General features: G+C 39.2%; 2 protein-coding genes and 2 long non-coding RNA genes across 5 annotated transcripts; 3 read left to right on the top strand and 1 right to left on the bottom strand.

Annotated features, from left to right (window-relative positions):
- Positions 1-14,654: 14,654 nt before the first annotated feature.
- On the bottom strand, positions 14,655-15,450 carry LOC145429849 (uncharacterized). The gene is made up of 2 exons (XR_013910180.1): positions 14,918-15,450; positions 14,655-14,827 (listed from the first exon to the last, which is right to left on the bottom strand). It is a non-coding gene; the product is annotated as an uncharacterized LOC145429849 (long non-coding RNA).
- Positions 15,451-21,006: 5,556 nt separating this feature from the next.
- On the top strand, positions 21,007-24,697 carry LOC113027435 (uncharacterized). The gene is made up of 3 exons (XR_003273052.2): positions 21,007-24,252; positions 24,330-24,479; positions 24,561-24,697. It is a non-coding gene; the product is annotated as an uncharacterized LOC113027435 (long non-coding RNA).
- A 12,448-nt stretch (positions 24,698-37,145) lies between these two features.
- olfml1 (olfactomedin-like 1) lies at positions 37,146-45,216 on the top strand. The gene is made up of 8 exons (XM_026172772.2): positions 37,146-37,413; positions 39,470-39,573; positions 39,708-39,898; positions 40,000-40,103; positions 41,401-41,589; positions 42,575-42,755; positions 43,980-44,139; positions 44,251-45,216. The coding sequence occupies exons 1-8, from the start codon at positions 37,288-37,290 to the stop codon at positions 44,405-44,407; spliced, it is 1,212 nt and encodes a 403-aa protein (XP_026028557.1). The 5' UTR covers positions 37,146-37,287; the 3' UTR covers positions 44,408-45,216.
- A 1,257-nt stretch (positions 45,217-46,473) lies between these two features.
- On the top strand, positions 46,474-108,902 carry LOC113025237 (TBC1 domain family member 2B). 2 transcript variants are annotated; one of them, XM_026172771.2, is made up of 15 exons: positions 46,481-46,957; positions 47,622-47,709; positions 47,818-47,925; positions 51,580-51,772; positions 51,878-52,003; positions 53,209-53,332; positions 53,602-53,671; positions 57,281-57,395; positions 57,551-57,668; positions 66,457-66,569; positions 85,175-85,276; positions 87,006-87,196; positions 89,413-89,525; positions 94,385-94,648; positions 107,260-108,902. In XM_026172771.2, exons 1-15 carry the CDS (start codon positions 46,815-46,817, stop codon positions 107,324-107,326), a joined length of 1,935 nt encoding a protein of 644 aa, XP_026028556.2. In that variant the 5' UTR covers positions 46,481-46,814; the 3' UTR covers positions 107,327-108,902. The 2 variants fall into 2 exon arrangements, with proteins under 2 accessions (XP_080160216.1, XP_026028556.2); XM_080304090.1 differs by lacking the exon at positions 94,385-94,648 and having other exon boundaries at positions 46,474-46,957.
- Positions 108,903-131,407: the final 22,505 nt, after the last annotated feature.

The raw sequence follows: 131,407 nt of genomic DNA, 5'->3' as shown, positions 1-131,407 counted from the left end.
CTCGTTCTCTGTGTTTAGAAAGTGTTAGAAGAGAACCTTTCAGTATCTACAAAGTATCTCCGGTGCTTATATTATATTATATTATATTATATTATATTATATTATATTATATTATATTATATTATATTTGTTGAGAGTGTTTCAGTTGCAAACTTGGAACAAAACTGTTGTAAAGAAAGAACCCAGAAACCCAGAAAATTAGGGGAGAAAAAATGTATCATAGTTTTGCTTTTGCACTCTGTTCACATGAAGATAATCACAGGAAAAAACTAACGCAATGTCATATTTTCAGTTTTTCTACAAATGTATTTCAATTTCATGCTAAATTTTGATGGAAACTTGGCTTTAAAACAAGCTTCTTTCTTTCGAAATGACTATTTGGTTCCATGTCAATAGTAGGCAGCTCTTCTCAGTGGAAAACAATTACTGACACCCCACCAACGCAGTACTCTTGCCTAATCTAGGATGGGTTCCATGCATTTCCACCAGCAAAAAGACTGGTGTTGGTCAAAAAAGCTAGCAAAGCACCATAACTTTGTAATGCATAGTTGGATCGAGAGAAATGAGTGAGCCTGTTAAGAGTTACTGCAAAAAACAAAACAACAAATAAAAAAAAGATTAGCCAGTGATTAACAGATGCAGGGGCGGCACTGTGGTGTAAAAATGCCCTGAATTCAAGTCCACTGGCCAGCAGGGGCCTTTCATGCATCTGCATATCCTACATGCCATGCTCTCCCACGGTCCGAAGACATACTTGTCAGATTGAGTAGTAATTTTAAATTGGCCATAGTTGTGAATATGGGAATGAATGATTGTCTGTCTCTGTGTGAAGCCTGCAATAGACTGGTAATCTCTCTAGGGTGTACATCTCTTTTTGCCCAGTGACAGCAGGGATAGCATTCAGCAGCACTGAATAAGCAGAACATGATGGATGGATGCACAGAAGGATGGCAGGTTGTCCCGATTTATGTTACAGCAGAAATTACCTCAAGTTCTTCTAGTTACTCTACATCAGTTGTCAAAGGTCTGCCCAGGCAACAGTGACTTTAATGTGACGCTATAAGTGACCACAGAAAATAATCAAGTAAATACATTCTCTCTTAAGTTGGGCATTTTAACATGTGATTCCACGGAAATTGAAGCAACATCATTTGGAAGAACTTCTGTGGTGTTTTTTGGCACTTAAACAGTGGCTTTATTTTTCACGCCTTGAAGTTTCTGCTCAGTTGAAATTTAAGAAGAAGAAAGTTGCAGCTGGAAAACTTTTGTGACAAACACAATCTTACCTCCAGCACAAAGCACAAAGCCAAAAATTACAAACTCCCCAGAACCCAGCGTGTGGTGCCAGATGCAGTTTCTAACACAGAGTACCTATCAAAATTTGACACTTTCAAATAGGTAGGGTAGCCTTATCACACCTTTTATTGTTAGACACAGCTTTAGCCCGAGCTCACATGGATCCAGTTTTCTGGTAATAACATTACTTCAAATTTGACCAGCTTTCTGAAATCAGAGTCTTTGGAGACGTGATTAATTTGCATCTCTGAATGAAGCTCGCCGACTAACCAGGTGTTTTTTTTAATGAAAAACATAATCCGTTCATCTTTTCAAAGTCTGAATGAAAAGGTTGTGTTTTCAAAGCTCAATTGATTTATAGTGCTGAGAGAGAGGTTACACCATCATCTAGAGTACAAATAGAGTCGTTGATGCTGACATGCCATCACGGAGTGGCGATGAAAGTGCAGCAGCAAGTGAAAGTGCTCCCGTGTGACACTACTCAAACTTTGATTTTTTCACAACCGGGGGTCATGTGGAGTGTTTTCAGTGTAGAGTACCTGTGTGTCCCACTTCTCAGCACATACATACACAAACTCATTGCACCACTGTTATATGACTGTGCTGTAGAGCTGCTTATACGCTGAAGTAACCACTCAAGATATTATCTCCTTATATGAGCCAGTTGATGCGATCCTGTCAGCCTTAATGGTCAGAGGCTCCAAAATTTCAGTGCATGATCAAATAGCAAGTGCTGTGCATGGCAATGCTCTGTTCAGCTGTGTTCTGCAGCTTGATTTGTGTGTGTGGGAGTCTGTGTGGGTGCCTCTGCTTCCCTGTTTGCATCTCTGTACACATGTGCACATTACTTGTTCTTTTCTAAAGTCTCTGTACTGCATTTATGTATGCGCATGGACACATTACTGCACCTGTGCGTGTGTTTGTGTGTGTGTGTGTGTGTGTGTCAAACTGGGGTGTGTCTGTGTCTCTCGTGGATGTGGGTGAGTTTGATTTAGCATTATTTGGAGGATCCAGCCAAGGCTCACAGCCAGCCCAGCTGCCTCAGAGAAACAGAGGGCATCTGTTCGGCCTCCACACCAGTCTCTCTGTTCTTAAACGCCTCTCGAAGCAGAATCCGCACATGAACTTCTAACTAAGGTTAAAAGGATAGTCACTATGATTCTCAATGTCTTTCAGCTAAAACAAAACAAAACAGCAATGTATCTAGTAGTTTTTGTTTTATTGTCAAGCTTCTGTGAAGCACTTTGTGATTTTATCTTGAAATGTGCTATATAAATACGATTTTACTTACTTACTTTACTTAGTAGTACTTTGGTTTATAGCAGGATGCTATTGTGAAGGGAAAAGCCCACAGCAGCCATAATTCAGTAGTCAGAAAAGATGTCATGAATTGGAAGTGAATATAATTTGACACTTGACAAATTACAAGAATCAACAGCCGCAGTTATTGCAAGATCTGTGATGTAGGCAGCATGTGTTTGCTCACATGTGAAAACCCTGTCACATTACCTGATCTTAATGCCAGCCCACATGAGCTCATGGCTCAGCTGATACCCTTCTGCACATCCATGCATCAATTTTCTTAACTTCTGCTGTGCGACATGTAATAATAACTTAGATTTGTATAGCACCTTTCGAGAAACTCAAGCATGCTTTACAAAAAGTAAGTAAATAAAAAAAGGTTAGAGGTTGAAGGTCTTGTTGAAGAGGTGAGATTTGAGGAGAACTCATTGCTGGGCTCTCTGCAACGCCCCCAGTGAACAAGCATTGCAGAGCACAGATAGGAGAGAGGGTAGGCGCTGCCACACTGAAGGCTCCATCCTCAAAGCTGTGGAGGTTGGTGTGAGGCACAGAAAGCAGAGCCGTGGCTCGGCGTCTGAGGTTGTGTGGTTGGGTGAAGGAGGTCTGGCAGATACTGAGTAGCCGGGCCACTGGGAGATTTGTAAGTGAGAATAAAGATCTTCTAAGTGATGCATGACTTGACCAGGAGCCAGTGGAGATCTGTGAGGACGGGGGTGATATGTTGCCAGAGTTCAGTTTGTGATAGAAGCCTGGCAGCTGAGTTCTGGCCTTGCTGGAGCCTTTCCAAAGCTTTGCTGGAAATCCCAAACCTCATTTAAGCTGCTTCAGCTTGACTGTACAGTTGCTGTATATCTGCTAGCTGCTTTGCAGCCCACCTTTGTGCTGTCTCAGACATGAACAGCGTCATATCTGTTGTCACTGACACCTGCTCTGTTGTGTCATGAGAACTTGCACTTGGTGTACATGAAAATAAGTATTCTTTTCATTTTAGTGGTGCTAACCAAATATAAATGGGCAACACTGTGTAGCCTGGTGAAACTTAGTATAAGCAGACCACTTAAGAGGCTTGAACAGGCTGACAATCCCCCAAAATAGTCATGAAAACATTATGTTGAGACTGTGTAAATGTGCTGGACACCCACTGGTTTGAACAGGTAAGTTTGGTTTCTTTGTTTGTACAAATGTGAGCCAGCAAGAGACACAGGAACTTATATTTACTGACTGATTCAGCATCATTGATATTTCCATTGGGTTATGTATATGTGTGATGTGTTGTATAGTGATTCAGTCTTTTTATACACTTATTCACTCCTTTAGGACTTTATTCGAAACATCATGCTATAACTTGGTAGGCCCTCACGCTGTTCTTTGTGATATGGATTACGTATATTACGAGTATTCGATATTATTTTGAAATTGGATACATGGACTCATGTTGCTGCTGTCCAGCCACTTCAGTCTTCTGAAGAAACTGAGATTCTGCAGCTCAGGGTAAACATTTTGAGTTCACTTTTGACAACTCTGTGTCAACAGCCGCCTCTCATTCTGTTCTTGGCTCACAGCAGTGGAACTCTACTCAGTCCTCTGCTGTTGGAGCTCATCTTTCTCAAGGTTCAACATGTTGTGCATTCTGACAATTTTCTGTTCACTATGGCGGCTATTATAGCATTTCTGTCAGCCCACACCAGTCTCATCTTTTCCCTCCTCTCTGTCATCAAAAAGGCATTTCTGTCCACAGAACTGTAAAGTTTTTATGAGAAAAATATCTGGCTCTTTAGCTTCTAAATGCAACTCTGTGTTTATAAGGTATAGGGCAGGTTTAAGGGTCTTACTGCATGTGGGAACAAATGAAAGAGCTCCTTGAAGTCACATGATAATTAGGTTCATCATGTATTGGTCAATTAAAGAGGGAAAACACTCACAACATGGTACAGGGTTTTTCATTAACAAGAAAGATGCAAAGACCTCTGGTCAAATCAACAAGGACTCTATCATATGTAATTGTTAGGTATGGCTGTGTGCAGGCAGGAATAGGACCCAAGGTGCAGACTCTGGAGACAGACGTGAACTCAAAAAGGCTTTAAGACTCAAAATATAACATGACTGAAAAAACTCAAAACAAACTTAAACTAGAAAAATGACAAAACACACAGCTTGGTAAACGGTAGATCGCGACACGGACACAGAGAAACACAGGGCTTAAATACACAGAGGGAGCAATCAGGGAATGAATAACAGGAGGGAAACACAGCTGGGGCAAATCAGAACTGACGAGACAAAAGGAAGCGTAAACTGAACACACTAAGACAGAGACCTTCAAAGTAAAACAGGAAACACATAACACAGACTCACATGCAGGCACTACAGAGGGAATAGAGACGTGGGACCAGGACAGACACAAACACTGACTGAACACGGGGATATAGGAACTAAGGATACATAGAGACGCGAACTAGACAAGGGGATGCAGGTGATAGGGGAGACAGAGCAACTAAAGAAGACAGAGACATAAGCCATAAGACGGAACTCAAAGAAACCAAAAACTAGAAATTATAAATAATAACATAAACTCAAAAACCCTGGGTCGACGACCCAGGCATCCTAACAGTAATAGAGTACTGTGTAAAAGTATTGAGCTTGTAATCGGAAGGTTGCCGGTTCGATCCTCGGCTCTGACTGTCTCGGTCGTTGTGTCCTTGGGCAAGACACTTCACCCGTTGCCTACTGGTGGTGGTCAGAGGGCCCGGTGGCGCCAGTGTTCGGCAGCCTCGCCTCTGTCAGTGCGCCCCAGGGTGGCTGTGGCTACAATGTAGCTTGCCATCACCAGTGTGTGAATGTGTGGATCACTGGTTGTGTAAAAAGCATTGAGGTCCTTAGGGACTAGTAAAGCGCTATACAAATACAGGCCATTTACCACAAAATATATTCCTATTTTTTAGCTGAATCTATTAACAAGGTCAAATATAGCATAGTTTGGCAGGTATAAAATAGTATCTTTTGCACCAACAAGCTGCGAACAGCTAAATATTTGGCATATGACAGTATGGTGGAGGACAGAAGAAGAAATGATAGGGCTAACTATCTACAGAGTCTGTTTGGTAAGGACACCAAACAGGTAGATTATGCTGAGGTGTGCCAAAATACACAAGACCTGGACTGAGAATCGGTGGTTTATATTGTCAGATATTATGGAACGATTTCAAATGTTTGGTTCAAATCTTTGTCACTATGTATAGAGGAGATAATGAGAGAAGTAAAGGCTCTGTAATGGTTTGGGCCTACATTTCAGCCAGTGGTGTTAGGGATCTTTAAAAGTTAATGGAATCATGAAAACAGTAGAGTGCCATCAGATTTTGATACAGCATCCAGCACCATCTTCAAAGATGGCTTCACTTGTCAGCATGATGCACTGCCAGTGCACTTATTACATCCTTTTATTTTTGGATTTTCTGATCTCTGATAAGATGATTGGCTGGTACCACTGCTTGTGGGCTGGCCGTTTGTTCAGATCTCTCTTTCTCCGCAGCCTACAGTAAATATTGTCATGTAAACTTTCATTGTGGTGTTGTGTCCATTATTGTGTTTGGTTTGAGCCGGCTTTAATATAATAATGTGGTGGTGAACTGTTCCTGAAGACTGCTTAAAGAAATGACACAAAAACCTGCCTGAGAGCGATCAGGCTGTGTTAAAGAATAAAGCATAAGAGAATTGAAGAAACTCTCACTATTTCTTTGCACATTTCAGTAAATTACTGTACCTATTTCCCATTTTGCTGGCAAAATAAAAAGAAATTATGGGTGACTCATGACATTGTATATATTAATATCAAGATTCTAAACATCCACATGGGTTCTTTATCCCAAACCTTGCTACTGCTCATACAAGCTAAAGAATAAATAACCCTTTATATGGTGCAATGATAAAGGTTTGTCTGTGTATGATGGTTTGAAAGAGGAGTGAAAGAAGCCATCTAAGTCCACTGTAAATGACAATCCTTGAACAGAGTGGGTGGCTTACATCAACTGCCTGCCACCTACAATCCAGTTTTGAGATCCCGTCCCAGGCGCCTAAAACCCACCAATGGTTACATGATAGGGTAAGGCAGTTCTCCTAATGGTTTCACATGAAACACCCTTTTTCACCCTTTGGCTCATATAAAGATAGACTCTCAATCGCTTTTCTTTCCAATGTCCTTAAAGCGGTAGAGGTTTGACTAGGTTTTAGTCATCACAGCTTCTTTATTTACAGAAGCACATGGCAGGAATGGAACACCCAGAACCCTGACAATTTCATGGATTAAACATAGAGATAATGATTTCATGGGAGTTACAATACTAGAGAATGCCTAACTATGGCTGTTAATCAGATGGTTACACAAAATCATTTTTCTGTTCCCTATATTAGACGATCTTGATCCGAGATTTTATGTCCAATCTATGTCAAAAACACCCTGAAGACAGATCCTTCAAACAAATCCTTTCAGTAAAATCTATTTTAATATAGTTTGGAAATCTGCCACTGTTTAAAAAACACTCAATTTGCTGAATTCATAATTGAATCTGTTCACCTGTCCCTATCTGTCAAAGGATTTTACTAAAGGTTAACAGGAGAGAAAACAGGAAGAAAGGCAGCTATTATAGAGAGGTCAAACGAGGAATAAGGAGGTAGGACAGGAACCAAGCGCTCAGTGAGCAAACAAGTGAGTCTTTGAAGGCCTTGGCATTTGACAGCAGGATGTGAGAAGGTAGAAAAAATCCGAGGTGATTTGCTTTAAACAATCGAGACAGACTGAGTGAACTCTTGAAGCGCTTCTTTCAGCCGTCTATCAGTCTGGAGCTTTTATCAGCCCAGCGATCAGCATATTCTCCTTTAGAATGTTTCTGAACAGCTAAAATAAAAGTTCAGCAGTGGTCATGAAAGGGTGAGTTTTATTCTTTTCTTTTTTTGCTTTTTGGCAGCACCGTAGGTGCTTCAGATGGCTAAAGCTGATGAGCCAAACAATGAAGATATGGGAAAGAGTTGTTAAAATTAGGTTAAGAAGAGAGGTGACAATCAGAGGGCAGCAGTATGGCTTCATTGAGAGAGAGAGCGCTACAGATGTGATGTTTGCTCTGACTTAGAACTACATTATCATCCGTAGCGAGAGCAGGGACCGGGGGAAGAGAGGTGGACGTATGCTCTGAGAAGAAAAGGATTCAAAAACAACAGAAGCAAGTCAGAATGCATGTGCGGGAATGAGAAGGAGTGAGGTGGAAACGTGGAACTGCAAGGGTTAAAAGTAGCAAAGGTGTGTGAGTTTAAATACCCGGGATCAATGGACCACGCACAAGAGAGGTGAAGAAGGGAGCACAAGTAGGGTGGAGTGGGAGATGTGTGTCATGAGTGATTGTGATACAAAGGGCTGTGGATAACATCCTGAACCATTCTTTTTAACTTGTCAGATGTTCAATGCAAACACGACAACAGGGAAACTTAGTTTTGCTCTCACTCTGAGATTTGTTCCCTTTTTTACTCTTTTTTAACTTTTAAATTTCAAAGTTTATAGAAAGATTTAAGTTTAACAATACTAAGCCTGTGATAACAGGTCTTCATACGTACAAGTTTAAAAGGTCGATCTCTCCCTGTCTGTAACCTTTTTTTGCCATGATTGAAAAGACACTTTTTTTGATAAAATGTCAGTATTTGACACATTGAAAGTGAGAATGGGCTTAAAGCTGAATTCCTCATATAGTTGTACCTGCACAAAGCATTTCCAGCATTTAATGAGACCTTTTCCTGCTAAAGTGTTTTCGACTCTGGACGAACTAAAGACTTTTAAAGAACCCAGCAGCTTTTGGAAATGTTTTCCTGGAGTGCAGACTTCCAAACTTCCCCTGAGGAGTCTATTTTACCATCCTTTGACTTTTCTGCCATTCAGGCAATGTATTTAAATTCACCCAGGAAAATGTATCCAATTATTAGAGTTTGGCCTCCAGGCTTTGAGCTAATCACTCCCCAGAAATATGTTACATATAGAGACCGGTGTAAACACTCCACAGTGCCTACAGATGGAAACTGGGGTGGTGAAGGTAGATACAGCACGTGCTGAAGCAGCAATGATGTGGCAAGGGTAGAAATTATTTCTTTTACTTTATTATTATAGTATTTTGCTTTATAAACAAATGTGCACTTGCAAGTTCTGAGTTCCAGGAATGAAGCTTTAAAAGATTAAACCTTCATCGGATATCAATTTGACTAAACTCGTGCTCAAGGTTGTTTTATCTTGTCCTTCTGTGCTGTTTGAAGTATGGCATGCTGGATCTACTCTGGATCCCCTGCAGTATGTTTTTCTTCTTGATTTCCATTTTTGAGAAGTGGATGAACTTACGCTGAGTCAACTCTGACAAACGGGGTGTGTGGCTAACAAGGATTACTTGCACTTTGTACTGGCACACAATGGAACACACTGTAGTTCAGAGTAATGCTCTGACAGTCTCACCCTGGGGGACCAATTCATGGTACACAACCACCTGAGTGTAAGAAAAAATAATGATCATTCTCCTTGTCCCAGTCTTCACGTGCAGCGTGCAGCTTTGGAAACTGGACTCTTCGATTGAAACTGCTGAAAGCTGCCCAGCCATGGCTAGATCCTCCACATGAAATCTGGCTGACTTTGAAACAGGAGTTGAGGTTTACTCTTTGCAAAGGTTTAAAGTCAGTGGTGAAATAGGTGAAATAAATTTATATTTACATGAATTTCTTTTGTGAGCTTCCTCTTTATCACCTGCTTTGAGCCAGTTCGTGACAGACTTGGTTCTCAGGATCTGGAGGATGTGTTGTGTGGTTTTGCCTTCGCCTCTCTTTCATCAGGGCGGAGCTGGACCTAGCTCCCCGCCTCTGAACCCACCTTCAATGCACACTGTTGCTCATCTGGCTTCTCTTCGTGACTCTTCAGACTACTTAAGACGGCAGGAGGCTAAGCTTCTTCACTAGATCGTTGTGCTAACTAGTGTCAGTGTAGCCCCGGCCTCTTAACTATTTTCCCTTGTGGTTTCTCAGTGTTTCCCCAAACAACCTTCTCTTCTTTGTACAGACTTTCCAGACCAACCAGTCTGCCTGTCTCCCTGCTTTTTGGACCCCTGTGGATATGAGTGAGCGTATTGGATTGGACTGCTTGAGTTTTGAGTCAAAGACGGTGTGAAGAAGATTGTGAGCATGTGCCTGCCCTGGACCACCCGCCCCACCCTTGGATTCCCTGGAGCCCCGTGTTCTCCCATTACACTATGTATATATCTTTACCTGGTGCTACACTGTAAATAAACCGTCCACTTTTTCACTAGTTCTGAGTCCTGCAATTGAGTCCTCCACCAAACATACTGTGACACAGAAGCATTCTGGACAGCAAAAATTAGATTAACTAAGGTATCTGATTATTTTGTGTTCATTCCCAGAAATATTTGGATATATTTCACAGATCAACCAATTGGCTGTGAAATGTAACTCTGTAACTGCTATTACCATTTTAATGGGATAGGTCCTCAGGGCACTTTGTGTAAGATAAGGGATAGATCGTGGTTTTAGAATTGATGGGGAAAAGAGGCATTTAGCTAAAACTGCTATTATTTGCTAACTTAACCCAAAGTGCTTTTATTGGCTATTTCTAACCACACATGGACTCAAGTTCCCAGCATAAAGCATAATGTAACCTTTGCAGCAATTATGTTTCCCTCATAATGTGACTGGCTAAACAAATGTAGATAAAAGTACTTTCCAGGAACAGGTTTTCTCTGGGTTCTTTTATTAAATAGCTACAGTAGAAAGGAGACAAGTAATAAGGGAGAGAGAATCAACAGAGGTCCCCATTTGAACTGGATATGTCATTGTTCATAGTCATCACCTTAACCTGTATGTCACAGAGGACAGGAGGGTGCTAGCAGGTTAATCAGTTCCCTGTTGTTTCTGTAATGCAAACAGACACTTTTAAGATGGATCACTTCAACCAGCTATAAAAATAAAATAACAATAATCATCAATTAATGTGAAATTGTATGTTTCTCTCAGGGGGAAAAATAAATCTTTTATTTTAGAAACTAATAATTTAACAGCAGTTTGAAGCTCTTCTTGGAAAACCAGAGATGGAGCACTTTATTTTGTGTTAACCCTTTCAGGTCCTAGAAACAGGATATATATGTCACAAAAACCTAACCTGCCAATATTTTTGAAGGTCACAGACTTTCAGACTTTGTTATATTCAAAGTCTGTGATATTATTGTACTTTGTTCAGTAGCTGAAAGGTTTTATTATGTCTTCACATTTTCTTCATTCCGATTTAGTTATGAGGAGAAATATGTCGTTTTCCCATTTGTGTCCTGGTGTTGGAGATGAAGGTTGTTAATTCCAGGAATAATTTTTTTTCAGCTTGTCTTAACGGATGTATATTAACAGGAGCTGAGGACAGAGTTTGGAGATGAGTGCCTAAATGAATCATCCAGGTGTGATTTACTTTGTTCTGTGGTATTCACTTTACTGCAAAATGCACAAATATTCAACACTAAAACAGAACATTGGGTCATCCTCTCTGCATGTGTCACACTGTGCGTTTCACTTACCCGTCAGTTACACCGATCAGCATTTAGATACAGCACACTTGTTTATAATAACCCAGCTGTTCTCTGGAATCATGCACTCCACCTCACCTATCAGATTTATCCAGAGAATGGCTTTCTCCAGTTTCTACGACCCAGCACCAACCCCCTACCTCTCATCAGAACATATCTTCAGCTCTCTCTTCTTGATCTAAAGAGAGAAACATATGCACAAAAACGACTCTGCTCATACAGCATTATTGTAGCTGGTAGATGACTCGCTCCACGTTTTTGACCCATTATTTTGCACTGCCCTCAGTAGATTGTGCAGGTCATTAATGGAATGAAATGGCTGCATCAGTGCTCATAATTGTGTGCATTGTTAATAGATGACTTTCAAAAACTTTCTTCTCCCATCCCAGTCTGCATTAAAACCCCCACTATAAGTTACAACAGTCTACACTTCTCTGAAGAAAAGAAAGACACTAGAATTTCTCACAGCGGCAACTGTGTTGATAAAAATTTGAAAGGCTGCATTAGAAGAACAGGGGTATGTCCAATGGGCGGAGTGTGTTTTTTTTCCTGCTCAACATAAGCTGACAGGGCTGCCTCTCAAAGGAATTCAGATGAAATGAGGAAAGACAAAGACAGTGCTCCCTGCTTCTTCTTTTTTTTCACTGTTTCTAAGTGGGAGTACCTGCATGTTGACATTAGCAACTGAAAGAGCTAAATAAGTAGCAGCACCATTTCTGTTTTAGTGCACTGTGACATAAGAATAGAAACAGCCATACAGAAATACAGCAGAATCAAGCTTACTTTCTTTGTGTTTGATAGATAAAAATGTCTTAGCAGTTTGAGTTACACAGCTATGCACAGCAGCCAATGAAAAGCATAGACATGCATTGTTGAATTTCATGTGTTTGCAGTGCCATCCACTTTAGGGACAACATTACAGTAGTTACAATATTCCAGTACAATGCTAATGTATCCAACTGATGGCAGGACTATACACCAAGGAGCATTCACATGGGCTGCTGAGACACAAGCTATTTTGTCATTTAGTTATAAGGACTCCTGACCTGGATCACCATCCTCCAGCAGAAGGACAGATGCATTATTTGTGCACAGTCGACTGTCAAGTGAAAAGCATTTGAGTTCTGCTGATAGGAGACGTGATAAATATTAATCATTCTCCATTTTGCTGTCTTCACCAGCTCCCGAGTCTGAGTATCCCTGCAACTTAGGGGTTAGTGATTACAGGGTTCAAAAACTATAGACCTCTCTGGTAGATTCTATGTGAATAAAGCATTGTATATTTTCTGTCAGTGTCTTCTATATTCTGTAAATGCATTCTTTATTGTTCATTCAGTGTTTAAATCAGTGTTTGCTAGCTAGCTGTCTTTTTCTCTCTCACTTTAAATTGGTCATTTCTGTCAGTCAGAGGTCCAACAACCGCAATTTGTATCACACTACTTTTATGCTTTGGAAAAATTGCCTTAATGTGATACAAGTTGTTGAAAAATCCTCAGCTCACCTTAATACATTTCATTATGGCCAGTATTAAGTTGCTGACTTTGTCTAGGAGCTTTCCATCAAGATGCAATAGCAACACCGCCTACCACTCTAAAAACCTTTTTCTATTTCATATTTCTATTTGCCTTGCACCAAATAGAAATATGAAATATAAAATATCTTCTGAACCATGCAAAGCATGTGAACTGCACTATCCAGTGTGGAAAACTGTGACCCATGCCTTGCCAACAGAAACAAGAAATCCAGTCAGGAGCGAGCAAGAAAAGCAAATCAGAGGGAAAGGTTACAGTGTGCTTGTCTGAATTCTCCAAATTATAACACACAATTTAGCATTTGAGATCCTGGCAGGAAAGTCCTTCTAGATGTGTGTGTTAGATGTGACTGTCTCCCTAGACGGAGATAATATGTAAATATTAATTTTTTCCTACTTTAGTACAAACATTAGCCTAAACAAGTTCCAGGCCATGAAAAGATCAAGTTTATCTGAAAAAAGTGGAGGAGGTGTAGATGTACTTTTGACTTATATATATTATTCATGAGGAAATGTGATTTTGATCCCCAAAACTTCACTAAAAAACTACTAAAAACTTAAAAGCATTTTGTCAATTCGATTTTTGTCCTTTTGCTTTTCTGGAACCTTTTGGCATCTTGTTGCAGCAGCTCCAACCCTAACCTTAACATCTTGACTTCCACCAGGTCACCTCCCTCCAACTTTGGGAGGATCATATTCCTTAGCCTCTCCTGGAAGTTCTGTGTCGGGGTACTGGAGAGGAGAGCTGAACATCAGATTCAAAAGATTAAGTTCACCTATACAAGCAGAAGAAATGAGGATCTTCTGAGGGGAATCAAGAAATGTAATGTGATTACACTAACATGTTATTTTTAACACCTTACATTGTTCATGAAGTACTACAGACCCGCTACTCCTCCACATCAAAAGGATCCAGTTGATGAATCTAACTAGGATGCCTCCTGGACACTTTTTACGGGAGATTTTTCAGAAATGTCCCAATGAGAGAAGATGGATGGACAGATGGATGGATGTTAGCCTAATCCAAATCTTCTAGCAGAAAGCTAAGTGCATGTAAACAACCTGATCTGAAAGGTAATACCTTCTAGTTTCTGAAACTATGCCTGTTCAGCAGGTGGCTAAAATGCATCCTAACCTGACCCTACTCTATTGTAATTTCTGGCCAAATTACTAGATGAACATAGTAAAAAAGAAAAGAAAAAATAGTCAAGGGATGATTTCATAAATTTGATGGTGATTGCACTCCAGTATAAATGATTGCAAAACTTCACAAATCAAAGAAGCTTCATGGCTTCAATTTAAAGGCTACTTGCATGGCTTTTTTCAGCTTTGTGAGTCCTTTTTTCTAGACAACAGTCGATGAGACTCAGTTACAGCAGAACATAAAATAATGGGTTGATCATCCAGCTCTCTCTCATAACAGCATCAGCTCCACGTCTTCCAATGCAGTGGCCAAACACACTTCCTAGTGCAGAAATTGTTGAGCATGTGTGGTCTGTCACTGAAGAGAATTCAATACATAGACCATATGCATAGATGCTGTTATGTGCATCCTCCGCAATTGTTCCTGGCTAAGTATTGCAGGAAAGTGCTGTGTGCCACATTATGTTCTTAGAGAGCAATGGAGCATTAAATTATTAAAGGGCAAATCAACAGCAAATGACGTATGAGAAAAAAACTGTTGCACGGTTACAGGATCTTTATCAATCTGTGTGCTTTCTCTTATTTCAGTACCTTCTTTGGACCTTAAGAGATAAAACACATGCTGTCACATGCCTGGTTGGGTTGTCTATGGAGAAATGGTTTCATCATATTTGAAGTAAAATAATGATCTTGTGTCCAAGCCTTTAACACACATGCTACATCTGTCACGGTCTGGCTGGCAGACCGTGGGGATGTGGGGAAAGGAGGACCCAGGCGCGGTGCTCTATGTATAAACAGTGTGTTTATTTACAGAGTGGAACAAAAACAACAATAAATCCCCGTGTTCTCCCAGACTCCCGTGTCGTGTCTCTGCGTGAATAGTTCGTGTCTCTGTGCTCTCCGCTCCCGTGTCAGCACCCCCCGGTGCTCGCTGCTCTTCGTGCCTTCCACGCTCCTCCTGCGGGAAACAATAGACGCAGCCGTCAGGACACAAATAACCGCGGGCATACACTTACACATATTAACTCAATTCAATGGGACGACTAACGTGGAGTCTCAAGGAAATGATCCCGCGTCGGTGGGAGCGCCAACTCTCTCCTAAGTAGCTCCCCCGACGAGGCCTGATCAGCAGCAGGTGTGTGACTTCGGGTGTGGCCAGTCCTTCCGCAGGGCCACACCCCTCAGGCCTGCAGGTGGCTGAGCTCCATCCTCCAAGCATACCCGCAGACACACACACACACACACACTCACATCTACAAGCATGGAGAAGAGCAGCAGCAACACCAAAATACATATAATAATAATAATATAATTCATAACTGCTCAGGGATCCTGGGTTGCTCAGACCCAGGACCCTGACAACATCACATTTACGATGACATCACAGTCTGGTCTCCCTTATGGCCTGTTGGTGTGGCAGGTCTCGTTTGTGGGCACTGGGGAGCTGTTGTGGCTTCTTTCCATCAGTGGCACCGGCAGCACCTGGGTCCAGTCTGTCAGCATTCTATAAAAGCCCTCAGAGCTCAGTTGTGTGGTGATTTTGATTTAGGTTCTTGCACCAAACAACATTGCATGCACGAATTCTACACCTGCTGCTCTGATTATACTGACTCAAAAATCACATTTTAGATCATCTCAACAGATATTTGAGATTCAGGTATTTGTTTTTGCTTGATCTTTAAATGTACAATTTTCTACTGCTCTGCTCTCAACGTGTGAGGACCTCAGAGTGTTAAAGGTGACAACAAGGTAACTGTAGGTTATAATAATAGAGCAATCTCTACAAAGCAGTTGCTATAGAATTGCAATCTCTTTAGCTGTATTTCTATAGAAAAAATGTTTTCAACTCTGCACCGACTGTCCTGGGGTCTGCACATAGACATCCAGAGCCACACACAATGACACAGGAATGTCATTTACACATAGATCTATGTATGTGGAGTAAAAACTCAAATGTCAAGGTACATGTTATTTTAACTGACTGGACTAAACTTGGGCTATTTTCAGCACTCAGACTCCACATGTGCCTAACCTAGAATCTCTCCAGCTAAACATAACCCACAATATGATTGAATGTTTTTTTGTAAATCCCTGGATATGTTTAGATGTTTTGGGAAAACAAATAGAAAATGTAATATCACTTCACGTTACATTAATTAAACTGGTGTGATGTGAAAGTGATCTTTATTTCACCAAAGCACTTGTTAGATCACACCTTGTATTTGGTCTATGATAGTTTGTTCAAATGTTTTAAGTTGTGAGTGAACAAGGTAAAACAGATTGGCCTAATTCCCTCGTTCAGCTATTTTTTGTGACTTGAATGTCTCAAAAGAAGCCAAAGAAATTGTGTTGCTCTTGTTTTGTCAGACAGAGAACTTGTGGCTTGACTGTTGTTCTTTGGAGAACGCTGTTCAGACAGAAACTGTTACCATTCATAAAAATCTTTCCTTCAAGTGGTGGTTAGCACTCCCGTTCACACAAAATGACCTTCAGTGCAATCAAAACCCTTCAATGCCTCCTTTTATCCCTTCAGCCTCCAGTCTGATTTGGACAATGGCCACGGTGGATTCATTCAATAGCCGCTGAACCATCTCTCTGATTATGTGTAGTGTTTTGTGTGAATGTCAGAGATATAAATTCCTCAGTCTCACCAACCTTTGTATTCTTGAATAAACCTGCAGATACATTTGCAGCTCTTTAATTGGAGAAAATGTCTAATTCAGCTCAATAAAACAATATCACAGCATTCATTGGAATAAACTGGAATACTTTCATAATTTTATCGTTTCCGGGAAAAGCTTCAGCCCATCCATTATCTCCAGTATCTGACACACCCCATGAATTGAAAGGTTCTTTTCTTATGGCCTGGAGTGAATTCATAATGTAATCTAGACAGGATTTGAATTAGATTTTCCTATTAGCCATTCCCTGACTGAACCAAGACCTCTGCTTTGAATCTGACCTAATACAATAGAATTATCACTGACTGTTCACTTGATGTCTTACCCTCCCATATTTCCTTCAAGCACAGCTCTCCTTTGTGATATTCTTTTCCTCCCTTTGAATGCACTACTGTTGATGCTGTACTCATTTTAACATGCACTTGTTTTGGATAATGAGCAGGTAAAAGTAACAGATTTTACTTCACTCGTGTCCTGATAAAATTATGGATTGTCTAAAACTTTCATCTGTGAATATATCCTGTTGATGCTCTACATCATGCCTATTCAACTACGAAGTTAGTTGGGCCAGATTTTCAAACCGAGGAATTTATCTGGGCCAGATTTTTTTTTTTTTTGAAGCCAGTAAGCAGCAGATCATGATCAATTTCAAACCCACACAACTGTACTGAAAAACAAGTATTTTTTTTATTCCTTTTCCCCTGTAAATCTGGTGGTGACCTCTCACAAATGCACACCAAAAGGTCCATTTAAAAAAAAAAGGGAGCTATAACTAAACTATTTTTTGCACATTTGAAATAATAATAACAAAAAACATTTTGATAATTCCCTTTCAAATTAAAATAAATATTTCGCTGACCACTCACTTTTCCTGCCATGGATGGAGCCCCATCGGTCACAAGTATACAGACACGCTTCATATCCAGACCATTTTCCTCAAAAAGAGCTTAAATCTTCTCAAACATCATTTCGCCAGCTGTGTGTCCCTCTAACGGTAGTAAACCGAGCAATTTCCCATCCAAAAAACGGACATATACGCACAACTGTGCATTATCAGTTCTGTCTGTGATCTCCTGCTATAGACATTACATCAGTTTTCTTCAGGTCATCTAACAGCATTTCAAACTCGTCTGACGCCAGAACTTCAATTCTACTAATATTTGAACTGTCCTACAGGGGTACGTTTTTAATAGCAGATGTCACCCTCACTTTTCACCGCATCCACCACGGCCAGCATGCAGTATTTCATTGTTTCAGAATCTGTGAAAGGCCTTTTCTTCTTCGCCAAGAAGCAAACACGAAGGGAAGCTGCTGCAGCTCTCTCTTGGGCTGTACAGGACCCCCACCATGGTAGTACAACTCCGGTTGTAAGATTATTAAACTCGGTAAAATGAATAAGTATTTGTCAGTCCAGGCAGGGTTAAACCGACAGTTTTCATTGTCAATTTTGCGCTTTTGGAGTGAGAAAGACATGCTGTTGTCGCATCATATATTACGATGATTGTTTAATATGTTTACATCACGGTGCATTGCGGGTTAAATATTGCTAGGCTACTAGGAGTGTTGCATTCACAGTCTACACTACGCTGTAGGAATTTTTAATTTTTTAAAAATTAATTAATTAATTCATTTTTTGCGTTTTCTCTGTGTTTCTGCCAGGACCACAGGCAGGGCCACTCGCAGGTTGCTTCTGGGCCGCATTTGGCCCGCGGGCCGCCATTTGAATAGGCTTGCTCTACATGAAAGGTGTTTGTTCTTTGCCCGTCTCTTACTCTCATTCTGAAGAAATGCAGCATTTGCTTCATGAATACATCAGTCTCTAAATTATCCAAGACTGTTTATTCTTTTCTTTGGCATGTATATAAATAAGATTAAGGATTCTCCATATTTCATACCACTAATGATGCCTCTCTCATGCAAACATGAGACCTAAAGTTAGCAGCTTTTAAACTACTTAAATGTTTAAACATCCTACAGAGATAACATGTACACAAGGGTTTTTAAAGCAGCAGTTAGTAATGACTTTCTGAATTGAAAAAGCATTAATAATTCAGTACGCTGTATTCAGGGATTTTGGAAACGTGCTTTCTGTAACACAGCCATTAATAATTATCATTTTGAATTCATACTATATAATATGATACACTATATAAATAAATTAGTTGAATTGCAGCTTCAACATTGCCAAACTGCACCTCGATGAAGAATAAATCAGCATATTCTGCAGATTCACCTGTTAACGCTTAGCCAGGGAGCATTGTGCCAACTTATGGAGCATTTATGCATTTCACCAAGAACACAGTGTCTACTCTGAGCAACGAATTCCATGATTAAAATATTTTTATGCTAATAGCATTTTTGCATTAAATAGTGCATTAAAAAGACTTTGGCTTTCTGCCTCATTAAAAGCAAATGTGGCTGCTCAGGCAGGTGCAGGAGTGTGCGTAATGTTTTGTTTTTAGTAGACAGATATCCTAAAGTTCGGAGCGAAACACAATTTTAAGTTCACCTTAATAATTTAACCTGACATTGTGTTGATACTGTAAACAACAAAACACTAAAAACTGCATCCTTCTAGTGGCTCCAAGGATATGGTCCCCCATTGTATGCTTCAATCCGGTAATGGGCATCGAGGTCATGGAGGAAGGAAGCAGGAAGGCTGTTTTTCCACATACTTGAATACAATCAAGTCTCTTTAAAAAAAAAAAAAAAAAAAGACACACACACACACCAACAACTTCTCCGTTGCCTTCACTTTTCAACCTTTGTATTTCTGTGACATACACAGAGAAACCCATTAATTTGAACTTTTCACTTTGAGAATAAGGCTGACATTCAGTTGCAAAAGAGCTATAGATATAGCTGTTACGGAAGACCAACAGAGCTTTTAAGAGAGGCACACCTTTTGAACTCGATGCTAGATGTGCTCATCATGAGTACATCTAGCATACTTTTATTCCTCTCTGCTTCTTCGGCCAGACGCACAGGACTCTGCAGAAATAATGCTGCTTTAGTTCATAGAGCAGCATATAGACATTTTCTGGCAGAAGCTATTCTTACGATGCTTGTATGTAGTTCATGTCACATGAAAGAGTCTTCGCTGTTATTAAGATGTCAGCTCTGTTTGTTGCACTAAGACTTTGGAGTTCTCGATCCCACACAAGTGGCAGGAAGAGACTGTACAGAACAATAATTGGGTGCTAAATAAAAATACATACTGGGCTTCCTGCTGTGTGCTCATATAGGATGTGTCGTATATGTGGTCAGTACCAAAACTGGACAGAACAGAGACAACAGGTGGTTTTACAAAATATTTATTGGTTAGACAGGAAAGTAGCTTTTTTTACTAAATACTTTTTTATTCTTACTTGAGTAATTTCTTGGACAGATACTTTTTACTTTTACTTGAGTAAAACTATGTTGAAGTAGTGCTACTCTTTCTTGAGTACAATTTTCGGCTACCCTACCCACCTCTGGTTGTGGGAAACTTGGCAACCTACACAACCCAAGCTGTGTGAAATTTTAAAAAAGCATGTACACAGCCAAGAAAAAGTGTTAAGTTAAGTGAAAATTGTGTGTATCAGGCCCCCAACGATCAGCACAGAGGTGAGGAGTCAATGGAGGGGGACTAGGCTTACAAAATGCCCAGTTTTTTTGTTTGTTAGCTTTGGGGATTTTTTTTACACTGACATAAACTATTCAGTAGTCCAAAAGAGTTCCTCTCTTATTTTATTATGTGCAAAATTATGAAAGGCAATACCTGGAGTTTAAATATTTAACTTCAGTCAAACACTATAGAGGACCTTTTTATCTGCCAAAGCTTTGGCTTCCTGGTCCCTGTAGGTATGCTACCATCTGATTTATGCAGGAGGTGTAATTAAATGGAAGATAAAAGCCTGTCATTTCACTATTATAAATATATTGTGAGATCCAATACTAATACTGAAGAGGTTAAAGGGGCCGTGTTGCATAAATGTAAACTAAAAGACATAATGAGACTTAATCAGAATGTAAAGGAAATGAATGACCATGTTTTAGCTTTCTGTTTCAGACTTTACTGAAGAATAAGGAGGAACTAAACCTTTAAAGAATTCATTGTTTGCATGCTTTGTTTCCAAAGAGGATGTGCCACTATAGTCATTTATAATAACTTACTGCAGGTGCATGAGCACATCACTGAAAAATATATAAAAACATATTTAAGTCTTATTTTTTATTTCTTGGTTCCAAATACAATAAACAGAACATCTGTCGTGTGATTACCTCCCACTCAAACTCACAACAGGGATCAGTGGCTACACCTGAATGCACACCACACTTCGGTGAGCTGCATTCCCGGCTGATTGTGAGTTTGTTTGTCCCTGAACGAGTAAGAGCATTTGCTTATTAGCAGGGTGTGGTTTCCTGCGCAGCCACGGTGGAAATGAACTCCTAGCACTTTGCTGGGAGTGCTGTGATGGATTAGATGCAGAACCAAAGCCTTTGTGGAGCTCTGTTGAAAAAAATCTCAGTGTAAGGGGATGACTCCGTTTGCTTGGTGTTTCTGTTTATACGACGTCCAGCCAAGTAAGCTTAAAAAAAAAATCACCCAAGGATTTCTCCTCAGTATAAGGCACTGGAAAGTACAACCAGTAAAGTAAGTGTATAAGCTGATTATGTGTTCTTAAGCATCATGCACTGGCTCTTAAATCAAGTGGCAGCAAGTACAGGAGCAGGTTCAGTGAATCTCTGCAGAAGCATTTAATGCAATTATGACAATGTAGATTATGAAATTATCTTGTTATCCTTATTGACTTTTGCTTTAATTAGTTTAGCATTTGGCTACAACGAAGATAAAGCACAATATATACACACACTCGGACATTCTGTAACCAGAATTATACTACATAAAGTGGGCTTGTTGTTTGCCAGTAATCAAGGTTCATCATCGTGGGGAGTGATCACTCTGTTTTGTAACCTTTCAGAATGTTTTTAACTAGTACAATCAGCAAAACTAGAAACTTAGTTTGTGCCAGTTGCTAATGGAAGATCTGTTAACTGAGCCCTCTGTGGCTACACTGCAGTTTCTCCAGAAGCAAATCAATCCCCACAGACTCCATTTTTTGAGCATTACAAAAACACTACAAAAATAGTTTTTATCTGAGTGGAGTGATTTTTTTTATATAACTCATCTCCTTGGATACTGGAGTTAGGGGCTGCTTTGTTTGGAAGGTATCCCCATATAGGCCATTAGAGCCAATCCACATCTGCAAGGCCCTACCTCTGCTAACTGGAGTCACTAAACTGAAATTATGTAACAATAATATGGCTTGGTGTTTGGTACAGACTATCCAATATGTTTGTGCTTATGAAATTCTAGTTTTTTTATTAATCTGTTACTTGGCACAAAGTCTTCAACCAACTTAAAGAAGTTGAGATGCTTTTCTTTCCAAGCTCTTTAGACTTGGAACAAAGTTGCAGGTATCTGCATTTTCCCCATATCATTTATATATGCAGCTAGTTAATGATAGCTATCTCTATCAAGTCATCCAAATATTGTAACTTCTGGGTCAAAAAAGGGGAAAAAAAAAACACTGATATGGACACTGAAGCATCAAAATGGGTGAGATCACAATTGTTATGTCCGTTTTTTCTGTTGTTCATTTACATGACCACAATCAAGCACTGAAGCAATTGATGTGAATCCTCCCTACTCAGGATTTGTAGACACTAATCATATCTTAATTATCTTAATAAGATCCCAGTTACACAGGCAGCCACTGGTCATAAGGAAAAATATAGCTGGTTTGCACTAATCTTCTTTGGTTGCTACAACAGCTGCCCAAAGTTTACATGGTACACAACTACCAGCTGCTCTAACAGAAGAAGTAAAACAATGGAAACTGAATGTTGCATGATGAATGCAGTGCTAAGGTACAACATTTACTTTAAAGGTGATCATTGTGCAGTTACTGTTACGATATTACTTCAGGGAGCAGACATGACACCGTCTTAGGTTTTAGCCATCACTTTTTTGTTATCTCCCTCAAGGCAACCTATCCCCTCAAACACATCAGCAAATTCTTTGAAGATGTCTTTGAAGAGTAATATCATCTTCTCTTAACAGCCTTTCTCTCATTGCATCCGATGTAATTCCACACACTACGCGATCTCTGATGAGGGATTCTTGCAGTTGTCCAAATTCACGTGACTTGGCCCTTAGTTTTAGCTCTGTGATGTATTGGCTAATTGGCATATCCCCTTGCACACACGTGAAAAACTTGTACCTTTCATAGGTTATGTTCTTCTTTGGGTTACAGTATTCCTCAAATTTCTCCATTATTTTCTATTTTCGTCAGCTTATGCTCATCACCATTTTCCGCAAACGTGAAGGTATTGTACACTTCAACCGCTTCCTCTCCAGCAACGTGAAGAAATAGTGAAGACTGTACCTTGGGTGGCTTGCTAGCCCCTCCTGTAGCCGCGAGATACAGCTCGAACCGTTGCCGAAACCGTCTCCAATTTTCCGAGAGGTTCCCTTGCAGCAATTCAAGTCCAGCTGGCGGCTTAAGCCCTTCCATGTGTGCGACACTCTTCTATAGCCTTATCAGTTCACTTCTGATACCATGTTACGATATTACTTCAGGGAGCAGACATGACAGTTACAGTTTGCACAACACCTTTCTCAAGTTTTTTCAAGTGAGTCTTGGCAGACAACTTGGTGTCATTCATGCAAATGACAGGCAATCGTGATCTACTAGTGACCAAAGAAATCACCAAAAGTTTGTTCTGTTTATCTGGATGTATCGTTTTCAGTAAGAGAAACATTTCCTCACTTATCCCAGTGACTTCTTCAGTCTCAGCTGACTGCTAGTTTCCCCAAATCTTTAAACAGTGCATTTGCATAATGACTGAAACTAGCACCACTGACTAACAGTGGGCTGTGGGGTCAGTTTCTTGATTACTAATATGCAATCACAATATTCTAAGATTCTTTAACTGGATGATTAAGAATGCACAGGACAATGTGATTTTCTGTTTTGTTTTTTTGTGCATTGGTTTACGAGTGACGGAAACCGCTCACCAAACAGTGGGGGAATGCACAGTTTCCCCTCATGTCCACTGATTGTATCACACTTAATGTGCAGAAACCTCTATACTGTATATCCTTTTACAGACATGTCCATTCAAAATGTGTTGGGACATGTTTTTTGGTGTTATGTCCTAAAATTTTCCATGTAATCTTTCTAAACTTAAAATGTAGTTTTCAGTGCCTAATAAAACTTACTGGTTCTTAATGATATGATATGTGTTTGTTTCCTGGAAGCATTAATCAATCTGGATGAAACTGAATTTAATAAACTGCCTAGGTCATCAGGATTATCAATACCTAAACAGCTTTTGGGAATTACACCCAAATCCTTACAAAGTATATTATATGTAGTACTGCTGTCAAAACGAATGGCATGATTACATATACCCTGCATGTAGGATTCTTGGAATTATGTGTCGGTGTTGGTGTCTGTAATTGATTACTTTGTGTTATACAATAAACCTGTTGTCATGGTCCGCGGCCCGGCGTCTGAGGTGCTGATGGGATGCCCACTCCCGTGGGCGTGGCCGCTGACTCCACACCTGCATCCCATCCCAGGCGATCACCAGGTGGACCATTTAATCCTGCCCAGCCTGCTGCTCCACGCCAGTCCGTAATCGTCCTTCAGCGGTAACGCACACCTACGGGAAAGTCCTTAGGCAATCCTATCCGTGTGAACTAGTACTAACTCTGCCTTGTATACCCAGATCACTGCTCGGCGTGTTTTGAGTCACCAGCCTGTCCACCTGCCTGTCCAGAATTTGGATCACGATCAACCCCAGCTGCCTCGCCCTTTCTGGAGCTTCTCCCCACGGACCCTCACCCCTCCCTCCGGTTCCCTTGGCCCCGCTATCATCGTAAGACGCGTACACTACCTCCCCTCGTATGCTGCCGGTTTACCCGCACCCCAATAATCCTTTTTTCTTTTTCAGTTTCAGCCTCCCACGGTCCCGCTCTCGGCGTTTCCTGCGCGATTCTTCTCCCGGTCCCTCGGTTTCTCTGGTTCCGTGCGTTTTCTCCCTTCTACTCTCCCGGGACACTCTCAGTTATAATAAAGTTTATTTTTTCTCTCGTACCGCTGTGTGTGTGTTCTGCTCCTGGGTCCAGCTTGTGTGTTGAACTTCGGTTCTTGACACCTGTAGCTTGTAATAAAGAACAGCAATGAATATATGCATTTATTATTGATTTGTTTGGTTATGAACAGGAGTTTTTGTTACAGTAATATAAAGAATATATATAAGAATATAAAAAAAACATGATAAATTAATATACATGTCTGTGTGTTCATACAAGTTTTTTTTCCAACTCTTGTGTGAAAACACAGTTTGTTTTTATAGTTTAGTTTTTAGTTGAATTTTTTAAAGTAGATTTTTTCCTTTTCGTCTTTGTGGGTTCTCTGGTTTCCTTACACTTTGTTATTTGAGTCTCATGTTCATGTATTTGTTAGGTTTTTCTTCATTTGCTGGAATTACTGGCTTTCTCCATTAATCAGCTGATGTTTTCTTTCTGTAAAGTTCACCCACTCTTTTAGTTTTGATTATAATAATATTGTTTATACCTTTGTCTAGGTTCTATCCCATTTCCACTTTCCTCCATACCTTCCCCTTTTGAAGTCCCCCCACCCAGATTGCTCTTGTGCTCAGTTGTCATCTCTCACTTGTTGCAGGCAATTTTATCATTCTGTAGTTTTAAAAAAATATATTTTACACCTTCCTTAACAAGCCATCATTCTAGTTACACAACAAAATAATTCCAATTAATGCAAATCAGTACTATGAAAGAATGTGTGTGTCTTGGGGGGGGGGGACCCTTTGTGTTCCCAATTAGATGCCACACCATGAAAGCAACATTTTTTCCTTTGCAAAATAAGGTAGTTTGTCTTTCCCAATGTGATTTGTGGTTTGCGAAAATCTTGAAAAGGTCGCTCAATAAATCTTCAGATTATGTGTTGCTGTTCATACCGATGGCTGTTTGTGTGTGTTTGGAGAGGTGTGTTGCAACCTTACCATTACATTCCTTCAGCCATACACCTATACACCTTACTAGTCTCTATGGTAACTAATGTCCTGAATGGAGACAGTGCACTCCATTTTTTTCTGAAGTCTACCTCTCTTTCACATTCCACTTGGTGATTAGGCATCACTTTCTTCAGTACTGCTAGTTCTTTGTGTGCTGCACTGTGTTGAAGGTTTCTAATATTAATAGCCTAATGACATGATCCTGTCCACCCCTAATGCATGTCTGATGTCTCCTGTGCTTTTAGAGCCTGTTATCCACAGAGCCACAAATTGAGGTGAGAGAGAATAAGGCGTTGTAACATCTCTTACAACGGGGCACTGTAAAAAGAAACTACTCACAGATGGAGACATGGTGGGAATCCCCTTGTTTGCAAAACTAATCCAAAGCATAACTTTCCATTTACACAAGCTAGGCTGCAGAAAAAAGGAGTATTAAAAAGGCATGACTAAGCACTGAAATGGGCATGAAAAGTGTCTTAAGCATCACTGTATTTGTAATGCCCCTGAATTTCCTGTGATTTTAGCACCGCAGTGTGAAGATTGTGCCGTAAGCTAAATTCAATTCAATTCAATTTTATTTATATAGCCAAATCACAACAACAGTCGCCTCAGGGTGCTTTATATTGTAAGTTAGACCCTACAATAATACATACAGAGAAAAACCCAACAATCAAATGACCCCCTATGCGCAAGCACTTTGGTGACAGCGGGAAGGAAAAACTCCCTTTTAACAGGAAGAAACCTCCGGCAGAACCAGGCTCAGGGAGGGGCGGGGCCATCTGCTGTGAGTGGTTGGGGTGAGAGAAGGAAAACAGGATTAAGACATGCTGTGGAAGAGAGACAGAGATTAATAACAAGTATGATTTAATGCAGAGAGGTCTATTAACACATAGTGAGTGAGAAAGGTGACTGAAAAGGAAAAACTCAATGCATCATGGGAATCCCCCGGCAGCCTACGTCTATTGCAGCATAACTAAGGGAGGATTCAGGGTCACCTGATCCAGCCCTAACTATATGCTTTAGCAAAAAGGAAAGTTTTAAGCCTAATCTTGAAAGTAGAGATAGTGTCTGTCTCCTGAATCCAAACTGGAAGCTGGTTCCACAGAAGAGGGGCCTGAAAACTGAAGGCTCTGCCTCCCATTCTACTTTTAAATACTCTAGGAGTTAGTGGCAGTTGTGAGTATGTGCACATGCTTTACTAAAGTGGAAAAAGGCACAGTTCTTGCAAAGTGGGATTCATGTGAAAATATCAGGATGGTACTGTTGAGTTTATTGACTTGTAAACAATGTAAAATTTTAGTTTCAGCACTACGGACAGCTCTGGGGGTTACAGTATACTTAATGTGACCACATAGTCAGCTAACATACAGGTACAACACTCCAACACACATATATGCTAATAAGTGCAAAGTAGCACCTAAGTGCCAAAAAACTGGAACAAACTTCTGGAGCAGTCCCCCACACAACTGATTATATCATTTGTCAGCAAATGCCATTAAAATGTTCCAAAAGACACAAATGTAAATGAGAGGTTCAGTTCAGTGACGCCAGCAAGCAGACACAGAAGAGCTCTGTGCCTCTAATTCCAGCATCCATGTTATAAAAGAGCAAACTGTCGGTGATGGCCAAAACAGTTTGTATACCAGATGGTAAACATGCTTTTAAATGCAGTAAACTGTGTATTTTAAAATGGGAGTCTATGGAGATGCACTCACTTTTGGAGGAAGCCTTAAGTGGCCATTAAAGGAATGATGAGCATTTGTATGGAATGATTCATTCTTTCCACCTTATGAATGTAAGTCCCGCTGTTCTCTTTATTGGCACAGTTGCCCAACTTCGTCTGTCTTGTGGTATTGGACAAAAGGGGTAACAAGGTGTAACGCATTATAAATTAGAGGCTTATGGTAATCAGATTAATCAGTAGTCAGATTACTTTCTATTCAGTGTAATGCTATACTTTTGCTTTAGTCAGTTTTTTATTTACACTTTCCAATAAACACTGATAAAAAACATTTTTATTTGCAATACAAAAGTGGAAAAAAAGTCTGACACATTTTATGCGTTTGCCTCCAACTATTTGGTTCACAGCTGAAATAGCTGTATCCAGGAGCATGCCAGGGTCAGCTAGTGTGAGCGCAGAGAGAGGACAGCGTTCAATTTTTGGAAGCTACTGAAAGCCATCAATCTGGTGGAAATTAACTTGTTGTTGGTTATGTGGTTGAGAAAACGGCACAACTCTCTATGCAGTGAGTGACATACAAAATCATACTGTTATGTGATCATACAACCAACACGTGTGTGCTATTTTTGTTAATAAACTCATATTAAACCAGTAGGTCACATTGTGACATAACAGAGTACTTTGTAATGGCAGAAACACTGTAATTTAAGATTTAAAGAGTAACATAACAGTATGCAAAGATTTCATCAAAGCTTTATTTACAGAAAACAGCTGACTGATGATGCTGGGAACAAGGCAAGAACTTTGAGACAGAGCATACACGGTTGAAAGCAAAACAGTGAATTCATTTCATACTTCAGTCTATCAGTATTATTGAAATATTATTGTATGTGCTTTTATATGTGCCAGTGTAAGCATTTAAAGTTAAATTATCTACACAGCAAATGGAATTTTATACTTTATATAAATCTTGCAAGATGTCAAACTTCAAACTATCTCTCAGTTTACCATCCAGGAAACAAAGAGCTATGAGGCTGATGAGAGCTGACAGTGGAACAAAAAAGTGAAAGCATCTCCACATTATTCTGGGATTTATTTTGTGTTGGCAGATATACTCACTGCCCTTCCCTGAGCCTGGTTCTGCCTGAGGTTCCCTCCCGTTCAAAATGAGTTTTTCCTTCCCTCTGTCGCCAAAGTGCTTGCTCAAGGGGATTATATGATTGTTGGGGTTTCAACCTTACAATGTTAAGCACCTCGCAGTATCTGTTGTGATTGGGCATTATATGAATTGAACTGAACAAAGCACAAGGGACAACTGAGACATTATATACATACCAGGTAATTAGGGAGATGGGAAACACCAGGGAAGACAGCTGCAACAAATCAGGATAAACAAGACACAGGAAGTCAAACTCAGTGTAAAGCACACAAGACATGAGACTATCAAAATAGAAAAGGAACTAAAACACGCGCACACACACAGACCCAAGGACAAAAATGGAGATATCAAAGGCAAAAGCAGACAATCAGGGAGGCAGAACACAGTGAGACAAGGTAATGAAGTTGCCAGTGAGTGTGAGAAGACAAAATAGAAACATCCATCCGCTTATCCTTTTTTTCAGGGTCACAGGGGGCGCTGGAACCTATCCCAGCTGTGAGGGTGAGAGGCAGGGTACACCCTGGAAAGGTCGCCAGTCTGTCGCAGGGTTAACACAGAGAGACAGAAACCATTTGCGCTCACATTCATTCCTGCATTCACACCTATGGGCAATTTGGATTAATCAGTTAACCTATCCCCGCAAACTGCATGTCTTTGGACGATGGGAGGAAGCTGGAGTACCCAGAGGGAACCCACGCAAACACGGGGAGAACATGCAAACTCCACACAGAAAGACCCCGGCCTGATGGTGGAATTGAACGCGGGACCTTCTTGCTGTGCGGCAACAGTGCTAACCACCGTGCCAACCACCGTGCCACCATGCTGCCAAATAGACACATAAACCTCCTATTTCCATTGTTCTCACAATAACCTGTAATTAATATTTTAGCCTGAGGTTGACACAACATTCACTTTGACTCGTGGCAGCAGGTACCATCCTGGTAATGAAATTTTTAGAAGGGGAGCCATGGGAAGTCAGATGACCCACAGAGTGAGAGAGAAACAGATGAGGGGAAAGAGTGCGATAAAACAAAGGTCAGGGACCAATAGTGAAATAATGTTAGGAACAAAGGGAGCTTTGGCACGTAGCAGATTATTTCTTTTGCATTCTGAATGATGGCGAGTCATACTGTGAGGAAAAAATAAATGCAAAGGACACTAGGATCTACTGTATTGCTAGCTGTTCTGCAGTAAGGCTGCCTTGAACTGAGCATTTCCACAACTGCCTATGCTGATGTTATGCAGATGTATGCATATGGTACTCACCGTTATATTGATAGTAAACAAAACAAAAAGCCAGATTTTTTTTTTTTTAATCTGATACAAACTGTCTAGACACAGTACTAAAAACCAAAAATATCACTGTAATGGCAAAGCGGGTGAAAGGTTAAAGCATTTATTCAGTTACTCTTGAATATTTGTCACACAATCTCTCTCTCTCTCTCTCTCTCTCTCTTTCTCTGTATGTATTTAAGTGTTTTGTTACAGGGAGCAGTAATTTCCTGGAGTCTTGTCAACAGATTCACCAATTTGTTGTGACTGCTCTGGCCTGTCTAAACAACTGCTAAACTAAAAGGGCATCAACCAGGAATGTGTGCTTTAAATGTACTCTAAAAAGTAGGAAATAGGAAAAACTGCAACTCTGTGTGCAACTGCAAGGAAGCCTAACGCCTTAGAAATACTGACTTGGGTACCTTCTGTGCTAGCTTAGCTGTTTCACCATGTTTCATATTTCATATTTATTTCAGTCTGTGCACACAGTTCAAAAGCTATTCTTTACCATACAGTCATTAACGTGGCATTTGGCAAGAGTAAATAGTGCTATTCTGTGCATATGAATTACTACTAAATGACAAATTGTGACTATCCATAGATGACCAATTTCAAAACCAAATATTCAAGATAACATAACCATCTCAAAATAACATTTAAAAAACACGGCGTCTGTGATATATTAGAAGGAATATCCTTTCTATGTCGTCCATCTATAGTTCTACTCTTGTAGTTTAAACAGCAGGCTTATTAGTTTTCATCTTCCACTTTACAACCCAGTTATTGTCTGCCACCCCTTTAAATGGAAATGCAATCAATACACACTCTCCTCAATACTGTGTTGCTCTCATTCTGTTGCTCATTCTGTACAACTTTCTCATGCTTGATCTCGTCAGATCTTACAACTGAGTACAAACTGTGTCTGCTACCTTGACATTGTCTGCGTTTTTGACACTGATTCAGTCTGATGAAAGTCAAATATATTTAAATATATTTTACATCATTAAATATATTTTCACCTACTGATCAGAAGGTTAGTGGTTCGATCCCTGGCTCCTCCAGTCTGCATGTCAAGGGTGAGAATGTGTGTGGCTGTAGTTAAGAAGCACTCAGTTTAGAGAAAGTGTGTGAATGTGGCATGTTGTATAGAAACACATTCAGTGTCTGAACAGAGTTTCGTCATGTTACTTTTGCACTATCATGTTACATGGCTTGATTAACCCTGGAGAAACCATGGGGTCAAATTTGACCCCATGGTTTCCCTAGTAAACCAATGGGGTCGGCTCTGACCCCATGGGTTCTCCAGGGTTATGGTACACATTAGGCTGACATCTGGGGCCAGAGCTGAACACACTGCTGGCACAGGGCCAAATTTATTAATTTGTTGTTTTAGTGAAAAATCCAATTTAAATAGAAATCTCTCATTTAAGAGAAAATTGGGAGGCCAGATTACAGCTCGTTCATCATTGGTGAAATAAATGGACTGGTATTTATTTTGCACTACTATAATTCTCGTTCACACTCATACTCACACTTCACATGATGCATCAAGGGCAACTAAGGGTGCACTACCTTGCCCAAGGATATTTCAGCATGCAGACCGGAGGAGTCAGGGTGCAATCCACTGACCTTTTGATAGGTAGACAACCTGCTCTGCCACCTGAACCACAGCGGCTTCTGATTTCCACTTAGAGCTGATTTCATACATATACTCTGTGTTGTGAAAAACAGGTCAGGTTAAAACCATTTTCTACATAACACACAACACATTAAAATATCAAAATATTATCAAAACACTGTTCTTAAATTAGACAGCGCCTCCATACAGTGTCGCAAGAGGTAGGAGGCAGGACACAGAAAAACCACTTGCAAGCTGTGAATCACATTGCTGCAAATCAGTGCATGCAGACATGAGATGGACTTTTTATAGTGGTAGCAGTATATCAATGAATAATGACAAAAAATATGAAAGAATTGGATAGGTACCTTTATACACAGTTTGTGTACATTTTTTCAAAAACGTTCAAATCACTGTTACTGTTACTTAAAGGTTTAAAGAAGAATTAAAAAGTTCAGCACTCATCTTGATTAGGTACGGCCCACGAGGGTATTTGTAGTGTTGTTTTCCAGGCAAACACACATATCTTGATTAAGAGGGAGTTTTTGTCACCACCCTTCTTAATTCCTATGATTCTGTTTTAAAAGTATGTAATGATGATCGTTGATCTGTTTTCCTCATCGAAGTAGCATTTTGTATTTTAGATACGCAAGCTCAGACTTGAACCATCATCTGTTTGCATTTGTTCAGTCTATTGTTTTATAATTGTCCATTCATTTACATGACTCAATTGAAATCTTGAAAAAAGACTATTGTACATTCACAATGAACTTTGCAGAAATTAAATTAGCTTCTTTTTTAACTAAAAGAAAAATCTACTGGATGTTTACTTTAGAAATGAGAATGTCGAAATGTCAATGAAAACTCAATTTTAAAGACTACCAATGACATGATGGACATTTCTTTCCCGCTGTCTGCCTCCCGTACTGCTCAGTGTAAGCTGTATCCTGATGGAACCTGTCTGCACTGGCTGGCATTAAAATCTCATCATCTGCTAAACACAAAGACTGGTAGGAAAGGTCAAGAGACAGAGGGTGGTGGGAAGCTGGCATCACTCAATCAATCACTCAGACACACATACACACACATTCAAGAACACACACTAGTGCACACTAGAAGTAACATACATGGCGGAATACACATAGATGTTGCATATGTGCATGCACACAAACCTACCCAGCTTTTGGTATGGTGCTTACATGTATTTAAAGACACTGTTAAAGTCAGACGATGTAAATGAATGCATAGCTCATATGCACACATACATAGAAAAGTATAAACCCATACAGTATAAATGAGCAAACATACTGCAAACATGCTCCTTTCTTACATAAATACAGACTCATACAGAGAAACATGCACACACACACACACACACACACACAAAGCTCTAGGGATTACTTCTGGCAGCCCTGAATGCAAACTCAGATGTTTTGCTGTGACTCTATGGATATTTTATAGGACTCCTGCGCAAATTGTAATGAATCTTTCATGAGGTTACATCGCATTGTGTGTTTATGTGTGGTTGGGCTGTGTGGGCCCACACGAATGTGTCGTGCACAACCAGAAGATTATAAAGTCGTGGTTAAGAGAAATGAGATCCACTTAAACAGGGCAAGAACCATTACCTTACTTCACCTCACATACCTAATTTTAAAAAAGATTAAATTCCAGCATTGAACTAAATATGCTATGCCTGTTGTTATTGTCTGTGTCATGTTGTCAGTTTTTTTTATGCATTGTTATGTGACAATGAGAGCTAAGAAACATCTGGAGCCCAGTATCATATATGTGTACAAAAAAAAGTCAAAAAAGCTGATTATGATTTAAAAATGTAATAAAAGAATCTTCATATCTGCCTATAATGTGGGTTCAGCAGGGGTAATATTAGGTGAAAGAGATCCTGAATAATTATTTCACTTTCACTTTATTTCTAAAGCACTTTAGTGCTGTACAGAAATAAAAAATAGAAAAATGATAGAACAAGAATAAAAGAATATATCAGTAGAGGTACATACAAAGGGCAAGAAGAAATCGAAAGCATTACATAATCCTTTCAAATAATTAAGCGCTTCACTGTGTTACACTCCAATAAAGTGAATGACAGTGTTTGTCTTTGCTGAAATAAATTACTAGTGATGAAACAGTGAACGATATATGATAGGTAATTTGTCAAATCGTTCATGCAGCGTTAACAGTAAAAAATAATAATAATAATTAGGAAGGAATAAATAGCAAAAAGCTCTTACAATATGAGATTGAGTTGATTATGTGTAATTTTTTTATATTTTGATCATAACTTCTCTCTTTGAGATAACGAAGAGTATACCTCTTAAGATATTCCAGATGGAACCATCCAAGAAAGAAAAAGCTGTTAAAGTGCTTGTGACCTATAGACATGCAACAATAAACCATGATTTGGAGTCACTAATGGGCAATGTTTTATTTTTTACAGCATGCAAGCCCCCAAAAACCGTGGTAACCACAGCAATGAGTAGGAGCCTCATTATTACCACTGCACCACACAGAGGATTTAGCAGCAGGCTGTTATTATAGACCACAGGTGAAGTGGTGGGGGGAGTGGGTGTTTGACATGGGGGTGTGGTGTTAAGGGCCAGTGCCTACTGTCGGGTTGTACTGTGCTGTAGTATTGTGTGTATTCTTTTTATGATGTGGCGCCATCTCATGGTTAAAACCTGTAATGATGACAGCATGATATAGTGTTGGTGTTTTTTCACAAATAGGTTGGGTAGAAAAAAAAATTTCTGTCTTAACATGTTAGAAAGCTCTCCTCTATCATCTTTTATTGCTCGCATGTAGTTGATACTCTAACCAGACCTCTGCGTTCCATGCAGCCCAGATCGGGTGTTTGAGAAAGCTGATAGCCAGATGTTGTCTGTCACCACAAAAGCCAAGAAAACAGTTTCACGTGCCTCTGAAAGGCAGCCAATGGAGACTTGTGGAAAAACAGCAGCTAAGCAAGAATTATCTGGCAGCGATAACATTTGGACCTAAATCAGTCAGAATATTACATGGATCAACAGGGATGGGAGCAAGGGCAGAAACCTCGCAGCTGAAATAGTTTAAACTTGGAACCACACAGTAAGATATCTTAAAGGAAGATGTCTTAAAAGCTTATCATTAATATGTCTGCATGATAAGTGGCATTGATTTAAAGTTTTCCAGAGCAGCACTTACATCAGGAAATGTTAATGACATATAATTATAGCGTAATTTTAACAATTGAGGGTAAAGAAAATTGAAGCCAATACAGAAGTGAGGCTGGCTACAAAAGTGAGTTAATCCCCAAAACTCCCAATTTACAGCTAATTAGCTTATAGCTAATTTCCATCCTTCGTATTCATCTGGAGTGATTTTTTATTTTATTTTAAATAACTCACCTGTTTAGGTAGATCTCAACACAGACACCTGTAGCCACTAACTGTGTGCCTCACATTTGCTAATCTCAAACGTGTTTGTGGTGCAAATGAGTTTTACAGCATTTTTCATGGAGTTATCTGGCAACCAGTGAGCCCTCGATTTTGGTGATTTCAGTTACTCAAGTATTTTATTTTTTGTTACTAATTGGCAGCGATCTGTGTGTTCCATCTATAAAAGCATCTTGGTAACAAAGCTCATTGGCTGATAACTTAACACTCCGCCTTCTCGTCCTAATACGGTCATGAGGATAAGATGGCCATGATGCTAAAATGTGATGTAATGGTGGCTACTTCTATTTTCTGTACAGAATCTGATTTTTTTTTTTTTTAAGTTGTAATGCGTGAAAGAGTTCAAAGTTTTGTTTTTAACCTAACTTTCCTTCATTTCTTCAGAATGTGGGCAAGGAGCTTGTCTTTATATTTATCATCACCAAAAGACTGCTACAGCCTAGAAATGATCCAAAGCATGACCTACATGGTGCCTGATGATACACTAACAGCCTGTGTGGGGTGCACCTTTCCTTTTTGCTCAGTGGCACCTGTGACACATTCCAGCTTCCCTGTGACTATAAAATGGACAAGCAGTTAAGAGGATAGATGGATGGGTGGATGGCCTATGTGACAGCTGTATCTTTTTCTCCTTCTTCATCTTTCAGCTGCATCTTTAAAGGGTCACAGTATCATCTGCCTACATCTGGTTGGATTTATTTATTTATGATTTGCATATTTGATTTGACAAAGATTGTACACCCGATCCCCTTCCTGCAGCAAACCTCCCCTTTTATTGGAGGCTGGGCAAAGTAGGAGTACACAGGAATGTGGCCCCTCAGTGGCTGCCTTTGCATGACAATGGATAAGCCTTGTAATTCTGGACCCCTGTAGCGACCAGATCTCCAATCGTTGGCTGATTGTAAAAGGTATGTCATGTGCAGTGTGCAACCAAGCATGGCACAGGGTCAGGGGTTCAAGCTATGCTAAAACAAAGCAGTTCTATGAGACTGGAGGTGATGGTGCTAGTTGGCTCGTGTTTTATCACCACAAGATATCCCTGTAACACAAAACACATTTGTTATTTTGACATATTTTCACATATGGTAAATGGCCTGTATTTATATAGCACTTTTTACTAGTCCCTAAGGACCCCAAAGCGCTTTACATATCCAGTCATCCACCCATTCACACACACATTCACACACTGGTGATGGCAAGCTACATTGTAGCCACAGCCACCCTGGGGCGCACTGACAGAGGCGAGGCTGCCGGACACTGGCACCACCGGGCCCTCTGACCACCACCAGTAGGCAACGGGTGAAGTGTCTTGCCCAAGGACACAAAAAATATCTTTGTTTGAGAGCTAAAAATGTTACCAATGTTAAAACCCCGGTTGTTTCCTAGCAGCAAGAAGATCCTGAGTTTGATTCCAGCAACTGGCCGGGTACTTTCTGTGTGGAGTTGTTGGGGGATGTTCTCCCCATGTTTGTGTTGGTCCTCTCCAGGTACTCCGACTTCCTCCCACAGTTCAAAGACATGCAGTTAATTGGTAAATCAAATTTTTCCATAGGTGTGAATGGTCGTTTGTCTCTATGTGTTAGACTGGCGAGCTGTCCGGGGTGTACCTGCCTCTCCTCTTATGGTAGCTGGCATTATCTCCAGCCCCCCTGACAACAATAAGTAGATGGAAATTAAAAGACAACTTTGTAATTATTGTTTTGTATCAGTATATTCAAATAAAGCCTGTAAATCCTGCCTGTAAAATACAATTTGTGTGTTTATGAATGAGTTTAGTATAAATGGCGGTTGTCCTCATACTTCAGAAATATTTACAGACAGGTTATAGAGCACTGATTTGGTTAATATATCCAACTGGTAACTTTATTGGGTCATGGTTTGCTCTGTGGGAGAACTGAGGACGTGTCAGTGGGCCATCTGGAGAGTATTACAATGGAAAAAATGTTGGATTGACCAATGGGGTATAAACTGTCGGGGTTATTTCTAGCGCTCACTGTCTCTCTTTCTCCCCCTCCTCTGTTGGATGGTTCTCTCATACCTTAAATGCACAAAAAACAGAGTGTAGAAGGGTGGGCGAGAGAGGTAGACGGAGCAACTAGAAGAGAGAGAGACTGGGAGGGACCGTGGGTGAGGTTCACTTGGATCCAAAACCCAGTGTAGCAACAACTTATTAGAGGAACAAGGCAGAACGTTCTGGAGCAACAACTTTTCCTGAATAAAGCAGAAGAAGAAGAATTCAGTCACTTACGGAATCTGGGATTGCTTTTAACACAGCAAAACTGTTGTATGCTCTCACTTTGGAGAACTTTTACTGAGCTCTGTGCTTCAGGAGTGCTCCGGAAATACAGGAAGTGGTCTCATTAATACTGACAAGTTTTTCAGAAACAAAAAGACTAAAGTTTCCCTGCAGCTGCAGAGGCAGTGAAACTTGGGCTGACTACTCTGGCCAGACTTATTGAGTTTTAGTCATGTCGGGCATGCTTCCCCTCTTTCTCGTATCTTTGTGTCTGATCGTGGGCTCAGTCCAGAGCCAAAGCTCGTCTCAGGATGCCTTTATAATCCAGTACCTGGAGAGGAGACTGGCTCAGATGGAGGTAAGCTGATGTTGGTTCTTCTGTTTCACGTCAACTACATGTATGTGCATCTGGCACGAGGTCAGAGACACAAAGAGCATAGACTCAGCCCCCACTTATTAACTGCTGTTTGTAGTGTTACTCACTTTGCTTTGACATTTTGCTGAATGGTGCAGTTCAGTTCAGAAAATTTCCTCTTTACTGCATAATCTGATCATCTAGAGTTGTGGAAATCTATATGAGGCAACAAAAAATATCAGTCAGTATGTTTTTCCAATCTATAGAAATACAACATGTCTCATTATGGTGGGTTTACTACATTTTGAAGGACTTTCAGGTACTAGCTTAGTCTGTTATCAAAATCCAGAAGTTTTGCAGAACTGGAGCAAATAGAGAAAAGACTGATCAGTGAACTTGTGCAGTTAAAGAGTGTTTGGCTGGAGGCTGTCAAGATACAAATTATGCCAGTTCCATCATTCTTACTGTTTATGCAGTGTGGGATTACAGAACAGCTGGAGCCAGCCCCAGCTGTCATAGAGCGAGAGGGAGAGAATACCCTGTACAAGTAAAAGAAAGAGAAGAAGAAAGAAAGAAAAAAGTAGGGAGGGGAACAGAAACACAACTAAATCAACATATGATGTAAGCCCCAGACATGAACACTAACACTTAACAAAATGTCAGACAAGTGAGCACAGGAGAACCAAGACATAAACACAGAGGCTAGACACAGGCAACATTAAGGGCAACTGAAAACTACTAATAGAAATCAAGACATGAGCCAAAAGGCAGGGCTGCAAAACTGAAACTCATCTCTGGAATAACTATAAAAGCAAAAACTGAACTCAAACACAAAATGATGTCACGATAAAGTTTCCAGTTTATTAGCAAAGAAAAACCAAACCAGGAATCCAGAAATCCAACAAACACAAAACTTGCTCTGACAAAAAACGGGGGTGAACTGTGCAATCTGTGGAGGAGAGAGAGTGTAAGCGAGTGGTAGTGAATGAATCCCAAAGCAGGCAGTCAAAGTCTTCAGCCTTACTTTTGCTGTGATATTTCCATAACCAGGAAGGAAGAGTCCATACTACAATCCAGGGCACTGGGGAGTTTGGCAGAGAGTGGGCAGGTGGTAGTGGTTAGGAGGGCACGATTTTCTGGTTCCGAAAAGCGTTTGGAAATCACCAGGAAAGAAGGCTGGAGATCAAGGACCGTTTGAGTTGAGTTCAGCTGACGGCTGGTGGGCACCGAAGAGGTGAAGACAATCTGGCGATGATCTGCTGCACACGGCGCTCTGAAATACTGCCCGCTACATGAAGAGCAGCAGATCAGGTGTGAAGGAAACCATCCAACTCCCAGACCCTTCCAAAAAAAAAACTATTTCCACACAAAACAAAAATAAACAGGAATGCCCTGATCATGACTTAAAACAGTGAAACCAAGAATATGAAACTGGGATCAAGACAATAAAGTGTTTCTATAGATATTCCTCATTTGGTTTTTTGATGGCAGTGGTGGTGAATCCTGTCTAACACTATGTTTTCCAAACAAGGTTGAGATCTGGTGACTGTGTAGGCAATAGCAGAGAATTCACACCATTTTGATTTTCATTAAACCTTCAGTAAGCCTCCATGCCCTGAGGCTGAGGTCACTGTCATGCTTAAACAGACCACTATGATGTGGTCCACTGTGTTTCATCTTAATAGAGGTGAATGCTAAGAAAAACTTTGTGACACCTTCCATTAAGGGAACAAGTGATCATCAAACTAGATCCCATCACAGTGGGAGGCTACAGTTCAGTTTTTACCTCTGAGCCGTAAAAGGGCCGATGGGGTATTGTCACCCTGCCTGGCAGACGGCCGGGTGGGTGGGTGACATGAACAGTGAGAGGTCAACTTTTCTTGTGAATGCAATAACTTAAAAACAAAGCAATGCATCAAGTGCTATTAATGTACAGAATGAGTGGAGCAAGACTTTGTGGTATTGTTCCTGACCAAGTAAAATTTACGTGAACCTTTTTAGGTTCCATCAGTTCTCAAACTAAATATTCTCATTTTAACTCCTTTTCTCATGAAACCAGGAACGCCTGAATCAGTGTGAGCAGAGCACCACAAGCGTCACCCAAAGAACCTTTGACCTTTCCAGTGAAATCAGAGGTTATCTGTCTACACTCAGTGTTCTCAGGTAACATATGTGAAAGATCTCCTTTACAAAGTTTCTCTCAGTACACACTATTTAAATGAAAAGTGAATGAAATAATGACAAATTTCTGAGAAACTGAATGAAATTCATGAAATAAGCGCTGTTTTGCTGTACAGATCAGAGGTGAAGAGCCAGATGGACGGCATGTCTGTACGTGTAGACCGGATGGAGAGAGAGCTGGAATATTTGGAAAACAAAATTCCCAGTCAGTCTGAAATTGAGATGGAGGAGGCACTGCTGGAACAGCAGATAAAAGCGGCAGAACTCGACCTACTGAAAAGGAAAGCCAAGATCAAAGTGCAAAACGGTGCTTAAATAAGACGAGATATTTAAAGGTCCACATAACATAAGTTTGGAAAATAGAAAGAAACAACAAAATGTTCATTCCTGCTTCTGTGCTTTTTCCAGACTGCAGCACTGGTCTGAGTCAAATCAAGTCTCTCAAGATTGTGAAGAAGGCAGGAGACACCTATGGTTCCTGGTTCAAGGACCCCTCGGAAGGATCAGCCAAGGTCTCTTCTTTTTTTATAGATGATGAAATAACTGGTTGTTTGCAGCAGAGGTAAAGCTGTCTTTCCTTCTGAGCTGCACTCTTCTGTTTATCTTTCTCTCACTGTCGCTCTGTTAATGGACACTCACTGATCTGTTCTCTGAATAATCAAAATGAATCATGCTTTTTGGACTATTTTGTCCTATGTGATTGGATCAGCTGTTATCAGATGACCACCTGTGATGGAAATGGCTGGCTTAAGGTGATAAAACCACATACAATTATTACCAACTGAGCAGCTTCCCTCCATTCAGCAAAACATTTTAACATCTTTGAGCTCAGCTTCAGATCATTTGGTTTTATAATGCATAATTTTACTCCCTTGGCTCTCACTTTCCTTTCAAGTTTGACACTAGCTGTTGTAACATTTGTCACTTTGTATCTGAAGAGCCAGATATTTCCTGATAGGAGTTAGTGACAAAAAATATGGTTCAGCAGGGTAAGAAAATTGACCTCTGTTTTTCAGGGAGCCAGAAAAACAGCTCCCAAAGATGCTAATTTTTCGGTATTTCTGTTAAATATGTATGTTTTCTTTGCTTGCAGTGAGTGAGCAAGTGACTAAATAATAGTTCACAACTTTAATAATTACAAAGCTACATTTAGCCAGTGCTTTAGGAATTCCTCCTGGGACTGAACCAGGAATCTTTGGCTTGTTAGGCAAATGTGTAAACTATGGAGCTCCTAATAATTAATAATTCCACCCAGATGTAAATGGGTGGGTGTATTGTAGCTATATAAGATTGGCCAACAGAATAAAACCACCTGCCCAATATTCTGGAGCTGAACTTAAAAGCTGAGGCCAGACTGCAGTTTATTGTTTGGCCAATTGAGGCTTGTTCCAAAAGTGAGACAATTCCCATGGACTGCTGTGTTAAAGTGGCAAAATTTAGTGCTTTAAATGAACATGTTTACAGCTGCATGATCAGGTGTGTTAACAGACTGTCCAAGAAGTCTTTTCAAACTTTATAAGTGAGTAAAATTCTATGATTTTATTTAAATGTTAGTTAGAATAAAACAGTGTCTGCGGCTGTTCACACATGCACCCTGCAGATGTACATTACTAACCACACTTACTAGATTTAGGTAATAAACAAACTTTTCTGTGCAAAAGTAGTTTTTCTGGCTCTAAACACTTAAGATGATGCCAACCAAAATGCTAAAAGCTTTTTAAAACAGCCTTTTTATACAGTTTATTGTAAAGAATAGAATATAAAGCTGAGCTGCAAAATCTCAGCTTGTCCCAATGTGAAATCTTTCAGATTTATCTGCTCAGCGGAATTCGTAACGACACCATGCTTGAGTACGTTTCCCTGCAAAGCTTCACAGAGAGGACTTCATCTCCAGCAAAGGTGGTGCAGCTGCCTTTCCACTGGCAAGGATCGGGTCATGTGGTCTACAATGGATTCCTCTACTACCACAAAGCAGATACAACAAACCAAATAGTGAAGGTTTGTAAGTGATTTAGCAAACATGAATGTGACGTTGTTCATGTGTACTTCACATCAAGGCATTCTTGTGTTGATTTGCACTCTGTGTACAAAAGGGGTTGATTAAAGTTGTTCATGTCGCTTGGCAACAGTTCCTGGATACAATTGCAGTTTACCAGTTTGAGACTTCATAACAGGGAGCTTAGTCACTGAGGAGTCGGTCTTGTTTTCTTTCCTTCACTTCTGTGTCAACTGAGGTCAGTGAGCAGAGAAAACAGTTTTGTTCCAGTAGAGCTAAAGACTTTTGTCAGGATACTTTAGGGGGATTTGAAGAATTTCCAGTATTTTATTCCATTAATCACAAATATAATACATGTCTGTGAGGAATGTCATATTTGCCTCAGTTGTACTTAATATCACTTTCTTAATAGTAAATAGTAAGCAATGTGGTGTCCCTCTCATTGCCATGCAAGTGATTCTGACCTACTCTAGCTGACATGGGAGCATTGCTAACACAGCTAATTTGTGTAAGGTCGCTCATGTGTGCACTGGTTTTCTTTCTTTTTCTTCTTACAGAAGCCTTCTTTAAGTAGTACATAAAGTAACCACATTTTGATAGTACTTGGCTTGTCTGGGATTTTTAAAGCCTTTGGTTTGTACAAGCCAAGTACTAGTCACCAAAATTAAATAGAGTCTACATTAATATTCAATTCATTTTATTATTATTTATATACCACCAAATCACAACAACAATCGCCTCAAAAATGCTACTCTGAAATGAATCTTTTGTAAGCTTGTTAGCATGCTAACGTTAACTTTTATCTTAGTCCAGTTTCAACATGCAGTACCCTCCAACTCTGTGCTAATAAAGTGACTAAAATAGCACACCACTGTTCACATACTTTCAGTAGTTACTCAATCTAATTATGTGGTTAGATAAAGTGACTTAAACAAAAGGCCCTCTATGCTATAATGATGTCCATTCATATCAATTAAATTCCTAAAGGTAGACCTGCTGAATGGCACAGTGGTGGACAGCATGCTTCTTCCAGGAGCTGGTCATATGCCTGTTTACAGTCTGAACCCTAACACTTACCTGGACATGGCTGTTGATGAACTTGGCCTCTGGGTCATCCATGCAGATGCTGAGTATGGAGGAAACCTGGTCATCACCAAACTGGAAATAGGTAAAGTACTACTCCTGCTACACATACACAGTTCTGTGAAAAAGGTTTTGAGTCTCTCTCTCTCTCTCTCTCTCTCTCTATATATATATATATATATATATATATATATATATATATATATATACATATATATATATATATATATATATATATATATATATATATATATATATATATATAATAAAACAAGCATCAGAGTGGTTTCTGATCCGTAGGCTGTATTAGAAAAAAAAACTTTTTTTATGGGCAACAGGAGGCGAAATGTACGGGAAAACAGGCATAACCTTATTTGCTCTTTAAAAACTTATGCGTTTATGCTCTCAGGTCATTCAACAAGTCAGAAAGGAGGACTATACAGATCTAAAGGTCTTTCAAAGTTTTTCTGTACATGGGCTGCTTGTTCACTCATTCTAGTTCTTGCTCCTAACAGTTTTCAAAGGAGTGCTTTAATTATTTATTTGGACAAGTGGAGGTCAAAAGAACACGAAAGGCTAAAAAAACAACAGCTATTGCAAGTGATTACTAAAAAAATTGGAAAAAATTCTGGTAAAGACCTGATACAGGACCTGAGAAATGCATTTGGCCCTGCAACTGACCCATTTACTGTGCAGTTTATCATTACCATAAATGGTCTCATCAAAGCATAAAAGTAGCACGATTTTGATTCCCCATGCAATAATATCTGTAAAGCATCTGAAAGGAACTGGCTTCATTTTTCAGCATGACAATGATCCCAAACATACTGCTAATGTAGTAAAAGCATACCTGGATAGAACAACACACAATGCAACACTATCAGTCATGGATTGGCCTTCCCAGAGCCCAGAAACATTATTTAAGCAGTATGGGATAATCTTGAGAGAGAACATAACAAAAGGCAGCCAACATCAAATGTCCTTCAAGATGCCTGGAGAACTATTCCCCTAGACTACTTAAAAAAATAGCAAGAAGGGTTCCCTAACATAGAGTTCAGGCTGTGTTGTGGTCACAGCAAATATTTGCTTTAAAACTATAAGAACTGCATAAACTCTATTTTTTCCTATATACTATGTAAATTTAATAAATGCACCTGTATTGCATATTTTTTGGGAAATGACTGGTGACTCAAAACTTTTGCCCAGAGCAGTAAATCCATCTTTTGTACCCTCTATGGTTTGATCTCGCCACTTACATAAAGCAAGAACATATATCCATTCAGTCCAGCTTTGTTTCTTTATATGTTAGGAACCTTGGCAGTAGAGTCTGTGTGGGACACACAGTGTAGAAGCCATGACGCTGAAGGAGCTTTCCTAATATGTGGCACCCTTTATGTGGTCTACAACACACGCTATGGAGGACGTTCCACCATACAGTGTCTCTATGACATCCATGACACCATTCACAGGTTGGCTTGTACACATGCACATGCATGCACAGTATACACCTGCATACATACATACAGTATCTACATGACAAACCACTTTCTTTTCCCTGTGCCATCCCGTTCCCTGTGCAGCAATGAGAGTCCTGTGATGTTCTTCCCGAAACGTTACACCAGCCATAGCAGCATCCACTATCACCCCGGAGACAAGCAGCTGTATGCCTGGGATGACGGCTACCAGACGATTTACAAAGTGGAGACACGCAAGAACGACCAAGTCATTGCAGACTAATATTACAACAGTGTTAATATACTGATGTTTGTTGAGGACATAGCTGCTTCGCATTGTAATGTACTGGGTACCCCTTAAGTGTAATTATTCAACATTCCCAAGAAAAATTGCTCTACTGGTGTTGTTGCTGTTGAAAGATGTGGTAACCAAAGAAATGTTTTAAAATGTTTAATTTTAATGTGTAGTTCAAGGAAAGATGTATTTTAACCTAAAACAGGGTTGTTTTCTGTCTTGGTTTACCAAAATATAAGATTTACACTTTATGATTTTTGTGATCAAAAAACCTCACCATAACGATGTTATCACTATATTTAGAGAAAAGTTTTATGAGGCAAAAAAGCAGAAATTCAAATAGAAAGTTTGCATTTAAACTCAAAACTGCCATTAACTGTGCCAACATATATAATGCATGCTATTTTATGCGAATTTCTGACCCTATACTGATTTGCTGATATCAACTAGGCACCCCAGTGTTAAAATATGACAAGAGGCAATTCCAGAACAAGTTTTAGTGTGTGATGAGTGGGGTGTGAGAATGTGTTGGTTAATTCTGCATCCTGTATTAAAATCTCTATTATCACTTGAAAATCATGCAAAAAAAAAAAAAAAAAAAAAAAAAAAGCACGTCTAGGAAAGCTAATCATAGGGTATTTTATAATCTGCTGTTGTTTAGTGCTCCTTTGCTGGCAATGGATGCTGCCTTTATCACTGTGAAGGGTTATAGAAATGAATTCCATGTCTAACTGAAGCCTTTTTAAGCATTGTACTTTATACTTTGTAGCAACACAATAAAGAGCATTTACATGTCAGGGTTTTCAGTATGTTTTTCAGAATGATGAATTCCATCTTAAAAACTGTTTGAAATATGTAACGTAGAATATGTCTCTGTCAGCTGAATAGCTGAGTTCTCCCAAAAATGTTGGCATTATTTCATTGCTGAAGTTGGTCAACAGTCTACCCAGTTGTTAAAATCTTCCAATCCCTCATGTATACGTTGCTAATATAGTAGTATTGTAAAGCTTATTTATTGCACTTGAACACAGTAGAATTACACAAAAAAAAAACCCTACTTAAATCAGTATTGAAGACAATGAGGAGTGAAGATTCGCGGAGGCAGAGCAAGGAAAGGACAACCAAATGTCAACATTGTATATTCTGCAAACAGTAACAAAATAGTGCTGGAAACTCTCATTTCCTTTACACTACACATTCTCATCGACATCAAACATTATGCCAAAAAGCAGATTCAGTTCATGTAAGTGTTGAGATGAGTGATGAAACGTGTCTCCCACTGAAAACGCATCGTCCAGCTGAAGAGAATCAGCTTTCTGGGATTTCCTTGCATTTATGATTGAGCATGCATCAAGACATCAAAGAATAATGTTCTCAGTTTACGCAGAACCAGAGTGCATGCTGCATTCATTCTCTGCACATTTGCATCTTCTTGTAGAATGCTCTTAAAATCAGAATCTTAAGAGGATTTACTTTTACATTATCCAGTTCTCCTCAAAGTACAGCAGGCATTCAGTAAGACTAGACTAAAACTTCAATACGACACATAAATTGTGGAATCTGCTTTTTACAGATTGTGTTGCCATAATCTGCAACAAACGTTATTTATTAGTTTGATATAGATGAAGGTTCTATTTTGAACTGTTTGTGACTTTTAGTGTGAGTGCGCTGAGATGGTTGGAAATGCATGTGAATCAGATGTAAATAGTGCGACAGCGCCCTCTCTTGGTTATGACCGGTTATACGTTTACCTTCGTTGTGTCCCCTTTGCATTAAAGTCTCAGAGTGGATTACTTCATTTCCCTTGTTTTAAACGTGATAGAAAATGGTGATGTAAAAGATAGTAATAATTAACTGTGACAGAATAAATATATTTCATTTATTTGCAAAAAGTCAAAGTCAAAATACTGATAATAAACCACCATTTTCAAGAAGTTTCAAGAACTTTGCTCTTTCTTTTTTTGCTTTCCCCATTAATTATCACATGGCCTAACAGGTGTACTCGGGGACCCTTAAGGGCCTGACCCCAGGGTGGAGAACTGTGAAAATCAGCTCCATGCTGACCAGATACATTCGAATACTGCGTTTGCTTCAGTGCATTATTATTGTTAAGTCACATTTCACTATATATATCAGGTCTTAAGCTTCTTTATCTTAGAAGAATTATATTGTTGTTTGATGTTTAGTCATATAGATTTAGAGCATTTTCGCATCACTCATTTCAAAGTTTCTGATTTACCCGCCCATTTTCGGTTGGAGATGACGTAGGGAAAGGGGGCGGTTCCAGAGCGGCCGGTTACTTTGACTGCAGCGGCAAGAAATCATTTGGACGGTGAATTTCACTTTTCCTTTTTGGGAACGGATGAAGTAGTGTTCGAAGGATTTTCTCATCACCATGAAGCGGAGAAGCAATACCAACGTCACCAGGAGGAGTTCAACAATTAAAAGGCGCAGTGAGAATTTGCGTTTTGATGAATTCGGCTTTGCTCTCACTAAAAAAAAGGACCAGAAACTTCATCACCGGTGTCACGATTACAGGTGCGGAACAGGTTCACGATACATTAGCTCCCGTTTAAGCAACTAGCCTGGCTTATTATGCTCCTCACCCGAGTCATTTACTCCTAAACGCCAGTTATTTCAGTATTCACTGTCTCAACTGTGTTCTTTAACTGTATGATTTTAATCTTGTTGTTAAAGTAAACTAATCACTTCAGTAAGTTATAGTCGTGGTAACATTAGCTGTCGGCTTTAAGAGTTTCTAACTATCTTGTCCTTAAAAGTGTAAACCTCGTTGTATTAATAAGGTTAAAGTCTTTTAAATTATTTATCGCCAACTGTATTGATCCATTTATTAAATAGAATCTAAGTTCAACAAGTTGCTGAAACAAACAAGAAAAGCTGAGTTAAGCGGAATATTTATAATGTTAGACAAAGCTACTCTGCTAAAAACTATTTCAGGTGTACCTTGCAGGCTTACATGTCCACACGTCATACACGTGAAATGATAATGAAAATGCAAAAATCTCTACTTGAATACTTCCTTCAGTGAGTATTGTATTACACTCTGACTAGCTGCAGTCATGGTTTGCCAGACACTGAGCACTTAAAGCCCAGAGTTTAGAATTACTGAAAATGACACTATCTGTCTGATTGAAAAAGCTGATGAATCAGCCCAAGCTCACCATGTTGTGTTGTCTATCAGCTACCCCCAGCTGAGCTCAGTGAGGGTGAAAGAGCTGTGTGAGCTGCTCAGCTACTGGAATGGAGCCAGCTTTATCTGCAAGAGCCAAGTAAGACTTGTATAAACTACAAAAAGCACTGATGAAAATCTTGTGTTTTGCACATTTGGCAACCATTCGAACATGCTTGTTTTCTTCGCACTCTTGCTGTGTTTTCAGATTGAGCGATTTATCAAAATGGGTATCCCTCCAAGCCTGCGCGGCAGAGTATGGAAGTGCCTGCTTACCACTGATATTTTGAGAGATGCCAGTGACTTCAACTACCAGGTAATATACCATGTGACATCCAAAAGAATGACATTGCAAAGCTGCACACTTTAACACTGAATTGTCATCATAAAGTTGCCCACAACGGTGTACAACCGCTGTAAAAAAGTATTTCCATGTTTGCTTTGTTTGCTTTTTATTTACTGGTGGAACATTCTGGCTTCATGGAACATGTCTTAAACAAATATAATTTATATGGCATATTTTTATAGATTGAGCAAAAAGATGGAATTGCGCAATATTGAGGGGGGGAATATTTGTCAGACTGATATCAGGACTGCTGGCCATGTCACTGAGTTAACACTTTGTGGAAAGGTGCATTGTCACCCTAAAAAAGTAACTTCATCTTCACCAAATATATTTTACAATAAGGAAAGGGAAAAGGTGTCCAAATTATGAGCTTTGAGTTTAGTGTTGATGTCATGCTTGCCATCTCCTCTGGCTCTTTATCTGGCATCAACCCCTTGTCACATGAGTGGAGGAAAGTCCCTTTTTTCCTTCTCACAATCGGTGCAAAAGTACCAGACAAAAGTATGAGCATCATCTCTTGGCCAATATAGATTGATGATTCATCAGTGAGCATCGCTTTCAACTGCAGCCCAGGATTGTTTCTCTTTAGCTCACTGTAAGCTTATTTTCTTCTGTGTGCATGTGAGTGCTGGTTTTCGTTTCAGTTTTATAGCTCTTTGCTTTTTCAGCTGGGAACTCTCTTGATGAGCTTCCTTTAAATCACATGCAAACTACAGACTAGTTTACATATTTAGGTTTCTGCAAGTATTATTTGCAATGTGATTCCATAATTTTCTTTTTCATCTACTTGATGTAGAGAAGGACAAAACATGCTATTAATTAAAATAAGTGAATTTAATATGGTTTAGGTTTGTTTTGTGAAGCCAGAATGTTCAGCTCTTAAACAGAAATAGTTTTGAGACATATTTTTGATTTCTTTATTTGCTGCAAAGTAAAAAAGTTGAATAAACATCCTCCAAGAGTGGCGATTCCGTATATTTTTTCAATCTATCCGTTTTGACCAGGAATTTTAAAAGAATTTGGCTACCATTTAACTTTAGTTGTGTCATTGAACCATTGATTAGTCTTCCTTGGAAAAAAAATGCTGGCAATTTGCCAAAGAAAACAACAAAAACAACAACAAAAATCCCCTCATTTCAGATTTTAGATGTGTTGACTAAATATTAGGATGGTTTATACTTTTTATTTGAAAATAAATTACAAATACTCCCATGAGATCTGGGCACTTATTTCGTTTTTAGTCATTTTTGAAATTTCTGCAACCTTGGAAAATGGATGAGAAATGTTTCTGCCCAACTGGACATGAATGAGAAATTCTTGTGTACCTTCACATTACGTGCAGTGTCACAGGTTTGAAACCCATGTGCTTTTCCAATGATATGTCAGATTCAGATTGTACTGATACTGCAGTGTGTCACTGCGGGAGCAGCTCCAAGTTTTCCACACAGTAGTTACTGTTTGAAAAACATTTTATGTGAAACAGTGGCAGCCTGGAAGCGCACAAAAAAGAATAATTTTGCAACTTCACTGTATGAATTCAAGTGAAACAAAAATGTGTGAACAGCTCGTGAGATGAAGTTGCAAAGAAGGGGATAAGTTCTACATCTGCTGAATCAAACCCAATTTGGCAATTAAGTAATGTTAACTAGCCAACATTAGTAGCTGTGTTATTTCCTGTAACACTAAGCAGTAGGACTGCATCATACAATAACTTGGCTAACGATAATGTTAGCTAAGCACAGGCCTAGAGACCTGCAGCCTGTAGTTGCTGAATCTCACTTAATTAACCAAAAATAACTGAGAAGGGGGGGGGGGGAGAGAGAAAATATCTCTCCCCTTCTCCCTTCTTTACTTGCAACATAATACCAAATAAGAAAAATGTATTTGTTAATTACCTCTCTGGTCGATTCACTAGTGGTGTTTGAAAAAAGTCTGTAAAACATAGTTTTGCATATTTTGCATGGTGATATTGTATCGATACAGATACACCAAATATCAGTGTTTTATTAAATAATTTAAAGTACTCTGAGAATAATACAAACAAGAGGGCTTATCTCTTGCACCACCATCCTGAAATAGTATTAGTTACACAAACTTGCATTAAATTGATTCAACGAGGGGGGGGGAAAAGCATCCAACACTGAACATACTTAGTTTGACATACCTACCTTCTATGTCAGAGAGTGCTAAAAGCTCAGTCAAACAAGTAAAATAGGTCAGCAAGGTCCTTGCATCTACACAAAAATAAATAAATCTGTGGCTGCCAAGTAGAGTTGGATGTCTCGAGACCATTTTACATGGTCTTGGTGTTGTCTTGGTCTCGGATCCCTCGGTCTTGTCTTGGTCTTGCTGTCTCAGTTCAACATAGTGGTCGGGAGATTTGCAGTCAACAGTATCCATGACACACAACGTAATGTTTTATAATGTGTCATGCGCAAAAGCACCAGCTCTAAGAGCCGTGCTTAGAGTGCTTTGTAGTGAATCAGAAGAGTCGACTCCCCTTGAGCGAGAGCCGGCTCCTCACTTAATTTCCTTTCGCTGCTCAGCTCTCACACAGTGGCTCCGCTATGCTCCAAGCCCTCCATAATGTGGCCAATCACATGCGAGGATATAGGATAATATCATCATGTGAAAAACAGAGAGGGTGAGAGACGCGACAGTCAAGTGGAGCGTGTGTCTGTCCCCTCAGTGAGTGAGTGAGACATTAGACAGCAGTGAGGAGGGCTGTGCGAGTGTATCGCAAAAACACATAAATATGCCTGACACCCGTAAACGAAGCAGCATCTGGCTGCAGTTTAAAGACTTTTTTTTGTCTCGGTCTCAGTCTTGGTCTCATCTCGACTTTGTCTTGGTCTTGGTCTTGATACTCTCTGGTCTTGGTGTTGTCTTGGTTTAGGCGGTCTTGACTACAAGTCTACTGCCTAGTCATTTTTGGGGGGAATTTTTTTGTAACTTTCATTGATCCATTTTCTTCGGCTTATCCAGTTCAGGGTTGCTGGAGCCTACCCCAGCTGTCGTATGCTGAGAGTCGGGGTGCACACTTGACAGGTAGCCAGTCTGTTGCATGGTTACCACACAGCAACAGACAACATTTGGCCAATTTAGAATTGGAAATTAGAATTAGAGAGATTGTCAAAGGTTTGCAAATAATTGCTCTTTAATTTATATATTCAGACAGATTGCCAGCATGTTGCCATCAGTCTGAATGACTCGAGTCAACTGGCTGCCAGCTGGTTTTATTCTGATTATATTCCTATATAACCGGAAGGTTGCTTAGTGCAAATTCAGTAGTTAGATGTGAATTTCATTTATTAAAGTCAATAAAGAAGAACATAAAGACCCTGCTGTATCCACTGAAATGCAATTTCATGGATAAACAATATACATAAGATAACAACTGAACTTTTTTAAAATGTTTGAGCCAATACGCTCTTTACCTAACACCCTGTTTTTTAATACCCTAACCCAGCTGCTCTGTAGAGCCTCAATGCGTTCAAATGCCACAGTTTCATTGAAGTTTTATTCATCCATGTTACTCTGCATGCATTTAGTGTCTTTCTCCTTCAACCATTAATGTTATTGATGGATTTCTAGCCAGAGTATATGTTGTATTCTTTTCAACAGACATGTTTGTCTGAGGTGCGAGGACCTTTGGTCGACCTGGGAGTCAGTGAATACGGCATCTTGTCTGCAATCACTACACTGAGCGACACTCAGAACAACCTGGGCTTAAACCGTCAACAGTCCACCAGCCCTTCAAAGCCCCGCTACTCTGTCGATGACATCACACTCTTCAGACAAATCGCCCTGGACCTTCGTGAGTTCAGACACTCACTTTACATAGTGTTTCTGTATGTTGCACCATGTGTAGCTGAAACAAATAAAAGTAATGCACTTCATTTGAAATGGTCCATGCCAACAGAGCGTTCCTTCCCTACTCATCGGTCCTTGATGGGAGAAAGTCCCGAGGCCATCGAGGGTCAAGCGAAACTCTTCAGGGTCCTAATCGCCTGCGCCAAATACAACCCAAAGGTTGGATACACCCAAGGTAATGGGACGAATGACTGAACTGTTTGTGCATGTTTTCACTTCCCTGCATTTTAACTGGATATACTATAGTGGTACCCTTTCCTTTTGTCTGCCTGTGCTACACAGCAAATAATATCAATAAATTAGAAACATTTTATTGGTCTTATGCTACATATTGTGGGAGATTTAAACCTAACACTGTGCTCCCTCATCAGTCAGCACACTTTTTTTGAAAGCTGCTTCAGTTATTCTATAGATACCTGCAGTACATCATGTGACCACTTGATGGAGGTAGATGACCTTTTAATACAGAGCAGAGTTGACGCTGGTCAAGTTGTTTTTAAAAATAGCTCGGTAATAATATCTTTTCCTGTATTAATTGCACATTTCTGTCATGATGCACTTTAGAATAATTTAGTCTTAAAACCTAAAGATCTGCAGAAATAACTACATAAGCTTTTATACCTGCTTTTTTGTTTTGGAATTCTGAAACATCACCATCACCTTTTCTCTGTCTTCCCAATTTTCTTCTTAAATATATAACATCATGGTTAGAATGGCATTTTAATTTTGTCTCTGTAAGAATACTGCTTAGTGTAAAACTGTAGAGAACATTTGTTATTTTGTAAATCTTATATAACCGAAAGCTGATCCCAGTTATCTGCACCAAATAGACAATACTCATAATTACATTTTGTATCTTGTTTGGGAAATGTTTATTAGAAAACAATGTTGTTTGATGGCCCTTTATGAACAATGGTTTCTAGTGATCTTCTGCATGACATTATATATTCTAGAAGTCCTATTTTGAATGTCTTTTAAAATTTATGGGTGGGAGAAAAATTTATTTATGGCCAGTTTCATTGTCGGTGTTGGTGCGCTTGACAATGTCATTGTGCAGCAAGAAAACAATTAACTGATGTCAGACTAATCATCCAGTCAAAGCAAGTCAAACCTGAGGATAGACACAGCATGTGTCTGAAATTTTTCAGTTATATGCTATGTATAACATTATTTACATGATGTCTGATGATTTAGCACAGTACAGAGATCATAAGCAGCAACATTCTTTCTTTGCCTGTGCAGAATGTGGTGACACACACCCGTGATTAGCTGGATCTTGAGCACCCCTATAAACACGTGTATATTTTTCTTGACAAACCATATTAATGCTACCTTTTACCCTGTGCTTCATCCAGGAAAAAATGTGTGTGCATTTTACAGGGATGTCCTACATAGCAGCAGTGCTGCTGATGGAGTTGGGGGAGGAGGAGGCCTTTTGGGCTCTGGTGGCTTTGTTGGATAAACCCAAATATCTGGGTGAAATGCTTGACCTTAGTCTCACCAAGTAAGAAAACTTCAGTTCTTATTGTTGGCCTTTATACAAATACAAAGAAAATACAACCAGAGGGTGGTTTATGTGTAGATATAACTGATGTAAATTAAGGATAAGAAAAGAAAAATTCAGTTTTATCTGATAGTTGGGTTATCATGAAACGATCATTACAAACCTTTTGTTGTTGGGGTTTGTTTTTTTTGGTGCCCCTGTGTGTCCCTGTGTGTCTCTGTGTCTGTGATCTGCTAAACTGTCTGGCTTTTTCTCTTCTTGTTGATTAGGGTGCAGCACCAGGTAAAGGTGTTTGACCAGTTCTTAAAACACAGGAAGCCTGAGCTCTCCAAGCACATGGTGAGTCGTTTTACTTTCCGCGTTTCACTTTTTGGGTTTCTGCAAACAATGAAAGTTGGATGATAAACTTTAATTTTTGTTAAATTGCTATCTGAGTTACAAAAATCCTGGAAGTAATTTGTTTCAGTTTAGGGATGCCCAAAAGTCACATTATTTTAAAGGGGGGGACAATTTAGTGTCCTGTTGTGCCCACAAGAGGGCACACCAATACAAAGAGACATGCAACTGTTATATAGGTAGATTTGTCTCTGCATGAACATCCTTACACATCTCAAGGTAAAGAAACAACATGAATAAAATTACAGAATGAAACATTAAACACCCTGCTTAGAGCAGAGTTTTGTTGTGAACTTTTTGCTAACATTACTACAGGATTGTTTATGAATTATTCGAGCCCTAAATTGGCCCCATGCTGTGCCTGAAAATTAGAGAATTTTGTATTTTTAAAATGTGTATTAGACACAAGCTTTAACTGTCTGTATACAGTTATTGTTAATGGGTTTTTACACATGCAAAAACATGCTGAAAGAGTTGTTAGAACCAAATTCGGATTTTTACAAACAAAGCAGAACTAGTAAAATGTTAGAAGTCAGGACATTTGAATTTAGTTGCCCATGTAATGTCCATTCAATTATGCTCCCTAATTACAGTGGACCAAAACATTGTCATCTATAAGAATCAGGAAGAGATACACAGCTGTTCTGACTTTGTCACTAAGTAGAGTGATCATATAAGTGAATTATATTAATGCAACACTTTGTATTCTGTGCAGCAGACACATGGTGCTTTTTGCCATCAGATGAATATTCCATTTCACAGTAAAATGTTTGTTTTTACAACTAGCAGCTAGAGTTGAGAATATAACAGGGTGCTTGAAATCCTTGAAAATGCTTAAATTTTAATATTGTCTTTTCAAGGTTTGAAAAGTGCTTGAATTTCAGATGTGGTGCTTAAACGTGCTTGAAACCTTATTTCATTCACCACAAATAACTATCTGACCAAGCAGTTTTCTTATCAGATAGAGAAATTAAATGAGTCGCAAAGTGTAAAGCAAAATTCCTCCGCCTGGGCCGCCTTGCACCTCTGCATCGTCAGTCTGTTTCAATGCGCCACCTGGCCCCTCCCCCCGGACAGTCTGGGATGAGTGCACAAACTTGACGTTGCTGTTTTAATGAGCGTTTGATAGAAAACGACACTGGTGGAATTTGTACTCTTGAGTCACATGACAGATGAGATGATTTTCAAGTATACATACATAACACATGCTAATTTTTAAAACTATTATTATTATTATTTTGCTAGCTATCAAACTTGCTGGAGAAATGATTGAAATGCACTGAGTGTGATGCAGTATGGCAGCGCTATTATAGTAGTTAGTTAAGGCATGGTGATATATGGAATATGCTGTAAGCTAACATTACTTAGCAGTAGCAGTAATGTGAGCTACTTCACTCAAGTGAAAGCTTTAAATGTTAGTCCGATATTTAACTAGCCAACTTATGGCATAAGCAAATAATGGTAATAAGAGGGACTGATCAATATGGGCAATGGGAATAGCCACTTTTCTTTGCTATTGAAGTTCCCTGGCTTTCACTCAAAATCTGTTTATTGTGAGCACCTACACATTAAACAACTTAAAAATTATAAATGGCTTCTAGTTCACATTGAGGCCTGTGGGGCACTATCAGCCACTGAGACAACAGACAAATTTAAGTGTTTGCATAACAGGACCTGACAGGAAAAATGCGTATGAACCCTGATATAAGCAAACACTGAAAACTTGGTGCTTATTTGGGTGCCTTTGTTTCTGCTGGCATTATTTGGGGAATCTAAATGGCATTGCTAAAACCACAATAACCGAAAGATTTTAATGTGTGTATGTGTATATACACACATTTGTGTTTGAGACCAGATACAGCTATGTGATGAATGATTCATCTGCAAGCTGAGGCCCTGTAATGTCTCCATCATCAGTTGGGCCTCCTTTCCCATTCAGTCTGTTGGTTCGTTGCTTGTCAAAGTTGTAAAATGAGTGACTTTAGGCGGGGCAAAGACCTACAGCTGTGCAGATTTCTGCCACCAAGCCTACTGTTACTGAACAAGTAACACTTTTTTCATTTAGTGAACCACAGATTGTACTTTTTTTTTTTTTCATTTGAGCTTTTCTTTACAGATGTCAGTTTATTCTGTGTACCACATACTACACTAGACATTTTTAAAATGTCTGTATCTAGGCTCAGATTTGCAATAATGATATTCATGAGAATATAGCAAACCAACTACAGAATACTGCTTTATCTGTGATTGCAGCTTGAAGGCAGCAGCATTTTTATTAGTGCAAACAAAGTGAAGGGTGTTTTAGATCTTTCTTTTCCAACCATATAAACTCTGTATGTGCAAGTCAAATGTAAGCGCAAAAGTAGTAGCGCTTACCCCAGAAATGTTAAGTAAAAGTATATCACAACTGTTTAATACTTTATTCATTGTTAAATTAAAGTCACTTAACCTCATAAGTCTTCAGTAGCCTGCACTCAATTGTCTTGTATAATAAACCTTACAGATATTGCCTGCCAAGGATGCTTTATCTTAGGTTGTGCTTGTTAACTAGTTGCTTAATGCTCTGCTTTTCTACCGTGTAGCTGCGTCAATTTCCATTCGTCACTTGCTCTTTCTGTGCAGCATTCCTTCGTGGCCTGGTTGTATTTTGCAGACTGCAGTGCTTTGTTGGAGGTTGTTGAAGTAGCTCGGGTTTTAAGTCGTCATCTGAGGCTTATGCACAGCTCTTGTTCTCTTGTTGTTGCTGTAAACCATGGCCTATGCCGGCCGCTGTGGGCTTTGGGGGGGCTTTTTTGTCTTTTTTTTTTTTTTTTTTTAAATCAATATACATGAGTTTACCAATTTAAAAAAAAAAAAAAAAAAAAAGAATTCATTATTTAGATGACTAATGAACAACAAATAACATCAACAAGGTCTTGTTTTCCCTACAAAAGTATACTTATTCAAATTAGTCTCGCTCTGTATTTTCCTGTGTCATCCACACTCCACCTGCAGTGACTCTGTTCCATTAGTGTGGCCAGCCTCAGTTTGAGAACCACCATAAATTTATTCACTGATACCATTTGTGCTGATTAATTGTCTCTGAAGGCAAAACACACACACACACCAGGGGTTTATTGTAGGCAGTTTTTTCCTCTCCAAACAGAAGAAGCCTATTAGAGATCAGGGGTCAGCATTTCCTTTGTAGTAGAGCTGTTCATCAGAGTCGAGGCAAACCAGCTGTAAACAGATTTTTGTACTTGTGCTGCACACACCAGACCTGAGCACACACAGCCAGGAGGCATCTTGAATGCCACACTGTCATAAAATAACCAGAGTGTGTGTTCTTTCTTAAAGTATATAGTTACAGGAAAACACCAAAAAAGCCTTTGCAAGGTTGCGTAGTTTGATTTGATATACCTTTATTAGTCCCACAAGGGGAAATTTCCTTGTATGACTGTTATCATTTTATGTAGTGGAAGGATTTTTCAGTAAGGAAATTGGCAATCAGTACTAAAGGGTCATGCCAAATCAGTCCTTCCTGATTTTTTTTTTTTTCCATCCTCCCTTCAGGAGTCAGTGGGAATCTTGTCAGTCCACTTTGTGATGCCGTGGTTCCTGACCCTTTTCACTTCCCTGCCCTGCTGGGACTCTGTTCTGGCTGTCTGGGATCTCATCATTCTACACGGTGGGTGCACAGTCACAGAACTTCACTTGGGTAACTGGCTGCTGGCCTGCAGATTTCAGTAAAGATGACAGTAAAAGTGATCTTCTAATCTAATTCTGGGCACAAAAGCAAAAACTGCTAAAATGTTAAACTACTGCTCTAACTTCTTCCCACAGGCTTGTCAGCTGTCTTCCGTACCGCTCTGACCATTGTTGAGCTCTTGGAGCCCCGACTAATGGACCTGAAGGATGAAGGAGCAATATTACCCCTGCTCTTAAGAGTACCTGTTGATGTGTAAGTAAAATGAGACTTGAGCTTGAGCTTTCTGAATGCTCTGCTGTTGTAGCATTAGTGCACAGTTATCCTTCTATTTCTGACATCTATCATTGTCACATGTCTTTAACTTTCATGCATTAATATTTTCCCAGACCACCCTCATGCTTGAGCTGCATGGGTACAATGTGCTGCACATTTCTCAGAGCCAAGGGCTCAGTTTTTAGGCACTAAATAAAACTCCAGGCAGCTCATGAATATCAATCAGCTCATCAGACTGGACATGTTTGACATCAAGCATTCCAGGAAAAATAGAGTGTTAGTGTTTTGGCGAGGTTGTTTTCGTCCATGTCTGGATTAAACATCCTTTCTGCTAAATTAGTTTCTTCAATGGCAGCCCATGGTGCTTTTGGTTGAAGCCCTCTGTCTCTCTCTCACTATGCTGAATATAAACGTCACATGCCGACGGACATGTTTTGTTGACATGGAGCTGTAGTTATGGAAACTCAGCAGGGTCACTGGGTTTGTGTATACAGTCTGTCTGTGAGAGACGTGCAGCTGCACAGTGAATATTAAAATTCAGTTTATCATATTTGTTTTAATAGATAAGCTCCCTTCAGCTACTTGAATTCTACCCTCCTGTGTGCTTCTCATTGTAGACAGGTGACACTGTGTGGACCCAAGGTTGTTTACCTTGGACAAAGATCTGTAAAGTAGACCCTGGACAAATGGAGGCAACGCAGCCAAGTAGTTTCTATAAGTGTAACTGTGTCACAGGTAGTGATAAAGCACTTTATCATGAGCCAGAGATGGAGCATATGTACTAGATACGCACGAGTGACTTGCAAAGTAGATTAGAAAGGACCAAATATGCAGGACTATTGAGTGTAACAGCTTAATAACTGTTTAATCATGCTGTACTTGTAACATTTATAGCTAACTTACATTCCGCTTAAAAAAGCAATCAGTTGTGTTTTCTTTTATGTTACAAGGAAAGAAACAGAACATTTCGATCCATCTGTGAACCTCTTCTGCAGTTTGTAAAAGCATGCATCAAGGGCAGCACTGACAGGCCCGTTTTGTTCTAGCCCTGGCGTTCAGTGGGCAGCCTGCCATCACGTCACATTGAGAAGTCCTTGTTGCCTGCTTGGCATCATTGCAGAAGCTTGGTCAGAAGTCAACACTAAGTGGTCCGGCTGTCTCCCAGGGCAGGATCTCCTTACAGTGGGAAGATACTGCTGAAGAAAGAGTGAAAGGGGGCAAGTGGGGAAAGGAAAAGGGATGAATGGGGGGGTCAGAGAGGGAAATGGCTTGGGAGAGATGGTACAATTTTTTTATTTTTTCTATTTATTTATTAATTTTTTTTTGGGGGGGGGGGAAGAGGGACAAAAATGAAGGAGGAGAGGGGCTGAGACCTTCAACCTCTCCTTAATTTTCTTTAAGCTTCTCAGCTCTTCTGCTCTGTGAATGGTATAAATGGGTGTTGTCATGCAGCCACATAGGCCATTCTGATTAATGAGTGGTTGAGAGGCTCATCCATCTCATGTGACTGTCTGTCTACACTTGGCTGTCAGTCAGCTGTCATCTCAGACATAGGCTATAATAATGACTCCAAACACAGCCTATATCACCAGTCAAGGAGCAGCTTCTGTATTTCATACCGGTACATAGGGCTGCTCAATTAATCGAATTTTAATCACGATTACGATCTGGGCTTTAAACGATCATTAAAAATGACTGAGCCGATTATTAGCCCCTCCCTCATTTATCCGCGACACCTTAAAGGCCGGTCCGTGAAAATATTGTCGGGCATAAACCGTCCGTGGCGCAAAAAAGGGTGGAGACCGCTGATTAAGAGGACCCGAGGGAAGCTCGGAAAGCTAAGCAGAAGTTATTTGGAGAGGAGAGTGACTGCCGTTGGTTGAAAAGAGAGGTAAAAAAAAACTTCAGTGGTGTTGCACACTATTTTATATTATTTTTTTAAAGTCATTGTTAACCCTTTAAAGCCGGTCAGAGCAGCACGCTCCGTTTTGCGTAACTATTTTTAAATCCCTGTAGAACCTGAACCGTGTAAGCTAGCGCAATAATTTGTTTTGCATATGAAACCAGAGGAGTTGTACTTACATCTGATGCCATCAACTTGTCCTCGGTCACGGTTTCGTTCCACATATAGCTTTGCAAAAATTGCATAAAAAGCGCTTGCAGGAACAAAAACATAATATTCCAGAAACACGCTTTGCCGTTCCTATCAGCTGTTCGTAACACTTCCCACAGTGAAATGATGCACATGCTGTTTTCTTTGCAAATTTGCATCATAGGATTGTTTTTTGTTTTTCCTGCAGTATATAAAAATTGCTGTATCTCCAAAATAAAACTATGAAGACACTCAAAATAAATTTCCTGTTGTTGTAAACTATTTTTTGCAACTTTATTGTATTTAAAGTTTTGAGGGATAAACCTCTTAAATTTCTCCAAGTAGAAATATATGTAAACAAAACAAAAGCGATTTTCTATTTTTTTTGTAGTTTATTGCACTTTTTTGCAATTTATGTAATTACTATGGACTTAATGCATACATATTATTAAAATATGGGCTATAACAGTTGTATTGATGTATAGCAACTTGAAATGCTCCCACAAATGGCACTACAACATGTAAAAAAAATAATAATATAAGCTCTGGTGGACTTGGTTCTATAGTAGGTCTTAAAGGGTTAAATAAATATCGTCAAATAATCGTGATCTCAATTTCAGTGAAAATAATCGTGATTATCATTTTTGCCATAATCGAGCAGCCCCATTATTTTTCTTTCTTTCATTTAAACTTTTGCTATTTGTTTTTCAAGGGACTCTTAGAACCACTTCTCATTATTCTTTCTTTTCATTCACATTTTTAAAAATCTCAGGTGATTACAGATTAAAATGAGATATCACATTCTTATGCATCAATATGTATAAGCTGTTAAAACTCTTGAATTACTCACAGCTGTTCTGCATGTACAGGGAGTGCAGAATTATTAGGCAAATGAGTATTTTGTCCTCATCATCCTCTTCATGCATGTTGTCTTACTCCAAGCTGTATAGGCTCGAAAGCCTACTACCAATTAAGCATATTAGGTGATGTGCATCGCTGTAATGAGAAGGGGTGTGGTCTAATGACATCCACACCCTATATCAAGTGTGCATAATTATTAGGCAACGTCCTTTGCTTTGGCAAAATGGGTCAAAAGAAGGACTTGACAGGCTCAGAAAAGTCAAAAATAGTGAGATATCTTGCAGAGGGATGCAGCAGTCTCAAAATTGCAAAGCTTCTGAAGCGTGATCATCGAACAATCAAGCGTTTCATTCAAAATAGTCAACAGGGTCGCAAGAAGCGTGTGGAAAAACCAAGGCACAAAATAACTGCCCATGAACTGAGAAAAGTCAAGCGTGCAGCTGCCAAGATGTCACTTGCCACCAGTTTGGCCATATTTCAGAGCTGCAACATCACTGGAGTGCCCAAAAGCACAAGGTGTGCAATACTCAGAGACATGGCCAAGGTAAGAAAGGCTGAAAGACGACCACCACTGAACAAGACACACAAGCTGAAACGTCAAGACTGGGCCAAGAAATATCTCAAGACTGGTTTTTCTAAGGTTTTATGGACTGATGAAATGAGAGTGAGTCTTGATGGGCCAGATGGATGGGCCCGTGGCTGGATTGGTAAAGGGCAGAGAGCTCCAGTCCGACTCAGACACCAGCAAGGTGGAGGTGGAGTACTGGTTTGGGCTGGTATCATCAAAGATGAGCTTGTGGGGCCTTTTCGGGTTGAGGATGGAGTCAAGCTCAACTCCCAGTCCTACTGCCAGTTTCTGGAAGACACCTTCTTCAAGCAGTGGTACAGGAAGAAGTCTGCATCCTTCAAGAAAAACATGATTTTCATGCAGGACAATGCTCCATCACACGCGTCCAAGTACTCCACAGCGTGGCTGGCAAGAAAGGGTATAAAAGAAGAAAAACTAATGACATGGCCTCCTTGTTCACCTGATCTGAACCCCATTGAGAACCTGTGGTCCATCATCAAATGTGAGATTTACAAGGAGGGAAAACAGTACACCTCTCTGAACAGTGTCTGGGAGGCTGTGGTTGCTGCTGCATGCAATGTTGATGGTGAACAGATCAGAACACTGACAGAATCCATGGATGGCAGGCTTTTGAGTGTCCTTGCAAAGAAAGGTGGCTATATTGGTCGCTGATTTGTTTTTGTTTTGTTTTTGAATGTCAGAAATGTATATTTGTGAATGTGGAGATGTTATATTGGTTTCACTGGTAAAAATAAATAATTGAAATGGGTATATATTTGTTTTTTGTTAAGTTGCCTAATAATTATGCACAGTAATAGTCACCTGCACACACAGATATCCCCCTAAAATAGCTAAAACTAAAAACAAACTAAAAACTACTTCCAAAAACATTCAGCTTTGATATTAATGAGTTTTTTGGGTTCATTGAGAACATGGTTGTTGTTCAATAATAAAACTATTCCTCAAAAATACAACTTGCCTAATAATTCTGCACTCCCTATAAGTCCTAATTTAGCTCTTAACTCTTTAATTTGATTTGCATCTGTGATCCAGGTATGTGAGTTTAATAGATGTTTTTCTCACTTTTCTTAATTTTTCTGTTCTTTAAAAAGATTTGCATAGTAAGTTAGTCAGCAGCTTATGGAAAATTGTTTTTCAATTATCTACCCTAAAATTGTATTACTGAGCTCCAGTTGAATTCATTAGCGTACTTTTTCTTTGATATTATAAAAATCTGTTTTCTTTATCAACCTAAAATGGATTAGAATTTTTTTTAAACTCTAGTATGTACTTTTGGCTGCCCCTTTAGTTCCAATTGGTTGGCACAGCAGCTGGATACACATGTTTTGATTTGGCACAGATTTTCCACCAGATGCTTTTCCTGACACAACCCTCCCTATTTTTAGGCTTGCGACCAGCACTAGGAATACATTAGCTTGTGACCCCCTGAGGCTGGGTTTAATGACATTCTCCCTTATTGTTAGCTGTTAGCTGCCACGTGTCTTGAACACAGTATTTGTTATGATTATGCTCATCGCTAGGATTTTATCGATAATGATCAATATTCTCATTAATATTGTTGGTATAAACAAAACAACATAATGGTGATGATGGCTCTTTAAAAAAAAAAAGATATATGTACCTTTTGTTTACAAGACCTGTTAAATGTATACAGGCTATAGCAGTCTGTCAGCATAAAGCTGGCACCTTAAAAACAGCATAAAGAACTTGCAGATTGGCAACTTCAGCAAATAAATTAAAAAAGCAATAACTAGATTTTAAGCTAAGTGAAATTGGTCAGAATGCACTACACCAAAAACCTCCTTTTGATTGGTCACCTTTGTTTGCCTGGAAGACGCTAACTTGTTTGCAAACACTCACCACCTACTCGTTTTAAGTTTCACTGCTGCTTAAAGTACAACCCAAACTGGAAATGAAGAATGTTCACCTTCAAGTTAAAAGCTGTGCGGACTTATTTCAACGGCCGGTTTTCGATTTGCATTTGCTTTTGTTTTTGTTTTTTTTCTCAGTTTCAGTACTACTTGGTAAGACGTTTGCAAGTGTTTGCAAACAAGTAATCCTCCATGTGAACTATTTGCAGTACTAAAATGAGCTCCATTGCGCTTCATGTCATGAAAACTCTGGAATCGTGTCCTGTAGCGTTCAAGTTTGTGCAACCCCCACACACCCAGCTCACGCAATTCCTACCGCTTGGAGTCACTGCCACCCTCTACTGCACAGAACACCAAGGCAGATTGCACAGAGACTTCCTTGTGTGGTGTAATATGTGTTGATGAGGGGAAATAAAATAGTGCTGCCTAAAATTCACACTTTTCCATCTGAGTTGTAAAAGGCCTGCATGACACACAAATTCACATATTAGTTTTTCAAACGCGCGTTTCAAAAAAACGTTTTGCATGAATTTAGAAAAAAAAATAGCCAGGAGGTTGCTGTTTAACTACCTGCTGTGGCTGAGTAAAACACGTGTTCTGGGTGGAGCAACTGAAAAGATTCTTTGTCTACTCGTGTGTGTGTGTGTGTGTGTGTGTGTGTGTGTGTGTTTGATAAACATTTCAGGCTTTTTAACCTCAAAGGTTTTAATTGAACTTTCAAAACAAGAGTTCTTATCTTTAAAAAGACATTATCTGTCACTCCACCTTGGTTGTTTCCATTATGTCATTTCTTTGTTGTGTGGGTGTGTGTCAGCCAGAGAGAAGCCTGCTGTGCACTGTCCAGCTCTGAAATGTTTTCACTCTAATCTTTTTTTTTTTTTTTTTTTTTGGTTTGTTTTTTTCTTTATTTTGCGGGGCGGGGATTGATTTTTATGTCTGCCCACTAACAAGCTGTTACCTAAGCTGTTACTGCCACAAACTACAGACATATTTTGTTAATTATTTTTATGAGTGTTGTTATCTTGACTTGAGGTCGAGTCAGCCTCATATTTAGCTGGAGTCAGGAGGCTGCACTATAGAACCTCTGATAAAGCAGCCAGATGCACTGCATTGCTTTTAAATAGTTTTTTCCAGAGGCTGCTGGCAAACCTATTCAGTGCTTATTCAGTATGTTGCTTTTAGGTGCATTTGGAGAGCACAGCATGTAGAGACACAGTAAAACATATAAAACTCTTCAAGTTAAAAGTTACTTATTTGTAGGTTTATAGTCTTCATTTTCAAATAAAATTGGCTTGAATTTACTTTGTTTTTGTTTTAAATTTTGTTTCAAATCACCTTGAAACTTTCACTACCCCTCCGACTCATTTACCGCTTTCTTTCAGTAGCTACTTTTCATTGTGCCGTCTTCAATATCTCCTGTGCAGAGTCCTGTCTCTGTGCTTCCCCCTCTGCACCCCCTCCCACTCACTTCCCATACACAGCATTCTTAGCCACCAGTACGATCTCTTTCTTTTTTGTTTACCCCCTCCTTCGTCAATTCCCATAAAACAGTGTGGGTTATCCCTCCTCCCCTGTGTTCTCATTTTCTTTTCTGCAACCCCCTTTCCTCTCCTATGCGTTCTTTCATTCATTCATTTATCCACACTGCCACTCTAGTTCAGCTGGAGGGGTTGACACATCATTTGTTTATTTCACAGTGACAAGGGTGGCTTACAAAAAAGTCTCTGCTGCATTCACACTGAGGGTTGCTCAGTTGCTCTTAGTGAATCAAACTTTTTAAAATACTTTCTTAGAAACCTGATACAAAAAATGTCTGGGATTGATCAGCCTTGTGCTGTGTCGTATCGAGCATGTTTGCTCTTTGAGAAATTCAGTCTATGAAAGAAAGTTGACAGAAACGTCTCGGTGGTTTCTTTAAAAGATCTAACACCATCTGGTATATACTTTGAACTACTTTAAAAGTACGTTAATTCCTTTTTTTTAAAAAACAACAAAAAAACAACCTTATTGTATATTTCTACCATATTGATAATGCGATGCGTTGTATTGTAAAGAGTTATTAGGTACTGTAATGAATTTTCTTTCCTTTCCCGAATCTCTCCCTGTGGTAATAGAGCTGAAAACGTCTGTTGGTGAAAGTGCTCTGGTCAGTGACCTCCTCTTAACCACACCTTCACAATAGACCATTGAAGTTAGTTTGATGTAGATCACATGTTATTTCCAAAGCCATGTCTTATGTCTTTCACTTTCACTGTGTTCCTCTTAAACACTGAAGTTCAGCGATGATCTTTAGCTTTGAGAGTTTGTAAGTAAAGTGGATATGGATACAACTTCAGATCATTTCAAATTATACCACTATAGTAATTCTTTGTCCAACTAAAGAACTCTTATCTAACTTACGAACTTGAGCGGGCAAAGTTTCCGTAAAAGCAATACTGGTCTGCTCTGTTTGTTTCTTTAGTGGTGCAAGCTTCCGGAGGATTATGGTTTATTTAGTTTTGTAAGTAAAGTTTTGTGACAATTGAAAGAACCGTTCTGCATCTCTTGCCTGGTCTTCATAAACTGGAACGTTTTTGTGTGCCGTGTATGTTTATGGCATCAGTTTGGTTTGGTGAGGAAGGATTTCTGCTCATCATACATCAGCAGCACATCACCGGCTCTGAAACGTTTGCTTGATCTTTTAATGAGCTGACAAAAACCCAGATCCATCAGAATTCTGCCTCATTCATCTATCTTCTTCCCACTCATTTCACTCAATTTTCATTTTCCGGAAAGTGCTCTGGCTGTTATGTGCAGCCATCTGTCATTCTATGCTGGGACATGGCTGAACCTTGTGATCTATCCCAATTCCAGTTAAAAATGGTTTTTAACTAAAATTTCTCGTCTGCTTTTCGAGTGAACTGAAGATCAATATGTGTATTAGGACTCTGTGTTAAGTACATATTGAAGTCGGGTTTATTTATGCTAGATGTTCTTAAAGCTGATTCCCCGAAGCATAAATCATTCATACAGATAAGTTATTCTTTATCCAAGATCCAGTTTTTACTTTACAAATCTGTATGTTACAGATGATCTGCCTCTAACACAGATGCCATTTGCAGTGAACTCTGGGGCTAGCCTGACACTTTCTTTCTCACCTATCAATCATCTTCTCAGTTACTGTTAATTTCAGTTTTTTTTTAAAAGCTGGAAGCAATAAACCCAAATTAAATTATAGAAACCATACCATATCGAATCCATTTGAATAACTTTGGATGCAATTGTAAGCAGATTGAATACTACATCAGAAGTTGCATTATCATATGTCCACTTTATTTTCATAGTAATGTGTCCTGTACTGTCTCTTAATCAAAGGGCCCAGTATACTGTGTTGGTTCCTGCCCTGTGGAATACAGAGGTCCAAGACTGGGAGCTTAAATGCATGAACAGCCTGGAGCTGGATGAAAGCCACAATGAACCAAAAGCAGGTACTCATGCACTCACAACCAGAACATGTTTTGTTAGGCAGAAACTTACAAAGCAGAGGGACACTTTGGGGCACTCCGCAAATAGCCTTTCAAATTCTTGTAACTCATTCATCACTTAACCTTTAGTGGCACACATGCTGATCCTGTTACTTACACACACACACACGCACACACACACTTTATTCACAAACCTGTTTGTGAGAACTCTGCTACAACAGGGTGAAAACAGTTGCCCCTTGTTCACCTCAGTCCCTTTTTTCCTACAGTTTACCGCTTTATAAATGTTAAACTGCTTGTTAGGTTTTTGTCTCCTACTGAAGGGCTTTTGAATGTCTGTTGTTTTGCTGCTTGCCACAAACAAATCAAAATATTTAGCTTTTATGGAAATGTTCAAATTAAAGTAAATATATATGCTGGTAAGGCACACTCTGACTCTGGGTGTCAGTTGACATCTTATAGAAACTGATTTAAAAAAAAAAAAAAAAAAAAAAAGGCTTCTCATGTGTGCATGCGTGTGTCAGTTCAGCTGTCCCTGGTATAACTGAACATAACAAAGGAGCTTATCTCTTTTGAAGGTTGTTCAGGTATCACCTCCACAAGACATGGAAACCCCTCACCACTGGAGTCATCTTCGCAAAAGACTGTTAAGAGTGTGTGTGTGTGTGTGTGTGTGTGTGTGTGTGTATGTATTTGGGGTGCATCCTGACAGACTCAGAAAGGCTAAGAGATGAGTCACATGTTGGTGGCTGCAGGGCTGTTTGTCAGTGTAGTGGGGAAAGCAGAAAGAAGGGCAAGTGCGTGCGTGCGTGCGTGCGTGCGTGCGTGCGTGCGTGCGTGTGTGAGAGAGAGTCAGGATGAGTCATCCTTATTTGCCAGCCTGTCTGACTGTCTAGCCCTGAAGACAACAGGGGGGGGGGGGGGAATGAGCTGATTCATTTACTGCCTCTGACAGAATCCAACAGTCTGTTTCTTTTACATTTTCACTCACTCTGTCTGCCAGTGACGCTTAAGAATAATCAGAATGTCATTACACATTTCTTGATGTGTGGTCCACACTCTCATTAGCATTTCAGCCTCTTGAATCTTGAAACAAAGTGCCTCAGCTTTAGAACATTATTCATTTTGGAAAATAGATCTGTTCATGAAGCAAGACTTAGACATAACTTACAGTCAACCTGAACTTCCCATAACAGTCTGCCACAGTCACAAAAAACGTTCTTCGGCCCAAGAAGATCAAATTATCCTCCATCAACAAGTACATCCCCACAGAGCACTAATCGCAGCATCAAGAAGTCATACTGGTATTACATGAAAAAGCCAAAGACAATAAGACATATTAAACCCACAAAAGAATTGTGGCAAGTTTTCCATAATCTGCCTGCCACATACCCGAAACTATGCTCGGAGAACATTGATTAAAAAAATTGAAAATGAACTTTGGCTAAAATGGAGAAGTTACAAAATACTAAATTAGAAAGATTTAGCAAGTAACTGTCTGATTTTAAAACTTTGCAGCTGGCTACAACAAAAGATAAAACACTTTTTAATAAATTATTATAAAAAGAAAATTGAAAGTGTCTATTGAGTAAATGTCAAATTTTTAATGGCTAATGTTAACATGTGTACCAGATAAGTTAACATTTGTTCAGTGGTGGGTTTAAAAAATCAGTTTCTCAATTCAAATGGACTTTAATCCAATATCCATTCAATAAATCCTGAAAACATTTTTTTAATATAAATGCATTTTGCAAGAAACGTCCCGATCTCAGCTAAAACCTCACAAGACCATTTCAACAACCTAAACAGATAAAACACCAAATGATTAAAGCACAGGTAAGCACATACACGGACACGCCATCTGGTGCTGAAAGCCGACATCTCGCAGAATCTGAAACTGTAGGTTTCATCTCTCTTCGATCAAAGTTCGCTGAACCAGCAACAAAAGACCAAAACTATGCTTCACCTTTGGAAAACATTGGTGTGAATTCTGTCCTGCTACCACCACGATAAAATCTTCCTTCATGCTCTCTCTCAGTGTACGTCAAGGCCAAAATCCACATGTTAAGTTGTGGTTGATTCGTGGTTTTCTTCATTTTTTGATCCACTGCAGCATATTTTCAGTGGGGTTATATGCCATAAAAGACCAGGCCAGGAAAATCTCCTAAATATTTTTCTGTGTTTTATCCTGAGTTACATTGACACAATGGCATCTGCTGTTATGCTCTGAAGTGTCAGCTTTATTTTTATACCAAGATGGTTTACACAGTAATTGTAATTTTTGTAAAATAATTTGTCAGTTTCCACATGAAATTGTCCTTTTGTATGTGCATGCGTGTGTCGTACCATGAATTAGGACTGGGCGATATATCGAGTTTTTAAATATATCGATATATTTTCATACGAGATAAGAGATGTGACAATATCGTTTATATCGATATGTTACATTATAATTATACTTGTGGGACCGCAAGTTTGCCTCTCTTTCATCCACTTTTGTCTCTACGCTGCGTTACTCTGCCTCGCCTCTCTCCTTCACTGAACACAACTCTCCCTCCCGCATCGCTTCACCTGCAGGTAACGACAAGATGGACCCGGCAGTTATCAAAGAGGAGCTGGTCGGTAAAAAGAAAACATTTGGAGATTACTATTTTAGTGCTGCAGCGTTACTCTCGTATTGTGGAAATGACAGTCTTCACTAGTGTGGATAGTTACAAAGCTTTCTTCGTTATGAATGAGCATACATGTTTTTATTGAATATTTGAAGAACCAGCAAAAAAACCAAACTCTTGTAGAGGACATAAAGTCAGAGATAGAAACGACAAGGACCAGGTGCATCTAGTACAAGTAGAGCTGCTGCAAAAGCATTAGCAGCACGTGCTGCCTCCGATGTGAAAGGACCTTTATGCTGCGCACTGTGACTCACAGCCATGGTCCCAGGTCAGCCCTGACTTTGTGTTAAACTAATCCTAAAGTAATAATGGTATTTCTAACCACTGATATACCACAACTTTATCCTTTCAACAGCTGCTGAAAGTTAGGGCACCTAGCTTCTATCGGATGTTACATAGAGATCCTCCAGCTTCAAACTGTATTACCCTTCAAGGACCTGCAGTCAAAAAAGCGCCCCTCCAACAGCCAAACCCATCTGTTCTCTGATTGGATAGTTAAATTTGACCAATGTCATGTCAATCACAATCAGATGAAAGGAAGAAAAACAGGGTCAAAATTCGTACTTGTAACTTGAAACTTGAGTGCAGAGTTTCACACGTATTTTTTGGCTAAGTCCACACACAAATTCTTTTTACACACACAAATTCTTTTTACACATGCAAATTCTTTTTACACACGCAAATTCTTTTTACACACACAAATTCTTTTTACACATGCAAATCCTGATTTACAAGTACAAAATATTTATGACCACAATTTTATGGCGTTATTTTTGTGCCACTATTCTGAGCGCACGTAAAAAAAATTGCAAGTGTTGCATTTTGAGGAGAAATTTATTTTGAGCGAAGAAAAGCTAAATTTTAGTGAACAAAATTCATTGCTGCCTGCAAATTTCAGTGTTTGCTCGCAATGTGTTGCTCGCGCTCTCAACATTTCTGCCCATGCGCGCTCAACTCTTTCTCTATTTGTGAACAGGCATCTCCGAAAACGTTAGAGCACTTATGCAAATATGTGATGTCTTGATGAATCGAGCAAATATTAGAAGTTTACACAGCACCATTCTCGCATGAAAATATCTTAAAAGTTTATTTTGTGACCCAGAAAGAGCAATATTTCAAACTCCGCCACTCTGCGTTCCTCCGCCACTGCCTCATTTGAGTTTGAGACGAAATGCATTCTTGAATGTTGCATTTCGTCATTGAAATAAATTTTTTGCACGCAGCAATGACTTTTGTTCACTCAAATTCAGCTTTTCTTCGCTCAAAATAAATTTCTCCTCAAAATGCAACACTTGCACCTGCAAATTTTTTTTACGTGCACTCAGAATAGTGGCACAAAAATAACGCCATACAATTTGAGCCCATACAATGGTGGCAAACAGAGGAAGTCACGTAAGATTTGCGCATGCATGGTATTGATCGGGTTTCCGGTACGGATCGGGTAGCAACAAGGACCACAAATGGCACCTGTAAGAGACGTGGTTACAAAGAGGATGTCAAATTCCAGGCTGTCAGTCACGCAGTAGAACTTGGGAACAGAGCAGCTGTGAAATCTGTCTGTCTTTGTTATTATGCTCGGCGTCTTTTAATTTACATTTTGACTGCGCAATTGTGAGCGTTTTGTTATGCACAAAAACAACATTGTTTTAATTTATTTATCCAGAATTATTATTATTTATTAAATGCTCATAATTTATTTCTGAGTAATTTTTTTCATGTACATTTGCGCTGTATGTTAATAAAAGTGCCTATGTGAGATCTGGGGCAACAGTGGCTCAGGGGGTTGGGAAGCATATCTGTAACCGGAAGGTCGCCGGTTTCGATCCCCAGGCTCTCTGTCCTGGTCGTTGTCTCCTTGGGCAAGACACTTTACCCTACCGCCTACTGGTGTTGGCCAGAGGGGCCGATGGCGCGATATGGCAGCCTCGCTTCTGTCAGTCTGCCCCAGGGCAGCTGTAGCTGCCTCCACCAGTATGTGAATGTGAGAGTGAATGAATAATGTCATTGTAAAGCGCTTTGGGTGCCTTGAAAAGCGCTATATAAATCCAATCTATTATTATTATTATTATTATTATTATTATTATTATTATTATCTGGGACACAGCTTTGACTAAGAACTCTCTTTTTGTTCTTACTTTATGGCTTTAAAAAAATATCGAGATATATATCGGATATCGCCATCCAGCTAAAGAATATCGGGATATGAATTTTAGGCCATATCGCCCAGCCCTACCATGAATATCCAGATTGGTTCAAGAAGGAATTTCTTTTCTTAGTTTTTTTTGTTTTGTTTTTTAATAAAGGTAGGTTTTACTGTAATCAAAGCCCCAAATGCTGATGCTCAAGATTCTTGACTAGCAAAATACTGTGGCATTAGAGCGCAGGATTGACAGAGAGATGGACCTTTGTACAGCTTTTTTGACATTTCATTAAAAACCATGTGATTCATGATTAACAAAAATAATTCCATTAATCATCAACTATGATCTGTGCCATTTCTCACCAAGTTCATGTCATATTGGAAATGCAGTTTTCTTTGAAGCCACTTCAAGCTCATTGTTTTTAAAAGTGGTAATGTATATATAAAATCTTTAATTACAACCTCTGTTATTTACAATTATAACTGCATAGCATATTAATGAGCATTTTTCATGGGAAAAAATGTATATCCTGTGACCATAGGGGCCTTGGGGTCACGTCCAAAAGCAGGCTGAGTCAGCATAATCTGAAGTCACTCAATTCTCCCTTTATTGCTGAGTCAAGCTGAGAAGCACTGAGAACGCATAGATGTTGTTCTGTCCCTATCCTGGCCCCTCTTAGACCTTTCTGCTTTCTGTCCTCTTCCTGTCCTTCTCTGCTCTTCTATTATTCTCCTTTTTTATTAGGTTCTCTGTTGCCCTCTTTTCACCCTTCAGTCCTCTGCTGCACTTCATCATTTCTCCTTTCCTCTTCGTGCTGTACTTCCATTTCCTCTCTTGCCCTCATATGTCTCTTTCCTTTTTCTTTTCTTTTTTTTCTTTTTCCCACACCTCCCCTGGTGTAGTAGCAGATGCCAGTGTCCTGTTCTCGTCAGCAGGCTCCCATGATACCTACGCTGTTTTCTTCCTGTCCGCCTGCTTCTTGAGCCTCAGTGCAGTGACTCAGCATTCATTTTATTCAGTGCCCCCAAACTGTTTCCTCCAACCAGTGCTGTGTATCCTGCATACATTTGAATTTAAATACTGTCATATAATGTAATACCCATTTTGGAACTCTGAATGATTCAGTTATTAACTACCATTAAAATTACCACATCAATGACTAGGAGAGGGTAAGGAATGTTATTAGTTGAGAATAGCAGAGGTTTGCTGCAAACCTGAATAACATAACATAGTCTACTGGCTCATCCAGCAGTGTCTAGGAAAGTTTTGTTAATATCAAACCTTCGAGTTCAAATTCTATAATTGCACTAATTTTACCTCTTTTTTTTTTCTTTTTCTTTTTTTTTTTTTCTTAATGTCAAAGGTGTATTAGCCACTGTTTTATAGATCTCTTTGGTATTAGTTAATTTCTTTTCTATTCATATTAATCATTTATAACATCCAGCACTACAAACAGTTTTACATTTTTGACCCAGATGAAAGTGGGGTTTTGGGGGGTTATTTTTAAGGCAATCATACTGTTATCATTTTATTTGGTGAATTTTGTGTCCATCTGTTCTCTAAATCTGTTTTATCCCCTTTTCACACCATTTTTGACCTTGACTCTTTGTCCATCTGTTATTTGGCTCCTGCGGACACACTGCAGTAGTTTATGTATATTAGCGTGTGTGTGTGGGGGGGGGTGTTTGTGTGTGTATGTGTGGCTAGACTGCGTCAGAATCTATTCAGGATCATTTAGTGAAAACTGTAACGGCACCATTTCCTCCCTCTCTGTGCTTCCTTGGTTTATGATAAATGATTCAGGCACACAATACTACCTTTGCAACTTGGTGTATTACATTTTTTATGCTTTTGCTGTCATTTCTGCTAAAGAGCGTAACAAGGGAGTAAGACAACATAAAACAAGTATGATTCTTTCACAGCTCATAGACCTTAACAGAACATTCTCTTAGGGTAGAGGGGTTTAAAATTAGTCTGTTTAAATAGTTGAAAATAGTCTGTGTTGGAACAAGCTAGCAAAAAAATAAATGGCCTCAGAACTGGAATGACCACACACAAACAATGACAAGAGAGGTGCTTTTTTTTTTTTTTTTTTTTTTTGTGTCAGAGTCCAAAGTTTGTGACCTATTTATATATATTAAAAAAAAGAAAAATTAGTCTTGCACAACTACTGCAAGTGTCCAGATGAGAAGCTGTTTGAAAAGTTGCTTTGTGTTGTGCATTATGAATGATGTACATTGTTCTACAGTTCATGACAACCACTTGAAAAATAGTTAAGGATCAGCCAATAGCTATAATCTCTCCACTGTATCCTGGGTCTAGTACGGTGCGTCCACTTGGCAGGACACGCTCAGCCAGAGTTTCAAAACATGTTTTCCGGTGTTTGTGTGTTTGCGTATATTGGTAAATAGTCTAAAGTCAACAGGATTTCCAAAGGGGTTATACGTAAAAGTAAAGAAATGACCTGTTTTGCAGATGTCTTTATGACTCTGCATTATTGTACATACTGTTTTCCACATCATTATCAACTTATTTTACACTGGTTGCAATTTCTTCTACTCTCTTGGCTTGATCTCTCTTGTAAAACACATTTTTAATGTCAGAATTCTACTTTTGTAATTAAAGAATATATATAGTCTTGTTGTCAACAACTGATTGCAGCTTCTGCCTCATGACAGAAATGTTCTTTCTGGCTTAAAATGGCTAGATAGCATTCACAAGAGATATGTGTGACAAATATTTCATAGATTTTAGGCCAACAAGACATTCACTTTTTGCTCAGTGATCACTTTTTGGCACACCGGAACATGAACCCAGGAGGTGACCACCTCAACAGGCTCCTTTCAATGTGGAGGAGTAGCAGCTATACTCTGAACCCCTCCTGAATGACTGAACTCCTCACTCTGTTGCAAAGGGAATAGCCCATTCGTCCTTTGGAGAAAGTTAATTTCCACCGTTTGTGTCTGTGATCTCATTCTTTCACCCTTGTTATTTATTTATTTATTTATTTTCAATTTTTCTTTTTAAATCTTGCTAGCAAAAAGGTCAGGCTGAGATTAATATATTTATTGCCTTTCTCAACAGCAATCGGAGTTGCTAAAGTAAAATATTGTATAGAGATGTTTGAAGCCCTGTGATAGACTGACGACCTGTTCTGAGAGCACCCCGCCTCACCCTGTGATAGTTGGGATAGGCTCCAGTCCTCCCTCGAAACTGATAAGTAGAAGCGGAAGAGGATGTCACCTTTCTAACCTCCATTATCCCACCTACGACCTTTCAGTTGAGAATGCTTTCTAGTAAGCTTTTCTCCTAAGGCTTTGTTGTAATTGTCCTTCATCTTAATTTGTCTTTGGTAGTTCACTTGGAATGACACCTACTCAATCAGTCCATGATGTAATTCTCTATTAGCTGAATTTGTGTTGTAAGGCAGAAGAAGTTGGTCAGGGTAGTTGTTTTGGGTAGTCCTTTCAAAGTACACCTGTCTTTACCAGGAAATCTTTATTTCACTTAGTCTACTTACATTCCTCTCCTCTTCCTTTGCTTGATTGTCATTGGCATCATTGGAATTCCCTACCCAACAGCGAATCTCACCCAGTATTCTTTGCTAATTTTAAAAATGTTTTGAATTCATATAAATTCTTTTGCCTCCATTTTCACCACCACTTGTCTTTACATAGGAAAAAAACACACCTCAAGAAAGCAGTGTAGCATTTGCAGTTTAACATAGTGCTCAAAACTAACACAATAAAATACAAAGTCACACAATAGCGCAAATTAACCAATCAAGGAAGTAGTAGCTTCCATATTTTCTAAGGTACAAAATGGTTTATGTCACTGGAGTGGTCTACAGTTCCTTGGCCTCTCTGATGTCTTGCACTACAACATCTTTACTATTACATATGACCTCATTTATAATGGGGGCTATGTACTGTTATTTCAGTGTGCTCTGTCCCAAAAAAACCCCTTGAAGAATCATTTAATTCTACCAATGGTATATGACATGAGACTGAAATTAAAAGCACAGCAAATCAACATATGACAGAATTAAAGAAATGGAAAATGTCATTTCTGTTCAAAATATCACTGACATAGTTGTTGGATTACTGATCTGTTCTGTTAATCAGTTTATAGGCTATCCAACTAATCTGTTTTATCATGTGCATAGTTTGTTTTAAGTTAAAGAATAGTTATATTGATATTGCATCTAAATATGTTTTCATAAGTTAGGAGTTGTCACAGAAAAAACACAAAGCAAGAGACTTTAACACAGCTTCCGTGTCCTCATGTCTCCTCATTAAATGAGACGCAGGCAGCTGGTTTGAAATTCTGCGCTTGTTTGCACACGGTCCTTAATTAGATGAAATTATGAGCCTTATTAATTATTTGTGATTTGTGTATAAATGTGTTGGATAATGGGATTAGAGGCTGCAGGTGGGAGAGGAGATAAGACTGTGCGAAGACAAAAGCTTATCTTTTTATAGGAAAGAAAGGAAAGCACTGCTGGCTCAGATCATACTGAGCCCCGGATACTTTCCTCCAGGGTTAGACCCTGAAGGTTTTCCTGCCTGGTTGCTTTCCTTTTCTCGAAGTATGTGTGTGTGTTCACATACTCCAACACAACATTGACCTATTCTGCTGTTACACCCTGTGGAGTCCCTCTGGCTATCCTGGCGTATGTGTGTATTGCTATATAATTGAGGTAAAAGGAGAAACGTGCTTGTGTGGGATCAAATAAGAGCAGGAAAGAAGCACTGTTTTGTGCTCATGCATGTGAATAAAGCACCTTTGTTTACATTGTGCTGGAACTTGGCTTTCAGGCTCGAGCAGAGAATGTGCCATCTTAATAATTAATGGATTGTCTTAATTATGTTTACTTCCGTTAAAATCTAGGGCATAATTTGTTAAAGGGGTTATTCATGTTTTGCATACACATACATTTGGGTCATCTCTTTTCTTGCCAAACAGTGTAAAATAGTTTTCTCTGCTGCACTATTTTAAAAATAGAAAATGCTAAAAAAAATAAACACACAACAAAAAACGGTAAAACAAACAGGATGTAAAATCGGCATTCATACTGACCCACAGAGAAATTGCAGGGTAGACCTGACTGTTGCCTCCATTATCACCAATCAAACTTACCTTTATCTGTGTTGGATAAAGGTGTTGTGTTAGACCAAGCTATTATCATGTCACAATGGCATGGCATTAATGTTGTGGGTTTAAATGAGCAGCATCACATTCTGTTTAGATTCTTTCATCTGTGTAGTTTGACAGTTGTAATTACATGTTAGAAAATAGATAAATGACTGCTTTGATTCTTTTCATGCACTTCCTCTTGTTTATTTTTTCAATGAGCACATCCTCCCCTTTTTCTCTCAGTCACTGTACTAAGAACATTAACAGTGTCAAAGCTAACATTTATCATATCCTGCCTTTTACTTGTTACTTATTACTCATGCATCTCAGCCTCTGGAGTTCTTGTTAGAACTTTAGCCCTTTGGGGATGAACTTTGACCTTGCAGTAAGGCTTAAGCCATATTAAGAGGCACACTTTGAATGACAGGGTGTGGTAGAGGTCAATACCCATGGGTCAAAGGGGATCAGGGCCAAACAGGCCCACTCCCATCCATTATGTCCTGTTTTCTCTCCCAATCCTCTTTGTCCAAGTTTCATCAGATTAAGTTGTTATAAAAGTTAGTTTCTTGTTTGCACAAGATAATTAACTTATTCCCTGAAGTTATTATCACGAGTTAATAACTTCTTCCTACAAGTTATCATCCCCAGACTTGTGGGGTCCACTGTCTCTTGTCCTATTTTGTTTTTTCCTCCAGTATTCTGGTTCTTACATAAGCTTTACCTTAAATGTAGTTTATGATTAGCTCAAGCTTAGTTCATGGTTAAACAGAACAGTTACAATTTTATTTCTAACTTATCCTCTCCTGTGAAACTCTTTCCTACTCTATTCAGCTTGTCCTCTCTCTTTCTCATTTTGCCTCCATCCTCCTCAGCCTTAGCCTTTTCTTTGCTGTTATTTTCCCTCCTCCCTTCTTCCTACCCTGCAACATCTATTCTCTTACTCCTGCCCTGTCATGGCCTCTATACTCTTAAGCCATTGATATACCAATACACTAAAGGGACTTTTCATTTCTTTGTCCACATTAGTGACTGAATCAGCGCATGCGAAGACCTTTTTGTTTTTGTTTTTTACCCAACTCCCCTGTCATCAGTTACTGACTGCTGTTTGCAGTTCTAACCACCGATTAATGCCAATAATAATGGAGCTTCTCCAGTCTGTCGGTTTCATGCACGCAAAGCGACAAACATTCAAAAACAAACCACAAGAATGATTTAGTTGCTGTCTCCTTTTTGAAAAATGACAACATACTGTCTGAGAAGAGATGATCTCCTCGGCTATTTAAGTGTTTTTGTAAGCCCAGACTGTTGTGACAAATAGAAGTGTAGGTGTATGTGTTTGTTTGCTCTCATGGAGCCTGATGCTTGATGATTGAGTCCTTTTGAGGCGTAATAGTTAAGAGGTTAAGATTAGATATTGTAAACACATTCAGGATTTAGGACATAACTCATAATGGGAGTTAAACAAGTTGAACCATGTTTTGACTTAATCACTTCCCTGTTTAAGGTAAATTGCAGAAGGATATCAGGTGCCTATGATGCTGGATGTTTATTTACTATACATCATTTGATCATGCCAAGACTAACACTTGGCACTATCAAACACAATTTGTCAGCTAAAAGGAGCGTACAAGAGCAAAGGGAAGAAAACACAAAAAATAAATTCAAATGTAGGAACTGAAGCTTATAAGAACCTAAGAATTAGAAGTTAAACCCAAAACTCTGTAGAAACAGGGGCGTAGCTCAAATTGAATAAGAATAAATAAGAACTAATTCTCTAAATTACTATAATGAAAATGAAATGGGGTTCTAAGTCCTCAAGTAAGAAAAAAAGGTCAAAACTCTGAGATCACAACATGTTTGAAAGGGTGACTGCCATCGGATGAAAGGAATGGTGCAGACAGCCAATCTGCCAATCACAGGCCTAAAATAATTTACTGATCTATGTTTCAAAATCTAACATCTTAACACAGAAAGTCTTCAGCAGGAAACAAAAGGTCTCATCTTAACTGAGTTAAATTATGATTAATTAAATGTTTAGAAACTAAATGTTTTAGTTTCTACACAAACTGTTCGTAAGGGTGAAGTTGAAGTGTGTTTTGTTGCATTTTCCTGAATATACTGGGTTTATTTTTAACCCCTTTATCTAATTTCCTCCTGTCGTCCTCTTGCCTTTCTGTAGCCAAATGATAATTCTTTCCTACTGTACCCTAAGATACATGCAGACACACAAACCCAGTGAGTAACATGGCACAGCAGTTCATAGGAAACAGCCAGTTATTTCAGTACTTTCAAGACCTTAACGGTCATGTAAGTAAACTTTAAAATCAGTATTGTATTTAAACTAGATTTAAAATTGCTAATAATTAAGAACAATTTCTGATTTATAGTGGTGGCTTTTAAGAGTATGTCCAGAAAGGTCTTTTGTGAGTAGTAAAGGGGAGGGTCTGTGTTTCTTTCTTTAAGTGGACCGTGGCCTCTTTGTGGAAATCCCCTTTCTTTTTCTCATAGCCACAGACTTCAGAGATTATCTCAGTGTTCATTTGTCTTCGTCTTTCCTACTGTTTTTGTTCTCGTGTTTACCTTTTTGTCTGCCTTTTTTTTTTCTTTATTAGTATTAGCTGTATCGTTTTTGTTTTGTTTTTTTTCTGCTTGCCATTGCTCTAGTCAGCCTATTTAAATAGAGCCTATGGAATACATTTCTAACTAAAATGTAAAATATTGAAGCTTTATTTACTTTTCTATAAGACTGACCAGAGGCAGACCTCTAAAATCAATCAGTTGTTCTTGGAGCCTTTTATTTAACCATCTTAAGAATTTAAGATGGTTAAATTCTGTTTTTATTTATTTATTTATTTATTTATTTATTTTTGTTACTTCAGCTAGCCTCTTCTCTTTTTTTCTTCTTCTTCTTCTTCTGGAGACTTCCCTCAAAGTTTAGGGCATTTAGAAGAATGCTTCTAAATAAAGGCTTTAAAATATTGATTTCTTCCTGTTAGAAGGGAGTTTTTCCTTCCCACTGTCGCCAAAGTGCTTGCTCATAGGGGAATCATATGATTGTTGGGTTTTTCTCTATATATTTTTGTAGGGTCTACCTTACAATATAATGCATTTAGGCAACCATTGTTGTGATTTGGCGCTGTATAAATAAAACTGAATTGAATTAATTTCAGGAATCAGCCAGAGACATAAAAGGACTACTTGTCCACTTGTTGCCAACCAATAGCATACTAGAATTTTAGTGTCTTTACCAAAGCAAATATTTAGAGTAAAAAATATGTGTCCTTGTTGTCTGATTTATTAGTCTGCAGACTTAAGATTGATTAGTCATGTCTAGTAGGCTAAAATAACAAGAACTTTGTTAGGCCATCTATCTCATAAGAGATTATGCCCCTGGTTTAATGAGTATAACGTATGACGTGCTGAAGAATATCCACAGACATGTTTCCACTCGAGCAGGTTAATTCACAGTTGGGTGTTTTTTGTTTTACACTTAGTTAACTGTAATGTCCGCTCTGAATGCTAGAGTTGTTTTTCACTTCAAGCACACAGTGTCAGTGCTGTTAATGTATACTCAAAATGTAATAATTATAATTTGAAATCAGTCATTTGACTGTGAAAATCAACAATCAGTTATTTGGTTCCACCCTGATTCTACGAGCCATTCGATCTCTACAACCACAGTGAGAGCTTGGGCCATAATTCTGGCCCTTGTCCACCTTAAAACATAGTTATCATCCTTCATATCTTGGTGCACACATGGATAATGTGTCTTCATGACGCATGAACCACCGCGTTCTTTCTTTCTCTAATAAATAAACGGAAACGACTGAGGGTACCTTTAGCTTACAAATAAACTATTGTGAATGATGTGACTGATCAGTTGATTATAGGGCTGTTCGATATAACAATATATATCGGATGACGATATAAAAACATCTATCGTTTCATTTTACGCTATCGTTTGTTTCGTGGTGTCGCAAAATAAACTGTTTACGGCAATATTTTTTTCATCGTTTTGATGGTCACTGTAGTGGCTATATTAATTTCTTAGTTCTCTCTTTCTTTTATATTTAATATAACCACACTACGGACGGACAAGCGCCTGTTTTTTATGCGTTGTGGTTAGCAACAACGACGGTAACAGCATCGCGTGTCTGCTTGTTTATGTTCCACATAAACCTTTCACAATAAAGCTCAAGATCCTGTTGAGACTTTCCAAAATAAACTGAATTACGTGAAAGAGCAGATTATTTACGGATGAGAAGTAAAAAAAGAGCCGTCAGGTGCTAAAAAATAAACCTTAGACTCAAACAGGCTTTTTCCCCGCAGCACGCCGTGTAATAAATACTCACAAAGAAAACGGCGGCCGTTACAACTTGTGTCTAAAAATGTATAGTTTCATACATCGGTTAAAACACTCAACTCCAGCTACATGACGTGCAGCTGGAAACACTTCCCGCAAGACTAGCTGCCCGAGATTCACAGAATTTACAGAAAATGTTACATTTTTGTGATTTATATCATTATCGGGACGATAGAATTCTTATATGGGGATATGAGATTTTGGTCATATCGCACAGCCCTAGTTGATTACTCACAATGCTGATTTAAATAAGAAATGATATTTTTCATCATGTCTTGTTTGTCCTGCAGGATTTTTTTTTTTTTTTTTTCTTTTGCAAAATAAATTGGGTTGCACACTGCAGAATCTAAGGTCAGCAGTCTGTGTGTTTATTACATCACCAAACATATGAAAAGATTGCTTAGTAGACAGAAGTCCTGTCATTTACCCTCGGGTCATTATGTCACACTAGAATTTCCAATTTTCAAAAATGCTGGCTGACAGCTTTTCTGCTTACTACTCGTAGTAAAACCTTGTGTTTTCTGCGCTGACTCCCAGGTGTCACATGTCATTTCCAAACTTATTGCACAGATTAAAGAGAAAATGGAACATGGTAAACGTCAAACATGAACATGGCTCTGACTATTTGTCTCCATGTTTCTCGTCCTCTTCTGTGTTTCTTCCCTTAAGACATTTTGTGTGTCCATTACCACCCCTCCTTTTTGTAAATGATCAGCACTTCAAAGCCTCCATTGAGCAGTGTCAGTAAGCTCCCAGGCTGCAGGATCTGCTGAGCCCAGGCTTACATTAAAGCTTATCCAATCCCAGCTACAGGTGTGCTGCGCTGCCTGTTCCCAGGGGACAAGAGACGCTTCAAACACACCAAAACACAACCTTCAAAAGGCTGCGTGTCATCAGCAGTAATTCCTGAACACTGAGGAATCAGCAGAGTGCTCTGTCATCTGAAACTGACATTGAGAGAGTGAGAGAGAAGCAGAGAGAGTGTGGGCAGAAAAACACACTGTCATTCATACCTTCTCATTATATCCCTGAGTCACAGAGAAAGCCCGGAGCTGAGCTTTCCTACACTCACATTACCAACCGGTTGTGTGGGAGTTGGGATTTTGACCATATGTAGTAATAGCTGCAAGTAACCACATCACTATGTTTGTGTTGGTTTTGTATATTTGTCTTTCTGTTTGTGTATATACATGGATATGCATGTAGGTGTGTCTAAAAACAGACCTTGAGGCATGCTGTGGGCATGTGGGGATTGGAGGTGGAGGTTCTGGTGGGGGATCATTGTTCCTCCAAGGTGATGAAGGGAACACTCGTCTATACACTTAGCTATACATTGTAAAGAGATGTTCTAAACCTGGTTACATTGTATATCGATGATCTATAGTGAATTCAGGTCGTGCTTTGAAACTCTTCACAATTGTACATCTATTGTCCTGTAAATGTGAAGGTGATCTGAAAGTATATTATTTAATTTTTTTACTTGTTCAAAGTTTTCAATGTTTTCTTCTAACAAGGTTACAAAAAGCTGTTATGTCCTTCCCACTTTACTTTGAAAATGTTTTAGCTGTCTTTGCTGAGTCAAACGTGGGAAACTGTGAATGCCTTCTGTTCATCTGGACGTAGCGTTTTTGTCACTCATCCAAATGACTTTTTCAGTCGAATGCCTTATTAAGTTTGTCACCTTCCAGTTGGAATTTCTTGATAATCTCAGAATATTTTCATAGTGATCCCTGAAATGGAATCTGCCTCATCTTGAGCTGTTGTATCTCTGCGCGTAGCTTGAAGTTAAGTCTTAGCTAGTTTTAATTAAATAGATTTCCATTTGGCTTGATACTCAGGGATACCCCAATATACCATACATAACATAATATTCTTTTAGGTCGACCAACTCTGTTCTTTCCAAACTCTTCAGTTTTCAGGATCATAGCATCATGTTAACTAATGATATGGACTCAGCTTGTGAGTTTCAAAACAAGATCAGATTTTGGATGGTGGTTGTCTCCCAAATTTTGATCAGTCAGACCAAAAAACAAACGACATGAAGTTTTCACTGAAAGCTGCAGAGGTATCAGGCATTAATGCTCTCTTTGTAAGCTCGGACATATATTAGGAATAACTAAGATATTGCAGATCACAACGTAAGCGCAACATTACAAGTTTTCTCACATATCAGGTTTTTTTTTCTCCTTATAGCTAATTAATTTGTCCCTTTTTGTAGAGCCACTCAACACCACTCATTTACCTTACACCAGATCTTATTAGATTAGATTAGACCAAGTGCTGGGACATGAACTTTTCCCTAACCCTCTGGAGAGGCAGCTCCATTAATCTCTTGCAATTTGAGCCTGTGTCAGCCCTGTGATAGACTCTGGGCTTTTCCAGCCTGTAACCCACCTTTTCCTAAACATGTGCCAAGATACACTGCACACTCTTCTGACTCTTCTCAGTTTAAGGGAATAATTGATAGTGTTGATACATTGAACTGTATATTGTAAGGTTTGGTCTGATACTGGACAGTGTAGCTTTTGTCCTGTAATGCCTGCGTGTATTGTTTAAATCACTGAGGTTCTGTGAAAATGCCAACTGTTAGGTGGCAGCTCCAGTGAGGGTAGACGTGCTTCTAGGGTGAGTTTCAGCAATAAGTCAAACACACACAACCATTTGGAACTTCTAATTATAACACTGAGTCATACAGAAACTTTGAGTTGAGGTCACAGGTGTTCCTGAATCCATGGTTAGTTTTTATATACGTATGTTTAACTGTTTCAGCTCTATGATGTCACAGATAAAGTATATGTCAGAGACAACTATTTGTATTTGCTATTAAGTCATTCCTAATTTGTACCCATGCATACACACGACACAACAGCAGTGAACATACTTTCACGTTGTAATTTATTTTAAAGAGGCGATGAGCTAATGCCACATGTTCTCATCCTGTTAGTCTTTGGGTGGCTAACGGGAGACATGCTCTAACATGTCAGTGTTTTGAAGTTGGCATTTGGCTATGGAAGGTAACCTCTCCTTAACTGATGTCTGACAGTGATTGAGATGGATCGCAGGGAGGGAAGGAAGCAAAGAGAGACATGAGGCTACTGGAGAGAGCCATTGGCAATAAAAGGGGGGAGGAGGGTGTGTCTGGGAAATGGACTTGTTTTAACATCAAAGATAACTGTACTCAGGACCCAGAAAAGACCTTGCATTTGATTGGGACACACTGCGCTTTACCGTTGGCTCTTCCTGTTTGCCAGAAGCCTTATCCTTATAAATTAGAAGTCTAAACCACCATTCCCACCCACATGGCACAAACCTGAAATAAATTCAGCATCTCAGACCAAGTTGACATTTTAGAAGTGTTCATTCTGCAGATTCTTGCCACATGCTACAGGTTAAACCCAGTTACTGCAACCATACCACAGCTTTATCTGGCTAGTTCCCAAAATGAACACGAGAACAAGGCTTATTACCATATCATTATACAGCATCTCATTTGGAATTAATGGTTAAAATGTAACATTTCGTGATGCAATTTTGAATTTATTGTTCTCTTGGTGTCCAGGTTTTGTGGTAGCAAAGTGAGGCACAAATCATAATGCTTCCTCCACCATGCTTGACTGTTTGGGTTCAGTTCCTTTTTCCTCCAAGCCTAAACATATGCTTTACACCAAAAAGTATAATATAAAAAACATTTTAATCTGTCCAGACAACATTGTTTCAAGCATCTTCAAGTGTTTCTACGTTTGTTTGTTTTTTTTTCCATAAACTTAAGACATGGCAGTTTTTGGGTGTTTTTGGAGTGCTTAACATCATTCTTATTTTGTGTTTTACTGCTTAGACTTTAAGTAACCAGACTGTATGCTTTTACACACAGAGAGAGGTACCTTTTTATAACCCACACTTTCAGCCTCTTCTCCTTAATTTGGAACACTTTACTCCAAGTACCTTCTGGAAGAGTCACCACAGAGATTCACTTACTTTCCCAGCTTGGAAGTGTGATTGATTAAACAATGTATTCAGTAAAGACACAATAATCCAACTACTGGAATAAACTAAAAAACACATACATTGGGTTGTATATAACTGTGACTTGGTTGCAAATCAGACAATTTTATGGCGAGTAATGAGTGCTGAAAATTCTGGTAGTTTTGGTAGATTTTGTGTGTATGTTTCATGTGTCGACAAAAAACCAACTGTAAAAAAAAAAAAAAAAAAAAAAAAAAAAAAGATTTTCCTACTGTTTGCCTCTAATGTTGTAAACTAAACTATTGTGTCTAAAATTTGATGTGCTGTTTTTAGAACAAAGTGAAACTCAGGGCACACTGTCTGGTGAAGTCACAGAAGGAAAAGAGAAAGAAAATGTATCACCATCATCTGTGGGAGAAAAGACCACTGAGAAGGGTGAGTTTCTGTTGTTTGCCCTTATGTGCACAAATGTTCATGTGTTCATACATCATTGGTCTACATAATGTTTTGAAACCCTCACATCCATGTATTGAGCGGAAGTGCTGAAAGGGCCATACTAAAACAAGAAAAAAGAAGTCTAATTTAGTTGAGCTGGTTCAAAGTAGGGTAGAGCCATGCAAAACGTATGACAAGTAGAAACTTGTCTAATAGTTCCATTTAAGCCACAGTACTGTTGCAAGACAATCCTCTCTAATATTTTAGCTAAACTGCTTGTCATCAGTTTGCTTAAGGAATTAAGGCCTCAATTGTAGAGGAGAGACTCCACAGTGAACTACAGTAAACATCATCTTCACTGCAGCTGGGTTAGCCGCTTTTTTGTCGAAACACTGAGGCTGCTTTGGCTAAATTTTGTAATACTTTATATCACACACATGCTCCTACATATTTTACAGTCAGCATACATCTATTTTAGTTAGAAATGCAAGTGAAGTGTTGTCGAGCACAGCCAGCATTCCTGCTGAGTTTTCGCTAATAACAGCCTCCTTAACACAGTAACCTCACAGGCTTCCTATAATGTGAAAATTGGCTACTGAAGGCGAGAAAAAGAATTACTGGTTGGCAAAGGTCACTTCAGCCTGTTTGTTTCACACAAGTCACAACAGTGGTTGGTGGTGACATAATCACTGGCCCCAACGACCCAGCAGCTGGCCAATCAGCTTGCCAGACGGTAAGCTGATTTTTTTTTTTATTGATTTTTTTTACTCTGGGCTGCTGATCATGTCAAACTTTGAAATACCTTATTGGAACAGTCACTGGTCTGTAACAACGAAAAGTTCCTGTCCCAGGCATTTGAGCCCCAGGTCTTCTGAGTAATTCAAGTTAACACATTTTACAAGATGAACGGAAATCACACAGCTGTCTTCAAAGTTGAACCTTACTAGTAGGCTAAGGCTCATAAACATAGCTGGTACATTGTTAAAATGTGATGGATGCTTTTTTTCAAAATCGTGCTTCTGGATTTTAAAGTCAAAAATGTTACAAGAATATTAGGATGTTAAGGTTTTCACAGGTTTTCTTCTAGCACAGCTTGATGACAGAAAGATTTCAAACTGCTAAATTAATGCTCACTTTCTGATGTCCTGTTGAAATGGTATACTATATCAGGGTCTCCTTTCAGTACATTGTGAAAAATTATCACAGTCCTTTAATCACTTGCATAAACATGAGATGCATCTACAGAGTCTTTGACTGTGATTGTATGCATCAGTGTGCCTGCACACAAACATGGACAGTACACTTTATAAGTGAGTCTTTGTGTTCACAGCTTGCCTAAGCAGGCAGATTCTGCCCCCTGAGTAAATATGGGAAGCTACTGATAACATTCATTTGTGTATAGCAAGGACGCATACACACACCAAAACACACACAGTACACACACGGGCATTTTAGTAGGGGCAGCTCTGTCATGGAATGATAACTTATTTTGTTACTCCAGCATGCTTTGCCTACAGCACTATCTGTACTGTGTACCTGAGATTTTGTTAGTGTTGTGTTCAATATCCGAGTTGAATAAAATGTATTACAGCAGATTTACACCATCTTAAATGACATTCCCTGTTTTACAGAGCCAGGAAGCAAAAGGCAATAGTTCTTCTGAATGAAAGATCTAGGAATTTCTTCCAAGCAGAATGAGAGATTCTTGTGTTGTATTTTTTGCCTACAGTCACACTTCCAGGTGCTGTAAATATACTGACACGGGTGATGCGCCTGGCTCAACGGCACCTTTTGGACCCAATGGGGCGACAGCGGGTCGAAAAAAAGAGTTCACAAACACAGGCAGCACCCAGACAGCAGAGTCCTGCAACTGGACGCTTTTGCGGGAGTCGGACTTCGGCTTCATTAACACAAGCGCAGGTAAAACTTGGAGACATCTTGCTTTGAAATACAGCTAAACCATGACAGTAACAGTAGGTTTTAAAGCGTGTAACTCACAGCACAAGCCTTTTTGTATGGAGAATTGTTGTGTCTTCTACTCAGAGATTTAGATAAGATGTTTATTATTACTCATACCTGCATGTTCTGCAAAAAGCTATAGATTGTAAATTACAAGTCCTTTAAGTTTCCGTAAGACAGGTCCTGGACCTTTTTCTTTTTGTAGGGTTTCTCTGATTCACCATTTGATTCCATTCCAGCATAAAACCTTTGATAAAACTGCCCATGTATCATAGTCACACCTGAGTTTTACAGACCTTGTGTATGAACATGTCTAGAGATAAGATTTAGAGTTGCTGGTAGGGAGGTTTTATTACCATTGGACAGGCTTGCCTGGCTGCTTTCCTGTCTTAGTTTGTTGCCCTGAGCTCAATGGCTGCTTGCCGTAGACCTGTTTTTTACTGGACAGATATCAGAGAGGACCTGATCTTGACATCTGTCATATTTTTCTAAATGCCAAAGCCTTACTTTACTACACATGCAAAAGTATACATTTATTATGAAAACTCACTTGTTCAGTATCTTTTTCTTTCTTTTCCATTGTGACTGACACAAGTGTTTGATGACTGAGAAGATAATGATTAATAACCACATCCTTTTAATTATTTTCCATTTAACCCACCACAGAACAAAAATAGAAGGTGTGCTTGGAAACCCGATCACTGCCGTTGTACGTTACTCTGGTTTTTGTTTTGTTTGGCTCGCTAATAATAAAGTAATATAACGTTCGTATTCACAGTTCATTCAGATTCAAACTTTCTTCCAAGCTGTTCTTTGAGTGCTCATTCCCCTTCACTTCAATTCTTTGCAAGATTTCCTGCCGTTTGGAGACTGATTTTTCTCACCTAAATTGAGTTTTCTTTTGTTTTTAATTTAACCAGCATTCACTGAGTGCCAGCATCTATGAAAGCCTTGAACAAAAGACCAAGTGTCTGACGACAAGAGTTTCAACAGCTCCATTCACAATCCAAAATCCTTTAGCTAAAGCCAATCTGGGCAGCAAGAATCACCAATTTGGCATCTCATGTAAATCACTTGTGACACAGCAGGGCTTATCTCTATAGTCCCCATAATGACTTTACATAATGTTTAGTAACAAGGATTTTCTGAACTTCTAACCACAAGTGTTTGTATCCTTACATGCCAGCACAGAAGCAGCTACAGTAAATTTGGAAAAAGAGGATTATTTGTCGGGGCACATTCCTATATCTTAAAACAAATGCTTATTATTTCAAGCTTGGTCTACTTAGTGTAGTTCTTCATTATTAGCCTGATGACTGAATAAATAAACTGGTCACGTTCAGCAGCACAGCTCAGTTAGACAGTGCTGTGAGCATAAAATTGATGGAGCTTTGGGTTATGAAACCACACAGGTCACTAAATCTCTGGAGGTGGTTGCATTTGGACATCCAGCTCTGTTCATTCGTTTGGAACTGCACTTTGACACCACAGCTTGGTACATAAAGGATTTTCTGTGAAAACAACTTTTTTTGTTTAAGTGACCTTTTTGTCACAAACAAACTGTTTCTCTGATTGTCCATGAAGTAAGTGACAGAATAACTGGATTTCTTAGGGTTTTGTGAGAGACTTTGGGCATGCAACCTGGAAACAAATCGGAAGAAATTTAAAAAAAAAAAAACCATAAAGATGATCGATTCAAAACTGGAAGTGAAAAATAATAGAAATAAGAGCAGCGAAAAAGAATTGGAGGTGTCCAATTGATCTAGTGTGCCACAAGCAGACAAAGTTTGAAAACATAAAAGTGCAAAGAAGCTTCAGTTAATTCTGTTGAATAACTCTTAGAGGATTTTATTAGCTTGTTTTCTGTCTGCCAATCACGATCCCCGTTCATTGTCTATAAAAGTGTTGAAGTTCAGTTTTGGCACAATCAACATCAACAACAGCACTTTGTGGTAAAGAATCAAATTGTGTAGCATTTAATTTGTGTGTTTGTTTGTTTTTAATTTATAGAAAATGCGCACAGTTGGTATGACACAGTACCGTCTTAATACACATTCATAATTAATGATATTGTGTCACTAGCTGATGAGACAGAATGAGATACATCTCATCGCTGTGATTCAGCCCCAAATCATCTGGTTTCAGCTCCTTTACCAGCTCCTTGTTTCTTCTTTCAGATTCGATCCAGGAGGCGAACGCAGCAGAGAGGCGTCACGAATCAGCCAGTAGTGGAGGAGAGCAGTGACGATGTTACTGTGGGAGATGCAGAAGATTGCGAAAAAACTGAAGGGTAAGGAAGTTTAATTTTGAGATCTCTGTACTCAGCCATATTATTTAAAACTTTATGCTTGACTGTGGTTTAGAACAGTGTCCACTGTTCCACAGTGGATGAGTCTTTTGTTTGTTTGTTTGTTTGAAAGGAACAGCACAAACAGATACGTTTGTCTAGGATTTTCCAACGAAATATGTACAATCCACAATAAATCCTTTAGAAGCTTATACACATTAACACCTTCTGATATCATCATTACTCTTCTCTCCATTTCAGACTCCCTTTGTTTATGTACATTAAACAAAGTCATGAAACCCTCTCCTTTCATCAACACCTTTTCTTTTATGCTCATTTAAGTGGTGGGCTCTTTGATTCCCACAATCCGGTAAAATTTCCCCTGCAGCTGTTTGGGCTGTAAGAAACCTTTTGTGCATGAGTCATTAACAAATTGGAATGTGAGATTATAATTTTGTCCTGAGGGCTGCTCATCATCAGTCCCTTTGTCAGACTATGAAACATTTTCATAGTTAGGTGTGTACAAACGTAATTTGGTCTTCACTTTGTAGGGCTTATTCAAGAAACTCTTTATCTCATAGGGACTTTACTGTATGAGAGGTTTTCCCATGCATACTTAAAAGTGAGTAGTAGATACTTTCGGTTGCTCCGAAACTTTAATGGGGTTCCCTCTGCGGATTCATATGCATATTTACTCCAGACAGCCTTAATGCCAGACATGTTTATCCAGGCTTGGGACAGGCACTGGAAGTAAATTGATTTGTGACCTCCACCGCCCATGCATATTTAAAAGTGGTTATGCACACACGCAAATTAGCCCACACATACATAATACAGTTAACAATTAAAAGCATGAGGAACAACACAAACAGATGCAAAAACTCGTATTTAAACATGCATGTCCTAAACTACAGGATTGGGCTAATGTATTTTTTCTTTTCATTCCTTTATTTACAGTAAATATAAAGGGAAACTACAGAAAGGGGTAATTTAATGTCAATGTTATATTTTCCCATTTTATTGGTTTCATTTGTTTCACTGGCCCATTAAACATTTAACTGGTTTTAATTACTTTTAAATATGTTTGGGTAGCTTAACCTTAAATATTTAGTGTAGAGCACTAAGATTTTTAACAATCAAAACCTTCAGTTGTGTTAAAATCTTAACAATATATGTTTTGGAGTAAACACTGTGCCCCGTGCTCTTGCACTCACACCTGCATGCTGCAGGTACTGACATAGAGGCGGATGGTTGATGTCTTCCTGCATGAAATCTGCCAGATTTGCAGTTTATTTGCATGGGCAGACAAACACAGGCAGCTTTTGTCTTACCTCATTTTAAAACAGCTTTTTCACAGTGTAAAACCAACCAGCACTGGATGGAAGTAAGTGAAAAGTGTGTATGTGTGTGTCAAAGAGGAGAGTTGGCAGCACCACAATGAACTACCACCATAATAACATGATTACTGTCACTGCTTTTTTGGTTATTTTGTATTTGTTGTATGTAAAAGTGAGAGTAAGAGGCTGCCTGGGCTGATACTCATTTGCTTTTGTTCGTGCACGTACTCCTAAATACATTTAACAGTCTGGATGCTTCTATTTTTAGTCACAAATGCAGGTGAATCGCTTACAATGTCCAGTTTTGCACACCCTTCTTGCTGTTTTTGTTACCTGGGATACTTTTTTTTTTTTTTGTTAACCTGCCAATCAGGCCGCTGGTTTTGCCAAACACCATGTAATGAAACCTTAATCCTTACATAAGAACACACAGTTACAATTTGTGCTTGCTGCATGGTAGCATACAGTCATTTAATTTTTTTTTTACTTTTACAATTTCACAGTCACTTAAAGTATTGTTCTCTATTGTGAAACCAACTCGGTTTTCAGCAGCTTTTAGAATTTCACAAAAGTCTTCTAATCCTCCCATTGTAATGGTTTTTTTCCCCTCTCATAGGCTGTCACACTCATGTTAGTGGTGTGTGTGTGTGTGTGTGTGTACATGTGTGTGTACTCATGCATGTGTTTGTGCTCATGTTTCAAGCATACTTGTCATTCCTCGCAGCTTTTGTCTTCGTGTCAAGTGGTTTAGGTTGTTGTAACCAGGCTGTGGGTCACCAGGGGTCACCACTGGGATTATTGTAATAGGGTGGCAAATTAGGGGATGAGGGTTAGGACCAGGCGGTGAAAATGCCTACTGTCTTAACAAGCTGACTTGTCTCACGCTGACTTACCTTTGTTTGAATGATGACGTATTCACAATGTGGAGGTTTAAAAATAGCCAAATCTTGCACCCAATCCTTGGTGAATTGGATGTGCGCCTCCAGAGATTTATGATTGCAAAACTGGTTCGCCGTGTATGACTCCACAGACAAGGTACGAGAATATATCATGGTAAGTCAATAGCGGTTGGTCTTGAGGGTTTGTACTCCACTGCTGTAATTCATATGGGTCCACATTTCCAATGCACACTATTTTTTGCAAGTACCGTCTCTCTGCATCCGGACGCAATCTGTCTCTATACCGTCCTTTTTCTTTTGAGCTGCTTTTAAGTATGGTTCGTAGCAATCTTCCTTCCAACACAGTGTTTGTTTTAATTCGTGGCCTGCCAGTATGGCTCCCACAATGCATTGTTGCGTTATGTCAACTCCAAAGCCCTATAAAACCAAACTGAATCCCCTTCAAGATGAGTTGCGTTCCAGATGCGTTTTTTACAGAAGGAGAAATATTTTGGTATTTAACAATAACGATAATAATACAAGTGTGACTGGATGATATACCTTTTTCAGAGTCAAACACTAATGCAGGTTTAGGATGATAGCATTGGTAATTGTTTTCCATTATCTGAGATGGTAATAGAGCTGTTATAAGTTATTATACAGATTAATTAAACCTCATATTAGCCTGTAAGATTGTTGTCACATTAAGAACACACGTTTTAAACATTAGACCGATTTCTCGTCACGGCAGGTCAGTGAAAATGAAGCAGTTCACACCACCCAAGTGTGAAATTAAAATGTTCAGTAACAAAGACAATGAGAAAAATCCTTTGCACATCTCACTTGTGCGGAGTTTTGCATAATTTAAGTCTGATCCAGTTTGTTAGCTTTGTTCTTTTCTTTTTGTTTCTCAGCAGGGCTTCAAGGATTCAGTAAAAATAAATTTTTAACATTGCTTACTGCAAAGGATTTCTAAAATGTTCTTAATTTAATCAGCAAGTCACTGAGAGGGTGGGCTCTGTTCTCTTCTCTTGAGGGCAAACAAAAATACTCAGTTTGCATCAGGATTATTTTTTCTGTATAATGTGTTCACAAACGATTCATATGTTGAACCAGGACTTGAGAGTTACTGTGTGCTCACAGCAAACATCAAAGAAAAACATCTTGCTTAGGATCCTATCAGGCTTGGCTAAGTAGGGCCAGCTTCAGCGGGGTCAAAGTTCAGGGATTGGTGGTAGTGTGTGACCCCTGTTACACTAGGAGGTCACACTACTTGAATACCACAGTCACTTGGCATTATACCAAGACTGCGTGACATACCTATCCCTGTGCAGTGTTTGAGTATTTTTGCTTAGCCTTTGTCTCAGAGGTATACTGTCAGACATGTTGAATTTGTTAAGAAACCAGTAGACAAAACATGAAGCGACGTACAGGAGGCAGTCCATCAGACAACAGTAGGAATGCTCTGCGTTCCTTTGTGGCATTTGTCCCTCAGAATTCCCCCTGGCCTCCCTACCTGCCTAAGCAGGCTTACATACATTCAACAGATGTGATACTTTTAATCTTCAAATCTGGATCCAAAATCTATTTGGGAAAGTTCTTTATGGTATGGAATAACTTTTGAAGTCTTGACATTAGCATCATTTTTATGTAATCCCACCCCAGATATTGAGTTTCATTGTATTTTCCATTACAGTATATGCATGTTTGTCATGAGATGGAACAAGAAGCTATACTTGCCCCTAGCTGAGTTTGCTCAATAACTGCAAAAACTGCAAGATGAGAAGAAAAGGTTTTTGTTTTTTAAAGTTCAAATAATCAGGTGAAAAAAGAGAGAGAGGTGAACATGGTGGGCGTGGTGGTGCATCTGTGAACGATCCACAGATTTACTTGTCAAAGCCTTTTACTTTGGACCTTTTAACTTTTGTTCATTTGATGTAGATCTTATTTTTTGTTTTTGTTTGTGTTTTTTTTTCCTTTTTGTCATGTTGTCTCTGAGATGTGAGTTTTAAGGAAAGGTGACATACACATGATTGGGACAAACCTGATTTATAACATAAGACCAAGCTTCATTCACTGAATCACTGAAATCCAAAATCATAATTTAAATTAAAGTCTGATTAACCACCCAGCCCCAAAAACCTGAAGTTAGTGTGACAAATTGTCATGATTGTATATTTAACACATATACATAGAAGAATGTTTGGTGTATAGTAGTGTAAGTAGCCTAAAGGTTTGAAGTACTTGCCCACATCAGGTTTTGTTTTTGTTTTTTTAAGTATTTTTCATTCATACTTGTTATGAAGTGTGTTGGTGGCCTACATAATGATCATGTTATGAGGTTACATGCATGAGTAAATGTAAGAGGAATCATAATGTGGTTGAGGTGAATCTAATAAGGCCCTCCACAAGGTCTAGCTTCTTCCCTTATGCTCCCAAAACATTACATTGCATCTTCCTGCTTCATATTCATATAGATTCTCTCACCCCTTGCTGCTGTTGTTTTTATGTATTCATTCCCATGTACAAGTAACTGCTGATCACTTTAGCTGCATTGTATAAATGTTTACATTTCAGATTTAATTGTAGAAATATCCCTCAGTGAAGTGATTCAAATTAACTACAGCCATGTACGATTGTATTTCAGGTCAGAGCAAACTTTAAAGAGGGCAGGTACAGGACCTGTTTGCAAGGTGGTTCACGGTCGGAGCAATCACAGCAGAGTCAAGTCTTTCCGTCTTCTTCGAAGCGTCAAGAGCCCAGTTAAGCAGGCCCCTCCCCCCTCTTCCTCCTCTGTTCCCGCTTCATCCTCCACTCTTCCATCTACCCATAGTCCACCTTCTACTCTTCAGCCCTCCAGTGTTCCTAAAAGTGGGGAGCAGAACGACTCGCCCAGGACAGCTCTCATCAAGTAAGATCCACAAATTCATTTTTCACCTTCAAATGCCATCAGACTTGCCATACCTCCTGCAGTGAAAAATTAAGAACTTTATTCCCCAGAGTTATACAAGCTCATTTGATATCACAGAATATTAGATTCTTGAAAGTGTTAAGTGTTGTGGGTGTTTAGTTGTACACAGCCTGAGAGCATAAAATTAATTTCATTAAAAGACTAATTTGACATTGTCATTAAATCTCCTTCCACCCAGATTGAATTATTTATCCTCCAGTGACCTCAAATAAATGTGCTGCATGATAATGTGTTCTCTGAATGAGTCCCACGTTACAAAGATATGAAAAGCTGAAAGCACTGTGAGGTTTATAGCATATCATTGTGACTTTTGTATAAACACCTATGTTTTTCTTAGTTAAAAGTGGCTTAACCCAGTTTGAAACAACTTGTACAGTTATTATTTTGATTAATCCACACTGAATAATTTCAACACTAACAACTTAATTTGGGGGAAAAAATGTTAGTACGGGATCTAGACAGACGTGGATTTTTAAAGGTAAACTAAAATGGCCAGGCTTGATTGTTTTCAGTCGTATGAATGTATTCAAAAAGATACAAAAGAGCTAAAAACTTACTACATTTAAAATTTGACAATGTTCCATAAATGGTTTCACTTACTGTGGATTTGCTGGATCGTAACGAGTACGTTGGGACAACCTTACTGCTAATTAACAGGCTGTAACCTGCCCAATAAACTCTTTTTATGGGCTGATAACGGATATGGAATAAGGCTGGAGACGAGCTTAAAATTAGTTTGGTAAGCAGAGCGTACCACATCACATAACATATCAGGTTTCACAGTATCAAATGAGCCGCTTGTAATTCTGTAATAATGTGGTTGGAGGAAGTGTACTTATTTTACAGGCAGTGACAGCTGCCACAGAAACCAATTTCTTTTTCAGCTTTTGTTAAACAGAAAATTCCAAAGTTGACTGGAAGCCAGATTAATGTTAATTTCCATGCACTGCCATCCTCTACACCCTCCAAGATTCCAAAAACAAGGCCAAGACACATTGAATGAATCTAAACAGTAACAAAATATTAGATCCCAGCTTAGTGCATACAGATCTACACTTCTTAATTTACTATATAGTATAATTTTACTATCTTTCATAAAAAATTAGTCTAAAGGTACACACTTGTGGTTTGGCTGGCTCTTACACTGAATGTTTATGAAGTAATGTCTCCCAAACCCAGCTGTATAATCAATATCAAGAGAGTCAAAAGTTTGAAGAAGTACAAAGCCATTTTTCTTCCTATTTCTATACCTGCCATTCAATAAAATTTCAACTAGTGATGCAAATTATGATAATCAATGTAGAGCAGCCACTTAAATATTCATGAATTGTAATAATATACCATTTTGAGGTACTTCAAGGAGAAATTCAGACACAAGTGCCACAAGTAAAGGTAATACTGCTACGAGTTACAAGAAAGTGAAAGAGAATATTGGCTCACTCCTGCTGCCCACCATTACACTGACATTTAGATGTGTTTCACTGGACTAACATGTAAAGATTGTATTAACAACTATATCTGAGAGCACAGTGGCGTTGAATATCATGATATTAGCATGAAAAGCTGTGCAGCACTAATAAGACCCTGTATCCACCTCTGCCTTATGATTGTTAGCTTGTTTATACTTTATGATATTATGTTGTTGCAGTGAATGTTATATTTATACTTTACAGACTTTTTCAATGATATATGAAATCCATTAACCTTTCACTGTGTGCACTTTTCTAGAAACAGGTGGTATGTGGAAATGGCACCAGACTTACTCACCATACAAAAACATTCATTATTCATTTGCTTGGTTGAAGTGCAACTTTTTAATCTTTCATCCTATTAATATTTATGGGACAGGAGTGGTTAATAATACACCACTGATGTTTCTTTGCTGTCATGAATGTTTAATACTATAAATTGTCATATTTTAGCCTCAGAAACACACAAACGTCCGGCTGCCATGTTCCACAAACCTAAAGCTAGATTTCCCAGTGATTATAATCCTTATTAGTATGTACTGTTTCATGCTGTAAACACCAGTGTGTTTATGGTGGGTCTAATGGTTTTATAAGATATGTTGTATGCGAGTGACAGACTACGAGAAAGTGTTGACCCCCTCCTTCCCTCGTTGTGATGCATTGTTTTCCAGTGTTTTACAGTAGGTCAGGGTGGGGACACATAGCACTAAAATAGAACAGTACTTTCCTGTTGAGTTGGTTACGCACAATGCAGGTTTTGTACATCGTGTCCCTCCCAATAATCAAAGGAATCCACATGGTTAACTTACTTTCTTTAATAAGTTAATTGCCATTAGGAATTTTATATTAATTGACAGCTTAGTGACAAATTGAGGAATGAGCAGTTGAAAGTGTGGGAAACAAGGCAATAGGATTGGTATGTGCAGGAAGATGAGCTAAGCTGTCCTGTATTCAGTGCATCAGTGATGGACACTATCTGCCTGCCAGAGGCCCTGACACTCCCAACCTGAAATTACTTTTCCCCTTTTCATAACTTCCATCATGCAGCTCACATCAGGGAATGATTTCTTTTTTTCTTTTTTTTAGATATAACCAAACCAAAGATGTGAAGCTCATATTAAACTTGGCCAGAATTTCTAAACAGCTTCTTTATGTTGGTAAAAGCAGGCAGGCACACAAAAACACAGAAGCCTCGCCCACATGCTGATTAAATCTAATTGGCTGCCCCTCATAAAAGAAGAAGAAAAAAGGGTTAAAGGGTATGTGAACAGGGATGACTTAAAAGCCCCTTTAATTTAAATAACAATAATTTTGGACTTTGAAAGCCATTGGATAAAAGAAGGGACTTGTGCCTATATTTTCTATTTTGATGCCATATTGTGAAATACAACATTAAATACCGCACACTATAACCTATAAAAAGTATAAATAATTTTTTAATCGGGGGTTTGTGCTTTGCTAGCTGTATTGCCTTAGGAATAACATTTTTGCAGTTATTTTCTTTAAAAAAGAAGGAAAGGGCTTTCTAACATTTTGTTCCATTCATAGTCACCAGATGGTGATTGACTGGGGCGACTATTGCTTGAACCATAATAAGAGCAATGATGGTAATGGATTGTCATGACATTTGATGAATGTTTCATTTAAAACGACTTTGTAATTTCTTTGTGGTGATCTCTTGACTCTTCACACCATCATCAGTACAAAATTGAAAATTACAGTTATGACAATAATTGATAAATTGACCATAGTTAGCAAATAATAGCATGCTAGTCCTTTAAATCAGAGGTCCTCGAAAATTTGATGACTGCATACAAACTTACCCTGATGTCATGGCTGCAAAATGAGTGTACACATAAAACACATGTTTGCTCACAGGATGATTGTTTCCAGTATTGGTTATTAGTTGTGTACTGATTGTTCCTTCTTTTAAACAGTAAGTGAGGTGGCATTTTTTTCTTTGACCCAGCAGTATTGGTTAATGTTAGGAATGCTTTAATCAAAGCGACACAATTGCTAGAGCTCAAAACTTGAAGCTGAAGAAAAAGGGCTGGAATTCCTTTTGGGGTTTTTAATGGGGGGTTAAGTTAAATTTGTTTATTCGATGCCTTGCCAGGACAGATATTTTCTGTTTTAGAAATTGCTTTGAATTCAGCTTTGGTCTGTACTTAACACTCTTCTAAAAACCACTAGATCTTGGCCTGCTCACAGAACTTCCCATACTCCTGTGCATCCTCCTGTCTCTCCGTCCATCTGCTCTTTTCTGTCATGTGATCATGTGAGAAACACAAGATAGACACACTAGGAGACAAGAAAACATGTTTTTCTCTCAAGTGTCATAAAACCAATTATTACTGACACGGTGCCAAGTAACTAGTTCAACCAGTATTTTGTCTGCAGTAGAGACAGACACACAAACACTCTTCTTTGTGCTTGAAGTACACATTTGCATTAGGTACAGTGTGTTCTACAGTGTATATTGTTTATTATGAATATTGTTTTTATTGTAAATTTTCAAGGTAGGTTTTTTGTTTTGTTTTTTTCCTTAGAGCAAACATATGTGAGCTGACATTTACTAAGAAACACACATTGTGTCTCTCGGCCATCTCTTCACAGAAACTGGGCGTGTTAGTTTCTTTAATTAAATCCAACTGCAGCCAGGTTCACTTTCAAAGTCTGCTAAAGGATTTCTTTTTAATCGTTTGTATTACTTTATAATAACACAGATATCGTTGTATTCACGACAAATAATGGCATGTATTTTGATTTCACCTTCACTGACTAGTTTACTAAGAAGTGCTGGCTTTATATCAAGGCTACAGATGTCTTATAAATCTAGTGAAGTGTGTGTCTCTGTAGGCAACAATACAGAGTCACACAGTAAAGCGGTCCTCATGTGTTGAAGGCTGTAATAAAAGTTCACACACATTATTGCAGCAGAACATATGTGACTCTGCAGCGTGGCAGAAGTGTACAAGCCGTGTGTGTGTGTGTGTGTCTGTGTGTGTGTGTGTGTGTGTGTGTGTGTGTGTGTCTGTCTGTCTGTCTCATCTGATCCTCATCTAGGACATATATGCAGCAGCGTAGGAGCCACTACACATGGTACTCACCTCATCTTCTCCCCTCAGGGAAATGTGTTATATACACGTTTTACATATGTGTGCCTTTGAGTCGTACATGCTCCCTATAATGAAATGTGGTGTAAAAGGAAAACAAAAACCTTTATGTGCATGAAAAAGTCAAGCGCTTGCATGGATGTACTAGATTCACACGCACACCACCTTTACCATTGTTAAGATGCAGGTGTAGCAGTGTTATGTAACAGGGTAGTGAGGATACAGGATGAATGAGTGGTCAATCACAAGGAAGAAAGGGACAGTGGGAACATTACTGCAGTGTGAGGTGCTTTGGCCAATCACGTGAGACCTTCATCCCCTGAACACTACCAGTAAAGTATGGATTCTGTCACTGGATAGTTTGTTACTTTATAGGATAACGTATTGAGCACATTTAGTCTTTTTTATAATATCTTAAAGCCTTTTTTACTCTGTGTAGTCACAATCTTAAAACATGAAACAACAAAAATCCCAGAAATGATAAACTGATGACCGTACATTCACTAAACTTCACATAAGATCTAGTGTGAAGTGTACTTGTGATTAGCTTTTTATGTTTAGTGCCGATTGTTCTCGGTGCTTATGACGCACTGTTTGACTGAGTCTTATACGAAAGCTCCTTCTGTTAGTAAGAATATTAAAGTTTATACCAAATGAATATGTCCACACTATAAAGACAATGCACAGCCATAGCAAACACAGCACTGAAAATGTACACTAATGTAAGCAGTGAAAGTCTGCTAAAGCTTTTCAGCTAAGCAGCGGTTTTACTTTTCATTTTACTTACCTGTGTGCTACTTTGCCATCTAGTTTACTACTAAAAAAAACTGCCAGTGAAGCAAGCTTCTACTTGGCTAACCTTTTTTTGCAGTAATAACCATCATCACTCACTAGTTTGGTTTTGTGTTTTTGTTTTTAATAAGAAAGAAAGAGAGAAATAGAAATTCACACCAAACAAGACCTGAATTTGATAAAAATTTAAAATTTTATAGTAAAAACCACTATTACAGTATAATATCAGCATCTGTCCTTTTTGTGTCTTATTACCTTCTCCTTTCCTCGTAGCAAATTTATGTATTTTCATTTGTATATAATTATATCTCTCTCACTGCCTCTGGCAGTTTAAAAATATTAAAAGACTGTAGTATTTAGTACACGCTGTTCCTAAACCCAGTTATGTAATGCGACAGCCAAAAGCAATGTGCCTCTAAAAAGTTTCAAGTCTGGTCTCAACTTGCCTGTCGCTCCTGTGACAAGTCGCTAATCCTCTCATGCTCAGCTGTTGTTAAACATGACAGGTTCAATTGATCATGACAGGCTATACTGTGTCATCATTACTGCTGTTTTCCATGTTTTTATTTATTTATTCATTCATTCAGTTTTCAGCTAAGTGCTGTTCCCTTGATACAGTACACCACTCTACTCTTAATCATTCATGACATCATTCCAGATTTCCCAGCGATGCCCGGCTGTCGTTTGTGTGTTTAAACTGGCCTCAACTACTGCAGAGATATGAGCTTATGCACCTGGCTGTACCTGTGTGAATTTTAAGGTCACACATGCATAAAAACATAGCAAAAAGAAAAAAACAGCAGGAGTTGCACTGATATCCCACGCAGTGATTATGGCTTGATCATACATACCTTATATAACACCCACTCTACTTGGCATGTCATCCCTGAAGCCTGGGAGGCTTTAATGACAAAGTAAAAGGTGATTTTTGGCTGTTTTGGAACTGACGAATGTTGGCGTACTGTTACTTCTGCTATTACTACTTCTATTTACCATATCACCAGAGTCGATTTTCCATGTTGACAGTATTATAAGGGCTAACCTTTGCACTGTCAGGGGTCAGCCTCAAGGCAGCAGGATGGCATACTGTAAATAAATGGCACCACTGGCCCACACCTTGCTATGTATCTAGAAAAGCAAACAAAAGCTAACAGGTACAAATGTAAAAGTGAGTGAGCCATGAATGGACTACACCTCACTGTTTTTGTAAGGGTTGAATGAAAAGGATACCCCCTCCCACCCCCAAATGGAAGTAATAAATTGGATTAAGCATAAATTTCTCTGTTAGGTACACACTCGTCGTCCGGTTTAACAAAGAAAAATGTCATTTTGTTACTGAAAAATGGAAAAGGCAGCAATGTTGAGATTTCAACCAGAAATATGTCATAGGTTGTTGTTTATCTGCAAGCATAATGAAAGGCTTTGGTTTGAATGATAGTTACAGCAATGAATGGAACAGGTTAAAGTTGCTGACTGTCACACTAAGACCTTTGTGATTGCCAGTAAAAGAACAGCCTGGATAAAAGAGCTGTGCAATCTGTAATTCCTCTGGTCAACAGCCAACGGGGGTATTTTGTGCAAAGATATTAATTCAAGATTTTAGGAGGCTTTATGTCTGAGACTCATTGTGATTTAATCACCAGATTCAAGAACCAGTTGACCCAGCAAAGACCTTCATTTATCTGATCATTTCCTGGGAAAAGAAAAATGGGCAGCATGATATAATCAGCAGGCATATATATATCTGATACTTGTTTAAGTTTTATGTGTTTAAAGATATTTGTGGTACACAGTTTGAAGCTGGAATAATGAGCATGTGTAACTGCAGTAATATTCCTGAAAATTCCTCCCACTATGCATAAAATTAGTCCCAGCATAAGAATTAAAGGATATCTGGATTAGTTTATCACTTGATATTTCTCAATACTTTTTTCCAATTTCATTTTATTGTATTTATTTATTTTAAAGTGAAATAAAACTAATTTTTTTTTTTTTTTTTAAAGTGTTTGGGGAAAATGAGGTGGTCTGTGCTTACTCTGATCGGCATCTTACTTGTCTTAAATAAACTGTCATGCTCGAGTTCTTTAACTTCCCAGAGCTTCCTATTACCCGTAGCCTAGATTGTATCTGATGTCTGCTGTCTTGAGTATAAACACCTGCTGAGGACAGGATGAGGGAGCTGTAAAGGTTGATGTATGACTGAGGTCTTTGTTTCTGCTTGTCAAATGCAGAACTTGCCACTGACGTGTTAAAATGGAGTATTGTATGTTGGTTAATAAAGAAGAGAGGCCACACAGGAAATCTCTGACAAAACATCACAAAGATACAGCCATAGTGAGTTTTCTCGACACTTGAGTAAGAGTCAGATATTCTGTTTGTAAACCCCCCAGTACAACTGGCCTACTCTTCTTTATCCTCTCGCTTGCATTTATCACAGGTGTGTGATTTCAGTCCCGTCCTTGCACTATTTTTTTTTTTTTTCCTTCAGATGGTGAAGATGTGATGAATTTCTCTTTATAAATGTTTTTTAAACCACCAGCTTCCTCTGTGCTGTGCGAAAATGTTGTCATGCTAACATGCCACTTCAAACCGTGAATACCTACTTGTTAAACATCAGAATTTTGCAGTTGACATTTAGTGAGTGTAGATGCACAGAGCATGTGCGCCACCTGTAAAGAGAAAAAAAAAATTTGTAGATCTGTTTAAACGTTTTTGCTCTTGCTAGTCGGTGCCAAAAATACTATTTGAATAAAGCTAAACAACTTGATTCTACTAATATAGAACAGCAGTTACCTGTTAGTTCAGATATGTTATAATGCCACCTGTTAGATTTTTTTCTATGTAATAGGAAGTGGGTTTTTTTTGGGGGGGTTTAAGAAGGTGAAAATTAAGATAAATGGCATCTGTGCAAAACCAACACGGTTCTGCAACACTTTAATGTAGAAAATGAGCTGTTGTATGTGAACTGTGTCAGTGTAAAGTAGCATATAATCATTTGATGGATGAAATGCATAACCACATTCTGCACAGGCTTCTGAAGGCTGCTGTTCTCGCACTCCTGCTGTTAGCCACAGTCAACTAACTAGTACGATGTTGTGTGTGTGTGTGTGTGTGTGTGTGTGTGTGTGTGTGTGTGTGTGTGTGTGTGTGTGTGTGTGCAGGTTAAAGAAAAATAGTAATATTAACTCAACTTAAATTTAATGCGCTTGTACCTGGGGACCCGTAAGTGCAACAGTGCCCATTTCCACAGTGGTTCTCCAAGTGTATCACTGGTGTCAGGTGTCACAGACGCATCATGTACTAAGAAGCCAGTTAAAGCAGGAAGCACAGAGTACCTGAGCCCAGCTTGTGGGTCTTGCTGAGTCACGGCAAAGGAAATGGTTTTACTGGTGCAGCACTGTACCACAGTTTCTCTCGCTCTCCCTCTCTCTCTCTCTCTCTCTCTTCCCCCCCCCCTCTCTTTCTCCCTCTCTCTTTCCCTCTCTCTCTCTCCTGTTTCCTTTATGTCTCCTTACAGTTTAATTGAATTTAAATTATGCATGGTGTGTCTGCTAGAGGAGAGTGAGAATAGTAACAGAGTAAGAATGACTTTTCTTTTCATGCCTGTATGTGCCGTCCATATCTGTGTTTGTATACATTACTGTATATTCATCAGTTTATTTTGTAACTTTCCCTGATTACTTTTGTGCACACAGCCTCTAGAGCCTAAAAGCAACCTGAGCTCAGTTTAGCTGACTGATGTTACCCAGCTCATCATTCCCCATTACTGCGCCACACACACAATAGGCTTTACATGATTTATTGTACGAGTGTCTGTGTGAGACGGAGCTTGACACAAGTATGTCACAACCATCTTAGTGTATTTTTAAAAAATAAATAAATTTTAAAAAAAAATCCATCTCTCTGTAGTGTGGTCCCAACCTGATACCCACACTAAATGTTCTAGTAGTGCCATGAAGCTCCTCGTGAGTGCAAACAGCATTAACGCAGCAGTTTTTGTTTGACACGACGGTGAAATATGTTAAAATATGTCAGTGACAAACAGTCTGACAGTTACAGACTATCAGACTGTAACATGTCAAGAGAGCTCATTGTGCTCACTTTTTGTTAGATATGTTTGGATAAATGTATTGCATATAGAGCTGATGCTTTCACCTCTCGTTCCCTTAACAGAACAAATCAATGTGTCCCTTGTGTATTGATTTAGGGGTCAGAACAATACAGCTCAAATGAAAACCCTGTGACGGGCCCGTATAAAAGCTGTGCACAAATGATTGCCCACAAATCTCAGTGAGCTAAAGCAGTGTGCATTTAGGCAAGAAAACGTTCTCTTAATTAAATATTCTCTATGCACCTTGTGAATTGAACCATGCGTGCAACAATGTCAGATTACAGGCAACTTTATACTTTTTGTTGTTGGGTTTTTTGTTTGTTTGTTTTTTTGTTTTGTTTTTTGGGGGGGGGGGGGGGGGGTGTTCGTTATTATTTGGTTGTGGTGTTTTTTACATTTATGTGGTCTGGGGGAGGGGTAACTTGAGTGTGGTCAATGTAATGGCAGGCAGGAACGAGCAAACTGAATGGTGACTCAATGTAACTTATAGTTGTAGCATGTTCATAACATATTTCATACGTGTACATATTACATACTGTAATAGACCCATTCTGTAGTATACTTACATATCTATATTATTGCTAATATATATTGTAATATATCTATCATGGCTAAAGCACTTCTGGATGGATGCAAACTGCATTTCGTTGCCCTGTACCTGTGACATGTGCAATGACAATAAAGTTTAATTCTATTCTATTCTATGTGGGTTGTTGCATGGAGAAAGGGTTTTCACAAGTTTAGGTTTCCACCTTGAATGAAGGGAGCACACCCATATGCGCAGGCATGTAGACTGTCCAGCTGCACACACAACAAAAAAATCATTAGCCATGCAAGTCCAGATCTAGCAATTGTTCAACAGTGTTTTTCTTGTTTAATAGTGCTTGTGCGTGTGCATTATTCTCCAAATGGTCATTTCTTGTTTTTGTTTGAGCCATGTGTTTTCATTTCTTGTGCCATTCAGCTGTCTCTGGAGGGGGGGGGGGGGTTTCTTATAGGATTTCTTTGCCTATATAAAGTAATTATTTGAGTTCATTTAAAGGCTGAGCACTGAATACTGTGGGGTTGCTCCATGGGGTTGTGCTGCTTAGTGAAACATTTAAATGGTTATAAAGACCACCTTGGCCATATGCTTGTATAGTATGGGACCAGGTCAAGGAGCACCATTACCATAGTGTCAATTCTTCCACTGAATTACCTCCACTGGCTTGTATAGTAAGACAGCCAGACTGAGGGCTGGTCACAGTGAATGGCTGTTTTGCATCAGGTTGGGGCTGTCTCCAACCACATGCAGCTAAAGCCACCATAGCTAACCTGCTCAGTCTAATCACTTCTCACACACTGACAGAAACACACAATCAAGCCAAACAGCACTGAGTCAATCAAACACAGAGTTGAGAAAAGGCATATTCCCACAGACAAACTTTCATATCTCTTCCAGCCACAAGTCCTCCTTCACATCATCACAGCACAGTCAGACATTTTAATCCAAGAAACTCAATTGCTGTTTATTTCATGTGGAGTTGATGCAGGCTGGGTTATTATTGGCTGGCAAAGGAGAGTGAAACGGCCTTGACGGTAAAGACGGGGTCTCACTGTGCAGTGAAGCATAGCTAGAATTTTCGATAATACTTTGTGTCACAGGCAATGCATCTTTTTTTAATTTTGTTCAAAGGCTGTGTATCTATGAAGTGTTTTTGTGTCAAATATTTAAAGTCCTTAGAAACAGAAACAATGAAAAATAAAGGAAGGACAGATGGCATCCGAAATATTCAGAGCGCTGCTCTGTTTGGATCCAAACACGCTTTGTATGCATAACCTCTTTCAGGATGTTTGTACAATATTTGATTCCACGTTGCTTTGTTTTCGCCTGACGGATTCTCTTAGATAAGCTGCTGGGTGGGGACAATTGTTTGTGGTTTATTTGGACCCAAGAACATTTTCTACGTCTGTTGGCTTTGGCAGATGAGCTAAATGTCATTTGAGCTCCTGAGAGTGATCATCTGTGGTGCAATTTAAGAGGAGCTGTGGTATGGATGGGATGGGATCATTTCAAATAAATGCCAGAAACCATAATTAATAACTGAATAAACCCACAGAATTGGTTCTGATATCCAGGAAATAAAATGAAATCGTTTTATATTAGTTCACTAAATGAACCAAACTAAATATGTGAAGTCGATCGGGTTAAACTGCTGCATCTGGGTGTAGCAGTCAGATCCCAGAACATAATTATAACTCACCAGTGTTGTTTGTGTCTGCTGCCATGTCACTTATTAGTCTGGAAGCTTGGGTATTAAAAAACTGTTCCCATGAAATGAAACCTGTCCTACAGTAAATGTTCAAGATGGAAAACGGCATTAATTGAAAATCACGTTATTGGATTCTGCTTAGATGATAAAGCTTAAGATCTCTTGCAGTGTGTAGGTTTTGTAGACACGCATGTGATGAAGCAACATGTAGGCATTCTGCCAAAACAAGCTTATGAAGTGTTCCAGCTGTGTGTTTGTATTCTCATGATGCTAACTAATGCTAAAGCTAGAGAACCAACCCAAGTTATGATATAAGAATAATGTAACAAAGCAAACATTTCTTCTTGTATATTAAAAAGTAGATGTCCCATTTTCATTGTCATTATTGGTTGCTCACCTCTGGAAAAGGCTGTGTCACACCTTTATTATGTTCTCTTTGAACATTTAGCACAGGATTGATTGGACACATTAGACGATTGTCGAGTAAACGTTATCTTATTCTAGGATTCTATGATGCCAGTGTTTGGCTGATCCCTAGTATTTATGGCAGAGTGACAAATTCACTATCTTTACACACTGAACGTACTTGACATTTAAATGTGTACGATAATGAGAAATGTTAGTAGAGAGATGTTTGGCTCAAAAACTGCAGCACTTCTGTATCACAGTGCCATCAAGCCCTTGGATCTGTGTTTTTTTTTTTCTTTCTTTTTGTTTAGATAACTTGCTAGGATTTGTCATTTAATGTAATCTCCACTTTTTGTTTTCCCCTAAAGTTGAATATTTCTTCACATTTATTTCTGTCTTTCAGGGAGTTGTCATCCAGACAGCAGAACAGCTTCCCGTTCAGGAAGGCCAAAGAGTCTAAGCTGATCTGACACTGAAGGAAGAAGAAAAGATGTGATGGAACAAGGGAGGAATACAGTGCTTAAACCTTACTATGTAGTTTGGTTTGGGATCTGGAATAGTTGGTAAAGGATGTGTGATTAAGTTGCGCCTCAAACACACCCAGATCATCTGAGGTCAATCTGATTTTATAGTTTGTGCTGAGCTGTATAGCCAATCTCAGATCAGCCGCAGTGTGAAACCTGCTAACTGTTTTATGTAGTTTGATTGTGTAACTGAAATTTTATTGTGTGCTTATTTTCTGTCTACTGGTGCAATGTATTTCTTCTAGTTGAATCATAAATGCTTAACACTGACATTTTATTCCCTTTAGCAGCTGACACTAATAAATTATATTGTTTTTGAAAGTGACACGTTATTTATTTAGGAGCATGCCCAAACTGCACTCTGCGTTGGTTGTGCCAGTTTTTCATCAGACTATCAAAACCACCGTCTTACTATGTAATTATTTTGAACCAGTATTGGAACTCTTATCAGTCACACCCAGAAAGTGTCACCAGTGCTCAGTCTTTGATGTTTGTGTTCACTGCATTTAAATTGAGTGCAAAAAGCTTTGGAAATTGGGTCAGTTTGACTGGTTATTGGTGCAGTTGTGCTCCAGGATAAAAGCGGTGGCTTCTGGTTAAAATGCTGAAAATGACCACATTCTACAGACGAGGACTGTCTTGTTAACATTAACTGTCATTCCTCCCTCGGACTCAAAAATAGCAGGAACAGAAAGAGCAGAATGTTTTTGTAGCACTGCAATAAATATCAATAAGTTCAGGGTGTTCAGTGTGTGCCTTCGATACTGGAGACTGTGGTTTACATTTAATATGACAAAGCTCAATATTAGCATCATTTAATCAGACTTTAACGTAAAGAACTGTGGAAAACAAGAAAACACAAGAACTTTGGTTTGGATTTCAATGATTGTGGCTCCCTCGTGATTTAAATTTTAACCAGGAAGCTTGTGCGTAAGTCTGACTCGTCCTGGTGCTACTTTACGTTAGTATGTAACTCTCTGCGTTCCAGCCACTGAAGACAGCAGTCAAAGCTGAGCACTGGAAATATTTTGAAGCTTATGGTTTAACATCATTAATGGTTTACGTAGCCTTCTAGTAGAAGAACATTTGACTGACATGGAATGACTGAAATAGATTTTTGGGGATGACCCTCAGTTAGCAGCTGGTTGTACTGAAGCTAAGCTGGCAGCTTCTAGCTGCATTGTTAGTTAGCATGATCTTAACATTTGAAACTTGGCAACATTTCAGGCCAGTATGTGTATATAATCTGATCTCTCACCTCCCACAGTTCAAAGTAGAATAATGCAAGTTTATGTGAGTTACAAAAGCAGAAGGGAGTCAACTTGTTGAATGTCACAGATGTGTTTGGAAATGTCTTTAAAAAGGGTTTCCTAATAAGTAACTTTTCACAATATCATGTCTATTTCAGAGCATGCAACTGTTTTAATTTAAGATACTGTAGTTAACTCACATTTGAAGTAATTAAATGACGTGACTGGTTTTGGAAGTTAACATGACTGCAAAGATTAAATTTTTAAACTGATCTACTTTGTTTAATTTTAAATTCTGCCTTTTCATTCAAATTCATATTTTATTTGTCACACACAACCATACACAGTACAACATGTGGTGAAATGCTTATTGCTGTGCAATGCCCGACCATTAAATGACAGTGAGATTTAGAGATTTACAGACTACAAAATTTACAGATTTTAACTTAGAAATTTACAGTAAAAATGTGCAAATAAATAACGATTTACAGAGGAAATTATGAAAGGGAAAAATAAAATTATAAGAAGTGTGCCAATAAACAGAGTGTGTGCGGTGATGCGATGTGTGTGAGAGAGTCCAGTCCTACACCTGGTTCAGGGCAAGAATAGCCTGGGGGAAGAAGCTCCGCCTCATTCTCTCTGTTTTGGCCTTAAGGAAGCGGAAGCGCTTCCCAGACCTCAACAGTGAGAAGAGCCCATTGTTGGGATGGGAGAGGTCCATCATAATCTTGTCTGTCCTGCTTGGTGCTGTTCCCAAACCAGGTGCGAATGTTTTCCGTCAGGATGCTCTCGATGGTGCAGAAGTAGAAGTTCTTATTCTCTCTAGTCTGACTTGTTTCTTTCTGCTTTGAAAAATTCAATGTCCCTTTTCCAGTTTATCCACTCTCCCTCTTCTGCACAGGTCCAAACCATCTGTCTTTCCACTCTTTCTCCAGCTGTCACTCTCATATACTTATTTGTAATCCCGGCCACACGCAACAAGAATCTAAACACCTCCAACTTAACAACCTTCACCACCTCTGCTCCTTGTATACTCATCATTTAGTCTGTCTCCCTCTCAGTCACACTAATGTATTTTGTATTGCTTCTACTGACTTTCATTCCTCTAGTCTCCAGTGCATACCTCCACCCCTCCAGTCTCTCTTCCACCTGCCTGTTACTCTTACTACAGATCAGTACCATCTGCAAACATCATGGTCCATGGAGACTCCTGCCTGACCTCATTTGTCAGCCTGTCCATCATCACTGCAAACAAGAATGGGCTCACAGCTGATCCCTGATGTACTCCCACCTAGGGCTGGGCCATATTATACCGTTCACGGTAATACCGGGGAGTAAAACGCGCGTGCGCAGTGCCTTTGTTTTCATATGCACATGGCCGATTGTTGAGTGAAACAGATGAACCAGAATTGGTTTGTAAAAATGGTGCAACTTCAGTGATGTGGAACTGGTTTGGTGTTTGTCCGTCAGATACACAACAAAGCACATTTTTTGCAGAACATGCAAGCGGCCGTTGTTATTGTCATATTTGTCGGACTAAGATGCTCTTAAATCTGGGAGTAATCTGGGTCCTAAACTCCGTATGCTTCAGGTCAAACAACACTGCAGCATCACTTAGAGTTAAAAACTGTCTAAATTCTTTCATCTTTAATAAAACGATCAGCATTGCTGCTTTACCAGGTGTAACTATGAAGTTTAACTTCCAGGCATCCATGAAAACAAAAGTTATTACATTTAACGGAGTTAGAAGTTAGCAGGAAGCTAGCGGAAGTTAGCTCGCTAGTTTCGCTAGTTACCTAAGCATGATATTGCATGTTCTGACCGAGAGATTTCTGAAAAAAATCAAACGTACAGCTCTGCTATCACTTCCAACATAAATGAAGACAGGAAACTAAACAGCAGTGACGTTTGCAGGGTTACTGAAGTTGGGCTAGCTGGTATATAATGATGTGCTACGTGATCGCTAGCGACACAGCTATGTTAGCATAACATAAACAGTGAAGCTGGAGGACGAACACTAACACTTTTCCACTTATAAAAGTTAACGTGAAGGTTCTTCATGGTTAGAGACAAATGCAATCGCATGGCAGGATGCTGTAAATGGACCAAACTTCAGTCAGGAGAACAACTGAGATAATCCATCCACAATACGAGGTTAGTCATTAATATACTGCAACAACATGGGAATAGAGCAGCTGCCAGAGAATTCAACATTAATGAATCAATGGCACAGAAGTGGAGGAAGCAAGAAGAATGAGTTTAATAAAGTTTGATTTATCTGACTGCTTTGTTTTGCTTAATGTGCCTTATAATCCCGTGCACCTTATGGTCCGAAAAATGCGTACTGCACACTGCAGTTTAATGTTGCAAAGCACCTCTTTTTAACTTCAGTGGATATTATACATGGTTATGCTCAGGATATGTCAGCCCATTTCTACTGGAAATGCCTTTTGGTTAAACTGTCAGCAAGGAATTTGCATTTGCACTGTTACATTTTTATAAAGCTTTAATGTACATAAAAACCAGCTTCTTGTTTAAGTGAAAATAAATGGAAGGTTGTCTTTTTGCGCTAGTAATGTTGTGGAGTTGTATTTTGTCTCGCATCAATTATATCGTCGGTTATATCGTTATCGCAAATTTTCAAATATATATCGTGATAAATATTTTTGGCCATATCGCCCTGCTCTACTCCCACCCCATCCCATCTGTCACTCCTGCCGCATGCTTCACCACTGTCATGTTACGTGTCCTGCACCATCACATACTGTACTTCTCTGCCACTCCCGACTCCTCATGCAGTACTATAGCTCCTCTCTTGGCGCACAGATGTGCAACTTCTGATCATCTGTATATTTCTCTACCAACACTCTCAAGGCAAGCATTGCATCTGTAATGCATCTGTGTCAAACATATGAAACCACAATCAGCAGCTGATTTGCTCAGCTGACTGGAGCGATGGTAACGAAGCTTAATTTACATGTAATACAATAATAATAATTTATTTTTGGTCTTATACCAGATAAACACTAGATTCTGTTCTAGCATACTCTAACTGCTCCTTTGTTTCCTTGTTTACCTGGAAAGCCCAGGGTCTCCCTGTTTATTAACACCAGGTTGCAGTGTCACAACAGAAGAGCTTGATTTAGTGCTGGCATTAATCTATCATGTCGCAGCAAACTGCATTTTCAGAGGATGGGTGAAGGGCATAGTCTGAGACAAGCAGACATTGTTCCTGATACTTGGCTCACAGATGGCGGAGGCTTTTAAATGGGGGAGCAGGTGAAAGAAGATAGACTGTGGGAACATTTTTGTATCCTTCACCTCCTCTACATGTTTGCTCCTCGTCCAATTAATAATTTTGTACATGCTCTGTCATTCTTTCCAGTGCAAAGTGTTGTAGCAGTGACCTATTAAAAGCTGTGGAATGTACACTGTGGACCCTCTGACCTTGAAATTAGTTAACCCGGTAGTTCAGGATCAAAGACAAACTGCACAACCTGCCCAAAAAGGCGGGGGTGCACAGAGCAGGTCGCATACCTGTGTTCACTTGGCCTGCACAGTTTCAGTATGTCATTATGAAATCAGCTCTCTCTATGAGAAACATTAAGCCTGTGCTTAGTTTTAAACTGGTTACAGCAGGTATTTTGTCCCTGGATTCACAGGATACTAAGTCTGTTTCTAAGCTGAGGTAAAACGAAACAGATCACATTTTGGTCAAACATTAAAACTCTGATGTTTTTACACATTTCCCCGAAGCCCCTAAAATATTGTCATGCTGCAGATTAAGGATTTGTATTTATTGTAGGAAGTCTTAAAACAACAAAAGAACACCAAACCCATTAAGCAGACCTTCCTTTTACGTATCATAAGGGCTATATTTTCAGTGTAAAACATTAAATTTCTGGATTTAAGTTTAATACAGAAAATTGCTGTTTGGGATAATTATATGTAAGGCACCTAACATATTATTACCTCCACCATGGAGGTTTTGTTCCCCATCCTGCCTGTGTAAGTGTATGCTCGATGTTTAAGGAAGTGCTAAAATTATAGGTCATATCAGTTAAATGGTAATCAGATGCCCATTATGAAGCACTTTCATTTCTTTTAAATACCAAAACTGGGATTCACAAATATCATGAAGGAGACAATATTTTTTACAACTATCTGCAACTATGGTTAATCCATCGTTGACTGTAGTTCAACCAGTGCAGAGGCTCTGGAGCTGCACTTGAATGCAGTCCAACCAACAGCGCTGGTTACCTATCCCGTGGGTCAAATACAGATTTGTTGAAAAATCTTAAACAGAAAAGGAACACACACCCCCCCCCCCCCCCCCCCCCCCCCCCGCTAAAAAGTGAAGCCAACACAAAGTGCAGTTCCTCTAATGGCCACTTGAGGCATCCTTTAAAATGCCCAATTTAACAGCATTAAAACGTTTGTTTAAAGCAGGGGTCCCCAATCCCAGTCCACAGGGGCCGGTATCCCTGCAGGTTTTAGATGTGTCCTTGATCCAACACAGCTGATTTAAATGGATAAATTACCTTCTCAACATGTCTTGAAGTTCCCCAGAGGCCTGGTAATGAACTAATCATGTGATTCAGATGTGTTGACCCAGGGTGAGATCTAAAACCTGCAGGGACACCGGCCCTCGTGGACTGAGATTAGGGACCCCTGGTTTAAAGCCTGGTATAAAAAACACCTTTGGCCTCTGTGGATTATAATTATTATAATTTTACCCTCCATAGCCGCTCATTAGTTATCCATCTGGATACTGTTGGGGATTAAATTTGATTGTTTAGACTGATAGTTTTGCTGCCTAAAGGCCCTTTTACAGCATGCATGACTACTCACCGGCTCGTCCACAGGCAACCGTTATTGCCTCATACAAGCAATGGAAAAGACTGGGTTTCAGAGTGTTTGCCGAGTCCTACATGAAAGGGGCTTAACCTGTAGCTGCCTGATAGACTCCACTTTTACCAGTCATTGAACTGAATCTCTCCAACAGGGTTGTTCTTTTGCTGTCGTTCTGAGCAAGTATGCTTGTTTTGCACATACAGTTTATGAATGCAGCTTGCTAACAAAACATGCTAGCCTTATATAATGACTTAGCACTGAGCCCTATGGTCCTGATCAATGACAGTGATTGGTCCTGATGTAGTAACTTCTTGCTAAAGTAAAGACAAACATTGTGGTGGCCAAAGTGCTGACATTGAGGCTTCAAAATGCAAAGTTCAACACCAATTTTGAACATAGACATTTCTATGTCCATGTTTGTTTTTTTTAATCATCTCTATCTATTTACTTTACTAAATACATTTTGTTTTATGTTTTAAGTTTTGGGTTCTCAGCAGCGAGCTAAAGGACCAGCAACAATAATGAAGCTTTCCTGTAGAACGTATTCCATATGTTTTTGACACTGAAGTGACAGTTTGCAGTAACAGTATGTAGACACTTGCCTGCAAAGCTCTTTGTAACATACAACCGTGATGGGACATAGACTAAAGCAAACACACCCCACAGATGTACAGTTATCATTAAAGGTAACACGCTGCTGCCTTAATACCCTTTTTTTTTTTAATCAATGCCTTCAGCAAACATTTTTCCCATGGTTTCCTTCAATATTTACAATAGTATATTGTAGCACGATCTGTTGTGGCTGAGAATGTGAACAAAGCTATTTTAGTTTCAGCTTTCAACTAACTGCAGGTTTAAAATTACTTTTGGCAAGAGTGATGCCGCTCAATATATTTTTTTCACCAAATTCTTAAAGGTTGGACTAATTGTTTTGTTACAGTTTCTCTGATGGTTACAAATGCATTGCACAAACAAATTAGTATGAATATACCATAAATACTGTCACTCTTGCATATGGAGCAGGGAAATTTATGTGACAATTCATAGTTTGTTGGATAGGAACCGGAGGTTAATGATTGCCACCTGTTTCTTAACTTCCCCTCTCAGATAATCTACAATGGCATTCTTTCATTCCAGGGTAAAGTGGAGGACAGTCCCTCTGAACCAAATATCCCTGCACCATGCTGAATGTGCGAACTAACCGTGGGAGTGTCGGTTTCAACCCAGGCAAGAACTGCAGCTTCTTAACTAATCATAAAACCATAAATAATAATGCCAAGTCTGTATACATAATTAGTTCAAGTGCTGGCATGACAAGACCCAGAAATACGGTTATACAAGAGGTTAGCACAGTGTACAGCGTGGAAATGTACGCAATACGTGTAAACAGCTACAAAATTCAAGTTATATGACTGCACTGGATGATTTTGAAAACCTTTCACATCATTTGGATCTGAGTCAGTGCGCGCAAGTCTGAACTTGATATGAATAACCTTGTAATTCAAACAGTAGATGGTTATGTGCAATCTGACTTAACCATTAACCAAAAGAAGTTTTAATTTGCAGAAAAAACAAACAGTGTAGTTAAAGGAGCTTGCAAAGAAAAGCGTCTGGACATCTTTAAGTTGCTTGAAGACGTTTCACCTCTCATCCGAGAAGCTTCTTCAGTTCTAAGGTCAAATGGTGGGGAGTTCCAGATATAAACCTAGTGGGAGTTTCCCCCCACAGAGGGACAAAAGGACCCCCTGATGATCCTCTAATCGCCTGAGCCAAGGTGTGAAACTGGGTGTGGGTCCCAATCAGAACTGAAGAAACTGAAGAAGAACTGAAGAAGCTTCTCGGATGAGAGGTGAAACGTCTTCAAGCAACTTAAAGAAGTCCAGACGCTTTTCTTTGCAAGCTCCTTTGACTACGATGACCTGGATGACTGAGAACCTTCACAGACAAACAGTGTAGTTCTGTACAAACTGTGATATTTGGAAATACTGAGAGTTTAAAGTCTGGGTTAAGAATTTTAAAGTAGTGAAAATGTAAATAAAGATGTGAAGATGTAGATACGGTTGCTCTAAGAAGAGTACTGATCTGCTAGTATGCCTGATTTACCTCATAGAAACAGTAAACTGTCAGTTGCTCTGAGAAAGGGATTTAAAAACCATCAAAGAACATAAATTTCCCGAATTTGTATTTATTCTTCAAGTTTATTAGCACTAGTCTTATCTCATTATCAAGTTAAACACATTAGAGAAGAAGTAAAATAATATTAATCAAGTTCACAGCTTCTCAACGTGTAATAAACCAGACTACCATCTTTTAAATTACATGAAGGAGTGAAGCAAGGAGTGAAGCCAAAGCTTTTCATGTGCGCTCCTTTAACCTCAGTTTCCACATGGAAAAGCTGTTGTTTTGCTGATAGGTTCCTCCTGACAGCATCGAGTGCTGCCGCTGTTACTTTGCAAAGTAAACAGAGAACAACGTAGAACTAGACTGAATAGATCTCCACCAATCTGTCACCGACACATGATTCTGGTTTTTGATATCTGAGCATCAGCTCAGATTGTTCCACTTTACCGACATGTTTAATTTGATGCGTCACAATACGTAATCTTTCTTTTAATCTGATGTGATGTTTACTTTTCACTAAATTAAGCTGAGCCTGGCTCATGTCAGGTACGATTACAACATGAACATTTTGATTAATGAATCAAAAGCATGTTGAAAAACCAGGTTATCGGTCAGTGATGTCGCTGTATGTGGTAATAATCTGCTTTAGAAGCAGAGTCTTGCTCTAACATGACATACAGTAAAAGTTCATTTATTTACCTGACTTTTATATAAATACAAAATATGTAGAGTGACATGATGCTATTTGGATAGATTAGTATGTTGGCTGGCTTCTCCCTTAGAGATAGGGTGAGAAGTTCGGCCATCCGGGAGGGGCTCAGAGTAGAGCAGCTGCTGCTCCACATCGAAAGGAGCCAGCTGAGGTGGTTCGGGCATCTGACAAGGATGCCCCCTGGGCGCCTCCTGGGTGAGGTGTTCCAGGCATGTCCCACCGGGAGGAGGCCCCGGGGCAGACCCAGGACACGCTGGAGAGATTATATCTCTCGGCTGGCCTGGGAACGCCTTGGTATTCCCCCGGATAAGCTGGAGGAGGTGGCTGGGGAGAGGGAGGTCTGGGCCTCTTTGCTTAGGCTGCTGCCCCCACGACCCGGCCCCGGATAAAGCGGATGAAGATGGATGGATGGATAGTATGTTGAAGTAAAACTTGAACTTGGAAATTATTTAAATGATGCCATAATCCCAAAATATTTCCCATTTTACAATCTGTTTTTGCAGAAGAGCATCACATAAAAGCAACCAATATTTATCCAGTGCTTTTAACAGACAGGAACCATAAAGTGCTTTAGGGAAAATATATCTAAAATAATATAAAATAAAAGTAGAAAAGGCAGTGTCAAGGGTAGGTGATAAGCCAAATTTATTCAGTGCAAAAACCTTAACTAGACAATCATTAAAAATGTTTTGTCAGTGGAAGAATTAAAAAAAATATATATATATAAAAAAACAACAACAATCTTTCTTGAATAAAACGTTCATTTCAGTTCATAAACACATGATGTTTGCCGACTAGAGAAATCTCAGAGGTGCAGACTTGTTATAATTTTTATATTTAAACATCTTTAAATATTATATGACAGAACTATTCTGATTAATATCATTATAAGGTGTAAACGATATTTATGCATTTACCTGGTATTTGGTGCCCTGCGTATAGAGAAAAAGGAAGTAGGAGTTCAGGGTTTAGGGCCTGTCGTGCCCTTTTACACACCGACCCCCATTTGTAGCTGTGCTGATGATAGTACACACACACCCCTCTTATGTAAGTGCGCACACACTGCAGAGGTAATGGGAAGCGACAGACAGGAAAGAAAAAGGCAGCATCTGTTTCCCTCTATTCATCTTTTGGTTAGGACGATGGCGAGGCTGGAGACCTAGGGAACATCCTGCCTGCCTCTTCCATACTCACCATGCCCATCCAGATTTGCAGCTTTTCCATTTTTCCAGTTTGCATCATTCGTAAAGTCCCTCATGGGGGTGTTACTACACACTTGGTTGTGCCAGATCTGGAGTTGCTAGCACTAACTTGGCTCTGCGCAAACTCAGTCTTTGTACCATCAATCATTCTACTGTCCTGCACAACGTCTGGGTTAGTTATCAAGGATCTTTTATTTTCTTACATCTCAAACAGAACATTTTCTCTGGCCATTACTAATGCAAGCTCCTGAGTTGCCGATACTTAATCGCGGAATCCCTCAAGGCTCTGTTCTCAGCACACTGTTATTTTCAATACTCAACATGCATCCCATCTCAGCAAGATCAATCCTAACTATAGAGTGGCTTGTAAGTGTTACGTAGATACTGCAACAACCTCAGCACAAAGCTTTCGAAAATTTAGTGACAGTAAATCAGAATATAAGAAAGATTCAGCCACCTTGACTTATACGGATTTTGGTTCATTTACCAGAAATACTGACTAACACTGAGCTGTTTTTGATCCTGATCTCTGTTTCATGAGGGCATGATTTGTCTTTTCTGTCTCTGATTATTGCAGACTCTGTTGATCATCTCAACTGAAGAGCAACGTTGGTGTCCTAACTATGTTCTTCTTTACCAGGAGAGTCATTGTTGGTTTTGATTGAAAAACGTGAAAATAACATTTTCCATAAAATTTTGCAAAACATTCTTTGGGGATCATCCAGTATCAAAATCGCGAAACACCTCTTCAGCTTTACCATAAAACGTAGTGTTTCTAGTTATTGTATGTATGATGATACATACAATAACTACATACAATAAGTATTTCCATATATATATATTACACCTACTGTCATTATACAGATTTTCTTCTACATGTGAGACGGAGCTTCTGTCAATAGTGTGGGAGTTAAGCCCCCATAACAGCCTTCGTATTGGTTTTCTAGATATAATAAATGGTGTCATTATGTAATAAGCATCCAAATCACATCCATCCTTTATACTAATACATAATAGGTACCTATCATGCCAGCAATGGTAATGAATGGGTAGGTTTCTTTGTAATCCAGGGGAGCCTGTTAATAACACCCGGCCTCAATAGTCTCCAGCTAAAGGTAGATCATCTCTAAATGTACATACCTTTCAACAGTCTCCTAAGGCTTTGATTGATACCCCTCAGTCAGCTTTGCCTTCTAAGCCCCTTCCTCATTTATCTCAGATTACACTGACATGATGACAACAGTGTAAACAACAAGTGGTGACTAACAGACTGAAAAGTGTGCCTGTGGTTTTCACTGGTCATGTTTTTTTTCCTCCTTAAAATTGACTTGATTTAAATATTATTCGATTAAAAAAATGGTGATTTTGGTGAGCAACAAAAAAAATCTTTTCCACCACTAAACAGTGAAAAAGAAACCCTTTTGTTGTGGGGGAGGGGTGCACGTGCATGTGTGTTGTCTCTAATTCCACTGTGGGATGATTGATAAGTTGTTGGTGCTCAGCTCTGATACCACCCACCTGTGGGAACGAGCTCGCACACATTCACACACCACCGCAGCCCATCGACCATTTTCCTTCGGAGAAAATGTGAAAGTCTGGAGAAAAAAAAAAGATTCTTCCTTTTTCCTAAGAGATCCTGTCTTTCACCAACCCACAGAAGGAGAGTTGCTAAATATAGTATTTAGTGTTTTAAAATAATGATTTTTTAAACCCTAACATCGGCTGGTGTTTGTGCTGTTGACACTTTTTGAGGAATGTGAGGTTAAGGCAGCTTCAGGCAGTGTGTGTTGACTCCTGGCTGATGTTTAACTGGGTAGAGTGCTGTTCACATACATGCATAACGATAGAGAGATAAATAATCAGCTATTTCTATTTACATGGGATGTCCTGCCGCAATCACATTCAAATGTTCTCAGCTTCAACATTTGAAATTTTCTGTGTTCTACTGCAGATAAAATATTGGTTTATCACATTTGCAAGTCATTGTATTCTACTTTTATTTACATTTTACAGTTTTCCAACTTGGAATTGGGCTTGTAGTCCTGAGTAGCACAGTCAGAAGTAATAATGCCTCAGAGTGATAGTCAGGTTATGACGTACGGAGCCGGTGAGTCATGGAAGAACATTTTGACATTTATTCGTTGGTGTGTCCTTAAGGCGGTGCCTCTTTGAGACTTTCCTTGGTACTTACGTTGCCCAGTAGCAGTCGCTGCCTGGCGCTAGGTTCAGCCTGCACAATATTTGTGTCTGATAAGATAGTCACTGCGTAAAATGATTAGTCCTAAATGTTTGAGGCATTACAGACTGAGAGGCCAGTCATATCTTCCATACTTTCACAACCATTCAGGCATCATCAGCTACAAGAAACACATGAAAGGAAAAACAGGACCTGAAATTAAATGGGTCTCACGATTCAAAGCAGCGTGTAGCGACATTCATTTGCTACACTGAGCGTGAACGAGCTCATTGGGCTATTGGTGATTAATGCTATAAAAGTGTGCTACAAAAAACAGATAATGTCATGTCACTGAGCACTGAGGGCCTAAACTCAACTCATTCACAAATCCTCTAAATCAGATGCCACCTTCATCACAAATCGTACTTCAAATGAAAGAATAATTTTCTAAATGAAAGTCATCCTGTGTTGCAGAAAGCCTAAAAGTAGCAACTGAGACTGGAAACTGTTTAGTGAGATAACAATCCAAGTGAGAAGTTTTCTTATTTCCTCATAGACTTCTACACTGTGAGACTTCATTTTGAAACCAGATCAGTCGCCCCCTGCTGACAATTAAAAAGAATGCAGGTTTAAAGCACCTCCTTTACTTCTCAGATCAGAAAGCTGAATCTTTTATGGTCAGATTACTTTCATACAGATATCATGTAGGGTGAATCTGGGACTAACCTCAGATAACTCCCTAAATCCACCTGCTTACCATCACTAAACTTCAGAGCCATATTTTATGTCCTGCCAAGCAAATAGTTTTGGGTTTAATATCATCGCAGTAAGCAGAGGGTGTCTTGACCACCCATCGATGCAGCTCTGGGTTTTTTGAAACTTACAGCATTTTCTGTTAAAGATGTAAAGCGGATGTTGCAAAACTTCTGCATACAAAACTGAAGCTCTCTGTATACGTGAGCCTTCAGAACTGAGAGGTTCATTTGATTGGCTCCTTAGTATTTTTCACCTTTCATCACAAATCGATTTCTTTCTATCAGTGTGATGGAGAATCGTGCTGTTCCGCTCCGTCTGACCCGGCCCTGCCCATCTGGAACAACGATGACTAAAATAGACGAGTGCTTTTCCTTCCTGTGATCCACGAATGATGTCAGGACTGCTCTCGTGTGCGATGCCATTTTTTAGCTGCTCTGTCTTTTATCTCCAATTTCTCTAACAGATGAGGCTCTCTACATTTCATTGCGTTCTCTCTGACTTGCTTTGTGCGTCCTCAGCTGACATTGTCATCCAGACTACAAATCTTTTTCTGTCTTTGCTATTTTGGTGTGGAGCTCAGACGGAGCCAGAGGATTTTCACCATCTTGCCATGCTGGAAGAAGATGGGGTGCAAAGCATTTTCCTCCTGCTATATTCTCCATTTTTATTACACTCAACAAATTCCATTAAAAGACAAAAATCAATAATGAATTGATCCAACTAATGTACTGTGTGTGTATCCAGAGCCACAATACTGAGACAAGGTTGCAGCCACTTTAGAAGGTACACTTCACATGAAGTCAGCTTATGAATAAAAACTATGGGCGGCACTATTTTTGAAAGCCTCTTCACTTTATTTTAAATGCCTAAAATCTTTGCACAATACTGCATCTCTTCCATGTGGAACCTTTCCCAGCTGTATGTCTTAAAGAGCAAATTCACTGACTTTTAACAGGGTTTTTATTTCGGTGTGCAAAATATTCATTAGCATGCAAAATTCCCACATCAGCCTAATCAGTAATAGTCCCCTATTTTCTTTCATTTTCAGAATGATTGCACTTTTCCACAATGCAATAGGATTTCCACATGGTGTACTAAGATTCATTCATAGGCCTTAGGAGACAGAAGTGCAGGTGACACAATTCAGTGAAATGCTAAAAGCCTCTGAACTGTTTTCATTTAAGTTTACTTCTTGTTTCAATTTGTTTTCTGTGTTTTTACTTCGGCTTATGGCAGTGTTAGCGTCACGCTCTGGGGCTGTTTTGCAAGTTGTAATAGTACAAATCCAATAATGAAGAATGAGAATGACTACATCCAAATGTTTTCAACTTCACCTGTATTAACAGAGAATTGAAACTTGGACATATTTGGATGTTTCAACAGGACGATGATCCCAAACGCGTGGAGTGGATAAAGCATGCTACCATTAAGCTTCTGGGCTTCCCAAAGCTGAACATTTGTGAAATGTCTGGACTGCGATTAGAAGCCACGTCTGTGCTGGAAAATGAGTTGAAGCGCACCTTGCTATTTAACCAAATGTTGGCGTATACTTGGATTAGAGAAAATCCTAAAAAGATCAAATTCTAACTTGTTCACCCAATTCTTGGTTTTTAAAGTCATTAAAGACATAAGCTGTACAGTGGTCCAATTAAACAAACCCATTCATGTTCATGAGTGTATTTAAAACTTTGACCACAACTATATCTGGTATATATATATATCTAATCTAAAGGTGCACTTTAGTCAGTATGAGTATGTAGGAAAGCTTGAAAGGGGCCGCTAACCATCCCGCTCCAAAAGTACTGATTATACAAGTTTATCAAAAGAGGAAATCACTCAAAAGTTCAAACTTCTCATCAGAATTTGCATGATTTTGATTAAACATTTGATTAGAAAGTAAGTGCACAGACTTGAAAAATGATCTCATCAGCACAAAAAGAGCCCACGCTCTTTGGATTTTCTATCATATGAATTTGTGCGCCGTGGCTTGAAAATAGAAAGGCACCTGATGTTTGAGCGATACGTTCTTCAATTATCTCATCGCGCTTTGCCGCACACTACTAAGTTATTATCAAACTGAGTCATTTTCCTCTGTGGCTACACCGACTGAGTGAAGGTCACAAAACACTGGCGCAGGAAGAGCTAATGAAAAAGTTAAGGAGTGCAGCATCAGCTTTCCTCTGGCACTGAAGCAGAGTAACAGCAGTCAAGTCATAACTACTGCCTCAACAACTTTCATGCAACTTTTGAGATTACAGAGGACATCAGCAGCTGAAGTCTAATAAATCTTGTGCCTCCGCTGATCAAACCCACGCCTCTCTGTTCTGTTCACGCCAACTGATGGAATTCGTATATGGGACTGACTTTAGTTTTTGGACTCTGGAGCTTTTTGTTTGTTTGTTCGTGTCTTTATGTCTCTGGCGTCACCACCGGCACTCGCTCTGTCTCGCTGAGCTGCTTTCGTGAAATATTGATCATCTCTCCGCCCTCCTTGCTGGCGTCTGCCTTAATTGACTGGCAGCAACAGAGCCGCAGAAATGATTGAAGAGTCTGAATGAAGCGAAAGAAGAGGAGAAAAAAAGAACCGGCTCATCGAGTTCATAAACGTCAAAGCCCAGCTCCCTCCTCCTCGCCGTATAAATCACAGTGTCTCATTCCTCTTGTTTATCATCTGCTCCTGCACTCCCCTCTCTCCGTCTTCCTCTTTTTCTATCCAGCTTTTTTTTTCTTCTGGAATAAGTGACTAAATCTGACAGGACACTTTCAGGAAGGAGTGCCAGAACAATCCAATGCAAACACAATTCTGTTGGATTATGTTGTACATGGATGGGATTCCAAATTTAAAGCTGCCCTCAGCACAGGGGTCATGTGAAAGATTTTACAAATCTGAGTTACAGTTAACAGAGCAGAGTTTTCTCCACTTCACAGGTTATATGAGTTCTTTTTACAGAGAGGAGTCTTTCTCCTGGCAACCCGTCCAAACGAGTCATACTTGTTCAGTCTTACTGTCATGAACTTGAACATGATTTAACGCAATAACCGAGGCCTACAGAATCTCAGGTGTAGCTCTTGAGATTGTTTGCAGTTTCTCTGAGCAGATCTTTCTGGGACGATCACTTCTGAGAAGGTTGGCAGCGATCCTGAATGTTTTTTATTTGTGAATAATCTCTCTGTAGAATGATGGACTAATAACTCTTCCTAGACTAAGACCATTGCTGATGCATTTGCTAATCCTTGCTCCAGAGCATCAAACTCCAAAATTTTCTGCTTTTATAGAGGTGCTCACACCAGCTGATGATCAGGAGTACATGGCTGCTGCCTAACCTCCATGTCCTGATGCATAAAACATAATCATTTCTTTTTTAGCATAAATGTTTCATATTTTTGTTTTAATGAGTAAATAAACAGTATTGGTCACAGAGAACCAAAACAGCGGTTCTCTGTGAAAATGAATTTATTATACCAATACTTGTATTAAATAAGCAAATGGATCATTAGATATATTAGATCCAATAATCAGCCAGGCTGATAATCAGTCTACTGTTCCAGTGAGTTTATCATGACTTCTCTCACAGTCGTGGCTAAAACTGTATCAGGTGTGGCTATTTATAAATGTGCTTTTGTTTCTGTATCTCTTACTTATGGACAGGATGGATGTGTTAAAAACAGCATGTTATTATTCAGTTATGAGTGGCCTTGGGTAACATTTCACCAGTAGCACTGATTCTTGTCATTGACCAAATCTAACAAGCCTCACTAGCTGGAGACGCTGGAGATGAACTTTGTACACTGAGATAGTAACAGCATGTAACTCCTTCTTAATACCACTAAGCTAGAAAACTGCGAGGGATAAATCTGTCTTCTCAAAAACATTAAGGTGTGCTCAATAAATGTTTCTCCTTAACTGCAGCTGGTAAAAATGTAATCATCTTTTTTCCTCCTAAAGACCTGGGGATGTGTTTTCAATACAAAAGCATGAAAACATTTCCCTGCCTGTTTTCTTGCTCTTCCAGAAATGCTGCGACAGAGCTTAAGAACAGAACGTGTCAAAGAGACACAGAGCCGAGAAGGAATTTGTTTGTATATTTGCAGTTGCTTCAATAAACCGGCATGATGAGTAGCCAAAGGGTGAACGTGGTGTTAAATATCAGCCGTGCAAAACAATCAACTGTTCTGATGCATTTTGGCCTCCAGACACTGTCTGTGACACGACTGTGGATAAGAAGGATTGAAGGATTCGACACTGTCAGACAGCACTGCTGCAGCAGGCAGACAAAAGCAGTCAAAATAAAACAGAAGTAGTTTGTGTTGAGTCAGATTTCATGCCAGAAAACAGAAGCAAGCTTATTTCATCCCTTTCCATGACTGGAGTATCTTGTTCCTGTCATTGCTCTCTGCACCTGCATTAACCAATGCGCTGCTGCCAGCTGCTTTTATTATTAAGGAAAAACCGTCACAAAGTGCTAACATATCTGTAAATCCCCGATGCTGCAGAGGATTAAGTTTCCCTCTCGGCGTCAGGGACGCTTGCTCTTTACTGAGTTTTAACCAGTATCTTCACGTTGAAAGTTGTAAACCACACAGCTCAAATTCATGCCATTAAAAACTCTTCCCTGGTATCTTTTTGCCTGCTGGTCTCTTAAAGTACAAGCCTGCTAATGCATGTTGACATGCTCATTAGTGTTGCCACCAGATTGTGATTCTCTAAGTAAAACGTATGATTACGTTCCACCCTTGCTGTCCTCATCAGTCCCTGTCTTAATACAGGCTGACATGGCAGAACAGCAGCTCTGGCCCTACAAGCTGTTTCTGCTTCATTATTTATGGCCTGACTCTTACTCGGTTGTCAGCCTTAGTGGATTTCATAGAGGATGTGTATTTAGACACATTCTACCCTGGGGTAAAAATGTGTTTAAATAAATAATATCACTGACAAGCATTATAAATCACGAGCTAAGTGACTTGTTGCACGGGGTCAGGGCTCTGTGTAGGCTATGATAAAAGGTTAATGATGGAGGGAACTCTAATGTGCCAGAGTGACTGCACAATCCTACTGCAGTGTCTGATGGAAGGTGTTCTTGTAGTTACCCACTTGATGGACTTTTTTCTAATCCAGCATGCACATTCATATTCTCAACACGATCACTTTTATTGGGGCTAGTCTTATGACTCTGTTAGCTAACCAACTTAGCTGGGGGTTAGTTAGATTTAATATCTCATTTAAAAGCTCTAAAATGAATTAATTTAAGACTTAAATTGCCACTTTTGACGTGCTTAGCAGTCTATACTTTTAAACATAATCTCTCATCCTCCTCTGCTGTCTTCTCTGTCTCCGTCTCTGTGTTGCACATTAATGAAAACTGTATATTTAGCTTGTAGATTCATTGTGTGGCAAACTGCAGAGAAACTCTTTTCCACAGGATGTGTCTGCTAGCTGAAAGTACAATTTCGAACACATTCATCACATTTGCTGAGCTTCTTGAAATCACGAATCTTTTTATGTTCGCTAGCTACTGTGCTCACTTGCTAGATGCTAGCTAGGTAGTACCACAACCACAACTTCATTTGCATCTGCACCATGAACGCATCACTGGGATGAGAAGAAAAAAGGGATGTGGTGAGCTTGTAAGTGGGCTCTGGGATGTCGTATTGCTTTGCAACTTCAGCCCCGACTGTATATATTTAACTTAAGTTGATGCTATATACCAGCTTTTTGCTAGTGCTACACTGTCTGATTTGAGACACAGCATATTTGACAGTGGATTCTATCCTACATCTATTAAAATAAACATTTAAACTGCTGTCTACACTTAATTTTGACTATGAATGACCACCAATTTAAATGCAAAAAAATTAAATTAATTAATAAATAGATAAATTAACTAAAATAGATGAATAAAATAAAATTGATAAAATAATTTAAAAAAATGAATAAATACATTCTTGTGTGACATAAGTATAAATATGGTATGTGAGGCAAAAGAATTATTGTATGACAGGCAGTAAAAATATTAATCAAGTTATGCAAAAAGAAAAAAGTAAAATCTGCTTAGTTTTAATATTGGCAGCCCTGGGATTCCATAAACTGGATCAATGAAACTGTTTTTATTTGCATTTTTGTTGTTGTTGTTGTTAGTGGTGGTGGTGGTGGTAGTAATGGGGGGGTTCTGTGCAAAACACCGTGTAGCCCCATAAAGAAGAGTCCTGCACGTATAGCATTCATTTTTTCTTTTATTCAGTAAACATAAGTTGATGTCTCATCCCTTTGCAGGTAGTTTCCGACAAACTGGCTTCTGAAAAGCGAGAGGCCAGTTAAGGACACAGCAGAAAGACGAGCTGTGGCTTTCAGTCTTATCGCAGTGGCTGATCGCTGCCAGATAAAATCAGCTGAAATGCACAATATCAATCAGACACCGAGCATAAACACATCCTAAGAATACCTCCGCCCCTTTCTCACACTCCAAATTAAATTCTGTTAAAGCCTTTCAATGAGGATTAGATTTTGACATGGTGAGCTGCTAACGAGGTGTTTTTAAAATGCTGCACTAGAAATTAAGCTGCATCTGTCACCAGCTGTGTGACCGACGGGTGCCCAACACACACACGCTAACACACACTCGCAGCTTTAAAGGGCAAATGAATGGATTGCTTTAACAGATCAGATGCTCTCTCCATCTATTTTACCTTTCAGTCTCACATTTCCTGACGAGGATCTGGTGCCCAGATAGTGTTTGAATGTGTCTCCACTGAAATGTGCATCAGATCTGTTGTGACATGATTTGGAAGACACGGGGTGACCATCTTACTCCACAAATACTAAACACACACACACACAGCTCTGTCTGTATGTCTGTCTGCAAGCTGTCATCAGGGATTAACTTAACACACAACTGCACGTGCACACATACACACACTCTTTCAAACACTATCCTCTTTTGTCCAGGCTGGACAGCTGTTTGTGTATCCACGTCCTCGGCCTGAAGGACTCGGAGAAACTCATTTATTCAGTTTGCTGTGTGGTTGTAAGCTTTTGCCTGTTTTTCTTTTGTTTTTCATTATGAGGTTTTCAGTTCATTCTACGTAACAATGTTACATCATTGTTGTGCACGTGCTGTCCATAAATCCCTGCCCGCCTGTATGTATGTATATAAACTCAGGTTTTTTAAGACCGCAGAGGCAGATGGCCAATAGGGTGAATCCAAAAATCACACGTAGATTTTCTATAGTTTAAAAGAAGGAAGAAATCATTTATCTGTGGGATAAGCAGCGAAAGAGCTCGACAGCTGGTGAAGACATTCACCGGCTGCAAAATTAAGTTAAATTCAAAGCATTTCCATCATTGAGAGGTTCAAAAAGTACATCAGTGCTTGCATGTTGCATCTCTTTGAGATAATTTACCTGAATATCAGCAACAGAACCACAACTCATACACTCATTCACTACATATGTCTTTTTTTCTCATTCTCATGCCCCACGCTCTCGCCCCGTTTCTCATTTCTTGTGTCCCTCAGTATTGCATCTGGTCCCTGCAGGTGAGTTTATATATAATTATAGTAACTCCATGTCGATAAACTGCTAGTTAAGTCCTATTTACACTCATCCATTGTGCATAGATAATGCATGTTGTCCTTGCACGTTTTTCCAGGTCTGGTTACATAAACCGTGGTGTTTTTGGTATAAAGATGTGAGCAGCTGCTGCTAACTGGGCCTTATACCACCCCACACTGTCTGTGCCAAACACAGCACCAGGGGGTCAAGCACACACACAGTTGCACACACACAAAACACTCTAACAAAATTGCATAATCTAACTGTATCGCCCTCTCCTCTTGTCTTCTCATCACTGCTTGTCTCTATTTATCTCAGTGACACACACACACACACACACACACACACACACACACACACACACACACACACACACTGAATGTATCCCCAGAAGCCTAAATGCCAAGTTACATAATTTCCAGTCTTTTGAGTAAATTGAATGGTTTTGCAGTGAGTATGCCAAGCATGGCACCAGGAGGTCAGAAACACACAGACACACACATAACCCATGTAGTTAGTGGCTGTTTAAGAGTAATTGCAGCCTTCCTATTACTGCATGTTTTGTTTGTCTGATTGCACAACAGTGTGCAGTTTATTCTGTGGTTCACTTGGATACATGTTGAGCGCTACGAATTCTTACAGTGACCAGTGTTTACAGTGGAAAAAGGCACGTTCGTGCAAACCGAACCGCAAGCTGTGTGTTTAGACACACTTCAGTGAGAAAAAAGAGTGGCTCAGACCTCGTTACAAGTCAGCACACTATCAATTCCTCCAGGATTAAGATTTGGTTTCTGGATGATGTTCACATTGTGAGTTTTGTTTGTTTGGTGTCGTTTTGGAAATAAAGCCTTACTTTTATGAACTGGATCAGACTAAGAGGAAGATGCTGGGGTTGGTGGACATGCAAATACACAACATTTATACCAAAAACTGTACTTTTTTAATGGTGTTTGTTAAAATGTTTGATAACTGCCTCTCACTATGGGTAAAAATTAAAGCCCTAACTTATTTCCTGTTTGCAAACCTGGCCGATCTCTGAGTGGGAAGTCAGATTGTGGAGTCAGTGTGGAGTCACAGTCCAAATGGGATTACCCTGGTTTTTCACATAAAGACTAGAAGTGCAGGTGAACAGCTGGCCTTGTTACGTCTAAAGTTAACTAACACAACTGTCAGGGCTCTGTGTGCAGGCGGATGGAGAGGAGGATCCAAATGCGAGACTCTGAGACTGAATTGAAACTGAGAACCTTAGCTTTATTGCTGGTGATAAACAAAAACATGAACTGAACACACAGGCATAATTCTGAGGGTACGACACGACACTGAGAACAGGAAAACACAGGGCTAATATACACAGGGTGGTAATCAGGGAATGGGCAACAGGAGGGAGACACAGCTGGGAGAAATTGGACTAACGAGACAGGGGGAGCAAAGCTGCACACACTAACATAAGACATAGACTTTCACAATAAAACAGGAAATAAGACATAAGGACGCAGACTGAGAAACACAAACTTAACACGGGGAGAACTAAAAATAAACCAGAATAAGCTGGAACATAGAACATCATCATAATCATCATCACAAGCACTAAGAGAATAAGAAAACAATCAAACACACCAAAGTACCTTGAAATGCAGATTCATCATTCAAAAATAAGCCAAAACACAACTCAAAATACTGGGTCAAACTGACCCAGAACTGTGACAGTAACTCCCAATCTCTCGAAAACTGAACTCTCACTCAGTGTATTTAATTTCTTTAAACCAATTCTGAACCCAACAGTTAGACGACCGATCTGGTTTTACATGGAGTTACAAGATTTTCTGATTTTTCAGCTTTTGTTTTTTGATGCAATCAGTAAGTCTGTGTTTTGACGTAGCAGAGTTATAACAATTCACAGTATCAGTTTTCAGTATATTCCAGTACTTTTTGTTTTACAGAAAATGTACATGTTTTCTTAAAATTGGCATGTTCTGTGCAGCTGTCATTGCTGGAAAGAGAAAACAGACAAACCTTCTGCATTGCCAAAAAAAGTCTCACTCTAGAATAAAACATGAGACAGGTGGTGTTTTAGCTTCACTGATTATGAAGTGTGGATAAAAGTATGAAGGAGGCTCAGGAGGCCTCCCACCTTTTACTGGACCTCATCGTGCTCTGTTGTCCACTGATCAGCTTTTTTTTTTTAATCATTTAAATAAAATTCATGTTTCTGAAAGATCCTTAAAAAAAACCAAAAAGTTGATTTCTCGTTGTCTCACTTTTGAGCTGAGCCATAAACTTTGAATAGAGTTAGACTTTAGCAAAGCCCTTTTAAAAGCAACTTTTACTACTTTTTGGCAGTTTTGCTAACACTACCAGGGAATTAGTTTTAAGAAACTAAATAAGTGAATGCAAAGAGATCCATTAATTTGATTTCTAGTCATCACTAAGACATAAACTGCATGTATAAAATCACCAGTGAACTTCAAATCGAATTAAGAACACAAAACAAAACATAGAAAGACTTTAAATGCTGAAAATGGTCCAGAGGTGAATGCGAAGAATACTCTGAATGTGAGATCAGCCGCTTTTAAATTGGGTAAGGGGTTTGAGTCTTGTGGACCAGTTCTTAGAACTTTTTATTTAGACCTCATGCATCTCTATTACGACAGCCAGTCGATATGCCTGCAATGTTTCCTAGATGAGCTATTTCAAGGCTATTTTGTGGGGTGTTGTAGGACAACTGTCATATTTGCCATTAAGGAATTATTTTATAAATTACTTCATATATAGTATAGTTATACTGTCTCTGAGTTTATGCAAAGGTAAGCAAATAATATTCTCTCCTTTAAAAAAAAGCAGCAAAATGCTCTTTTTATGCAGACATTCATGTGTAAAAAATATTTATCTGTTATCATATTAAGGGGCAAAAAATAACCTTAAACATGTGGAGAACAATAATGGGGAAAGAGTGTCAAAGAAAGCAGAAAGAAAAGAAAGTAAAGAGGAAAAAGAAGAGCTGCTGGTGTAACTGAAACTCTGTTCCTGAAGACACAGGAGAAAGTGGGTGTCGTTTGCCAGCTTGGATCACTCCGACGTCTTACGTCAGTCCAGCATGGATGGACTCAGCAGAACCACTGGTGGATTTAAGCAGTGAATGAGAACCCAGATGAATTTAACCCGTCAGAGCAGGAATAAAACAGATGGTATCAGATGACTGCAGGCATCCTGAGTGACACGTTTAGATGAGACCCAGATCAGCAGGCTCACAGTTGGCTGAGATGTGAGACGACCCCTCTGGGAAAATGTCTTATCTACACATGACAGTACTGAAGTTTGAAATATGCTTCGCTGCACGTAGACTCTGTGGCGTTCGCAGCGATGCTGATGCAGCCATTCAAAGAGCATCACACTGTCACAGAATTAATA

This window comes from Astatotilapia calliptera, chromosome 7 (genome assembly GCF_964374335.1).
Source record: "Astatotilapia calliptera chromosome 7, fAstCal68.1, whole genome shotgun sequence".
NCBI lineage: Eukaryota > Metazoa > Chordata > Actinopteri > Cichliformes > Cichlidae > Astatotilapia > Astatotilapia calliptera.
The sequence above is the reverse complement of the archived record's forward strand: the minus strand, read 5'-3'. Positions and strand labels throughout refer to the sequence as shown.

Bases quoted from the DNA above. Each gene is read 5' to 3' on its own strand.
- LOC113025237 (XM_026172771.2), top strand. From the start codon at position 46,815: ATGAAGCGGAGAAGCAATACCAACGTCACCAGGAGGAGTTCAACAATT. The intron at 57,669-66,456 runs GTAAGTAAAATG...TCTTAATCAAAG, and splicing joins TTAAGAGTACCTGTTGATGT to GGCCCAGTATACTGTGTTGG. The intron at 94,649-107,259 runs GTAAGATCCACA...TCTGTCTTTCAG, and splicing joins CCCAGGACAGCTCTCATCAA to GGAGTTGTCATCCAGACAGC.
- olfml1 (XM_026172772.2), top strand. From the start codon at position 37,288: ATGTCGGGCATGCTTCCCCTCTTTCTCGTATCTTTGTGTCTGATCGTG. The intron at 41,590-42,574 runs GTTTGTAAGTGA...AAATTCCTAAAG, and splicing joins CAACAAACCAAATAGTGAAG to GTAGACCTGCTGAATGGCAC. The intron at 42,756-43,979 runs GTAAAGTACTAC...TTTATATGTTAG, and splicing joins CATCACCAAACTGGAAATAG to GAACCTTGGCAGTAGAGTCT.